The sequence below is a fragment of the Ranitomeya imitator genome, chromosome 2 (genome assembly GCF_032444005.1).
Source record: "Ranitomeya imitator isolate aRanImi1 chromosome 2, aRanImi1.pri, whole genome shotgun sequence".
NCBI lineage: Eukaryota > Metazoa > Chordata > Amphibia > Anura > Dendrobatidae > Ranitomeya > Ranitomeya imitator.
The window spans coordinates 801,726,473-801,870,651 of NC_091283.1; the positions used below are offsets into that span (position 1 = coordinate 801,726,473).

Here is a 144,179-nt window from a genome sequence, read left to right on the forward strand (position 1 = left end):
GTAATCTGCTTGTGGGTCAATTGAACTTTCCCCTTACCAAGTTACTTTATGATCAGTGATTGTGAAAACACCATCCCCACAGTCACACTTGAAGGTGGCAGTATAATGCTGTGGGGAGGCTTTTCTTCAGCAGGGGCAGGAAAGCTGGTCAGAGTTGTTGGGAAGATGGATGGAGCTAAATGCAGGGCAATCCTGAAAGATAACGTCCTAGAGGCTGAAAAACACTTGAGACTGGGGCACAGATTCACCTTCCTCCAGGACAACAACCCTAAACATCCTGTCAGAGCTACAATGGAATGGTTTAGATCAAAACATATTGATGTATGTGAATGGCCCAGTGACAGTCCAGACCTATTCTTTGAGAATTTGTGGCAATACTTGAAATTTGCTGTTCACAGACACCTCTATCCAATGTCACTGAACTAGAGCTAGTGTGCAAAGAAGAATGGGCAGACATTTGTGATTGGAAAGTTGGAGACTTACCACAAAAGACTGTAGCAGTAACTACTGTAAAGGTGGTCCTAAAAATTGCTGACTCAGGGTAGCTGAATACAAATGCACGTCACAATTTTCTGATTTATATTTTTAAAATATTTAAAAAACAATGTATCATTTCCTTTTTTCGTCATAGACTTGACCTCGCAAGTTTCCAATTGATACTAGGATTGTGTTTAAGCAACCAGGGCATACCCAACACAATTTTAGCTGGCAAAGATGGTAGAACCATAAATGAAATAGTTTCTGTGTTTAGCCCCTTCATGACCCAGCCTATTTTGACCTTAAAGACCTTGCCGTTTTTTGCAATTCTGACCAGTGTCCCTTTATGAGGTAATAACTCAGGAACGCTTCAACGGATCCTAGCGGTTCTGAGATTGTTTTTTCGTGACATATTGGGCTTCATGTTAGTGGTAAATTTAGGTCAATAAATTCTGCGTTTATTTGTGATAAAAATGGAAATTTGGCGAAAATTTTGAAAATTTCGCAATTTTCACATTTTGAATTTTTATTCTGTTAAACCAGAGAGATATGTGACACAAAATAGTTAATAAATAACATTTCCCACATGTTTACTTTACATCAACACAATTTTGGAAACAAAATTTTTTTTTGTTAGGAAGTTATAAGGGTTAAAATTTGACCAGCGATTTGTCATTTTTACAACGAAATTTACAAAACCATTTTTTTTAGGGACCACCTCACATTTGAAGTCAGTTTGAGGGGTCTATATGGCTGAAAATACCCAAAAGTGACACCATTCTAAAAACTGCACCCCTCAAGGTACTCAAAACCACATTCAAGAAGTTTATTAACCCTTCAGGTGCTTCACAGCAGCAGAAGCAACATGGAAGGAAAAAATGAACATTTAACTTTTTAGTCACAAAAATTATCTTTTAGCAACAATTTTTTTATTTTCCCAATGGTAAAAGGAGAAACTGAACCACGAAAGTTGTTGTCCAATTTGTCCTGAGTACGCTGATACCTCATATGTGGGGGTAAACCACTGTTTGGGCGCACGGCAGGGCTTGGAAGGGAAGGAGCGCCATTTGACTTTTTGAATCAAAAATTGGCTCCACTCTTTAGCGGACACCATGTCACGTTTGGAGAGCCCCCGTGTGCCTAAAAATTGGAGCTCCCCCACAAGTGACCCCATTTTGGAAACTAGACGCCCCAAGGAACTTATCTAGATGCATAGTGAGCACTTTGAACCCCCAGGTGCTTCACAAATTAATCCGTAAAAATGAAAAAGTACTTTTTTTTCACAAAAAAATTCTTTTAGCCTCAATTTTTTCATTTTCACATGGGCAACAGGATAAATTGGATCCTACAATGTGTTGGGCAATTTCTCCTGAGTACACCAATACCTCACATGTGGGGGTAAACCACTGTTTGGGCACATGGTAAGGCTCGGAAGGGAAGGAGCGCCATTTGACTTTTTGAATGAAAAATTATTTCCATCGTTAGCGGACACCATGTCGCGTTTGGAGAGCTCCTGTGTGCCTAAACATTGGCGCTCCCCCACAAGTGACCCCATTTTGGAAACTAGACCCCCCAAGGAACTTATTTAGATGCCTAGTGAGCACTTTAAACCCTCAGGTGCTTCACAAATTGATCTGTAAAAATGAAAAAGTACTTTTTTTTCACAAAAAAATTCTTTTCGCCTCAATTTTTTCATTTTCACATGGGCAGTAGGGTAAAATGGATCATAAAATTTGTTGGGCAATTTCTCCCGAGTACGTCGATACCTCATATGTGGGGGTAAACCACTGTTTGGGCACTCGGCAGGGCTCGGAAGGGAAGGCGCAACAGGATAAATTGGATCCTACAATGTGTTGGGCAATTTCTCCTGAGTACACCAATACCTCACATGTGGGGGTAAACCACTGTTTGGGCACATGGTAAGGCTTGGAAGGGAAGGAGCGCCATTTGACTTTTTGAATGGAAAATTAGCTCCAATTGTTAGCGGACACCATGTCGCGTTTGGAGAGCCCCTGTGTGCCTAAACATTGGAGCTCCCCCACAAGTGACCCCATTTTGGAAACTAGACCCCCCAAGGAACTTATCTAGATGCATATTGAGCACTTTAAACCCCCAGGTGCTTCACAGAAGTTTATAACGAAGAGCCATGAAAATAAAAAATAATTTTTCTTTCCTCAAAAATGATTTTTTAGCCTGGAATTTTCTATTTTGCCAAGGATAATAGGAGAAATTGGACCCCAAATATTGTTGTCCTGTTTGTCCTGAGTACGCAGATACCCAATATGTGGGGGTAAACCACTGTTTGGGCGCACGGCAGGGCTCGGAAGGGATGGCACGCCATTTGGCTTTTTAAATGGAAAATTAGCTCCAATCATTAGCGGACACCATGTCACGTTTGGAGAGCCCCTGTGTGCCTAAACATTGGAGATCCCCCAGAAATGACACCATTTTGGAAACTAGACCCCCAAAGGAACTGATCTAGATGTGTGGTGAGGACTTTGAACCCCCAAGTGCTTCACAGAAGTTTATAACGCAGAGCCATGAAAAAAAAAAAAAAATTATTTTCTCAAAAATGATCTTTTAGCCTGCAATTTTATATTTTCCCAAGGGTAACAGGAGAAATTTGACCCCAAAAGTTGTTGTCCAGTTTCTCCTGAGTACGCTGATACCCCATATGTGGGGGTAAATCACTGTTTGGGCACATGCCGGGGCTCGGAAGTGAAGTAGTGACGTTTTGAAATGCAGACTTTGATGGAATGCTCTGTGGGCGTCACGTTGCGTTTGCAGAGCCCCTGATGTGGCTTAACAGTAGAAACCCCCCACAAGTGACCCCATTTTGGAAACTAGACCCCCAAAGGAACTTATCTAGATGTGTGGTGAGCACTTTGAACCCCCAAGTGCTTCATAGAAGTTTATAATGCAGAGCCGTGAAAATAATAAATACGTTTTCTTTCCTCAAAAATAATTATTTAGCCCAGAATTTTTTATTTTCCCAAGGGTTACAGAAGAAACTGGACCCCAAAAGTTGTTGTCCAGTTTCTCCTGAGTACGCTGATACCCCATATGTGGGGGTAAACCACTGTTTGGGCACATGCCGAGGCTCGGAAGTGAAGTAGTGACGTTTTGAAATGCAGACTTTGATGGAATGCTCTGTGGGCGTCACGTTGCGTTTGCAGAGCCCCTGATGTGGCTTACCAGTAGAAACCCCCCACAAGTGACCGCATTTTGGAAACTAGACCCCGAAAGGAACTTATCTAGATGTGTGGTGAGCACTTTGAACCCCCAAGCGCTTCATAGAAGTTTATAATGCAGAGCCGTGAAAATAATAAATACGTTTTCTTTCCTCAAAAATAATTATTTAGCCCAGAATTTTTTAATTTTCCCAAGGGTAACAGGAGAAATTTGACCCCAATATTTGTTGTCCAGTTTCTCCTGAGTATGGTGATACCCCATATGTGGGGGTAAACTACTGTTTGGGCACATGCCGGGGCTTGGAATTGAAGTAGTGACGTTTTGAAATGCAGACTTTGATGGAATGCTCTGTGGGCGTCACGTTGCGTTTGCAGAGCCCCTGATGTGCCTAAACAGTAGAAACCCCCCACAAGTGACCCCATTTTGGAAACTAGACCCCGAAAGGAACTTATCTAGATGTGTGGTGAGCACTTTGAACCCCCAAGTGCTTCATAGAAGTTTATAATGCAGAGCCGTGAAAATAATAAATACGTTTTCTTTCCTCAAAAATAATTATTTAGCCCAGAATTTTTTATTTTCCCAAGGGTTACAGGAGAAATTGGACCCCAAAAGTTGTTGTCCAGTTTCTCCTGAGTACGCTGATACCCCATGAGTGGGGGTAAACCACTGTTTGGGCACACGTCGGGGCTCAGAAGGGAAGTAGTGACTTTTGAAATGCAGACTTTGATGGAATGGTCTGCGGGTGTCACGTTGCGTTTGCAGAGCCCCTGGTGTGCCTAAACAGTAGAAACCCCCACAAGTGACCCCATTTTAGAAATTAGACCCCCCAAGGAACTTATCTAGATATGTGGTGAGCACTTTGAACCCCCAAGTGCTTCACAGACGTTTACAACGCAGAGCCGTGAAAATAAAAAATCATTTTTCTTTCCTCAAAAATTATGTTTTAGCAAGCATTTTTTTTTATTCACAAGGGTAACAGGAGAAATTGGACCCCAGTAATTGTTGCGCAGTTTGTCCTGAGTATGCTGGTACCCCATATGTGGGGGTAAACCACTGTTTGGGCACACGTCAGGGCTCGGAAGTGAGGGAGCACCATTTGACTTTTTGAATACGAGATTGGCTGGAATCAATGGTGGCGCCATGTTGCGTTTGGAGACCCCTGATGTGCCTAAACAGTGGTAACCCCTCAATTCTACCTCCAACACTAACCCCAACACACCCCTAACCCTAATCCCAACTGTAGCCATAACCCTAAACACAACCCTAACCGCAACACACCCCTAACCACAACCCTAACCCCAACACACCCCTAACCATAACCACAACCCTAATTCCAACCCTAACCCTAAGGCTATGTGCCCACGTTGCGGATTCGTGTGAGATATTTTCGCACCATTTTTGAAAAATCTGCGGGTAAAAGGCACTGCGTTTTACCTGCGGATTTTCCGCGGATTTCCAGCGTTTTTTGTGCGGATTTCACCTGCGGATTCCTATTGAGGAACAGGTGTAAAACGCTGCGGAATCCGCACAAAGAATTGACATGCTGCGGAAAATACAACGCAGCGTTTCCGCGTGGTATTTTCTGCACCATGGGCACAGCGGATTTGGTTTCCATATGTTTACATGGTACTGTAAACCTGATGGAACACTGCTGCGAATCCGCAGCCAAATCCGCACCGTGTGCACATAGCCTAATTCTAAAGGTATGTGCACACGCTGCGGAAAACGCTGCGGATCCGCAGCAGTTTCCCATGAGTTTACAGTTCAATGTAAACCTACGGGAAACAAAAATCGCTGTGCCCATGCTGCGGAAAAACTGCACGGAAACGCAGCGTTTTACATTCCGCAGCATGTCACTTCTTTGTGCGGATTCCGCAGCGGTTTTACAACTGCTCAAATAGAAAATCGCAGTTGTAAAACCGCAGTGAAATGCGCAGAAAAACCGCGGTAAATCCGCCATAAATCCGCAGCGGTTTAGCACTGCGGATTTATCAAATCCGCAGCGGAAAAATCCGCAGAGGACCAGAATACGTGTGCACATACCGAAACCCTAACCCTAGCCCTAACCCTAACCCTACCCCTACCCCTAGCCCTAACCCTAACCCTACCCCTACCCCTAGCCCTAACCCTAACCCTACCCCTAACCCTAACCCTAGCCCTAACCCTACCCCTAACCCTAACCCTACCCCTAACCCTACCCCTAACCCTACCCCTAACCCTAACCCTAACCCTATTCTAACATTAGATTCGGCGGGCGCACTGCGCATGCGCCCGCCATTTTGGAAGATGGCGGCGCCCAGGGAGAAGACGGACGGGACCCCGGCTGGATCGGTAAGTATGATGGGGTGGGGGGGGACCACGGGGGGGGGATCGGAGCACGGGGGGGGAATCGGAGTGCGGGAGGGGTGGAACGGAGCACGGGGGGCGTGGAACGGAGCACGGGGGGGCTGGAATTGAGCACGGGGGGGTGGAACGGAGCACCGGGGGGGGTGGATCGGAGTGCAGGGGGGGGTGATTGGAGCACGGGGGGGGTGATTGGAGCACGGGGGGAGCGGACAAGAGCACGGGGGGGAGCGGAGCACTGGACGGAGGGGAGCCGGAGCAGTGTACCGGCCAGATCGGAGGGCTGGGGGGGGCGATCGGAGGGGTGGGGTGGGGGCACACTAGTATTTCCAGCCATGGCCGATGATATTTCAGCATCGGCCATGGCTGGATTGTAATATTTCACCCGTTATAATGGGTGAAATATTACAAATCGCTCTGATTGGCAGTTTCACTTTCAACAGCCAATCAGAGCGATCGTAGCCACGAGGGGGTGAAGCCACCCCCCCTGGGCTAAACTACCACTCCCCCTGTCCCTGCAGATCGGGTGAAATGGGAGTTAACTCTTTCACCCGGCCTGCAGGGACGCGATCTTTCCATGACGCCGCATAGGCGTCATGGGTCGGAATGGCACCGACTTTCATGACGCCTACGTGGCGTCAAAGGTCGGGAAGGGGTTAGCACTCCCACATTCATGCATACATTCTCAACCTTAGAAGTAATATGAATCTGAATAAGAGGAGAACTATCAATTATGGCTACTTGAACAGGATAACCAAGAGCTGTAACAATATACCCATTCTCGCTAGAAAAATTCCTTGTCAATGATGTCTAAGGCGGAACATGAGTCAATAAATGCAGGTATCTATGACTCCAGATTTGGTAGCTAAAGACACCTGTAAAAAACAACCTGTAGTCTGCATGTGAGACAGCCTCAAATCTCCAGAAAAAGTGTTATTATATATAACAGACTCTTTTGTTTTCCTTCTCCGTAGCCTTAACCCCTTAACGATCGCAGATACGCCTTTTAACGGCGGCAGTTTAGGGATTCCTCAACGCCAATTTTAACATGCTGAGAAATAAGGTTATAGCATCCTCCAGCATTGGAAAATCTCAAGGGTCTTGTTTACCGGGGGTATCTGAGACTCCGGAGAACATGATTAGGGTTGGTTTTTACTGTCTCTATTGTTGCAATTGCCGTTATTCACCGAATAACGGCAACCACAAAAAAAGTCAGATTTCCCATTTAATTTCTCTCTCCTCTGATATGATCTAGCACATCAAAGGAGAGAGGAATGGGATCCCCCGAGCCCTCCTGTACCTCCGGTGTCCCTGGACCCTCCTGCATACCCCAGTCCTGTCTTCCGGCCCTCGGTGTCTTCTTCCGGGGAAAAAATGGTGGGTGCATGCGCAGTGCACCCGTCGAGATCTGACGGCTGGCACCTGGCAACAGTAGGAAATTTTCCCTATTGGTTAATTTTGATCACTGTGATAGACCCTATCACAGTGATCAAAATAAAAACATCAGTAAATCAAACCCCCTTTATCACCCCTTTAGTTAGGTAAAAATAATAAAATAAAAAAGTATTTAGTTCCATTTTTCCATTAGTGTTAAAGTTGGGGCTTGGATTAGTTTTGGGGTTAGAGCTAGGGTTAGGGTTGGGCTAGGGGTGTGGGTTGTGTTGAGGTTAGGGTTGTGTTGTGGTTAAGATTGTGTTGGGGTTAGGATTGTGGTGTTGGGGTTAGGATGGTGGTGTGGTTAGGGTTATGGTTGTGATTATGGTTGGGATTACGGCTAGGGTTGTGAATAGGATTAGGGATGTGTTAGGGTTAGGGATGTGTTTAGAGTTATGGTTTGGGTTGGGATTAGGATTAGGGGTGTGTTGCAGTTAGGGTTGGAGTTAGAATTGGGTGGTTCCTCTACTTAGGTACATCAGGGGTCTCCAAATGCGACATGGCGCCCATCATTGATTCCAGCCAAATTTGCATTAAAAAGTCAAACAGTGCTCCCTCCCTTCTGAGCCCTGCCATGCATCCAAACAGCGGCTTTCCCCCACATACAGAGCATTGGCGTACTCAGAAGAAATTGCACAACAAATTTTGTGGTCCATTTTCTCCTGAAAATAAAAGAATGTGGTTCCAAAGTAAATTTGTGGAAAAAGTAAAAGGTTCATTTTTTCCTTCCACATTGCTTTAGTTCTCGTGAAGCACCTGAAGGGTTAATAAACTTTTTGAATGTGATTTTGCACACCTTGAAGGGTGCAATTTTTAGAATGGTGTCACGTTTGGGTATTTTCTATTATATTGACCCCCCAATCTCACTTGAAAATGTGAGATGGTCCCTAAAATAATGGTTTTGTAAATTTTGTTTGAAAAATGAGAATTCGCGGGTGAACTTTTTACCCTTATAATGTCCTAACAAAAAAAAATATGTTTCCAAATTTGTGCTGATGTTGACATATGGGAAATGTTATTTATTAACTATTTTAAGTGACACCACTCTAATTTAAGTGTACAAAAATGAAAAGTTTGAAAATTGCAAAATTTTCTGAATTTTTCCCAAATTTCAATTTTTTTTAAATATAAATGAAAGTTATATCAAATAAATTTTACCTTTAACATGAAGAATAATATGTCATGAAAAAAACAATCTCAGAATCAGTGGGATACAGGTAGTGTCCTACCAACAAGGGGGACAGAGAGAATGTGAGGACCTTGTGTGACTACACCACAGTGCTAGAAGGAAGGCTTCCAACCCCACCTGGTAAAAGGGATTCCAGATTTGTTTCCAAGCCAGCCGGACCATACCTGTACCTGTGATCCGGTACCCTGGAAGGTGGATGCCTGAAACCTTCAGTAAAGAGGTAAAGAGACTGCAATCCTGCGTCCTCCATTTCTTTCTACATCACCTACAACCTGTCCCTACTACACCGGGAGCCCTGGGGACCCAGCTTCACCTGTAGGAAGCCATACCATCCCTGCTGCCACAATATAACCCCAGAGGACCCCTTAAAGCAGCGTCGGTCACCCTTGACCGAGTACCACAGTTGACTTCACAAACAAACTTTACCCAAACCCCTTTAAAGACCGTCCATTTTACTTGGGCACCCAGGGCCACGGACAGGGTCGCCGCCCCAATCTTCATCAATTCTTGAGTTTCAGTAGGAAGAAAAAATCATTGAAGTACTTAGTTCTTACTAAATTTGTTACACATTTAGGCTTCCCATTGTCCATGATCAGCATTTTACTCGAGAGTGGAGTTCTACTATAATTTATCTACTATAAATCTGGCATATATTATAATGAATCCAGTGTTGGACGGGAGTGCCAAGGGCCAAGCAGTAAAATTGACTCTGGGAGCCCATGTTCAGCTGCATGCAAATATCATATTACCCTCTTCTGTAAAATAATAAACTTGATAGTTTGGTAAATGAATACTGATTTGCTGTCTTTATTTGTAAATAGTTAAATCCATCATATGTTGCTCATATAGAGGAATTGGGGGCTGACTACTGTACAAGGGCCTACTGGGGAATTCATCTGTTTCTCCATCGGCCAGTCAAGTTTGAATTAATCTGTTTGGCCACAGCTGATCATGCTCTCCCATTAAGCTCCAGATGCAAAAATAGTGATTAAAATTAAAAATTGCCCTTAAGTTTGAAAAAAAAAAATATATACAGGGTGGAGCGCGGTAATTTGCTGATTTGGGAATGAAATAAAAAAATTATGATCATTAGAAAAATTTATTTTATATTTTAATTATACTGAACAGTAATGGAATTTTTAAATTACATGGTTTTAAATAGTGTATCTGGCAAATGTCGACCTTCACTATCCACACACTGCTGCATACGTTTTCTGAAGTTTTCATGAACTCTAACAAGCGTGTCCACTGGTATTCTGCCAATTTCAGCTTCAATATTGTTCCTTAGGTCTTCCAAGGTGTTGGGACGGTTGATATACACCTTAGACTTCAGGTAACCCCAAAGGAAAAAATCGCATGGGGCTAAATCTGGTGAGCGTGCTGGCCAGTTCACATCTCCCCTCAAAGAGATAAGCCGTCCAGGAAACATTTGCCTCAAACAATTCATGGTAACCCTCGCTGTGTGTGCAGTGGCACCATCCTGTTGGAACCATGTATCCTCTAGTTCCATTGCCTCAAGAGCCGGCTGAAAATAATCCTGTATCATAGACAAGTACCGTTCGGAGTTCACAGTTATGGCACGACCATTATCAGAGGTCTCTCGTGAACTTCTCTGGGGTTTGTTTCACTCCAGTAACGCATATTTTGTTTGTTTACACACCCACTGAGGTGAAAATGTGCCTCATCAGAAAAAAACACAATTGCGTCACGGGGTATCGTTGCTAACATGTCTTCACAAGAGGTCCGCCGTGTCAAATAGTCCCATGCTGACAAATGTTGGACCACACACATTTTATACGGGTGAAAATTCAGTTCATCATGAAGAATCCGGTGGAGAGAACGTCTTGAAATGCCAAGAGCAAATGATTGCTTCCGAGCAGAGCGTTTCGGAGATTGCAGTACTGCTGCTCTAACTCTCTCGATGTTTTGTGGTGTTGTAATCCTTCTCTCAGGTCCCCTTCGTACACATGACACATTCCCTGCTGTTCTGAATGCATTCACCCAATTTAAAATTGATTGCCGTCCAGGAACACGTCCGCGTGGAGGAACAGCGAATTGTAAACGAAAAGCACGCTGCACTGCAATGATCGAGTGGGCATTTGAAAAATACGCTTCAACACAAAATGACCTCTCCTCACGTGTCCACTGCATGATGGCAACTGAAAGGCAGAGGAATACAAATCTCCCATCAGCCACTGTAAGCCACATCCACTCTCCCCTCTCTTCGACCGACAGTGCCGCCACAGCATGCAGTGCAAAAAAGCAAATTACCGCGCTCCACCCTGTATATTTTTGTGGCAAACTTTTCCCACCGTAGCATTAGCCTTAAGTATAATGTCATTACTTGATTTGTAAAATAAAGAATCATCACATATTTTCATGGAGCTTTTAGTGTTTGGTTATTCTGAGCTATTTCGACTACGATGTCCTTGTAAAGGGTCTGTAGAAGAAGCTTTACAGTGTGTGTATATAACCTAAGTGTGTATCTACATGGGATCGATCCACAACTATGGTATTTAGATTTTCCACATGCACTAAAATTAGGTCTCGTATGTTTTTACACCTAAAAGCATTAGAGAACCAGATAGATTAGTCTCCAGGGTGTGGATGTTATAAAAAGTACCGGTACTTCCCTTTTATTATATTGTGCTTTTAGAGGGGGCATGCAAGAAATTGGTCAGGAGACGTCTGATAATTGCCTGTGGCATATCTTTTTATGGAAAAAAATCAGGGAATTATATGATTTACAGATTTTTCATTGCTGAAATAAGAATACATAAGAAAGAATTTCATTATATGTCGAGTATACATTTTAATCATGGAGTTATTGTTTTATAGTTATTGAAATCAGTATTTTTTTTACTATATTAATGTATAAATCACATATTCGATAATCTGTGTATAAATTTAACACCCATGTACTGATTTTCTTTGATTTTGAGCTTTAAATTTTAGCCTTGTTGCAGCTCTACTGGTCCAACCACCACGTGAACCTCCTCATGGTGATCGGCGTTAGCTGCTCTCTTACGTCTTCTTAGACATCCTTGATGGCAGCGAGAGTTGGCACTGCCCTCCTTGCACACTACAAGCTTGCACTGAATGTATACAGTGGAATGTCTCTTCGAAAAGCTGAAAGCATTGAATCCAAAGCGGAATACGTTGTTTGACGGGGACTGATAGATTCTATAATCTTGAACTCTGGCACACCTAAAATAACAATACATATTAATAATGTTTATTATTATGATGTGAAATAAAAATTTTTACAGGGTGAAAACATTCTGCTGAGACTCATTGGAAACATGTTTACATTATAAAGTCCGTCTCTTAAGTACAGATCTGGCATAAATTAAGAGACCACTGCAAAATGTTCAGCTTGTCTGATTTTTCTCTTTATAGGTATATTTTTCAGTAAAATGTAAATTGTTCATTTATTCTATAAACTTCTGACAACATGTCTGCAAAGTTCCAAGCAATATTTTTTACATTTTTTTTCTGACAAAGAAAAATGGTCAAAATAATTTAAAACCCCCAGTGCTTTCAGACCTCAAATAATGCAAAGAAAACAAGTTCATGATCATTTAGAAACAACAATACTAATGTTTTAACTCAGGAAGAGTTCAGAAATCAATATTTTGTGGAATAACCATGATTTTTAATCACAGCTTTCATGCGTCTTGGCATGCTTTCCACCTGTCTTTCACACTGCTTGTGAAGCAGTTCTTCTTTGTTTGATGGCTTGTGACTATCCATCATCCTCTTGATTACATTACAGAGATTTTCAATGGGGTTCAGGTCTGGAGATTGGGCTGCCCATGATAGGGGCATCGATGTGGTGGTCTCTTAATTTTTGCCAGAGCTGTATATCTCATAGCGATTTGGTAAGTTAACAATGTCATACTTGTATGTGTATTAAAATTAATAATGTTCATTGGATTGAATTGTGATATTTGTCCATCAATTTCTTCAAGTTTTTTTTAACAAAAATTTTAACTTTCTTGGCACAGTTACAAAAGACGGAAGGAAAAAGAGAAGAAAAAGAATGTAAAGGAGAGGAAAAGACTGTTTTGAAAAACAAAATACTATTATTTTCGATATTGCTGTTGTTGTTACCATTGAAATAGTCAAAACATTCAAAACCCAAAACCGAAATGCCAGCTACGCAATAATTTCAACTACTTTCAGCAATGAGATCATTTCTTGGCCTGGGCTACAAACAGACCATAGGTGCCATGATTATGCAACTTAATTGCAAAAAATCAACATGTTAGTGTGTGCAAAATCTTTTGTGCCACTTTTTTTAAAAGTGAAACCCAAAGCCACACGTACACAAAAACAGCCTGTAGATAAGCCATTTAATGTGCCCTCTCTATCTCAAGGGTAACACAAAAAACAGCAATGTATGTTAGAGTACAACATAGAAAATAATGACTAGTGCTTATGATTTTTTTAGGTTGCGCAGTCTACACTTTTGAGGTTGAGGAAGGATAAGGTGCCCAATGTCCCCTGGAAAAATAAAAAAATAATAAACAACCATATCCCTCACCTGACCGATGTGAAGATAATCCATACTATCCCACGATAATCTGGGTGATTTGGATAGAGGTCACATCCATCATGCGACCACTACCCCCGCCAGCCAGCTCACACTGATGCTACCATCACTCCTGCAGTGTGTAAGCGCTGAGCTCCCGCTAGAAAGGTCACCAGAGTTTAAACTGATGAACACAAGTAACCTCAATTATGGCACCGCTCAATGCGTGGGAAAGTTCTCATGTAGCAATTGGTGCCATAAGCGAGGACATCAACTTTAAACTCCAATGAACGTTCTCACAGCAGCTCAGTGCTTACGCACTGCAGGAGTGATTACGCTGCTGTCAGTGTAAGCTGGCTGGTGAGGATGTAACTTTTTTACCACCAGTCACAGCTGCTGGCTCACACTCTTAGGCTTCTTTCACATTTCCGTTGGTAGTCGGCCGTCACAAAGCGTCGGTGTGACATACCAACGGACGTTTGGGAAATAGCATTAAAACATAGACAACGCATCTAGTGTTATGACTGATGCGCTGCCGAGAGAGAGAGAGAGAGAGATTTTGTTTTTCCCCTGACTAAAAAATCCATCTGGGCATGCTCAGAATGAAAAAACCGGCATCCGTCGCTGGATTCCTGTGTGTGACGGTCAGTGACGGATCCGCGTCCATAGGCTTCCATTGTAGCCGACGACGGACAGCACAGGACCCGTCGCTAGCCGATTTTCCAACGTGAACAAAAAACGTTCCTCTGAACGTTTTTTGCTCCCGACGGACCGCTATTTTACAACGGATCCAGTGCACGACGGATGAAATGGATTGCCATCCGTCACAATCCGTCGCTAATACGAGTCAATGGGAAAAAACAGGATCCTGCAAAAAAATTTGCAGGATCCTGTTTTTTCAAAACACGACGGATTGCGACGGGAGATAAAAGACGGAAGTGTGAAAGAGGCCTTATCTGACAAACATGGGCTCTGATTGGCAGTAAGATTATTACTGCCAGTCAGAGAGATGTGGTTCCCACGCTATCAAATAATAGCATGGGTACGCACCTCTCTGGCTGGCAGTAATTGTCTTACCGCTGATCAAAGCCCGTGTTTGCCTCTCTGTCATGCAGATGACAGCATGGCAAGCAATGAATGTTTGGGCCCCTCATTCATCTGAATAGGGTTCATGTTAATGTAACATTCTGGTACCAGAACTAAACTTTTAGATGTTAAGCAGAGCTTGCAGGACACGAACATCCACAGGTTCGCCAATCACTATCTATTAATAGAGAATTATGTGATTTAAAAAAAGTGATAGCTAGGGCTCTATTTAAAGTGGAATATTTATACCCCTATTTAAGAAAAGCACGACAAGCTCTAGTAAATTAACCAATGCGTAAATTATGGGTGACATGAGGAGGGTGGCAACAAGTGGCATGTAAAATCAAATTTCCGGTTGTGGCATGTAAAATCTAATCGTGGGTTTTCTATATAAAGCAGTGCGAATGGTGCCATTAGAGCCATCACCATTTAAGGTGATTAGTGATGAGCAAGTATAGGTGTTCCCGAGCACGCTCGGTTGGTCTCCAAGTATTTGTGAGTGCTCAGAGATTTAGTTTTCCGTGCCACAGCTCCATGATTTGCAGCTACAAGACAGCTTGATTACATGTGGGGATTACCTAGCAATCAGGCAACCCCCACATGTACTCAGGCTGGCTAGCAGCTGTAAATCATGCAGCTGCGTCAACAAAAACTAAATCTCCAAGCAGTCACAAATATTCAGAGGCCACCCGAGCGTGCTCAGGAAAACCCAAGCACGAGTATATTCGCTCATCACTAGTGTTGAGCATTCCGATACCGCAAGTATCGGGTATCGGCCGATACTTGCGGTATCGGAATTCCGATACCGAGATCCGATACTTTTGTGGTATCGGGTATCGGTATCGGATACATAGAGATGTGTAAAATAAAGAATTAAAATAAAAAATATTGATATATTTACCTCTCCGGCGGCCCCTGGTGAGTCCGCGGGTAACCGGCAGGCTTCGTTGTTCAAAATCAGCGCTTTTAGGACCTGAGAATCACGTCCCGGCTTCTGATTGGTCGCGGGCCGCCCATGTGACCGCCACGCGACCAATCACAAGCCGCGACGTCACCGCAAGCTATTAGCGCGCTCATTTTTGAAAAATGAGCGCGTTAATGACTTTCAAAGACGTAGCGGCTTGTGATTGGTCGCGGCCACGCGACCAATCACAAGCCGCGACGTCACCGCAAGCTATTAACGCGCGCGTTAATGGCTTTCAAAGACGTAGCGGCTTGTGATTGGTCGCGGCCACGCGACCAATCACAAGCCGCTACGTCTTTGAAAGCCATTAACGCGCTCATTTTTAAAAATGAGCGCGTTAATAGCTTGCGGTGACGTCGCGGCTTGTGATTGGTCGCGGCCACGCGACCAATCACAAGCCGCTATGTCTTTGAAAGCCATTAACGCGCTCATTTTTAAAAATGAGCGCGTTAATAGCTTGCGGTGACGTCGCGGCTTGTGATTGGTCGTGTGGCCGCGACCAATCACAAGCCGCTACGTCTTTGAAAGTCATTAACGCGCTCATTTTTCAAAAATGAGCGCGCTAATAGCTTGCGGTGACGTCGCGGCTTGTGATTGGTCGCGTGGCGGTCACATGGGCAGCCCGCGACCAATCAGAAGCCGGGACGTGATTCTCAGGTCCTAAAAGCGCTGATTTTGAACAAAGAAGCCTGCCGGTTACCCGCGCTGAGTTCAGGGGCCGCCGGAGAGGTAAATATATCAATATTTTTTATTTTAATTCTTTATTTTACACATCCCTATGGATCCCAGGGCCTGAAGGAGAGTTTCCTCTCCTTCAGACCCTGGGAACCATGAGAATACCTTCCGATACTTGATGTCCCATTGACTTGTATTGGTATCGGATATCGGTATCGGCGATATCCGATATTTTTCGGGTATCGGCCGATACTATCCGATACCGATACTTTCAAGTATCGGACGGTATCGCTCAACACTACTCATCACTAAATGTGATATCTAGAAAAGGAGCAAGTGTTATCAAATACATCAACAGTAAATATAAGGTTTAATTAATTATTATTTATATAATCTTTAAATAAGGCAATAAGATGAGGTCGGGAGATATCAGTAGTCTGCCATATCATGAGCAGGTTGTTTATACAGTGGGGCAAAAAAGTATTTAGTCAGTCAGCAATAGTGCAAGTTCCACCACTTAAAAAGATGAGAGGCGTCTGTAATTTACATCATAGGTAGACCTCAACTATGGGAGACAAACTGAGAAAAAAAAATCCAGAAAATCACATTGTCTGTTTTTTTAACATTTTATTTGCATATTATGGTGGAAAATAAGTATTTGGTCAGAAACAAAATTTCATCTCAATACTTTGTAATATATCCTTTGTGGGCAATGACAGAGGTCAAACGTTTTCTGTAAGTCTTCACAAGGTTGCCACACACTGTTGTTGGTATGTTGGCCCATTCCTCCATGCAGATCTCCTCTAGAGCAGTGATGTTTTTGGCTTTTCGCTTGGCAACACGGACTTTTAACTCCCTCCAAAGGTTTTCTATAGGGTTGAGATCTGGAGACTGGCTAGGCCACTCCAGGACCTTGAAATGCTTCTTACGAAGCCACTTTTCGTTGCCCTGGCGGTGTGCTTTGGATCATTGTCATGTTGAAAGACCCAGCCACGTTTCATCTTCAATGCCCTTGCTGATGGAAGGAGGTTTGCACTCAAAATCTCACGATACATGGCCCCATTCATTCTTTCATATACCTGGATCAGTCGTCCTGGCCCCTTTGCAGAGAAACAGCCCCAAAGCATGATGTTTCCACCACCATGCTTTACAGTAGGTATGGTGTTTGATGGATGCAACTCAGTATTCTTTTTCCTCCAAACACGACAAGTTGTGTTTCTACCAAACAGTTCCAGTTTGGTTTCATCAGACCATAGGACATTCTCCCAAAACTCCTCTGGATCATCCAAATGCTCTCTAGCAAACTTCAGACGGGCCCGGACATGTACTGGCTTAAGCAGTGGGACACGTCTGGCACTGCAGGATCTGAGTCCATGGTGGCGTAGTGTGTTACTTATGGTAGGCCTTGTTATATTGGTCCCAGCTCTCTGCAGTTCATTCACTAGGTCCCACCGCGTGGTTCTGGGATTTTTGCTCACCGTTCTTGTGATCATTCTGACCCCACGGGGTGGGATTTTGCATGGAGCCCCAGATCGAGGGAGATTATCAGTGGTCTTGTATGTCTTCCATTTTCTAATTATTGCTCCCACTGTTGATTTCTTCACTCCAAGCTGGTTGGCTATTGCAAATTCAGTCTTCCCAGCCTGGTGCAGGGCTACAATTTTGTTTCTGGTGTCCTTTGACAGCTCTTTGGTCTTCACCATAGTGGAGTTTGGAGTCAGACTGTTTGAGGGTGTGCACAGGTGTCTTTTTATACTGATAACAAGTTTAAACAGGTGCCATTACTACAGGTAATGAGTGGAGGAAAGAGGAGACTCTTAAAGAAGAAGTTACAGGTCTGTGAGAGCCAGAAATCTTGATTGTTTGTTTCTGACCAAATACTTATTTTCCACCATAATATGCAAATAAAATGTTAAAAAAACAGACAATGTGATTTTCTGGATTTTTCTTTCACAGTTTGTCTCCCATAGTTGAGGTCTACCTATGATGTAAATTACAGACGCCTCTCATCTTTTTAAGTGGTGGAACTTGCACTATTGCTGACTGACTAAATACTTTTTTGCCCCACTGAATATCTCCCACACCACCTGATGAAAAAAAGGGGTTATGTATAGAAAAAGTGAATTCAACCTCCCACCACGAAATTTAAAGATTGGCCAGGGACGGTGAAAATTTGGCCACAAACCTGAAATAAAAACATGTTATGTAATGAAAAAAAAAAAACCCCAAAAGTTTATAACCATGAGGATTAATTGTTATATGGTAAAATAAAGACTGAATTGAAAAATTATGAGGTATTGGCGAATACAGGGAGGAAACATCTGACGTGATCCAAATGGATTTGTCAGTTCACTTAAGGTTCTGTAAACTGGAAAGGAAATGCCTGGTGACTCACATATAACCTGCATTATGTTGTACGAATGGCAGTAGAAGATCATCAAGCCAAGCTGACAGAGGTTCAGTAAGAGAACCGATGCCAGTCACTATACGAAATAAATGAGGTGGACTTTTTTATGGATTTTGAATAAACAGACATTTTTAATATTTTTTTGGGTGCTAGATTTTTCCATTTTTTATTGTTTAATCGCCAGACTTCCTATTGCCACGGCATATCTTGGTGAGCTAATATTTTCTTTTATTCTCAAGTAAGCCAAGTAGACAAATGGTCATCAGAGTAGTGAAGATAGTAGCATACTATTGTACTATACTGGAACCTGAAAAAACGTATTGTTCAGGCACAGGGTGAGGGGTAAGGTTCCTTACCCTTTCCGCCTTCCCGACAGAGGATTTAATAGTACATCCTATGTTAGGTCCCCATGTATTATTATTATTATTATACATTTTTATAGTGCCATTTATTCCATGTTGCTTTACATGTGAAAAAGGGGCAAATATAGACAAATACATTAAACATTAGCAAAAAACAAGGCACTAACAGGTACAGAAGGAGGGAGGACCCTGCCCACGAGGGCTCACAGTCTGCAGGGGATGGGTAAGAATACACTAGGAGAGGGTAGAGCTGGTTGTGCGGGGGTTCAGTAGGTTGAGGATCACTGTAGGCTGTAGGCTTGTCAGAAGAGGTGAGTCTTCAGGTTCTTTTTGAAGGTTTCTATGGTAGGTGAGAGTCTGATGTGGTGGGGTACAGAGTTCCAGAGTATGGGGGAAGCACAGAAGAAGTCTTGGATGCAGTTGTGGGAAGAAGAGATGAGAGGGGAGTAGAGAAGGAGATCTTGAGAGGATTGAAGGTTGCGTGTAGGTAAGTACTGGGAAACCATGTCACATATGTATGGAGGAAACAGATTGTGGATGGCTTTGTATGTCATAGTAAGGGTTTTGAACTGGAGTCTCTGGATGATAGGAAGCCAATGAAGGGCTTGGCATAGGGTAGAAGCTGGGGAATAGTGGGGAGACAGGTAGATTAGTCGGGCAGCAGAGTATAGGATGGATTGGAGTGGTGCCAGAGTGCTAGAGGGGAGGCCAGAGAGTAGGAGGTTGCAGTAGTCGAGGCAGGAGATGATAAGGGCATGCACTAGTGTTTCTGTGATGTCGTGGTCAAGGAATGCGCTGATCCGGGAAATATTTTTGAGTTTTAGATGACAGGAGGAGGCAAGGGCTTGGATATGTGGCTTGAAAGAGAGGGCAGAGTCGAGGATCACCCTGAGGCACCGGGCATGTGAGACTGAGGAAAGTGAGCAGCCATTGACATTGATGGATAGGTCTGGTGGAGGGATAGAGCGAGATGGGGGAAAGATGATGAATTCTGTTTTGTCCATGTTCAGCTTTAGAAAGCGAGCAGAAAAGAAGGCCGAGATAGCAGACAGACAGTGTTGGATTCTGGTAAGTAAGGAGGTGAGGTCAGGTCTGGATAGGTCGATCTGCATGTCAACGGCATAGGGATGATACTGCACACCGTGGGATACTATGAGCTGTCCCAGGCCGAAGGTGTAGGGGTCCTAGAACAGAGCCTTGAGGAACACCGACAGACAAGGGGAGAAGTGAGGAGGTGGTGTGGGAGAGGGAGACACTGAATGTTTGGTCTGTTAGATACTACTATATCACTAGCAGCCAGCATGGAAAAGCATGATGCAAGGTAATCATATCATTCAAAATCTGAACTGAACTACCTTGCTTGTCTTTTCACTACATTCTTTGTCAGCAAGCAACCTGAATGGTATCTAACTCATTCTATCTCTGACATTGAATCCTGCATGTATCTAGATTTGTTAGCTATCTTAGCAAGCATTTGTTTTTGTATATAGATATTGAACTTACTTCTTTTTCTCCTTATACAGAGAGGTCACATAATTGTTTTCAAAGTGGTTTAGGATCCATGTAGGCCTGGACATTTGTTTATCTGTTCACTACATTTATTGTGTCCTTCTGTCTCAACTGAGTTAGATTGATTACTAACGAGAAAAGAAAATAGGATCTAAGATCTAGCCTCCTATATATTCAGACATTGCCTGGGGAAGCATTTGTGCGGGGTGCATTTGTGCACTATTATTTGTGCACATTTAATCTAAGTACATTTATCAAAGTACATGGCAGTTAGACAGGGCAGGAGACAGGTAAGACAATTAAATAAATCTATTCCCTGTACATTTGAAAATATTCACCATATGCATTTGTATAGTCTATATCCTGGCTGCTGCATTCACTCACATTCACAGCCCTTGCATTAACTCTTTACACTCCATCCATATCGGCCCCTCTGTCCTTTCCTCTCCTATGTATAGCACTCATGCTCTGTTCACATTGCTTAACAGCACAGATCCATTCAGTCCCACCATCCAACACACGAGATGCTCTCACAAATCACTTAACCATCTAATACAGGAAAGTATAGGGGAAGCACTTCTCCCGTGCTTCCCCTATACTCTGGAACTCTCTACCCCAACACATCAGACTCTCGCCTACCATAGAAACCTTCAAAAAGAACCTGAAGACCCACCTCTTCCGACAAGCCTACAACCTGCAGTGATCCTGAGCTTACTGAACTGCCACACAACGACCCTGTGTTTCATCACCCATCCCCTGCAGACTGTGAGCCCTCGCGGGCAGGGTCCTCCCTCCTTATGTACCCGTGTGCCTTGTTATTTGCTCATGTTTAATGTATTTGTCTATACTTGCCCCGTATTCACATGTAAAGCGCCATGGAATAAATGGCGCTATAAAAATGTATAATAATAATAAAATAATAATATATATCTTGGTACCGTGTTAGCCAGTAGATAGAAAAATACTTATAGTTGAGAGTCTTCAGTGGTTGATAATAATAATAATAATAGGACAGATATTGCTGACATAGCAGCTATTTAACCATTTTTGGCATCCCCAATCCATGGTTTAGGGACGCCAATTGGTAATAATGGCACCCAGAGACCTGCTGAAGGCCCCAATGGCAGTCATCCATGTCCTCCTATGAAGCTCAGCCTCCTATAGTAGCATTACAGTACATGGAAACGTTGATCAAAGTTGTCAATTCCCCTGAAGGGAAAAAAAAGTTAAAAAAAACACAATGTACATTTTTTTGGCGAATTTCAATTGTTTTATACTACTTAAAAAAAAAACCATAAACATAAAAATATGTAAACTTTCTTTTCCTTTTTTCAGTAAACTAAAAAGTGAATGGCCTCAGTCAAAATGACAAATCATACCACAAAAAAACAAGCCTTCTTACGGTAATGTCTACTAACATACAAAAAGTAAATAAGCTATGGCTTTTGGAAGAAGGGAAGGAAAAAGACAGATCATCGGCTCAGCACACTACCTCTTTACATTACTGGGTGACTGCAAGGATGCCGAACAGGTTGAAGAGAATATGAGCAAAGCAAGATGGCGAGATAAACTATCCTTTCCTGAATTAGGTCTGTGCAACCTCTTTTACATAATATCGTGTGGCTCATTGGTATCCTGAACAAATAAATATCGGTTTCTATTCTATCACTAATTATTTTTTTGTAAGTGACCTACTACAAATGAACAAGAAAATAACTGTGATATCATTATCATGAAGTTTGAACGTAAAAGAAAAAAAAAAGTAAGGCATAATTTAAAAATAAAAGGAAAACTATTTTACCCATTGCGAATAATATAATAGACATTTCTTGTGAAGTCAAACTCATCAGGCGATGCCACACAAGTATCTACGAATAGGACCAAGGCAGGGTCAGATGTGTGTAAAGTTGCTTGCAGATATAAATGTTGATTGAGTGCCACAAAATAAGGATATTGATACACTGAATACATGAAATCCGAGGAGTAGAAGAATGTCAAGTTGGCAGAGTAAAGGCCATATTGGATTAATGTGTTCTTTATGAAGTCATCTGCAGAGTATGAGCCTTCCACTACAGTATCTTGGTAGAGTCGACATTTAAGAGTTAAATCTAATTTTTTCTTGTACATGACGATCGTGTTGGCTGAATCAGTGATCAAGGTGTTCGTATAACTTATTGTATCATTTTCAACCTAAAAAAAAAAAGAGAAAAATGTGAAAAATAATTTATTACACAGCAATATATTAATTCAGGGTTTTTTTTTAAATATAATGATGCATTGTATAAAATGACAAGTTGATAAATAGCTATATTGATAGGGAAAATACAAAATGGAGACAGAAGTAGCAAAAGAAAAAGCAATTCTCTGTAACGCTTGAGAAAAGCTCACAGAAGCTATGAACATATGAAGGTGTATAAAGGAAAGGTCTGGGGTTTTTTTCAAATGAAATGCTCTATATATCTCCACTTTGTACCTATATGTTGGTTCATGGGTCAAGATCTAAGTGGTAGGCACAAGTAGTTACCAAATTAAAAAGTCAGCGTCATCCACAGGAATACTGTTTAGTGACCAATTAAATCCAGACAAATTGAAAAAAGGCAGCACTCTTATAACTGTCCTTTTTTCAACATAGATAGATAGAGAGTAAGAATTTCTAGACTCAATATAGGAAACTGGTTAGGACCGCTAATCCCCCATGTTATGATCCTCCATACCCTCAACACCCTCTTACTCCATATTTGTGGCACCTGAGGAAGACTGTTGTAGTCAAGCTTAGTTTCTTTAATATTAAAAGCTAAAAAAACTATATTTTGCAGCCTCTGGGGTCCCTATGTCTAGTACATGCAAGCAGGCTCAGACTGGCCCATAGGGTAACAGGGGAATCTCCCGGTGGGCCCCTCTGCAGGTCTGGGCCCCCAAACCCCCTGTATGAGCCGTATTTGGCATAATTTAAATGATTCTGTTCAGACAAAGCAACATATCATTATTCATTAATCAAACTACCCAGTTTATTATTATATAGAGATATAGGTAAAATTTGTGAACGAGGGTGGTGTAATATTTGTATGCAGGTGGGCCTCCAAAGTCAGTGTTACAGGTGGGCCCTTGGCATCCCAGTCCGACACTGCATGCAAGGGCACGTAATACCAAATTAAGGTCTACCAATATTAATTTTAAAATTATGTAAAATACTATGTAACATGTTGGGAATCTGTTTTTACATCACTGCCTGCCTGTCAGACACTGCAGATGGGTGATAGCACACAGATGACCTCGAGGCTGTTATTTCCTTAGAGCTCTGATAGCAGTACCAGCTTTAAAGCCCTTATAATGGCCAAGAAAAGATGCTGTAACTTTCCTACCTGTTTTACTGTCAGGCATCCTTTATAAGGTATACGAAACTCCAACCAATCTGCTACAACTTGGGGACGGCACTGAGGATCATTAACAATAACATGATCTGAAGAATATTCCAGTGATTGAAGATAACTAAGTGAGATTCGTGCTTTCATGTAGTCTGCATGGCATGAGAGTACGACTGTAAAGAAAATGTAAGCAAACAAGTAATTTATTTAGAGCTTGTAGTCCTGACATATATTATTTAATTAATCTAAACTGTTGTGATTACAGAATGGAATGTAAAGAAATTATCTTGCCTTTTAGTTAAACCATACATCTAACCAGGGCCACCATGTTTGCTCTGTTCCCACTCAATGACCTAATATTACGTCATGGAGAGAGGGTAGATGTATGGAGCAGGCTCAGGAGCTGAGCCCTCTTCAAACAAAGCAGGTGTGATGCCTGTTATATTATACAGACACCTACAGCCTCTAAGTAAGGCAATCTCAGCAAGCTACAATGGCTGATGTTTAACCATGCACAGTGCGCCCACAGAATCTACCGGCCGGCAGATTCATTCAGGTACATTTTGATCACTGTGATAGAACCTATCATAGTGATCAAAATAAAAAAATAGTAAATAAACCCCCCCCTTTATCACCCCCATAGGTAGGGAACATAATAAAATAAAGAAAATATATTTACTTTTATTTTTCCACTACGGTTAGGGTTAGAACTATGGTTAGGGTTGCAATTAGGGTTAGAATTAGGGTTAGGGTTGCAATGAGGGTTAGGGTTAGAATTAGGCTATGTGCACGTGGTGTGGATTGGGCTGCGGATCCGCAGAGGATTGGCAGCTGCGGATTCGTAGCAGTTTTCCATCACATTTACAGTACCATGTAAACCTATGGAAAACCAAATCCGCTGTGCCCATGGTACGGAAAATAGCACGCGGAAACGCTGCGTTGTATTTTCCGCAGCATGTCAATTCTTTGTGCGGATTCCGCAACATTTTACACCTGTTCCTCAATAAGAATCCGCAGGTGAAATCTGCACAAAAAACACTGGAAATCCACCGTAAATCCGCAGGTAAAACGCACTGCGTTTTACCTGCGGATTTTTCAAAATGGTGCCCTTGGGAAAATAAAAAAAATGGGGGCTAAAAACTTATTTTTGTGGAAAAAATGATTTTTTATTTTCACGGCTCTGCGTTATAAATTTCTGTGAAGCACTTGGGGGTTCACTACACATCTAGATAAGTTCCTTGGGGGTCTAGTTTCCAAAATGGGGTCACTTGTGGGGGGTTTCTACTGTTTAGGCCCATCAGGGGCTCTGCAAACGTAACATGACGCCCGCAGACCATTTCATCAAAGTCTGCATACCAAAACGTCACTACTTCCCTTCTGAGCTCCGACGTGTGCCCAAACAGTTGTTCCACCCCTCATATGGGGTATCAGCGTACTCAGAACAAACTGGACAACAACTTTTGGGGTCCAATTTCTCCTGTTACACTTGTGAAAATAAATAATTGCGGGCTAAAAAATAATTTTTGAGGAAAGAAAAATTATTTTTTATTTTCATGCTGTCCTGTAGCGGCTCTGATTGGACCACCAGGAATGTCCCGGAAGGCTGCGACTATAAAAGGTTTGCATGGCTGCAAGGCCATGCGCTAGTAGAGACCTGACTGTGTATGTGTGTGCTGAGAGATTGATACCAGTGAATGCTCCTAAATGATCCTCATCCCTTTGGTTGTTGTCTGGGTATTAGGGTGAGTGGAGCAAGCAGTCAGCACCTAATAGTGGCTTCTCAGCTACATTCACACTACTGGTCAGTGTAGGGTGGGAATTCCCGCTTGATCTCAGTATCTGACTCGGGGTGTCCTCAGGTGCAGGATCAAAAGCCACCGAGGGTCAGACCAAGATCAATTACCAGCATAGTGGGGGTGAATTTCAGGGATCCCAAAAGCGTCCATCTGCTGCACCCTGTGACTGCTAACAGGACACAGCGTTTCCTTTGTTTCTATGCGGCTCTGTGAAGCAACAGAGTTCACGTCAGTTCATACAGGGTGATGGAACCCATGTTTATTCTGGTGTAGTACTGCGTTAGGGTTGCGGCTAGGGTTAGGGCTAGGGTTTGTGCTAGGGTTAGGGTTGGGGTTAGGGTTGGGGCTAGGGTTGGGGTTAGGGCTACAGTTAGAGTTTGGGCTAAAGTTAGGGTTAGGGCTGAGGCTAAATTTAGGGTTAGGGTTTGGGTCTAAAGTTAGGGTTAGGGCTAAAGTTAGAGTTAGGGTTTGGATTATATTTATGGTTGGGATTAGGGTTAGGGGTGTGTCAGGGTTTGGGTTATGGTTGAGATTAGTGTTAGGGGTCCCTTCCGAGCTCTGCCATGAGCCCAAACAGTGGTTTAGCCCCACATATGGGGTATCGGTGTACTCAGGACAAATTGCACAACAACTTTTGAGGTCCAATTTCTCCTGTTACCCTTGGTAGAATAAAACAAATTGGAGCTGAAGTAAATTTTTTGTGAAAAAAAGTTAAATGTTCATTTTTGTTTAAACATTCCAAAAATTCCTGTGAAACACCTGAAGAGTTAATAAACTTCTTGAATGTGGTTTTGAGCACCTTGAGAGGGTGCAGTTTTTAAAATGGTGTCACACTTGGGTATTTTCTATCATATAGACCCCTCAAAATGACTTCAAATGTGATGTGGTCGCTAAAAAAAATGGTGTTGTAAAAATGAGAAATTGCTGGTCAACTTTTAATCCTTATAATTCCCTAACAAAAAAAAATTGTTGAAAATGTTAATTATTAAGTATTTTGTGTGACATATCTCCGTGATTTAAGGGCATAAAAATTCAAAGTTGGAAAATTGCAAAATTTTCAAAATTTTCGCCAAATTTCCATTTTTTTCCACAAATAAACGCATGTAATATCAAAGAAATGTTACCACTATCATGAAGTGCAAATGTCTTTTTAAACTGTTTGGCTTCCATTTATGCTTTGTGCAAATGCACAATGAATGATGTGTGTACAGGTAAAAAACCATAGAATTGCCACTAAAAGGTGAACAACTATAGAATGCTAATAAATGAGCATCAGCCCTGAAGCAAAACTTAGCACAAACCTAAAAAAATTATCATTATTTTATGATTTACATGAACTACCTCATTAACTTACCATTTTTGTATGTTAACCCTTCCACTTTTTATGTTAACCCTACCCCTAAGTACATAATTGTATGCAAAAATGTTTATTCGGCATAACACATCATTAACTTTTGTAATATAAAATAATTATAGGCTGATGCAGTGATGACCAAAAATAGAAAAAAAATGAATAAATATACCATTTTGATTATTGGTAAAAGTAGAGTAGTACGTTGCAGTGAAATCCAATCCTGCTTCCCTGTTAGCCCGCGAGAACACAATGCTGATGCTGTTGGAGGAGGAGATGAAATCCCTAGAACTTGTACTGCATAGATCTCCAAGTAAAGTTGATCCAAGGGGAGATCCATCATAAATTGACACAGACGATGAAAGGCAGGACTGAGAATTCTTCAATCTGGTCATGAATTTCAGCAAAACAGTATCAGAGAACAAAAATTCAGGATTGTATTATTCATGTAGCTGATATATTATCTAACGCAACCGCAAACCACAACATTTCTCAATGAAAATCAAGGTCAGAGCCCAAAGCTTACAAGTGTAAAATATGCTAAATAAGAAAAAGTGCTTGTCTCTAAATAGAGAAATATTCCTAAATTAATCCTTGTTTGAGGTTATGGTAGCTCCCATGTCAACCGAAAGTGTCTACAAAATGGTAGTCAGTCACCTTTCCGTTGAGATTTACGTCAGGATCAGTGATGGTCCTAGCTGCCATACTTACATCAATTTAAATTTCATCACATATGACCGACTGTACAGTAAATGTCATCATGTAAATATCTTGTTTCGAGACAAATCTTTTAATAGTAATTGCACCAACATATAAATATGAGATTTTTTTCTCTTCTACTCACATAAATGTTCCAAAATTGAGATGGATTCTATAATTGTTTGCGACACTAATGTACCAAATGCAGGAATCCGATTCTGAAGAAATATTGAAATCCAAAGAAATGTTCCCTTGTAAATTTGTCAAAATGTCTCCACATTTGACTGCAAAGAATAAATATAAAGAGGATGTTTTTAACCAAATATATAAAGTAAATTAAAAAGATACACAGTGTAAGAGACATTTAGGTTAAATAAAATCAAGAATATCTGTAAAACAGATGTAATTTTTATATTTAGAGAAAATAGTACAGTAGAAATTGGTGTATAAAGGGGGCTCTCTATAATAAATAAACTTTCTGAGCATTTTATTCTAATTGAACTGGATATACACCTCAAAAATATACTGTAGATCAGAATAAGACAAAATTTGAATTCTCCTGTTTGCACGTTTTTTAGATTCACAGAGAATATTTTAATGTCCTTTATTATGCTCTGCGGACTCTACAGACCTCAGAACATAACAATTATAATATATAAAGAATAAAAAGAATCTTCTTTACCATTCTTCGCTCTGGCTCCTCCGCTCCTCACCATCACCTGTCCGAAACTCATAGCATTTTCTGATTACCTACCACTTGCGCTAAAAGCCCTGGACCTCTCTCAGTCAGAAGTGTTTTCCAGTTATGATGGCCGACAGAAAAAAGAGCAAAAGTTTTCAAAGCCATGACATCATGACATGCGACTGAACCTGGCGCATGAATGCACAGAACCCATCTGTGAGGAGCAGAGTGGCCTGAGAGGTGAGTATAAGGATTTTTTTTACATACCGTATATACTCAAGTATAAGCCGACCCAGTTATTAGCCGAGGCATCTACTTTTGCCACGGAAAAGTGGGTAAGCTTCTTGACTCAAGTATAAGTCGGGTATGCATTGTCCCCCCATCCCTGTCCTGTTATGTGTGGCTCCCACTATTGCTGTCCTGGTGTGAAAGCCTCCCCATCCCTGTTTGCATGCCTCCCCATCCCTGTCCCTGCCATTGTATGCATGCCTCCCCTTCCCTGTCCTAGTATGAATGCCTCCCCATCCCTGTCTCTGTCTGCATGCCTCCCCTGTCCCTGTCATTGTATGCATGCCTCCCCCTTCCCTGTCCTGGTATGAATGCAGCCCCATTCCGTCCCTGTTTCCATGCCTCCCCAGTTCCGTCCCTGTATCCGTCCCTGTATGCATGCCTCCTTATCCCCTATCCCTGTGTGCATGTTTCCTATTGAAAAAAAACAAACATCATGCTCACCTCCCTGCGCGCCCTCAGTGCTGGCACTGCATCACGTTCCGGCCACCGGCGCATGCCTGCAGCTCTTCCTGTGCTCAGCAGTCATGTGATACCACTCATTAAGGTGATGAATATGCACTCCACCCTTATGGGAATGGAGACGCATCCATATTCATCACCTTAATGAGCGGTACCACGTGACCACTGAGTACAGGAAGAGCTGCAGGCAGGCACCGATGGCCAGAACAAGATGCAGTGCCAGCACCGAGGGCCTGTTGGCCTTTTAATAGTTTAGAAAAATGGCAGTCAAAAGTCATATTATGGAATTTTGTAAAATACGAGTAGCATTCAATTCCATTTGAATTTATGTGCTCATTTCTGCACATGAGCCTTTTTTAACCCCTTCACCTCTTTGGGGTTTTCTGTTTTTGCATTTGTTGTTTGCTCCCTGTATTCCCAGAGCCATAACTTTTTATTTTTAATTCAATATGGCCATGTGAGGGCTTGTTTTCTGCGGGACAAGGTGTACTTTCGAAGTACACCATTGATTTTATTTCTCATTACACCATTTACTGATCATATTACTTATTTTTATATTTTGATAGATCAAGCATTTATAAACTCAGACATACCAAATATATGTATTTTTTATATTTTTATTTTTGCTTTTTTATTGTTTCATGTTGAATGGGATGATTTGAACTTTTATATTTTTAAAATGTTTTAAACATTCCTAAAATAATTTTTTCTTTACTTTTCATTTGCTTCAATATTATCCATGGGAGACTAGAAGCTGCGATCGTATGCGCTGCAACATGCAGCTAAAATGATTATCTGCTATGCCACAGGGCAATACTTATAGTGCACAAAACAGCAAAGCCAGCCACTAAATTCTAAAACTTAACATTTAATATGTATACTTCTAAAACAGTCTCTGAGACTGCTTGACCCTCACATGGAGGATACTACTAGATGAGGTTTTGTCTGCCACTGCAGAATACCTTCATGAACCTGGACATTCTTTCAATCCCCTGATGAACCCCCATAACGGGGAGGGAAACGCGTCGGGAAGAAAAAAGGAAGTATAAGACGATACATTATCCAGGGTGGCTATATTTTCCAATGGGCTTCATTTAAACAGGCTCAAACTTGGGAACTGCCCTTGTTAGGGCGGGAGACTTATACACGGGGCACGACAGGGGTGATAGGCTCCAACCCCCACCCCCTCCCCTTCGTCTCCCCCTTGAGGGGAAAAGGTTTACTTGTCTCTCCTATACGCCGTGCTCTGAAAAAGCACAGAAATCTACAAGAAGGAGAGAAACGGCGTTTGGTGAGATCAAACTATTTTTTGTCTAGTGCACTGGTACGCATGAGCACCTAACTATAATTTTAAACATAAGATATTGTTTTAGAAGTATACATATTAAATGTTAAGTTTTAGAATTTAGTGGCTGGCTTTGCTGTTTTGTGTATTAATATTGGTCAGAGGCGTCTAGAACGTTACGTTTGGACTTTTGTTTTGCTAAAGTAACAATACTTTTAGTGATTCGGCAATGACAACCATGGGGTCTCCTGCAGCCAACTGATCGGTGACCTGCAGTCATGTGACACAGGTGTCAATGGGCGGGGCTTGTGACTTGCTTCTGATGCAAGCGTGTTACATGCCGCTGTCAGAGATTAACAGTGGCATTTGACATGTTAATAACCACGGGTGGATCGTGAGTCCACCCACTGCTATGCTATGAAATCAGCTGACATGTGTTCGAAAACATTCGGGCTCAGTGTGGAAGCCCGCTTGGAGTGGAGGCATACGACTTTTGATGTATAGTTAAGTCAAAGGTCATGAAGAGGTTAAGTGCAGATTGCTTGGAATCTAAAATGTCATGAAATAGGCTGCACATTCATGTATGGCTTTGATTTTTTTAAATCTGTTCTTAAAAATAAAGCAGAACATTGGGGTAGGGTTTCATGGCGAAATGTGTCACATGACACTGAGATCATCATCTTGCTTTGTGAAATAGTAATGAAAAATGCATTGCCATGAAGTTGTTTTTGTAATTATTAAATCTGTGCATGCAGTGTAGTGTGAGCATATTAATATACTCACCTAACGCAGTCCAGTGCTGTTGTATTCCATTTCTCAGTGACATGACCGCTCTTCAGACTTTTTGAGTCACATTGCGCTCTGCGTGACCCAGAAGTCTTTGGAGCATCAGAGCAAGGCTCAGAATGAGGCTCCATAGGCTTATAAAGCAAAGGAGACTTTTGGCATATGAACAGTCAAAGACAGAGAGTCTGAAGAACAGTGACATCACTCAGAAGAAGAGCAGAACATCACTGGATTTCTGAGAAGGCAGCGAATAATCTAATATATAATTGCCTAGAATACTACTTCCTGCAATTTGTGCCAACTTCCGTGGCTTTGTCCGGAGCTAATGTCCGGAGCTAATGTCCGGAGCTAATGTCCGGAGATTAATTGCCTAGAATACTACTTCCTGCAATTTGTGCCAACTTCCGTGGCTTTGTCCGGAGCTAATGTCCGGAGCTAATGTGCGGAGATAATGTCCGGAGCTAATGTCCGGAGCTAATGTCCGGAGCCAATGTCCGGAGCTAATGTCCGCAGATAAGTGACGTCAACAGTGTCCAGTGTCTGATTGGTTGCCGCCTGCTGCGAGCGACCAATCAGAAACGTGCCGTACTGTGACACACTCCGCCCGCCATTTTGGTGTGATTTTTGAATTTTTACCTCACAGCAAGTTTCTACTGCGTGGAGGCGGGCCCAGTGACGTTGCTCTTCAAGCTCCTGCCGAATTTCGTCAAAAAAATGATAATACCATTTACCAAAACTATATATATTTAGTTGTGAAGTGGTTCAGTGACATTTTCACACCAATTTTGAACTTTTGTTTGGTGTTTTCTCCATATACTGCCTATTATTTTTGTTCTTTCTTACTATTATTTATTAATTATATTATTCTTACATTTGAATAAATAAAGTATATATGGATTCTAGACTCCCGATTCTTTAGAATCGGGCTGCCATCTAGTAATTAATATATTAGCACAGGAATACTATGCTACATGTACATCTACACAAATTTAGAAAAAAAAACACTAATGGAATGGCTTTTTTAAAGAAGCACTCCTCACATCAAAGTCTTTATCATATTAATATATTTTGATCACCATATTATATAGCACTGTGTACTTACAATTGCTAATTTTCCCTTTCTACCCAGATAATTCTTCTCTTTTTTTCTGCTCTATGTAGAAACAGAAAGTATCTTGACCCTACATTTATCATCCCCCTCTTCCCCTCCTGACTCAGCTGCTTCCCCCTCCTCCCTGCCATAGACATTTGCAGTGACTTATGACTTAGAGCTTAAAAAGATTCAGCTAGTCTGTTTTCAATCACATGATTTCATAGACCTTATGGAAAAGAGAAGAATTATCTGGGTAGAAAGACAAAAGGAGCAATTGTAAGTGCACAGTTCTATATAATATGATGACTGTGATATATTAACCCCTTCATGATGGAGGTATTTCGTTTTTTTTGCTCCCCTTCTTCCCAAAGCCATATCTTTTTTTACTTTTTGGTCAATATGGCCATGTGAGGGCTTGTTTTTTGCAGGACAAGTTGTACTTTTGAGCAATAATCATTGGTTTTAACATATCATGTACTGGAAAACAGGAAAAAAAATGTGCGATAAAATTGCAAAAAAAGTGCAATCCCACAGTGGTTTTTTGTTTTGCTTTTTTATACTATGCTCACTAAATGCTAAAACTGACCTACCATTATGATTCTACAGGTCATTACAAGTTCATAGACACCAAACATGTCTAGGTTGTTTTTTATCGAAGTGGTGAAAAAAAATTCAAAACTTTGTTAACAAATAAAAATTGCATCATTTTCCAATACCTGTAGCGTCTCCATTTTTCGCGATCTTGGGTTGGGTGAGGGCTTATTTTTTTGTTGCGCGGTGAGCTGATGTTTTTAATGATACCATTTTGGTGCAGATACTATCTTTTGATCACCCGTTCATTTTAATGCAATGTCGTGGCGCCCAATAAAACACAATTCTGGCATTTTGACTTTTTTTCTGCTATGTCATTTAGCGATCAGGTTAATCCTTTCTTTATTGATAGATCGGGCGATTCTGAATGCAGAGATACCAAATACCGTATATACTCGAGTATAAGCCGAGATTTTCAGCCCAAAATTTTGGGCTGAAAGTGCCCCTCTCGGCTTATACTCGATTCAAGGTGGGTGGCAGGGTCGGCGGGTGAGGGGGTGAGGGCGCTGAGGTATACTTACCTAGTCCCAGCGATCCTGGCGCTCCCCCTGCCGTCCCACGGTCTTCTGTGCTGCAGCTTCTTCCCCTCTTCAGCAGTCACGTGGGACCGCTCATTACAGAAATGAATAAGCGGCTCCACCTCCCATAGGGGTGGAGCCGCCTATTCATTCCTCTAATCAGCGGTGCCGGTGACCGCTGATAGAGAAAGAAGCTGCGGCACCGAAGACCAGGCAGAGGGACAGCGCGAGGATCGCCAGGACTAGGTAAGTATAGCATATTCACCTGTCCGCGTTCCAGCCGCCGAGCGTCGCTCCATCTTCCTGGCCGGCGCCTCCATCTTCCCGGCGTCTGCGCTCTGACTGTTCAGGTCAGAGGGCGCGATGACGCATATAGTGTGCGCGGCGCCCTCTGCCTGATCAGTCAGAGCAGAGACGCCGGGAAGATGGAGGTGCCGGAACGAGACGCCGGGAGCTGCAATCAAGGGAGGTGAGTATGTGTTTTTTTTTTTTTATTGCAGCAGCAGCAGCAGCGGCGGCGGCAGAGATTTATGTGGAGCATCTATGGGGCACAGTGAACGGTGCAGAGCACCGTATATGGCACATCTATGGGGCACAGTGAACGGTGCAGAGCACCGTATATGGCACATCTATGGGGCACAGTGAACGGTGCGGAGCACCGTATATGGCACATCTATGGGGCACAGTGAACGGTGCAGAGCACCGTATATGGCACATCTATGGGGCACAGTAAACGGTGCAGGGCACCGTATATGGCACATCTATGGGGCACAGTGAACGGTGCAGAGCACCGTATATGGCACATCTATGGGGCACAATGAACGGTGCAGAGCACCGTATATGGCACAGCTATGGGGAAATATGAACGGTGCAGAGCACTGTATGGCACAGCTATGGGGAAATAATGATCTATTTTTATTTTTGAAATTCACCGGTAAATGCTGCATTTCCACCCTAGGCTTATACTCGAGTCAATAAGTTTTCCCAGTTTTTTGTGGCAAAATTAGGGGGGTCGGCTTATACTCGGGTCGGCTTATACTCGAGTATATACGGTATGTTTGATTTTTTTATGGTTTTATTTTGAATGGGGCAAAGGGGGGTAATTTGAACTTTTATTTTTTTTTATATTTTACTTTTTTTTTTTACTTTTGGCGTGCTATAATAGTGTCCATGGGAGACTAGAAGCTGCGATAAGTATAACCCAATTGGCTCTACTACATACAGGCGATGATCAGATCGCCTGTATGTAGTAGAATTACTTACTTGTTATAAGAGCTGCTGACCACCGGGCGGCGCTCATAGCAATCAGGAAGTGACAGCCACAGAGGTCTGCTGGAGGTGAGTTTGCACTTCGAAGGTAAGTTGTGTAGTGGGTGTGTCAGGGAGCTGCAGCCACTCATCGGCTGTGCAGCTCCGTGCTTTGATTGGCTGCCAGGCTGCAGTTGGCCTGACGCTGATTGGTGCATCATGGCAGCATGTGGCAGGCTTAGAAGTTGGAAGGAGCGCGCTCAGTCAGTACAGACTCACGTGCCTGTGATAGCAGCTGTATGCTGTTGGCGCGCATTCCTGACCTGAGTTACTTGAGCTCTATACTGTAACCAGAGCTTGCCCCAGGATATCATTGTGTCCCTGGGAAAGAGACAGCCTAAGGCAGGAATCACACATGCGAGAAACACGTCTGTGCAAGCCCTGGCGTCGGCAATTGGGAGCGGAGCGTGCGGCTTCATGTGTTGCTATGCGGCCGCACGCTCCGAAGTGCCGGCGCCAGAGCTTGCTTTTTACATGCGAGACACGGACGTGTTTTTTGCATGTGTGATTCCGGCCTAATAGGGAGAGCGGCCAAGACCTCTCACCAGAAATTTTACAATGTAAGGGCACAGTGGTGGCACTACTATGTGAAGCAGTAAGAGGAACAATGCTTTTGTACCACACAGCAGGGGCAGTAATAAGGACACATATGGCTCAGTATTGGGTTATCAGCAGGATAAGGAGTTTGTGCAGGTTGAGGATAGATGGGGATGGTGCAGGAAATGTGAGAAGTCAGATGTGTCTTTGGTGTAATCTCTGCAGACGAGTTGTGGCTGGAAGAAGTCATGTTGGTCTGGGCCACAAGGAAAAGACCGGAAAAGTGAACGATTCCACCAGAAAGAACATCAGCGGTAAGTCCCCATCTATAACTGTGCTCTTAAATGTTCTGTAGGACTGGTGTCTACCACTGATCATATGACGGTAATATCAGTATTGGACTTTGTGGAGATGTTTTTTTAGTTACAGGAGGATCATCGGCTGAGGTTCTTATACCCACCATTACAGTGCGACACCATAGCTGTAATCGGGGGTCAGGGGCCCACTCAGATGTCTCGCCCCCCCCCCCCCCCCGAGCTGAACCCCTAGCTACGCCTCTGGTTAAGACAATAACAAATTTTGATGATAGGAGGAGGGGTGGTTCTTTAATGATGTCCTAGGGTTTCACTTTGCAACCCAAGACCTCCTGCAACCGTTGCACAGAATCACGCATGTTTCCAAATGTGATTTAGTCTCTCTGGTTGCAAGCTGTACACAACTCAATTTCCATAGCGTACACATGTGACTGCCAAATAAATGTATCTTGTCTGCAATTTCACTGTCTTTTCTACTGCAGAATTGTAGAAATAAAATAACCAGCAACAGCAAGTCACAGACAAGCTGTACAAATAATTTTGGGGTTGCATGACTTGTCAAAGAATTGCTGTTGCATGACACATCACCTTGTAGCCTCAGTCTAAGGGCTCGTGCAAATGACCATCATTCAGACAAAACATCGGATCGCACTTGGACAAATGTTATTCTATGCACATGCCTGAACATAGCAGCATGCCCGAGTTGGATCTGATATTCTGATCACACACAGATAAGAGGAAAAGATCAGACTGCACTCGATTGGCATCTGAGTGTAGTTAGATTTTCTTGGCCTGAGAGAATGGAGAAGATGGAGACTTTTTTTTCCACTATCTTGTCCTCATCCCAGAAAATCGGATCACACTATGATGACACTCTGATCAGAGTGTGATTACCATAATTAGCCCAATTCTCTTGGATGAGAGAAAATACTGTTGTGTGACCATAGCCTAATGGGTATATTCAATTACATGAATATGTGTTATTCAGTGATATGTAAGTGTCCTCTTTACCAACACTATTCCACTGGACCAAGGGGAGCTAGCCTTCTGTTCCTGTAAATAAATAAAATGGTTTCTGAAAATAAATTTACTTACTGTTAGTGTTCGGTTCACCTGTCATGACAGAAATGGAAAAATGTGATACTTTGTTTAATTAGTTCTGACAAATTTTATCAACATTCATTTAGTAAAAGCTAATCATTACGTATTCTGATGAGAATTTAAAAAAAAGTTCATGGAAAACATAGTAAAATGTTTTCTCTGTGTTATTTTTCCTATAATGATACATTACAATTAGGAATGCAATAGGAACATTTGTTTCTCTATACTTCATCTTTTATTCCATTGAAAATCTGCAAAAAAAAATCTTTGTTCCTTAAATATTGAATTCTTTAGATATGGGAATTACTTCTGTGATTGAATGCAAATTAGTGATGATCGAGTATACTCGTTGCTCGGGAGGTCTCCGAATATTTGTAAGTGCTCAGAGATTTAGTTTTTGTTGATGCAGCTGAATGATTTACGGCTGCTAGCCAGGCTGAGTACATGTGGGGGTTGCCTGGTTGTTAGGGAATCCCCACATGTAATCAAGCTGGCTAACAGACGCAAATCACGCAGCTGAGGTGACGAAAAATAAATCTCCGAGCACTAGCAAATACTCTGAGACCACCCGAGCAACGAGTATACTCGCTCATCAGTCATCACTAATGCTAATATGTACATATGCTAAAAAGAAAAATGCTTCAGATATTTAAGTCTATAAATACTATACATAGTGATGAAAGCTATGAAAGTTAAAAAAAAGGTTAAAGTAACTTATCAATTTTTATAATTTGGGACAGGTGGGATGCAGGTTCTCTGATAAGTTGGGATATCCTAAAAATGAGGTATTTCTTTACTTTTGTGGTAATGCATGTGCATAAATGCTTTACCTGACATACATTTCTCAGGTAAATGAGTACACCCCAATTGAAAAATAAGATTGAAATCAATATCTCACTGAACACTGAGTGATGGTCGCATCAAAGCTTTGACAAAGAACACAGCTCGTGTTCGAAATGCGTAGCTGCACATATGGGTGCCATGCCACTATTTTATACGAATTTGGAATAAAGACAAGCTTTTTTATCAGCTGGACTCATCCTGCTTTTTTTTTCATTCAACACGCAAGTGGTCCGCTTGGACTCCGTGCTGTTAGACACCGAGGTGGTAAGCTGGCTATTTCTTTCTCTTCTATGAAATAAATTAACTTTTTGATGATATTCTAATTTTGTGATAAGCACCTGCATATCCATAATATCATAAGAGTTCCTCCACTGTACCTGAGCAGATGACTCCAGCATCTTCATGGTGTCCACAGTTGTGTGCAGAAATTGGGCTGTGTGGACAGTCCAATAAGTCCAATTCGTTGCCGGTACATTGCACATCATCCAATACAATTGCTCCTTCTCCTTGGCCAAATGCAGCACTGCCATTAAATGCAAGAGCTTGGCCACAATTTAACTGATGACATACAACTTGGGCATCTTTGATATCCCATAAGTCATCGCAAACAGTTCCCCATGCTCCATTATAGAAGATTTCTACACGACCGTTACACTGACTATTACCATTTACCAGCCTCAATGCCATGTTTAAACCTAGAAAGAAAAAATAAGGAAAAAAATAGGAAAAGTAATGAAGCCCAATGGCGCGATACAACCGCATATAAGTAAACCTTTCTTGATCGGCAGTTGTTTAAATGCCTGTTTACACAGGAAAATATTTAGAATTGAGAGTCCTCAGTGGTTGATACCTTTTAATGGCTAACTGAAAAGATGGTAACAAATTTTACACAGGCAAACCAAAGTAAATTATGAACACTGAGCGATCTGCAATAGATCACTTAGTCTGCACAGACTACCATGGTTCTTTGCAGTACGAGTCATGTTTACACAGGCAATGCACCGCCGACACCGATGATCTTTTGTTCTGCACAATAGATCATTTCACTCCATGAACAAGCATTTTGCTCTTTCATCTGGTGATCAGCAGCCTGGTTACATTGCAAGATAATTGTGAGACGATAGTTTCTAAGAACACTCGTTCATGATTATCTTAAGGTACCGTCACATTAAGCGACGCTGCAGCGATATAGACAACGATGCCAATCGCTGCAGCGTCGCTGTTTAGGTCGCTAGGAGACGTCAAACACGGCAACAACAGAACGATGCAGGAGCGATCCAGTGATGTACTTATCGTTCTTGCTGGTTGTTCGCTCCATGAGAAAACATTGCAGGCATCGTTGCTTTTGCTGTCAAACATGACGATACACGCCGACCTGACGACCAAATAAAGTTCTGGCCTTCTAGCTCCGACCAGCGATGTCACAGCAGGATCCTGATCGCTGCTGCATGTCAAACACAACGAGATCGCTATCCAGGACGCTGCAACGTCACGGATCGCTGTTGTTCTCGTTGGAAAGTTGCTCAGTGTGAAGGTACCTTTATAGTGTAAATACCACTTAAGACTAGCACTTGCACTTTTAATTTTGCTCTGTTGTTTATTCCTTTTTGCTATCATTTTATAAGCAAAATAATGTTTTTGTGAACAGTTAAGCAAGTTGAAGATGAAATGATCTCTAAAAAAGGAAAATGATCCAATGCAAAAGTTTGGGCACCTTGGAGATTTGTGTGTTCATATAACTTTAACCAAGGTTTCAAACCTTAATTAGCCTGTTAGGGTTATGGCTTGTTCACTATAATCATTGGAAATGGCCAGGTACTGAAAATGTACCAGCTTTATAAAAAACAGCCTCCTTTAACCTTGTGCCAAAAACAGCAGCCATGGATTCTTTTAAGCAGCTGCCTAGCACTCTGAAAATGGAAATGGTGGAGACCCACAAAGCAGGAGAAGCCCTTAAGAAGGTAGAAAAGCGTTTTCATGTTTCCTTTTCCTTAGTTTGAAATGTAATTGAGAAATGACAGTTATCAGCAACAGTGGAGGTCAAGATAAGTTCTGGAAGACCAAGCAAAATTTCAGTGAGTGGGATTGCTAATTGGCAAATCAGAAAACCCTGCTGGACTGCAAAAGACCTTCAGAAAGATTTAGCAGACTTTGGAGATGTAGTGCATTGTACTGTTCAGAGACAAATATGGCCTTCATGGAAAAATCATCAGAAGGAAACCTCTCCTGCCTACTCAATACTGTGGACCGATGAGGTTAAAATAGAATTATCTTGCCACAATGATCAAAGGTATGTGTAAAAAAGGCACAGAATTTCAGGAAAATAACATCTCACCAACCATTGAGCATGGGGGTGGATCAATCATGCTTTGAGGGTGTGTTGCAGCCATTGCCACAGACAACATTTCATGGGTAGAGAGAAGAATGGATTAAATGAAATTTCAACAAATTCCTGATAGAAACATAGCACCATCTGTAAAAAAAAAAGCTGAAATTGCAAAGTGGATGGCTTCTACAAGTGGATAATGATTCTAAATACGTCATAATCCACAATAGACTACCTTAAAAGTCGGAAGCTGAAGGTTGTGCAATGGCCTCATAGTTCCCTGATCTGAACATCATCCAAGATCTGTGGCTAGGCCTCAAACTGGAAGACGACCCAGGAATCTCACAGAACTGGAAGAATTTTCCAAGGAAGAATGGATGAAAATCCCTCAAACAAGAGTTTAAAGACTCTTGTTTGTCTACAAAAAATGTTTACAAGTTGTGATACTTGCAAAAGGTGATGCTACCAGGTACTAACCATGCAGGGTGCCAAAACTTTTGCAAATCCTTTTTGTAATTTGGAAAATGTAAAACATGAAAATATATATTTTTGCCTAAAATACAAAGGAAATGTGTCATCTTTAACTTCAGGCCTTTTTACGATCATTTCATCTTCAACTTGCTTAACTGTTCACAATAGCAGTAATTTTGGCCAGGGTTGCCCAAACTTTTACATGCCACTGTATAAAGGAATCTTCTGTGTGTCTCAGGAACTCATCCATATCCTCCTGCCCTCAACTTCTTTGTCTTGTGTCTTGATGTAAGACAACTGACTACAGCAGAAGCCTGCATGGGAAAATGTTGGAGAGGCTTCATATGGTCTTCAGCTGAAGATGCTAAAACTGACCTGCATTTTGATTCTCCAGGTCATTACGAGTTCATAGACGTCGAACATGTTGAGGTTCTTTTTTTATCTAAGTGGTGAAAAATTCCAAACTTTGCTCAAAAAAAAATTGTGCCATTTTCCGATACCTGTAGTGTCTTCATTTTTCGTGATCTGGGGTCGGGTGAGGGCTTATTTTTTGCATGCCAAGCTGACGTTATGATACCATTTTGGTGCAGATTCGTTCTTTTGATCGCCTGTTATTTCATTTTAATGCAATGTCGCGGCCACCAAAAAAAGTAATTCGAGCGTTTCAAATTTTTTTCTCGCTACGTCGTTTAGCAATCAGGTTAATCCTTTTTTTATTGATAGATCGGGCGATTCTGAACTCGGGATACCAAATATGTGTATATTTGATTTTTTTATTGTTTTATTTTGAATGGGGCAATAGGGGGGTGATTTATACTTTTGTATTTTTTTTTCATATTTTTTTAAACATTTTTTTTAAACTTTTGCCATGGTTCTATGGGAGGCTAGAAGCTGGAACAACTGGATCAGCTCAGCTACATAGGAGTGATCATCAGATCGCTCCTAGTTAGCTGAATTACAGGCTTGCTATGAGCGCCGACCACAGGGTGGCACTCACAGCAAGCCAACATCAACAACCAAAGAGGTCTCAAGGAGACCTCAGGTTGTCATGCTGGTGCATCGCTGACCCCGATCAAGTGACGGAGTCGGCAAAGCGCTCATTTCCGGCCTGATGGCCGGAAGCGGTAGTTAAATGCCACTGTCAGCGTTTGACAGCGGCATTTAACTAGTCAATAGCGGTGGGTGGATCGTGATTCCACCCATCGCTATTGCAGGCACATGTCAGCGGCTCACCGCCAGAGCCCACATCAAAGCAGGGGATCTGACCTCATTCGTACTATCCCATCCGAGGTCAGAAAAGGGTTAAATATGAAGAAAATGTTATAAAAATGGCAGAACTGTTATACAGTTAGGGCCAGAAATATTTGGACAGTGACACAAGTTTTGTTATTTTAGCTGTTTACAAAAACATGTTCAGAAATACAATTATATATATAATATGGGCTGAAAGTGCACACTCCCAGCTGCAATATGATAGTTTCCACATCCAAATCGGAGAAAGGGTTTAGGAATCATAGCTCTGTAATGCATAGCATCCTCTTTTTCAAGGGACCAAAAGTAATTGGACAATGGACTCTAAGGGCTGCAATTAACTCTGAAGGCGTCTCCCTCGTTAACCTGTAATCAATGAAGTAGTTAAAAGGTCAGGGGTGGATTCCAGGTGTGTGGTTTTGCATTTGGAAGCTGTTGCTGTGAGCAGACAACATGCGGTCAAAGGAACTCTCAATTGAGGTGAAGCAGAACATCCTGAGGCTGAAAAAAAAGAAAAAATCCATCAGAGAGATAGCAGACATGCTTGGAGTAGCAAAATCAACAGTTGGGTACATTCTGAGAAAAAAGGAATTGACTGGTGAGCTTGGGAACTCAAAAAGGCCTGGGCGTCCACGGATGACAACAGTGGTGGATGATCGCCGCATACTTAATTTGGTGAAGAAGAACCCGTTCACAACATCAACTGAAGTCCAGAACACTCTCAGTGAAGTAGGTGTATCTGTCTCTAAGTCAACAGTAAAGAGAAGACTCCATGACAGTAAATACAAAGGGTTCACATCTAGATGCAAACCATTCATCAATACCAAAAATAGACAGGCCAGAGTTAAATTTGCAGAAAAACACCTCAAGAAGCCAGCTCAGTTCTGGAAAAGTATTCTATGGACAGATGAGACAAAGATCAACCTGTACCAGAATGATGGGAAGAAAAAAGTTTGGAGAAGAAAGGGAACGGCACATGATCCAAGGCACACCACATCCTCTGTAAAACATGGTGGAGGCAACGTGATGGCATGGGCATGCATGGCTTTCAATGGCACTGGGTCACTTGTGTTTATTGATGACATAAGAGCAGACAAGAGTAGCCGGATGAATTCTGAAGTGTACCAGGATATACTTTCAGCCCAGATTCAGCCAAATGCTGCAAAGTTGATTGGACGGCGCTTCATAGTACAGATGGACAATGACCCCAAGCATACATCCAAAGCTACCCAGGAGTTCATGAGTGCCAAAAAGTGGAACATTCTGCAATGGCCAAGTCAATCTCCAGATCTAAACCCAATTGAGCATGCATTTCACTTGCTCAAATCCAGACTTAAGACGGAAAGACCCACAAACAAGCAAGACCTGAAGGCTGCGGCTGTAAAGGCCTGGCAAAGCATTAAGAAGGAGGAAACCCAGCGTTTGGTGATGTCCATGGGTTCCAGACTTAAGGCAGTGATTGCCTCCAAAGGATTTGCAACAAAATATTGAAAATAAAAATATTTTGTTTGGGTTATGTTTATTTGTCCAATTACTTTTGACCTCCTAAAATGTGGAGTGTTTGTAAAGAAATGTGTACAATTCCTACATTTTCTATCAGATATTTTTGTTCAACCCTTCAAATTAAACGTTACAATCTGCACTTGAATTCTGTTGTAGAGGTTTCATTTCAAATCCAATGTGGTGGCATGCAGAGCCCAACTCGCGAAAATTGTGTCACTGTCCAAATATTTCTGGCCCTAACTGTATTTCCTGTTTAATTTAAACATTCAATTCTAGGATTAGTGCTGCTTTAACCCCTTAACCCCCGGAGCTTTTTTCGGTTTTGTATTTTCGTTTTATGCTCCCTTTCTTCCCAGAGCCATAACTTTTTTATTTTTCCATCAATATGGCCATGTAAGGACTTGTTTTTGCAGGACAAGTTTTACATTTGAACTACACCATTGGTTTTACCATGTCTTGTACTAGAAAACGGGAAAAAAATTCCAAGTGCGGTGAAATTGCAAACAAAGTGCAATCCCACACTTTTGTTTGGCATTTTTACTAGGATCACTAAATGCTAAAACTGACCTGCCATTATGATTCTCCAGGTCATTACGAGTTCATAAACACCAAACATGCCTAGGTTCCTTTTAATGTAAGTGGTGAAAAAAAATTCCAAACTTTGTTAAAAAAAATTGTGCCATTTTCCGATACCTGTAGCGTCTCCATTTTTTGTGATTTCGGGATGGGTTTGCGTGCCAAGCTGACGTTTATAATGATACCATTTTGGTACAGATACAATCTTTTTATCGCCCATTATTGCATTTTAATGTCCGGTGATCAAAGCTTTTTTCTATCTACTCCGCATTTAGCGATCAAGTTAATCCTTTTTTTTTACTTGATAGAGCAGGTGATTCTGAACACGGCAATACCAAATATGTGTAGGTTTGATTTTATTTTTATTGTTTTATTTTGAATGAGGTAAAAGGGGGATGATTTGAACTTTCAAATTTTTTTATTTTTTTATATTTTTAAAAACATTTATTTTATATTTGCCAAGCTACATAGAGGTGATGGTCAGATCGCCTCTATGTAGTAGAATTGCTGACTTGCTATGAGCACCAACCACTGGGTGGCGCTCACAGCAATCCGGCACTGACAACCATAGAGGTCTGCAGGAGACCTCGAGTTGTCATGCCAACACACCTGTGACCCGCGATTACGTGACACAGGTGACCCCGGTGTGTGTATTCCCGGTGCAATTGCCGGAAGCGCTATTTTAATACTGCTGTCGGAGTTTGACAGCGGCATTTAACTAGTTAATAGCCGCGGGTGCATCGCGATTCCACCTGCGGCTATTGCGGGCACATGTCAGTTGTTCAAAACAGCTGACATGTCCTGGGAAAGATGTGGGCTCACTGCCGGAGCCCACATCAAAGGGAGGGATACCGACATTGGCATACCATTACACCTCATGTCGGTAAGGGGTTAAGGATGGACAACTTGTTCACTTATTCAGTGTGCAATACATACAGTAGGTGAAATAAGTATTGAACATGTCACCAATTTTCTAAGTAAATATTTTTCTAAAGGTGCTATTGACATGAAATTCTCACCAAATGTCAGTAACAACTCATCCAATCCACACAGTCAAAGAAATCAAACCATAGATGTCCATAAGATAAGTTGATGAGAATTGACACAGGACAAAAGAATTGAACATGCTTTCTAAAATTGTATTAATGCTTCATACATGATGACAGCTTCAAGATGCCTCCTGTATGGATAAACTAGTTGCATGCATTGTTCATGTGTGATTTTGGCCTATTCTTCCACATCAACATTCTTCCATAAATTTTCTTTCTTTGAAACCAATTGAGAGTTTTCTAGGTTGTGTGTTTGGGATTATTCTCTTGCTGAAATGTCCACCCTCGTTTCATCTTCATCATTCTGGTAGAGAGCAGCAGATTTTTTAAAGAATATCTTGGTACATTTATCCATTCATCGTTCTTTCAATTATATGAAGTTTGCCAGTGGTGTATGCTGAAAACAGCCTATAACTATGATGATTTTCACATTTCCAAATTTCACTGCTGGTATGGTGATTCTGAGTTAATATGTTGTGCTTTAGGCTTGCAACATGGTATGTATTGTGACATTCAAATAGTTCAATTTTGGTCTTATCTGAGCAGATTATAATCTCCTAGTATTTCACAGGCTTGTCTAAATTTTGTGGAGCAAACTTTAAAGGTGCTTGAACATGTTTTTTGTTCAGGAATTGAAGTCATGCATGGTGAGTGTGCATACAGGCCACTGACGTTGAGTGCATTACTTTGTTTTGTTTGAAACAATTGTAAAAGCTGATTGTAGGTCTTTCTATTGCTCCAGATTATGGCCCCAACAGTGTTCACTGGAACTTTCAGTAGTTTAGAAATTCTTTTGTAAATAATGCCACCTGTATGTTTTGCAACAATAAGGTTGCAAAAGTCTTGAGACAGCTCACTGGATTAACCCATCATGAGATGTATCTTGTGTGCACATTGGTAGTGAGACACCTTTTTATATGACATCAGTTGAACCAGCTTATATTATTTTTCAATAAGTTGCAGAATTGTTTTCTAACTACTGATAGATTTCAGCTGTTCTCATGACTTTCCATGGCTTACTGCACCTCTCTTTCTGCATATATTCAATACATTTTCCCTGTGTCATATCTCATTATTACATATAAGTTATTTTATGGACATATATCGTTTGATTAGTTTGACTATGTGGATTGGATAGGTTGCTACCGACGTCTGGTTTGACATCAATTTCATGTTAATAGCACCTTTAGAAATATATTTACTTAGAAAATTGTGACATGTTCCATACTTATTTCACTCTCTGTATGTCACTTAATGGGGCACCTCTGGTTTTGATACTGCATTTGTATTCCTGTGTGTTTGGACTGTACTTTTACATGTGTGTGGTGCTCAGTATGTATCCTAAAAGATGAACTAGTATAAGATTGAGCTGCTAAATCATTTGTACCTCCTTTTTACCTGTGTTATGATTGTCCAGAAAGATGAAAGAAAAAAATGAATTTTGAAAGCATAACAATATATATTGCATAAGACCCTCATTGTAACGGCAGTATAAAGAATTTTTTTAAGTAGACATTTTATGTGTTATACTTTCCAATGGTACTAGGCGCAACAGTAGATACATGAAAATAGAAAGGAGAGAAAATGCTTATTACTTTCAACACTGAAAACCTATTATACTGTATATGTTGCACAAACGCCTCTCTGTAACTACAGTAGGGAGATATTTCATCTGGATATTTCTTTATTATGACCAGCTCTATCCTCGCCTACTGTATTCTCACCCATCCCTTGTAGATTGTGAGCCCTCGCGGGCAGGATCCTCTCTCCTCCTGTACCAGTTATGACTTGTATTGTTTAAGATTATTGTACTTGTTTTTATTATGTATACCGCTCCTCACATGTAAAGCGCCATGGAATAAATGGCGCTATAACAATAAATAATAATAATAATAATAATAATGATAATAATTATTATTATACTTACCAGCAGTTGTGGATGCTGTACATACATGAAAATGGAGCAAAAAGAGAAAGCTTTATTACTTTAAAACTTGGACATTTATGAAGTGATCAAAATTTACATTTTTAATGTCTACTCTTCATACTTAGTGTTAAATTAAATTAAATGCTAAACATCACTAAATGATATAGGTCTTATCTATGAAGTTAGTACAGACATGAACTGAAAATAATGCAAATAATAAGAAATTCAGTGGCTTAACTGTATTTTAGAAAAACCTACTGCAGTGTGCAAGAAAAATGTAAACTGAGAGTGATTTTTGTCAAAAATTGGGGCAAAACTACAACACGACCTCGGTGACACTTGGTTATCAATCGAGTATCACAGTGATCGGATGTCCTCATTACTCGGCAAGCATTGGGCGGTGCTCGAGTTAAAAATCAAATCTGTAAACATTTCTGTGACTTGCTGGAAAAGCTTTTAAAAATTTTGTAGGCCTCCATTTCTCAGGCATACAGTGTTCCGTGGTCTGAACATTTCTATCTGTCAAACCATTAACAAGCCAAGCTTTTAAAAATTTTGTAGGCTTCCATTCCTCAGACAAAGTGTTAAAAGGTCTGTGAACATTTATGTGACCTTTGGAAATGAGAAAAGGCCGAAGGACGCAGAAACATTTTCTGGATTGAATTTGGTGGTCATCCATATACTTTTTCATCCTGTTACATTACGGTGAGGTAAACTCACAAAAAACTTTTTGATTGCTACTGGTGACCAATATTTTTTTTTTTATTAAAAACAAACTTGGTTTCAAGAGACCTAGCAATTACAAAATGCATAAGGCGTGCATTAAGGGACAAGGAAGTGAAAGTGCTGATGATGGTGCACGCAGGTGCTGAGGACATGGGGCAGGTATGACTTTATCAGTTGCTGGAGCACAAGCAAGACACCCATCCATGACAGATAGGTTGCTGTTACACTTTGCAGGGAGGCACAAAACACCACTTCTGAAGCCAGAACAGTGCACACATGGTCATTTGGATAATAGATAATACTTCCAGCAGGCCTGGCAGCACCACACAGTCTTCCACACCAGCCTAAAGCCTGGATCACTTAATCCCCACCCTGATTCTCCTTCCTCCCACCCTACTGAGTCCCAGGAATCTCATGATTCGACACTAGGACACTCCGAGGAGCAGATTTCTTAATTATTGCCTTTCAACCTGCAAGTTCAAGGACAGAACCACATGCTGTTTAGTGATGCCGAAAACCTAGAGCAGCCTTAGCCACAAGAACATGACAATGGGGAATGGCAAATTTGGGATAAGGAGGATGATGATGAGACACATTTGCTGCTAAGTCTTCTTGTTAAGTTACAAAGTCAGGAGGACCAGGCACATTGGTTTAAGATGAGGGGGTGGATGACAAAGTCACCTCCCCAAACTGGGAAGATGGCATGCAGAGTGAGGACACCATTATCAGGCACTTCAAAATCCTTTTCCCAGCACAGCATTCCATTGTCCTCCTTTCCCTAGGCATTGGAACGAAAGAGAAAGTTCCCAGCCAACCACCTACAGGCCCAAATGCTAAGCGGGCACATTTCCAGGCTGCTTGCCATGGAAAAATTGCCATTTGGGCTTGTGGACACAGAGTATTTCCGCCAACTCATAGCGGAAGCCATCCCTTGGTACTTAGTCCCCAGCCACCACTATTTCTCTTGGTGTGGCATCCCCACCTTGTACCAGCATGTGTACTGGAACATCATCAGTGCCTTTACCAACACACTTACGGGGATTGTACACTTAAATACCGACACATAGACAAGTGCTGGTGGCCGGGAACACTGAAGAAACACTGGATGAATATTGTTGAGACATGCAGAGCAAGGACAGCAGCACTGATGGGGAGAGATTGGCAGCACCAAAACAGACAGGAAAAGACAGTGGGCTGACCAGATGGACAAGGTGGGAAACTGTTCTGCTGACCACAGATACTTGTGCATTTCTGCGTCAAAGAGTTAGGTGTTCCTCAGTTTGGGACTTTTCTAAAGAAAATTCTGAGAGTAACAAAATGGCCATTTTTAACTTGTGCCATACCAAGATCAGCAGGGATGTGACCACTAAGAACCTAACCACCACCAGCGTGATCAGACACATGTCATCTAAGCACTCAACTCAGTGGACCGAACGCCTGAGATCATGATTGGTGTCATCAGATGACACCACTGACTCTTACCCTGTGCTAGTTGCTTCCCAATAACCTGTCCAAGCACTGGTGCAGATGCTTCTTGCAGCTGTCCTCACACATTTTGACTTACCATCATCAGGCACTTTGAAATCCTTGTCTAAGCTCATTGTTTATCTGCCCCCACCCCAGGCCTTGGATAGAAACAGAAGGGCCACCCACCCACATGAACTGTCCCTCTATGCCTAGGAAGTGTTGTGCTGCACAAGCGGTCATAACATACATGCACTTTCGCCTGTCAACGGAGAATGCCGACACGCTCAGTCTCATAAAAATGAACCAAGTCTATATCAGCCCACACTTTTCCACACCACCAGATGACAGCAACACATAAACTGTTTGTAATATTCAATATTTGTGGTGGTATATAAAACTGACAAAACCTTTCCAAAATTTTCTATGGATTTAAAGATTCATCCATACACTGTAACGCGATTCTTATTACATTATGGTGGTATACATGGGCAGCATGGTGGCTCAGTCATTAGGACTGCAGCCTTGCAGTGCTGGGGTCCTGGCCTCAAATCCCACCAAGGAAAACAACTGCAAGGAGTTCTCCCCGTGTTTGTGTGGGCTTTCTCTGGTTTCCTGCCTTATTCCAAAGAAAGTTCCAGAATTGGCACATCTAATAGATGCACCTGTTTTGCGGGCTGCTATTTTTAGGCTGTGGGGGTCAATATCAATGGCTCCTTATCAGCCTGACAATACCAGACTCCAGCTGCCTGTTTTAGCTTATCTGATGTCAAAAATGGGGGGAACACTATACTGTCTATATTGTAAGTATGATAAGAAGATATTTCAGGTGGAAGTTTCTGTATTGTACTTACCAACAGGTGTAGTTGCTGCTGCAGAAACATGAAAATAAAGAGGAAAGAAAAAGGAAAACTATATTACTTTGAAGCTTTCAAAATACAATTATGATCATATAACATATGGTAAATTATGCAAAAAAATTATATTTTTGTTAAATTGGTTGTCCACTACTAGGCCAACACCTTCCACTCTGAATATGTGCCCCCGTTAAAATAAAAGACGTACTCTCAGCTCTTGTGCCCCAACCGTTGCAGCGGTTTCGTGACTCACGTTCCCGGTTCTTATGTGAGGTTATGTCACATGAGCGCTCTGCCCAATCAGTGCTGGCATCACTGTCCCCACCTTCGGACATGTAAGTAATCAAGAGGAAGTGAGTGGCCAGCTGCAACCTTGACATCTTCTTCATTATTTATATTTTCGAAGGAGGAGACAGGGATTTTAATGAGACAAAATATCCATTCCACCAAGTATCTTTACACCTTCTAAATAATATAACATAATGATATACCCACACTGATTGATTATAGCTGTAGGTATTTATGACTATACTCAAGCGAATGGGTTTTTGCTAGATTTTTATTTCTCATGGTAGTCACAGTCTTCATTTGCTACTTGCCCACTATAAATTGATTTGGTACATGTTCTTGCATAGCTTTTATAGATAGACATAAAGAAATGTATTTATAGTCAACTAGCTGAAGAGCCCGGCGTTGCCTGGGCATAGTAAATATCTGTGGTTAGTTATAGCACCTCACTTCTCTTATTTTCCCATCACGCCTCTCATTTTCCCAATCACATCTTTCATTTTCCCCCTCACATCTCTCATTTTCTCCCTCACACCTCTCATTTTCTCCCTCACTCCTCGCATATCCCCCCCAAACACTTGTCATTTCGACCTCACATCTGTCATTTTCCGATCACTCCACTATTTTCCCTCACTCCTCTCATTTTGCACTCACACCTTTTCATTTTCACCTCACACCTCTCATTTTCCCCTCAGTATATACATGTTTGTCATCTCCCTTATATATAGTATACACTTGTATGTCATCTCCTGTATATAGTGTATACCTGTATGTCATCTCCCCTGTATATAGTATATACATGCTGTGTGTCATCTCCCCTGTATATAGTATATACCTGTATGTCATCTCCTTCTATATATAGTATATACCTGTATGTCATCTCCTCCTGTATATGGTATATACCTGTGTGTCATCTCCCCTGTATATAGTATATATCTGTGTGTCATCTCCTCCTGTATATAGCATATACCTGTATGTCATCTCCTCCTGTATATAGTATATACCTGTAGGTCATCTGCTCCTGTATATAGTATATACCTGTGTGTCATCTCCTCCTGTATATAGTATGTACCTGTATGTCATCTCCTCCTCTATATGGTATATACCTGTGTGTCATCTCTCCTGTATATAGTATATAACTGTGTGTCATCTCCCCTGTATATAGTATATACTGTACCTGTGTGTCATCTCTTCCTGTATATAGTATATACCTATACACAGGTATATTTTGGTCAGTATTTTTACCTCAGTATTTGTAAGATAAATTGGCAGCCTGATCCCCAGCCAACAGGAAGCCCTCCCCCTGGCAGTATATATTAGCTTACACATACACATAATAGACAGGTCATGTGATTGACAGCTGCCGTATTTCCTATATGGTACATTTGTTGCTCTTGTAGTTTGTCTGCTTATTAATCAGATTTTTATTTTAGAAGGATAATACCAGACTTGTGTGTGTTTTAGGGTGAGTTTCGTTTGTCAAGTTGTGTGTGTTGAGTTGCGTGTGGCGACATGCATGTAGCGACTTTTGTGAGATGAGTTTTGTGTGGCAACATGCGTGTAGCAACTTTTTGTGTGTTGAGTTGCATGTGACAGGTTAGTGTAGCAAGTTGTGTGCAGCAAGTTTCGCGCATAGCGAGTTTTCCACGTGGCGAGTTTTATGTGTTGTGCGTTTTGAGTATGTGCAAGTTTTGTGTGAGGCAACTTTTGCATGTGTTGCAACTTTTGTGCATGTGGCAATTTTTCCATGTGTGCAAGTTTTGCGTGTGGCTAGTATTCCATGAGGTGAGTTTTGCACTTGTGGCGAGTTTTGCGTGAGCCTAGTTTTTGCATGTGGCGAGTTTTGCGCGTGGCGAGTTTTGAGCGGCGACTTTTGTGTTTCGACTTTAATGTGGCGAGGTTGGTGTATGTGTGGTGAAATGTGTGCTGAGGGTGGTATATGTGTTCAAGCACGTGGTAGTTTGTGGTGCATTTTGTGTGTGTGTTCATATGCCCGTGTGTGGTGAGTATCCCATGTCGGGGCCTTACCTTAACAACTGTACGGTATATACTCTTTGGCGCCATCGCTCTCATTCTTTAAGTCCCCCTTGTTCACATCTGGCAGCTGTCAATTTGCCTCCAACACTTTTCCTTTCACTTTTCCCCATTATATAGATAGGGGCAAAATTGTTTGGTGAATTGGAAAGCGCGGGGTTCAAATTTCACCTCACAACATAGCCTATGACGCTCTCGGGGTCCAGACGTGTGACTGTGCAAAATTTTGTGGCTGTAGCTGCGACACCTCCAACACTTTTCCTTTCACTTTTTCCCCATTATGTAGATAGGGGCAAAATTGTTTGGTGAATTGGAAAGCGCAAGGTTAAAATTTCACCTCACAACATAGCCTATGACGCTCTCAGGGTCCAGACGTGTGACTGTGCAAAATTTTGTGGCTGTAGCTGCGACGGTGCAGATGCCAATCCAGGACATACACACATACACACACACACATTCAGCTTTATATATTAGATTTAACATCTCCTTAGTCTTGTCATGATGGTTACATATTGAATGAGCCAATATTACATCACATTACAATTTTGATGGTGATTTTTTATTTAATGCATATTATTGAATATATATCTTTATTTTGCAACTGGCATAAATGTTTTTTTATTATGGCTATTACATCTTTATTTAACTGTATGTGCGCCTGCCTGTTTCCAGCCACTGCATACCTGCTTGTTGATTATAATAAAGATTTTTTTATATTTTATAATACTTGATACATTTACTCTTATATCTGTGCTTACCTATGTATTTGCAATATAACTAAGGTATTTGACGTAAGTTTCATCAGTCACCCAAGTGCATTTTTTATGTCTGATATACTCATGGACTTTCATTCTCTTTTTATTTTACATTTAACTTCAGTAACATTTTGTTTTCTATTTTACATTTATTCCTGTTTGGCATCTCTCTTTTGGGGGATTTTGTACTGTATATGTTGTATAATTATATCTCTGTAAATACGGATTAGGAGTTATTTCAGGTGGAAATTTCTGTATTATACTTACCAACAGTCGTAGATGCTGCTGTAGATATATGAAAATCAAGAGAAAAGAAAAGGGAAAACTGTATTATTTCGAAATATGTAAAACACGGTATTGACCATGATAACATACAGTAAATTATTCATAAAACTTCTGTTGTACATTCTGAGCATAATGCAATGGGTTTTTTATGTTTGTTATTGCATTTTATTAAATGTGTACATACTAGAGTTGAACAAGTTAAAATTTGCCAGCTTTGCCGAATTTTAGCCAGGAAAATTAAGTTGCAAATCCAAAGCACTCCAAATGCCTTGCCCTTATAAAATGTGTATGACATTCTCGGCACGCCCCTGAAGAAGCAGGGCGAAACGAGCATGTCCGGGCCAGAGGTAGAAGCTCCAGTATTTTGCCACATAGTGGCTGATCTAGAGGTATATTAACCATCCACCATCATATCATTTCTTTAAGTTTTTTTGCCTGAGACTTAGCTGCTGGCATACATAGGCATAATAAGTTATTTATATTTATTAAGGTGCCAAAATATTGTTGATTTTGATAAGGAAGAATTTATGCCATAAACTCAAATATTAGGATCAGTTGTATTCCACATTTGTATCCATTATATGGTTCATAAAAGCACAAGAACTTTGGATTTTTGACATAAATTGCCATCTTGTGGCTAACTTTAATAATGACATCCGTGGATATAGAATGACTATTTTATAATTCTCATTTGTTGATAATAAAACCAAGATATTCCTTGCCGCTATCTATATATTTATGTGAGTCTTCTTGCCTTCTAATTCCAGTACCAAAATATGGTGGAAAATAAGTATTTGGTCATCCGTGGATATAGAATGACTATTTTATAATTCTCATTTGTTGATAATAAAACCAAGATATTCCTTGCCGCTATCTATATATTTATGTGAGTCTTCTTGCCTTCTAATTCCAGTACCAAAATATGGTGGAAAATAAGTATTTGGTCATTAACAAAAGTTCATCTCAATATTTTGTTATATATCCTTTGTTGGCAATGACAATGGTCAAACGTTTTTTGTAAGTCTTCACAAAGTTGGCACAAACTGACTGTTGTTGGTATGTTGGCCCATTCCTTCATGCAAATCTCTAGAGCAGTGATGTTTTGGGCCTGTCGCTGGGCAACACGGACTTTGTGATTTAAAATTGCCTTTTAATGTAACAATTTTCATATTGTTTATGTTGTGTCCTGGACCACATAAATGTTTGGCCACCAGTAAATGTTTTTTTATCTTCCCGCCGCAGCACTTTTTCGTTTTTGTGCCATTGTTTTTTTCGCTCCCCTCCTTCCCAGAGCCATAGCTTTTTTATTTTTCCGTCAATATGGTCATGTGAGGGGGGCTTATTTTTTGCTGGACGAGTTGTACTTTTGAACTACACCATTGGTTTTACCATGACTTGTACTAGAAAACGGGAAAAAATTTCCAAGTGCCGTGCAATCCCACACTTGTTTTTTGATTGTTTTCTTTTTGCTAGCTTCACTAAATGCTAAAACTGAGCAGCCATAATGATTATCCTGGTTATTATGAGTTCATAGACATCTAACATGTCTAGGTTATTTTTTATCTAAGTGGTGAAAAAAAATTCAAACTTTGCTGGAGCCCACATCAAAGCAGGGGACCCGACATGCGCCATACTAGTACGGGGCATGTCGGGAAGGGGTTAATTGTGTGGCATGGAGACATCATCCTTACTCACAGTTTCTATCCTGTTTCTCCCATATAGGTGGAGTGGTGGAGATGGGTGGAGCCAGTGATGCACATCCGGTTTCTGTGAGTTAAATGCTCTGCCAGAGATTGACAGCAGCATTTAGCATGTTAACAGATATAGGTAGATCACGATTACCCCCGCGGCAGTTAGGGGCACATGACCACTGGTCAGATCAGCTGTCATGTGCCAGAAAACATGCAGGCTCAGCATCGGAGCCCACATCAAATGCTGGGACACACCCTATCATGTATATATATACGTCGTAGGTCGTAAAGGGGTTAAGCATGGTTTGATAGATAATAACAGTGAAGGCATACTGAGTTATCCAGGTGTCACAGCTTAAGCCTGTGATGTAGTATAGCAATCAGGTGACACAAATAGAACGTCATCTAAAAAAAACATCCTGTTCCAGTAACAACGCTGCTTCAGCAACTTGACCGCTGCAGATAATCAAATCGCTCAGTGGATTTGTGATCTTCAAATAATGCAGTCATCTGAGCTGCCATGACCAGGGTGGCCGGTGCTGGATCCACATGGATTATAAAAAGGGGAATATACCTTAATTTTCTCTTTTTTAAGAGACTAAGAAAAAAAATCCATAATAGTGGACAACATAAGATTTTGCATATTACCTGTAGTATTATTATTATTATTATTACTATTTACATTACCTGTAGAAAATAGACTAGATGATTGATAATAAGCTGAAAACTGTCCATTGAAGTCTAAGTTAACAAATTCCAAGGTCATGACATTGGATGATGAGTAAAACCTCTGATTTGTCGGATGGCAAATTCTCCCAAGTTCATGTCCATTCCATGGATATCCATCATATATCGTCACATATTCAGAATTACAAAGTGGGCCGTTGGTTCGCATACTGTTCAGAAGAAGAGGAATGGCTAAATATTAACACTATGTGGAATCTTAACGCATTATGCTGGGTAGAGGGGTAATAGTAAGGCAAGGGTGGGGTTTGTAAAGCTGAAAGTTAGGGCACACACAAAAATGACTTACTATAAGTAATTGAAGTATAGTTCCACATGACCATATGGGATCTCAATTGTCCAGGTGCAAAAACGTGAATAGTACAAATAGCTGGATATATATCCTGTTTGCTGCGTCAGTATAAACCGGCAATCAAATGCTAAAAATAAAGAGAAAAGGCTTTTGTTGTAGATTAGTAAAATGAAAATTATTACAGGATGAATGATATATCTGTGCTGTAGGGGGCCACGCAGGCCCGATATAGCATTTGTGCTCCTGATTGTGTGGACCATTACATATTAGGGTGCTCAGTATGTAACTTATTAAAGGGGCTGGTGTAAAATTGAGCAGTGGAATAATTTTTACCCTTCTTAGTCATACCTGAGCTTGGGTTTTCAAAGGGGGTCGTGGTGGGTATTCCTGGATATATTAGAGAAGAAAGAAAAAGAAAAATGCTGCATTTATTTATGTTTTAAAATTACCAATATTCAGAATATATTTTGTATAAATGCCTTATTGTAACTTCTGCGAGAAAGTATCTCATACTGGTATTTTATGTATGGTACTTACCAACGGTGTTAGATGCTAGATATATGGGAAAACAGACAGGAAAGAAAAAGGAAAACTTGATAATTTTGAATTTTTTTGACACATAAAAAGCTTGAATTATACTGTATACAGGCTTACATTACGTATCTAACTACAGTAAGAAGATATTTCAGGCAGACATTTTATGTATTATTCTTACAAGCCTTACAAAGTGCTGCTATAGATGAGTAAAAGATGAGTTTTTCCTATTTTCCTCCCCAAAATTTGGAGTGCGTCTTATAAACCGGTGCGCAGTGCTCCCGCCATGATCTGCCGGCCGGTACCTAGAGGAGTTGGGCTAAAGCTAGGGTTAGGGCTAGGGTTAGGGCTAGGGTTAGGGCTAGGGTTAGAGTTAGGGTTGGGGCTAAAGTTAGGGCTATGGTTAAGGTTAGGGCTAGAGCTAGGGTTAGGGTTGGGGCTAAAGTTAGGGCTAGAGTTGGGGCTAAAGTTAGAGTTAGAGTTGGGTTTGGATTAGGGTTGGCATTAGGGTTAGGGTTGGCATTAAGGTTACGTTTAGGATTAGGGCTAAGTTTGGGATTAGGGTTAAGGTTAAGGTTGGGGGTGTATTGGGATTAGGGTTAGGTTTGAGGTTAGAGTTGAGATTAGGATTAGGTGTGTGTTGGATTTAGGGTTTTGATTAGGGATATGGTTAGGGTTGGGATTAGGGTTGTTTTGGGATTAGGGTTGTGATTATAGTTGGGGTCGTGATTAGGATTATGGATCGGGTTGGGATTAGGGTTAGGGGTGTATTGGGGTTAGGGTTGGAGTTAGAATTGGGGGGTTTCCACTGTTTAGGTACATCAGGGGGTCTCCAAACGCAACAGCCGATTTTGCGCTCAAAAAGTCAAATGGTGCTCCCTCCCTTCTGAGCTCTGCCGTGTGCCCAAACAGTGGGGCATCAGCGTACTCGGCATAAATTGTACAACAACTTTTGGGTTTCAATTTCTCCTGTTACCCTTGTGAAAATAAAAATTTGGCGGCTAAAATATCTTTTTTGTGGAAAAAAAATATTTTTTATTTTCACGACTATGCATTATAAACTTCTGTGAAGCACTTGGGCATTCAAAGTTCTCACCACACATCTAGATAAGCTCTTTGGGGGGTCTCATTTCCAAAATAGCATCACTAGTGGGGGGTTTCTGCTGTTTAGGTACATCAGGGGCTCTGCAAACGCAACATAACGCCCGCAGACCATTCTATCCAAGTCTGCATTCCAAAACAGCGCTCCTTCCCTTCCGAGATCTGCCATGCGCCCAAACAGTGGTCCCCCCACATATGGGGTATCAGCCTGCTCAGCATAAATTGCACAATAAATTTTGGGGTCCAATTTCTCCTGTTTCCCTTGTGAAAGTAAAAAATTGGGGGTGAAAAGATCATTTTTGTGGAAAAAATATGAATTTTTTTTTATTTTCATGGCTCTACATTATAATCTTTTGTGAAGCAGTTGGGGGCTCATAGTGCCCACCACTCATCTAGATAAGCTCCTTGGGGGGTCTAGTTTCCAAAATGGGGTCACTTGTTTGCAGTTTCTACTGTTTAGGTACATCAGGAGCTCTGCAAATGCAACATGACGCCCGCAGACCATCCCATCAAAGTCTGCATTCCAAGTGGTGCTCCTTCCCTTCCGAGCCCAAACAGTGCCCCCCCCCCCCCACATATGGGGTATCAGCATACTCTGGACAAACTGGTCAACAAATTTTGTGTTTTTTTGAGGAAAAAACAAAGGATTTTTTATTTTCATGCCTCTACTTTATAAATTTCTGTGAAGCACTTGGGGGTTCAAAGTGCTCCCCACACATCTAGATAAGTTCCTTAATGGGTCTAGTTTCCAAAATGGTGTCACTTGTGGGGGGTTTCCACTGTTTAGGCACATCAGGGACTCTCCAAACGCGACATGGCATCCGATCTCAATTCCAGACAATTCTACATTGAAAAAGTAAAACGGCACTCCTTCTCTTCCAAGCTCTGCGGTGCACACAAATAGTGGTTTACCCCCACATATGGGGTATTGACATACTCAGAAGAAATTGCTCAACAACTTTTGTGGTCTAATTTCTCCTGTTACACTTGTGAAAATAAAAATTTGGGGCAAAAATATAATTTTTGTAGAAAAAATGCGATTTTTTATTTTCACGGCTCTACGTTATAACCTTGAGGTTTAAAGTGCTCACCACACATCTAGATAAGTTCCTTAAGGGGTCTAGTTTCCAAAATGGTGTCACTTGTGGAGCGTTTCCACTGTTTAGGCACATCAAGGGCTCTCTAAACGTGACATGGCATCCGATCTCAATTCCAGCCAATTCTGCAAAATTAGATAAGATAAGTTCCTTAATGTAGGGCCGGCGTCAGCACCCGCCGCACCTGGGCAAATGCCGGGGCCCTAGAGAGAGAGGGGGGCCCACTCACGCTGTCATAGATACAGCTGGGAGAGCAGAGCAGGAGAACATGCTCTCTCTGCCCACAAAGTCACTGCTGGCTGCCTTCTCTTAACCCGTATGTGCCAGCTCTGACACAAGCATCTTCTCACTCAGTCAGTGCAGCCAGGCAGGCACACATAGGGGTTAAGAGAAGGCAGCCAGTGTGACATTGTTTGTGGGCGGAGAGAGCACTTTCTCCTGCTCTGATCTCCGCCCCTGGCTGGCTGCAGTGCTGCTGAACTTATCAGGCAGATTCCGGAGGAGCTCCTATCAGTGCCTGAGTGAGTGGCACTGCTATATACTACATGGGCAGCTGGGCTGCTATATACTACGTGGGCTGGGCTGTTATATACTACGTGGGCTGGGCTGCTATATACTACATGAGCTGATATATACTACATGGGCTGTGCTGCTATATACTATGTGGGCTGGGCTGCTATATACTACGTGGGCTGCTATATACTACATGGGCTGCTATATACTACGTGGGCTTCTATATACTACGTGGGCTGGGCTGCTATATACTACGTGGGCTGCTATATACTACATGGGCTGCTATATACTACATGGGCTGCGCTGCTATATACTACGTGGGCTGGGCTGCTATATACTACGTGGGCTGCTATATACTACGTGGGCTGGGCTGCTATATACTACGTGGGCTGCTATATACTACGTGGGCTGGGCTGCTATATACTATGTGGGCTGTGCTATATACTACATGGGATGCTATATGCTACGTGGGCTGCTATATACTACATTGGCTGCTATATACTACATGGGCTGCTATATACTACGTGGGCTGGGCTGCTATATACTACATGGGCTGCTATATACTACATGGGCTGCTATATACTACGTGGGCTGCTATATACTACATGGGCTGCTATATACTACGTGGGCCAGGCTGCTATATACTACGTGGGCTGGGCTGCTATATACTACGTGGGCTGCTATATACTACGTCGGCTGTGTTATATACTACATGGGCAGTGTTATATACTACGTTGGCAGTGTTATATACTACGTGGGCTGCTATATACTACGTGGGCAGTGCTGTATACTACTATGTGGGCAGTGCTGTATACTACTGTGTGGCTGTGCTATATACTACTATGTGGGCAGTGCTGTATACTACTATGTGGGCAGTGCTGTATACTACTGTGTGGGCTGTGCTATATACTACTGTGTGGGCTGTGCTATATACTATTGTGTGGGCTGTGCTATATACTACTGTGTGGGCTGTGCTATATACTACTGTGTGGGCTGTGCTATATACTACTGTGTGGGCTGTGCTGTATACTACTGTGTGGGCAGTGCTGTATACCACTATGTGGGCTGTGCTGTATACTACATGGCTGTTCTATAAACTACGTGGGCCATGTTATATACTATGTGGCTGTGCTATATACTATATGGGCTGCTATATGATATGTGGGCTGTGCTATATACTACGTGGCTGTGTTATATGCTACGTGGGCTGTTATATACTACCTGGCTGTGTTATATACTACGTGGGCTGTGTTATATACTACATGGTTGTGTATATATGCGATCATGAATCGTGGTATGTTTTAAAGGGGGGGCCCACTGAGACTCTTTCGCCCGGGGCCCTCAAAAACCTGGAGCCGGCCCTGCCTTAATGGGTCTAGTTTCCAAAATGGTGTCACTTGTGGGGGGTTTCCACTGTTTAGGCACATCAGGGACTCTCCAAACGCGACATGGCGTCCAATCTCAATTCCAGCCAATTCTACATTGAAAAAGTCAAACGGCGCTCCTTCTCTTCCAAGCTCTGTGGTGTGCCCAAACAGTGGTTTACCCCCACATATGGGGTATCGGCGTATTCAGACGAAATTGCACAACAAAATTTATGGTTAAATTTCTGTTTTTACACTTGTGAAAATAAAAAAAAATGGTTCTGAAGTAAAATGTTTGCAAAAAAAGAACAATGTTCATTTTTTCCTTCCACATTGTTTCAGTTCCTGTGAAGCATGTAAAGGGTTAATAAACTTCTTGAATGTGGTTTTGAGCACCTTGAGGGGTACAGTTTTTAGAATGGTGTCACACTTGACTATTTTCTATCATATAGACCGCTCAAAATTACTTCAAATGTGATGTTGTCCACCCAAAAAAATGGTGTTATAAAAATGTGAAATTGCTGGTCAAATTTAACCCTTATAACTCCCTAACAAAAAAAATTTGTTTCCAAGATTGTGCTGATGTAAAGTAGACATGTGGGAAATTTTATTTATTAACTATTTTTGTGACATATCTTTCTGATTTAAGGGCAAAGTTGAAAAGTTTGAAAATTGCAAAATTTTAAAAATTTTCACCATATTTCTGTTTTTTTCATAAATAATTGCAAGTAATATTGAAGAAATGTTAACACTATCATGAAGTACAATATGTCGTGAAAAAACACTCTCTGAATCAGCGGGATCTGTTAAAGCGTTCCAGAGTTATAACCTCATAAAGTGACAGTGGTCAGAAATGTAAAAGTTGGCTTGGTCATTAAGTACCAAATTGGCTCTGTCACTAAGGGGTTAATAAAAGTTTTTCCCTCTGAGCTATTGTGTTTTGCTTTGACGAACTCACCATAAGGAGGCTAATGTATGTATGGGATGGCAACTGTCAGCAGATAGAGTTGAATTTTAACTGACAAGCTTTCTGAAAACAAAGCATTCTACTTTTTTGGATATAGGATTTGCAGTCAAAGCAATGTACAGGAATTCAGTATGAACCTCAAGAACAGTACATGTGAATCTAAGACATCATTGAAAATGAAATATTCCTCCCACCAAGGAACAAACGGAATAGGTAAAGAGGGGGAGAATGCATCCCATGGTGGATGCCCTGATCTGGAAAAATAATATATAAAATAAAAAACAATAATTCCACATGGCTCTCCACTAAAGGTTTCTACAAATCTAATGTGTGGCAGTATACCAAAAAACCTATACAATTAATTAACTACATCCTATTATTTTTTTATTAATTCTGATACTATCTATTTAATTTACTGTTTGCGATATGAAATACATTGGATGCACTAGTCAAAAAATGTATAAAAATAGCATAATTGCTAGTTACAAAGGTTGGAAAACAACCTAGGTCCATTAAGTTCAACCTTCCTCCACCAATTATGCATTCTTTAGTACTAAATTATCTATAACCCACAATGTTTTTTGTACTGAGGATATGTGAATATACCCCCGGTAAGGTCACGGCTAGCTCCACGAGAACTCAAGTACTATTCGCTGCCACCACCAGTCTTGTTTTATAGATCCTGGTTCTGGTAGCATATGGCTTCAGGGTGCAGGTTAAAAACAAAAGGAACAGAACTATTATATTTTATATTTAATCCAAAATGGGGCAGTGTTTATAAAAAATATACAAAATATTTTACAAAGGGAACAAAACAATACAGCATATACAATTACATAAAATGAAAGGAAAAAACAAAAGAAATTTACTTCGCTGAACACAGAGATGACTCAGCTAGTGAAGGAGGGCACTTCGATTGGATACGCTCAATGAGCTGGATTTATGTATACAGCAAAGTATCTCTCCAGAGGAAACCAGATCATAATTTGCCTTGATCTTTCATCAGCTACTAAGTTACTTCCACACCCCACTTGATGACCTCATGTGGGCCTGGTTGAAGGATGTTCTCAGCCCTTCAGGATTTTATGAATCCCAACTTATGTGATATCTTCACTCCTGACAATCACAGAAGTTCGAGATCGCTGCCATAATTTTTATTAGGATTTTACCTTTTCCCAGATACCAAACATGACATGGCTGTTGTTAGAATTCTGCCAATTATTGATTTATGGCTTATAGGCAGGGATTACAGTTATGAAGAAATATGCATTTTCTTCCCCAATTTGACCTGAAGCTGAAAATATATGTCCCTTCATTAACGGATCTATACAAACTCCAAAATTTCTAACGTTCTTTTTGGATAAATAGGTCTGGAGTCAATGTACAGCATTTCCCTTGCAGGAAACAACAGTGTCACTTGAATTCAAGATGCATTTCCTGTGGACAAAGCCTCTTTCACTTTGCTATCAATGTGTAAACACATGTACATTTGTATTCCAACCCTCTGAAAAGACCTTTCATGCCTTAAGTACTCATCCAAACTATAGCTCTTTATCTATGCACAAAATACATCCTCATTGGTACTGCAGGAGTTTTTTGTCCTAAAAGGAGGGGCCTGCATTTTAATTAAGATTGTCACTTCTTCTCCAATCTATACATCTCAGTCTTATTCATTTCCCATGTGCTAAACTGTGTAATTCAACTACTAAAATAAATTTGTAGATCCTTTTTGCTACTACAAAATGTGAGTTTAATATTTTCTATCACAGCAATATTGAATATATACTTTATTAGCACTTACCAGTGGTAACAGGTTCTGGATAAAACACACGTGAAAATAAAGAGGGGGAAAAGATAACATTTTATTGTTTTTTAATTACAATTCTGTAAAGAGAAATACATGTGGCAAAAAAATGTATATAATAAATAAAACTTTCACTACATATTGTGACAATAAGACATATTATGTGTAGAACTCATCGTGTCCATACTTGATACAGTAAGTAAAATCAGAGAGGAGAAAGAAATGAAACATTGATGTTTACTGTTTAAAGAACACAGCAATAAATGTGGGCCATTTATATGGATACACCTTGGTGGGCCATTTATTAAGTTGCATCCAAAATGGCAGACTTCAAAATGGCTGTCATGGTAACCACCCATCTTGAAAAGTTTTTCCCCTTCCATATGCTGATGTGCCACAAAAAGGACATTGATATCACCAACCATTCCCATTTTATTTAGGTGTATCCATATACATGGCCCACCCAGGTGTATCCATATAAATGATCCATCCTGCATAAATATAATAGAATATTAGACAAATTGCCACAAGGTAATTTCATTTTGTCTTTACAACAGTGTATTTAAGCTAATGCTGTCACACCTGCAGCAAATCCTAGCTTATATTTCAGAACGCTTTCACATTCACATATACCTGTAAATATTTGTTTATTGGATTATCTGAGATTTGAGTTCAAATGGATCTTCACTTGTTCATTACATACTTGACAAATGAAGTGATAAAATCCCTGGATTAAAATCAATATAAATGACTAGTGAGCAGAGCTGAGCGGATCTTTTGAACTTCGAATCTGCCGAATTCTCAGAATTTTCCCCCCAAAATTGATTTATGGCTATTACATTTGCGTGAATCTCAATATTGGAAAGATTTTAATTGCTCAGAAAATACACATGGGAAGAGGAGAGATGATCCTGCTGATCATAAGAGCATACAATCTACTGGAGAGATAGAGGACCTCACTGACGAAAAGAGCTTACACTTAACCACTTTCTGACATCGGACATAATAGTACGCCAATGTCAGACTCCCTCCCTTTCATGTGGGCTTCGGCGGTGAGCCCACATCTTTCCCGGGACATGTCAGCTGTTTTGAACAGCTGACATGTGCCTGGAATAGCCACGGGTGGAATCGCAATCCACTCGCAATTGTTCTCTCTTTGGTATCCGGAGTGAGCAGACGTGCCTATCTGCTCTCTGCAAGACAGAGGAGATAGCACGGGGCCATTTGATGGATGGTTTATACTCTGTGGATCACACTGTTCCGGTTTGACGGACCATTGTGGGAAGGCGGAAACCACTCACCCATACAGCCAACTGCCTCTGGACACGCAGCGCTGGATCAGCACCCAGATCTGCCACTACTACATACATTCCCCCTACAGGTACATGCAACTCCAATACCTTACAGCCACCCTTACTACGAAATAAGTTGACTGATATGGTGGTAGATGAAGGGATTGTAAACTGGATAAGCGACTACCTGACAGACAGGCTGCAGTTTGTAAGGTTCGGTGAGGTGGTATCTGGCAGTGTATGGAGCAGTGTTAGAGCCCTTCAGGGTACAGTGCTGTCGCCCTTCCTCTTCACATTATATACAGCTGAGTTTCAGTATAAGGTTGGGTGCATACGTTCAGGATTTTTTGCGTTTTTTTTCGCTATAAAAATGCTTAAAAACGCATACGTATGCATCCCATCATTTATAATGCATTGCTCAATTTCTGTGCATATGTTGCGATTTTTTCCGCGAAAAAAACACATCACTGTAAAAAACGCAGCATGTTCATTAATTTTTTGTATTTTTTGTGGATTTCCCACTATATTATTGCATTGGGAACCACCGGAAAAAAACGTAAAATATCCCCCCAAAAAAGCGAAAAAAACGCATGCGGATTTCTTGCAGAAAATGTCCGGTTTTGTTCAGGAAATTTCTGCAAGAAATCCTGACGTGTGTACATAGCCTAAATCAGATTTTTGTCACTTCCAAAAATTCTCAGATGACTCAGTGATTGTAGGGGACATTGTGGTGGGCTGGGGGAAGGAGGAATATAGAAGGGTGGTTTCTGACTGTGGATTGATGCCAGACTAACTGTCTAGAATGAAATGTAAAGAAAACCAAGGAGTTGGTCGTGAGTTATAGAAGGAAAAAGGAGGATTACTTACTGACCAATATTGCTTGCCAGGAGGTTGAGATTGTTGAAAGCTACAAATATTTGGGGGTTCAACTCGACAGAAAACTCGATTGGAGGTGTCATACAGAAAAAGTTTACAAGAAGGGAATGAGCAGACTGTACTTTCTTCCGAAGCTCAGGTCGTTCAATGTGTGCAGTAAAATGCTGGAAATGTTCTACCAGTCCGTTGTGGCAAGCGCCTTTTTTTTTGCTATCATATCCTGGGGCAGTAGTGTGAGAGTATTTGACGCTAATAAGCTCAACAAACTTAGCCAGAAGGCAAGCGCGGTTGTTGGCCTCCATCTGGACTCTTTTGAGGAGGTATTGGAGGATAGGATTCAGAAGAAGTGTAGGGCTATAATGATCAATAATACACACCCACTATACGAGCTGTTCTTGAAGCAGAAGAGCACATTCAGCAGCCGTCTAATCCTACTAAGGTGCAAGATGGAGAAATTCAGGAAATAGTTTGTACCTACTGGTATGGGGATGTATACTAATTTCCTAAGGGTGGTAGACAACAATGACTGATTGCTGGTGTACAAATGTCAATTAACAGTGACTTATATACTATTATTATTATTACTTATTTATATAGCGCCATTAATTCCACGGTGCTGTACATGAGTAAAAGGGGTTACGTACAGGGTTATAGATAACGTTTACAGTAAACAAATTTACAATGACAGACTGGAACAGAGGGGAGAGGACCCTGTCCTTGCGGACTTACATTCTATATACCTGAACTACCCACATTTATTTGTTATGTAATGTTGGTATACTTGTGCAAGATTTCTGTCCTAATATTTTATGTACTGCTGTTTGTATTGCTGCTGTAATACCGTAATTTTCCCTGGGATCAATAAAGTGTATCGTTTTATATCATATTAACTAGCTAAATGCCGCTTTCAAACACTGACAGTGGCATTTAACTCGCACTTCCGGCCATCAAGCCAGAAACCCGCCAACCGATGACCCCCGTCACGTGATTACGGGTCACCGATTAATTGGCATGACCTGGAGAGCTCTATGGTTGTCAGTGATGGCTTGCTTTGAGCGCTCACATAGCAAGTGAGTAATTCTGCTATATAGAGGTGATCTGAGCATCGTCTCTATGTAGCAGAGCTGATTGGGTTGTGGCAGCTTCTAGTCTCCCATGGAGGCTATTGAAGCATGCCAAAAGTAAAAAAAAATGTTTTTAAAAATATTAAAAAAATTAGAAAATATAAAAGTTCAAATCACCCCCCCTTCGCCCCATTCAAAATAAAACAATAAAAAAATCACATATTTGGTATCACCTTGTTCAGAATCGCTCAATCTATCAGTAAAAAAACGAATAACCTGATCACTAAACGGCGTAGTGAGAAAAAAAGTCAAAACGCCAGAATTTAGTTTTTTTGCTCAACACGACATTGCATTAAAATGCAATAACGGTCGATCAAAAGATCGTACATGCACCAAAATGATATCATTAAAAATGTCAGCTCAGCATGCAAAAAAAATCCTCACCCAACCCGAGATCATGAAAAATGGAGACACTACGGGAATCAAAATATGGCACTATTTTTTTTTTTACAAAGTTTGGAATTTTTTTTCACCACTTAGATAAAAAAGAACCTAGACATGTTTGGTGTCTATGAACCATAATGACCTGGAAAATCATAATGGCAGGACAGGTTTAGTGAACCTAGTAAAGAAGCCAAACAAAATACAAGTGTCGAATTGCACTTTTTTTTGCTATTTCACCGCATTTGGAATTTTGTTTCCTGTTTTCTAGTACATGACATGGTAAAACTAATGGTGTCATTCAAAACTGAAAAAAGCTCTGGTCATGAAGGGGTTACAGGATAGAAAGAGGACCCCACTGACCATTAGAGCTGACTCTCTATACTAAAGAGAGACTTACCCCATGACTCTGGAGATGGAAAATGACTCTGCCATACAAACTGTGCTCCACTGCGAGCCAATGATCTGGGCTACAGGGCATTATGGAGAAGCCCGAGCGGCTCTGCAAAATGATAATAGCCCTCTCTCTGACACTTCAGCAGTGTTGGAAAGGGTGCTGTGTAAGTTTTTTATTTTCTTTTGCGAACCGTGAATCAAATCTCTAAGTGTTCAAATTAGTGTGAAACTGCAAGTTAATTCAGGCATTTTTTATCAATTAGTGTTATGTCATCGTTGTAGTTGATCATTTAAAAAAAAAGAAACATTAGGCATAGGTTGCTCTAATGTAAGAAAATGGTTGTATTCTTATCTGCTGTCACCCCTTGGGATCTAAAGGTACCTTCACACTGAACGATATCGCTAGCGATCCGTGACGTTGCAGCGTCCTGGCTAGCGATATCGTTCAGTTTGACAGGCAGCAGCAATCTGGATCCTGCTGTAACATCGTTGGTCGGAGCAGAAAGTCCAGCACTTTATTTCGTCGCTGGATCTCCCACAGACATCACTGAATCGGCGTGTGTGACGCCAATTCAGCGATGTCTTCACTGGTAACCAGGGTAAACATCGGGTTACTAAGCGCAGGGCCGCGCTTAGTAACCTGATGTTTACCCTGGTTACCAGCGTAAAGGTAAAAAAAAAAAACACTACATACTTACATTCCGGTGTCTGTCCCCCTGCACTGTGCTTTCCTGCACTGGCTGTGAGCGCCAGCCAGCCGTAAAGCACAGCGGTGATGTCACCGCTCTGCTTTACGGCTGGCCGGCGCTGACAGTGCAGAGAAGCACAGCGCCGGAGGACAGACACCGAATGTAAGTATGTAGTTGTTTTGTTTTTTTACGTTTACGCTGGTAACCAGGGTAAACATCGGGTTACTAAGGGCGGCCCTGCGCTTAGTAACCCAATGTTTACCCTGGTTACCAGGGGACTGGCATCGTTGGTCGCTGGAGAGCTGTCTGTGTGACAGCTCTCCAGCGACCACACAGCGACGCTGCAGCGATCGGGATCGTTGTCTAGATCGCTGCAGCGTCGCTTAATGTGACGGTACCTTAACACAGGCCAGTCCAGTGGTTGTTGCTGGCTAAGCAAGCAATGACTGTGTCATCCAGATAAAGGTAAGTAGATAGCGTCCAATCAAGGATGATTAGTTCCAAGAGACAAACTTTATTATGCCATCACATAACTTTTTGACCTTCAGGTGTATAGCACAAAAAAAAGTTAATTTATATTATTGTAGTCTACGATGCTGCATAGACTTATATTGCAAAGGAGACATAATCTCCAGTGGTAGTTGGAATAGAAGTTATATGACCCAAAAGAGGACCTCAGTGGCGCTGTAAATCGCATAAGATGATGATTGGTGAGTACATTATCACACTACACTATACTACATATATATTCACACAGGTCTAGGAAATGAAAAGCTTTGTGAGATTGCTTCTATATGCAACAGGCTAGTCCTATTAAACTAAAATACACTATAAATTGGGCAGTTATCCTTACTTTTCCACAATCTGATTTCAGGCCCTTTTATTGGGTTTCTCAAAAAAACACTTTGGAAAGTCTAAGCTTCAACTAAACACTGACCAAGATCTAGGAAAAAATATCTTTCCTTGACAATTTTTCTATCACTGTCTCACAATTTATCTAAACTTACAAAAAATATAGCAGAACATCACCAACATCTACTGTACATTTTAATTTTTAAAGGCCCTATTATTAACTGTGTGCTAATCATCAACCTCTGCAACTATATGTACAGTATTACTAAATTTAAAAAAATTACATGGGGTCTTTTCTACTTTTCATAACCAGCGCAGGCAAAACTGAAAGCTGCGGGATCCAACTCTCAGCTGTCAGCTTTATCAAGGCTAGTTATCAAGACTAGAAGGGTCACACACTATTTTTTTTATTTATTCTCAGACTGGTATAGGGCCATGGATATTGCCCCCCCCCCAGCCTAAAAATAGCAGCGCGCAGCCCCCCAGAAAGGGCACATCTATTAGATGCACCAATTCTGGATCTTTGCCCAGCTCTTCCCACTTGCCTTAGTGTCATGGAAAGGGGGGATAATGGTTGTGGGGTTGATATCATTACTAACCCCATAGTTAGATTGTAAAAAAGACACACAGCTATAATAAAATCCTTTAATTGAAATAATGACACAGACTCCTGACACCTGAGTTCAAAGCTAATGAACCCCGGTGACCTCGCTAAGGGCACAGCTCTGCTTAGAGAGTTATCACACATCGAGAGGTGCCATAAATCAGGTCACTGAAGTTCATTAGCTTTTCACTCTGGTGAACCTTCTCACAGCAACTCAGTGCTAGACACTGAAGGATCAATTACTCCCCTATGTCAGTGTGTTCTGGCTGATTGGAGAGTGGTCAATGATGTGACTGCTCTCCAAATTATCAGGATCATTGTGGGACAGTATGGATTATCTTCACATCGGACAGGTGAGGGATATGATTGTTTATGTTCTTCTTTTCCAAGTGACATGGGCATCAGTGGATTAGGTGTCAAGGTGAGTATTATGGTTTATTATTTTTTGTTTTTTACAAGTGATATGGGCTTCAATGGATTAGGTGTGAAGGTGAGTATAAATGAGCTTTTTATTTTTATTTCAAATAAAGATGTCAGTGTCTAGACCTTTTGACAGCATTGGAACTGCAGCTCTCTGACCAGCAATAACGATTTTACCTACGGATCAGAGCTCATGTTCACCACACTGTCATGCAGATGACAATGTGGCAAACAACGGATGTTTGTGTTCATCTGGTACCCGAACCTAACCTATTTTAGATGTTGTGCTGAACCTGCAGAACCCAAACATCCACAGGTACGACGAACACTACTGATGAGTACACAACTGAAAGTGTATGGTGCTTCGGTTCACAAAACCAAGGCAGGTCTTATGATTGCCACTAAAAAGTGCAGGAGTAGACAAATGTGGAGATGTTTCCCAAGCAGAGTGTTGCAGGTGTTGAGGAGCTGGTTTTGAGATTGCAGGAGTTTGAGGCAGTGTATCTATACAGGCTGAGAAGTTTTGCAAAGCTTGATCAAGTTTACATTGGCTTACATCAAGTTGCACAACCTGTCCAGGCAAATAGTCTGTATCCAATGGCAAGAGTGTTGTGTCTGCTGCACCTTTGTGATCCATGATCTTAGGATTCTGTGAGGCTTACCTTGTGAAGTGGACCCACTAAGCCCCAGGTCTAGGTGGGTACACAGACCCTGAGCGTTGGTGTAGCTGGCAGGATGGCATGTGGGGTGCAGGTACATGGTATCATCAACAATTTTGGAACAGCAGGATGGATGAAATGGATGTCGGCAAGAATAGATACAGGTTAACCACGTGCACAGAAGGTGGAGCATACCAAACTATTACTTGAATCTCAATCCTAAGAAACAGGTGTGGGTCCTAATGGGCCTAAATATAATCATGGTGATGGCATCACTAAGCCGTGCAGGGTAATCTGCAAAACTTGATGTGTAGCATAACAAAGGGCAGCAAACAGAGGTGAAGGAAGCACAGCCTGGGATAGCTGGGACAAATGTCTAACAATGATATATATAAATGTTTTGTCACTTTAACCCTCCATCACATACAATACTCGGACTAACGAGTTCACATACTATGTGCCTGTCAGGCGCCTGCTGGAAAAATACCTATAATATCTAAGGTTTGCAATTTCAGTGCTCTAAAAGTGATCAGTGACCTTGATAGGGATGTAATAAAAGAGACTACACATAATCAGTTGCAAAAAAAAACATTTACTTAACATAAAACTAATAACTATGAAATACAAACTTTTCAAAACTCCCGCCAAATAGTCCCCAGTTCGACTCTCTCAAAAAAATGTACAAAGAAAATTTTTGAACACAAACTTAATTTTAAGGTACCTTAAGTACTATTAAAAACATATTCAATCAGAAGTAGATGCTGAGGTTTCCCCAGAAAAGTCACACTTGCAGAGCAAATAGCAAGAATTACACACCATTTTTGCATGTGTCAGGCAAATTGCTTTATGACATTTGAGACATTCATAATTTGAAAGCCTTCTGGTTCCGCTTTCCGTTTGGCAGGTGGTGCATCTCCTTCTTTTGTGAGGTGGTGCAGATGGTGACTTTTCACCATCATCTTCTGGGCGGAACCTTTTGAGCTGAACTTGAAGGCGAGAGGGGATACCGATTGTTTTCACGCTTCTCCTGCGTAGCTCTCCAAGTACTAGTTCATGGGCCAATTTTTTCAGATACAATCGTCTACGGAGTGGTTCAAGCTTGTTTTCAAGATAAATTACTTGTGAATTTATACCACCCAAATTCAACATAGCAAAAAATATGACCATTGGCCAGCGTTTGATGTTTCTGCTGACGTTGAAAGTGGAGCACATCTGATCTGCTGTATCCACACCCCCTTTGGTGGCATTGTAAAATGTGATTATCTCCGGTTTTTTTTCTGCCCCAGTCCCAGGATCGATGGCAGCATCATCATGAAGTGTTGATAGAAGAAGTACGATTTTTTTGGCATGTGGTACATGGGAAACTAAAGCCTTTCCATTATGGAATGCAAACATACTGCTGTACTGTTGTCTCTCTTTCACACTTACAAACTGTGGCGGCAATTCCCTTTTGTTTTTTCTTACAGTTCCCACATATGACAGCTTCTGAATTTTCAGATAATCAATCACATCACAACTTGTAAACCAATTGTCAGCTGTAATATTGCGACCCGATCCAAATAAGGGTTCAGCCAGTCTTTTTACAACATCAATGGGTTTGTTGCTCACACAGTAAGGACCTTCTGGTTGTTTTCCTGCATAAACTTCCAGGTTGTAAGTGTAGGTCTTACTGGCATCAACAAGGGCATACATTTTTATTCCATATTTGTTTGGCTTTGATGGAATATATTGACGAAAGGCACATCTACCACGAAAACCAGGGAGCATTTCGTCAATAGTGAGATTCTCTCCAGGGTAATAACTTTGTTTACAGTTTACAACAAATCTTTCCATACATGCTAGCCACCTTAGGGAGAGACCCAAGTTGGGCTAAATGTAGCGGGACGAAAGAGACCGAAAAGCCCTCTACTTAAAGGAAATACATAGTGGATGCTTTCCTGAAACGGAAAGTACTTGCAAGCAGCATAATTCTTGTATTATGCTGCTTGCAAGTACTTTCCGTTTCAGGAAAGCATCCACTATGTATTTACTTTAAGTAGAGGGCTTTTCGGTCTCTTTCGTCCCGCTACATTTAGCCCAACTTGGGTCTCTCCCTAAGGTGGCTAGCATGTATGTATCGCTTGCTCACCGAGCCCCACTCCATACAGCCAACCAATTCCAGCCCTGTACTGATGAGGGCCTAAAGCCCGAAACACGTGTCCACAGGTAGGAATTGGTTGGCTGTGTAAATTTAGAAACTAATCCGCAGCATTGCATGCTTGGCGATTCCAAGCGCTGTGGATTAGACTGGGGTGGAAAGAGATGATTTGCATAGCTCCGCCTACTGCAAAGGATTCTGGGTAAACCTGCTATTCTTTGTATTATGCTGCTTGCAAGTACTTTCCGTTTCAGGAAAGCATCCACTATGTATTTCCTTTAAGTAGAGGGCTTTTCGGTCTCTTTCGTCCCGCTACATTTAGCCCAACTTGGGTCTCTCCCTAAGGTGGCTAGCATGTATGTATCGCTTGCTCACCGAGCCCCACTCCATACAGCCAACCAATTCCAGCCCTGTGCTGATGAGGGCCTAAAGCCTGAAACACGTGTCCACAGGTAGGAATTGGTTGGCTGTGTAAATTTAGAAACTAATCCGCAGCATTGCACGCTTGGCGATTCCAAGCGCTGTGGATTAGACTGGGGTGGAAAGAGATGATTTGCATAGCTCCGCCTACTGCAAAGGATTCTGGGTAAACCTGCTATTCTTTGTATTATGCTGCTTGCAAGTACTTTGCGTTTCAGGAAAGCATCCACTATGTATTTCCTTTAAGTAGAGGGCTTTTCGGTCTCTTTCGTCCCGCTACATTTCGCCCAACTTGGGTCTCTCCCTAAGGTGGCTAGCATGTATGTATCACTTGCTCACCGAGCCCCACTCCATACAGCCAACCAATTCCAGCCCTGTGCTGATGAGGGCCTAAAGCCCGAAACACGTGTCCACAGGTAGGAATTGGTTGGCTGTGTAAATTTAGAAACTAATCCGCAGCATTGCACGCTTGGCGATTCCAAGCGCTGTGGATTAGACTGGGGTGGAAAGAGATGATTTGCATAGCTCCGCCTACTGCAAAGGATTCTGGGTAAACCTGCTATTCTTTGTATTATGCTGCTTGCAAGTACTTTCTGTTTCAGGAAAGCATCCACTATGTACAACAAATCTTTGAAATATATCACGAATTGGAGCAAGTCGGTCATGTGTTTTGCGTTCGGTTCGGTTGGTTGTTCTGTCGTCAAACCGAAGGCAACGAATTAGAATCTTGAATCTGTTTATGGACATAACAAGGCTAAATTTTTCAACTCCATCCCCATCTTTACCCCAAAGTTCTTCCAAACTTTGTCTATTTGCCCTATAAGCTCCTGCAAGGTACAGTAATCCAAAAAAAGCACGCAGTTCTATTTCATCTGTGGGCTTGATGGTTCTGTTGCAGATGTACTTGTCCTTTATAATGTCTATATATTGGTTGGTATATGTGACAATAGAGTCCAGAATGTCATCTGTAAATATACTGTTCCAGCATTCAACTGCAGTTTTTGCATTACGTGCAGTTCCTATTACTGCAGGAAGGTGAGTAATAATGTTTAAAGGTTCCCTATGTTTTTTCTGGAATGGCTTCTTGTTCCATTTAGTATTTTTATCTTTTCCAATATAATATGATCCAACTTCTTCATCCTCACCACTGTCACCATCTTGCTCTGTTTCAGAATCCAGGACACATTCTTCCACCTCATCATGAGAATCAATCTCACTTTCCTCTCCTAAATCCTCATTCAGTGTGAGGTCTCTATCATCTAACAGCATGTTTGTTACTTCCTCAACATCAAGTTGTTTGGATAAATTGTACATTTTCCTCTCCATTTCAGCAGATAATCTGAAGCAAGAGAAGGAATATGTTAGGGAACTACTGTATATGCCTGAGCAGCACACTTTCTTTTATAAAATCTCCCTTATTTCTATGAAATATCCTCACATTTTGTGCTATACATTCATAAAACAAGCTAAATAAACTATTGTGATGAATAAAAACATAAAATACCAACCTTACTGAATGTGACGTATTCACATACAATGAGCCTGAGAGATCTGTGCAGCTATATCCTCTCCCCTGAAGCTCTGAAATCCAACTGTGATATCAGGTTTCACAGACCTTCAAGAGACAGGAGACTACCTGGAGGGAGGGGGTTTCCTCACAATCTGGTGAGGAAGGAGAAATGAAAGTAAAAGAGAAGCGCCTGTCAGATCAGTTGTATGTGACGGAGGGTTAAAATGGAAAACCCCTTTAAGGCTACCTTATAGACTTAGTAATAGGGAGAAGTAAATAAAACATTTATTAGCTTATTAGTTTAAAAGTACAATAACTAAACAGTACACAGTAAAACCTTCACTATACACTATGATGAAAATGCTCTGACACCTACAGGAAATGTAAATCAGATATCATAGAGTGACAATAAAAACAAAGTGGTTTGCAAAATTAGGAAGAGAGAAAACATGTGAATATTTTTTAAAAATTAATTTAGCGAAATACAGTAACATTTCAGACAAGGAAAATTTTATGTAAAATTTTGCTGTAAATCTTTACAGGGATGCTCTGCTTTCTTATCTTAATATCTACCATATTTAACTTACCAGTGGAAGGAAGTTCTAGATAAAACACACATGAAAATAAAACATAAAAAAGGGAAAACTTTATTAATTTTTAAATATCATTTTGGAAATCAACATAATAAACATGACAAAAAAGTAAATAATAAGTAAAACATTCACAATAAACTATGATGATAATAATTATGAACGTAACTCAATGATCCATAATGGATTTGTAAAGTTAGAGCGGAAAAAGAAATCAAGCATTGATATTTACTCGTCGCAAAAACTACCAATATTTATACAATACTATAATGAATAAATTGTGACTTATGTATTGAATTGTGACATGTATTTTTTTAATGCTGGGTTTATCTGAATACTACTGTAGATTCAGATTGATCATTGCAAGGTTACTCTATGGAAGCTTGACACATATTTATCATGTACTTATTGTACGTGTTTATTATTATTTTTGTCAAGTAGTATGCTATGTCATCAATGTGTTATATATTTACATACATATTACCTGTAGATGACAAAGAATAATACCAAGCTTCAAAATATCCTCTGAAGTTCTCATTAACAAATTCCAATGTCATGACATTGGATGATGAGTAAAACCTCTGACTTGTCGGATGGCAAATCTTCCCAAGGACAACTGAGTTCCAAGGATGTCCATCATATATTTTCACATAGGCAGAATCACAAGTACCATTAGGATTTTGCATGCTGTTCAGTAAGAAAATAAAATTCCCATTTAATGATAAAATATATAATTAAATATACAGTATGAGGAATCCTAAAAAGTTGTAAGGGCTAGAATGGTATGAGGGAGACAAAGGATGGTGTCGAGAAAGGAAAAGTTAAAGCACACATAGACAATACTTACTATACATAACTGAAGTAAAGCTCAATTTGGCCATATGGGACTTCAATTGTCCAAGTACACAAATTTGAAGACGAACGATACCAATCACTGTATATATATCCTGAAGGTTGAGTCAGTCTATCCCCACATGGATGTACTAGAGTAATGGGAGATAAATATAATTTAATTTTATTTAAAAAACTGTTTCTACTGTAGAGTAGAGTAATTTGTAATATATATATATATATATATATATATATATATATATATATATATATATCTTATTATATAGATAATGCTGGATGCCTCCTTCTGTACGAAGCCTGGATGGACGGTGCCTGCACAGTGTGGTGCCGAAGTCAGTGCATGTACATACCGCACTACAACACCATTTTATTGAACACACTGTGTATGTGAATTTGCAGACAGTGTTTTCAACAAAATATCTATTTAAATGCATTTTTATTGTTGATTCAGAGTATGTGCACACATTAAATATTTGTTGCAGTTATATCTGCATCAAAAAATGTGTCTTTTGGTTAGAAAAATGCACATTTTCTGTGAATGTTTATTTAATCAACAGCCTTGTTCTAGTAAGAAAAATGCACTAGAAATTAAGCAATCAACCCCATCAATATTTTTTTCAGACCCTTTTATCAAATTTTTGAAAAAGCCACTTTGGAAAGTATGAGATTCAACTGCAGACCAATCATATATCAAGATTCTAGGAAAATATCTCTCTATCATTATCTCACAATATATAGTGGCATATAAAAGTCCTGAAGTTAAAGATGACATATTGCATTTGTATTTTAGGCAGAAAAAAATAATATACTGTACATAAATAATATATATATATATATATATATATATATATAGATAGATAGATAGATAGATAGATAGATAGATAGATAGATAATCTTTTACATTTTAAAAATTACAAAAAGGATAATGGGCAGATGCAAAAGTTTGGGTACCCTGCCTGGTTAGTACCTAGTAGCACCCCTTTTTCAAAGTATCAAAGCTTGTAAACACTTTTCGTAGCCAGCCAAAAGACTTTCAATTCTTGTTTGTAGGATTTTCAACCATTCTTCCTTGGAAAATTCTAAGCAGTTCTGTGAGATTCCTGGGTTGTCTTGCATGCACTGCTATTTTGAGATCAAACAGATTTCCGGTAAAGGGGACAGCGAAGGCCACTGTAAAACCTCCAGTTTGTGCCTTTGGAGCTAGTCTATTATGCATTTTGATGGTTGTTTAGGATTATCATTATCCATTTGTAGAAGCCATCCACTTTTCAACTTCAGCTTTTTTACGGAAATGCTATGTTTGCATCAAGAATTTGTTGAAATTTCACTGAATCCATTCTCCCTTCTAACCGTGAAAAGTTGCCCCTGCTATGGACTGCACCACAACCCCACAACATGATGGACTAACCCCCCATGATTAATATTTGGTGACATGTTCTTTTTATGAAATTCTGTGCCCTTTTTTCCCCACATATACCTTTGATCATCTCTTTTTCCCACAACCGCATCCAAGACTTCTCCCGTGCTTCCCCCATACTCTGGAACTCCCTACCCCAAAACATCAGACTCTCGCCTACCATAGAAACCTTCAAAAAGAACCTAAAGACTCCCCTCTTCCGACAAGCCTACAGCCTGCAGTGATCCTGAAGTTACTGAACCGCCGCACAACCTGCCCTACCCTCTCCTAGTGTTTCATCACCCATCCCCTGCAGACTGTGAGCCCTCGCTGGCAGGATCCTAGCTACTTATGTACCCGTGTACCTTGTTATCTGCTCATGTTTAATGTATTTGTCTTTATTTTCCCCGTATTCACATGTAAAGCGCCATGGAATAAATGGCGCTATAAAAATGTATAATAATAATAATAATAATTGTGGCCACAGTTCTATTTTAACCTTGGTTAAAACATGACTTGCTTCCAAAATGCATCAGGCTTGTTTAGGTGTTCTTTTGCATACTTTTGATGTTGAATTTTACGGTGACGACACAGGAGAGGTTTTCTTCTGATGACCCTTCCATGAAGGCCATATTTGTGCAGGTGTCTCTGAGCAGTAGAACAATGTATCACGACTCCAGAGTCTGCTAAATCTTTCTGGAAGTCTTTAACAGTCAGTCTAAATTACATTTTGAACAGAGGAAAACTTGAAAATGCTTTGCTCTCTTCTTATAGCCTTCTACTGCTTTGTGGGCCTCCACCATTTTCATTTTCAGAGTGCTAGGCAGTTTGGTTCCATTCACCAAACATTTAGATGTTCACCGAACATGTTCGCAGGACAGTTCAATGAACGTACACGAACCCCTTTAAATTCAATGGAAGGCCAAACCAAACGTATACACAACACTTTAAGGGATGACAAAAAGCTTCCCAAACAGTTAAAATTAGGGGAAATTTCAATGAGGACCTGGAGGTTAAGAGAGTGGTTTACGCCTTCTTTACTGGAAGCCCTGATGCCTCATGCAGCAGCTCCATTTTTGATATAGTACTATTGGTAGAAGAATGTAAGGAAAGTAACACAGGTAGTTGACTGATCAATTGACCCACAATAGAACCTTTGATAATGGCACAGAATCAGTCAGCCATGGGCCATGCATGAGGTATCAGTGTCTGGAACAGCATTTACAGCTTTGAATTTAAGTTTCTATGAGAACCTGGAGAGTAAGGAAGTAAAGTATGCCTTATTAGCTGAGAGCCCTGATACCTCATGCAACATCTCCATTTTATTTCCAGCTACACTCAGATGGCACAAACATCAGTTTCATACAGTACTATTGGTAGAAAAAAGTAAGGAAAGTAACACAGGTAGTTGACTGATCAATTTATCCACAGTAGATCCTTTTATATTGACTCAGAAGCAGTCAGCCATTTATCATGCATGAGGTATAAGCTTTAAATTACCGTTTCAATAAGGACCTGCTGGTTAAGGGAGCTGTGTAAGCCTTCTTGCCTGGGTGCCCTGATACCTCATGCAACACCTCCAAATTTATTTTTTCCAGCCAAACTCAGATGGCACAAACATCAGTTTCTATTGGTAGAAAAATGGAAGGAAAATAACACAGGTAGTTGACTGAAAGTAAATGCGGGTCTGCCTGTCAGGGAGCCCTACTTACACAGGCAACCCACCAGATGGAGAGCCAACTTGGAGACTCCACAGTTAAAAAAAATGATTGTCACACACCACTAAAGTGTCATCAATTTCCACAGAGTAGAAACAGTAAAATAAGCCTCTGACTGTTAGGTATCGAGTTCCCGCCGCTGCACAGGGGGAATATCGAACCACCTCTGCTGCGGTCTCCCGGAGACGGAGGCGATGACCCCATACATTCAGGATAATCTGGCAAGAGGATTCATTAAGAAGTCAGTGTCACCTGCAGGGGTGGGGTTCTTCTTCATGCAGAAGAAGAATGGAGAACTACGTCCATGCATAGATTACAGGGGTCTTAACACCATCACCGTTAAGAACAAATACCCTCTGCCTCTGATATCAGAGCTATTCGATAGGTTGCGGGGAGCGAGGGTATATACTAAGCTTGATCTGCGGGGTGCTTACAATCTGACTCACATTCGTGAGAGGGACGAATGGAAGACGGCCTTTAACAACTGGGAAAGTCACTATGAATACCTGGTGATGCCCTTCGGGCTCTGTAATGCTCCTGCCGTTTTCCAAGACTTTGTGAATTATATCTTCCGGGATATGCTCACCACCTCGGTCGTACTCTATCTGGATGATATTCTCATCTACTCTCTAGATATAGACTCCCACCGGAGAGATGTTTGCAAAGTCTTCGACCTCTTACGGGCAAACTCCCTCTACGCCAAGTTGGAGAAGTGTGTGTTTGAGCAGGAGTCCTTGCCTTTCCTTGGTTATATCATCTCTGCCCAGGGTTTGGCTATGGATCCTGCCAAGCTACAGGCTGTAATGGACTGGCAGGAATCCCATTCTCTTAAAGCGGTGCAGCGCTTTATGGGGTTCATTAATTATTATCGCCAGTTCATTCCTCACTTCTCAACTTTGGTAGCTCCCTTGGTTGCCCTCACCAAGAAGGGAGCAAATCCCAAATTGTTGTCGGAGGAGGTGTCCAAGGCCTTTCTCTCTATTAAGTCACAATTTGCTAGCACTCCCATTTTACATCGCCCCGATGTTGATAAACCATTTATCATGGAGGTGGATGCCTCTTCCGTCGGTGCTGGAGCAGTCCTCTTCCAGAAGGATGCTCAAGGTCGGAAGCATCCTTGCTTCTTCGTCTCCAAGACCTTCACACCAGCAGAGAGGAACTATTCCATTGGGGACAGGGAGTTGCTAGTCATGAAGTTGGCTTTCTCAGAGTAAAGACACCTCCTGGAGGGGGCTCGCTTTCCCTTCCAAGTTTACACCGACCACAAAAATTTGGTGTATACACAGACTGCCCAGCGGCTAAATTCTCGACAGGCTAGATGGTCCTTGTTCTTCTCCCGATTCCATTTCACCCTCCATTTTCTTTCTGGGGAGAAGAACATTTGTGCCGACGCTCTCTCCTGCTCCGTAGTGTCATCAGAGGAGGAGCCTCGGCTTATTGTCCCTTCAGAGAGCCTGAGGACCGTGGCCCCAGTTTTGCTAGAGTCTGTGCCACCAGGAAAGACTTTTGTGCCATCTAATATGCGACCAGAGGTTCTATCTTGGGCTCACTCATCCAGGGTGGGTGGACACTTTGGGACCAAAAGGACATCTGAGCTTCTGGCAAGGATGTACTGGTGGCCACATATTGCCCATGATGTCGGAGACTATGTTCGGGCGTGTGTCTCCTGCGCCAAAAAATAACTCTCCCCGACAATGGCCTGCTGGGCTACTTTACCCCTGCCAGTGGTGGACAGGCCCTGGGAAATGGTTAGGATGGACTTCGTAGTGGGCTTACCCAAGTCCCGTAGCTGCACCATTGTTTGGGTAGTCACCAACCATTTTTCCAAAATGGTGCACTTGGTGCCCCTTCCACAGCAACCTTCTGCATGGGCCTTGGCAGCGTTGTTTATTAAGCACGTTTTCTGCCTACATGGTATGCCAGACAAAATTGTCAGTGAACAGGGTCCCCAGTTTGCGTCTTGGTTCTGGAGAGAGCTTTGTCGTCTTCTCAGCATCAAGCTGAATCTCTCTTCAGCATACCATCCTGAGACAAATGGATTGGTAGAGAGAGCCAACCAGACCCTGGTCACATACCTGCACCATTTTGTCTCAGCCAGGCAGGATAACTGGGCATCCTTGCTACCGTAGGCAGAGTTTGCACTGAACAACGCCATAGCCAACACCACTGGGCAGACCCCATTCCTCCTTAATTATGGCCAGCATCCGCGGGTTCCTGTGCCCATGCCCGTGTCTTCCACCGACTTCAGGGTGGCAGACTGAGCTTTGGAGGCATGTGACATTTGGTACCACATACAGGATGCCATCGAGGCCTCCAAGGAGAGAATGAGGGTCTCCGCCGATGCACATCGGCACCACACTCTGACCTTTGCTCCTGGCAATTTAGTGTGGCTCTCCGCCCGTGACATCAGGCTGTGAGTTGAGTCCACTAAGTTTGCACCTCGCTGCTTGGTTCCCTTCAAGGTCCTGGAACAGGTTAGCCCTGTGGTCTACCATCTGGCCCTCCTAAAGCCCGTTCACATGTTCTGGTTTTCCGAGTCATCTGCCGGGGCACCGGGTTCGTCTACAGACGATTACGAGGTGAACGCCATCATGGGATGTAAGGTAATATGTGGCAAAAAATTCTATTTGATGGATTGGAAGGGTCATGGCCCAGAGGACAGGTCCCGGAAGCCTGCGGAGCTCATTCGGGCTCCGCAGCTCATTGCGGCCTTTGAGCTCAGCGAGGTCCAAGGTCCAAGGAGGGGGGTAATGTTACGTGTCGAGTTCCCGCTGCTGCACAGGGGGAATCTCGAACCACCTCCGCTCCTCTCCCATTCTTCTCCAGCGTCTGGCTCAGGCAGATACTGTGTGCTTGATTACTGATGCCCTTGTAGGCTCAGCCATTGTAACCAGCACTGATCAGCAGGACTAATCTCCTGGGACTAAGCCTTGCTTTTCCTCTACTGAGCATGCCCAAGGGATGACCTATCATTGGAGGTCGGGGGTCACATGCCCAGGTCCTGTAGCATCTCCTATTGGACCACTAGGAAGGTCCCGGAGAGCTTCCTCTATAAAAGTTTTGTGTGGCCACACGACCATGTGCTAGTGTAAACCTTATATTGTGTGTGTGTGGATGCATGCTTGATCTGGTAAAGGCTCCTCAATCATTCCCATTCCTAGTGTTGTTGATTGCTCGCGAATGTTGAAGCTGACAGTGCTATCCTAGACACAAAAGCATGAACCTACTGAGTCAAACCAGCAGTGACCACCAGTGCGGCGCCGTGCGCAATCAGTGCGCTTTCCTAGCTCTAGTTAGGGTGGTTAGTGGTGTCTGCCAGAGCGGCACTGTACGCACTCTGTGCTGTAATCTTTAATCAGTCCTGACAACCGGTCAGTGTAGGGTGGGAACTCCTGCTTGATCTCAGCATCTGACTCAGGGCGTCCTCAGGTGTGTGCTCAAAAGCCACCAGGGTCAGAGCGAGATCAATCACCAGCATAGTGGGGGTGAGTTTCAGGGAGCGTCCATCTGCTGCACCCTGTGACTGCTAACAGAGCACAGCATTTCCTTTGTTTCCCTGCAACTCTATGAAGCAACAGAGCTCGCATCTGTTCATACCGGGTGACGGAACCCGTGTTTATTCTGGTGTAGTACCGCCGTATAGTGCCGCCATTACCCAGCAGCAGGTTCCATCTCTGCATGGTGGACCCCGGGCTGCAAATGCACCTTTTACTATCTTTATATTTATTCGGTGCGTTCCGCCAGCCCTAACACTGACACACCTTCTACTACAGGCAAACCAACTTGGAGTCTCCAAATATCATAAAAATATTGTCACACTTCGCTAAAGTGGCATCAATTTCCACACAGAAGAAAAAGTATAAAAAGCCTCTGACACCCCATCCTCTCACAGCAACCCACCATTTGTAGACCCAAATTGAAGTCTCTACATTTCAAAAAATTATTGTCACACACCACTGAAGTGGCATCAATTTCTACAGTGTAGAAACAGTATAATAGGCATCTGACACACCTTCCACTACAGTCAACTGACCAGATGGAGACCCACCTTGGAGTCTCCACATTTCAAAAAATTATTGTCACATACCACTATAGTGGTATACATTTCCACAGAATAGAAACAGAATAAAAAGTCTCTGGCACACCTTCCACTACAGGCAACCCACTAGATGGAGACCCAAGTTCGAGTCTCTACATTTCAGGAAATTGTTTGTAACATCAGCAGAAGTAGAAACAGCAGACACAGAAGCCACGGCAAAGGTGGCACAGACTGCAATAATGCAAGATCAATGCATGACACTAAAAACTACACAATTGCCTAGTCTGCCCAGTCTGCGACTAGGGTGCAAAAGTCATTGGCGATCCATGGCTTCTTCTTTTTAATGAAAGTTAGGCAGTCGGCACTTTCAGGAGATAGCCGGATGTGCTTATCCATCAGGACACCACCAGCAGCACTGCAGACATGTTCTGAGAGAATGCTGGCTGCTGGAGATGACAAAACCTCCAAGGTGTGACAAGCAAGCTCAGGCCACTCTTCCATTTTAAAGAACAAAATACAAAAGGGTCCAACCCACCCCCCTGATGGCATTGATATTGAGCTCCAAATATTCCTGCACCACCCTCTCTAGTCATTCAAGACTTGTCAGACTTGTACACTGCTGGTGCATTGGGCTGGTCTAAAAAATATGTGAAACAACTCACAGAAATTGCTTATGCCACTTACACTGCTGAGGTAATATTTTTACAAAGACGCCTTGACGTTCCCAGAGTTGGACATGTAGAACTGCGATGCACACTGCGTGTTTCACTGCTGTCTTGAGGAAAATCACTCTTATGATTGTCTACAAGTGTTTTTCAATACTCCAGCATGAGCGCATCCCTTTCTAGGGGGAAGCATCTGGCTAAATTTACTCTTGTACCATGAATCTAACAGAGTAGCAAACCAGTGATCAGCACTATTTCCAACCGTAGGAATGTGAGCATCATGTTGAAGAAAGAAGGCGCTCATGTGTCAGGCGCTTCCATGAGGTCCAATTCCATGGTGTATTGGATAAAACTCAAGGTTGCTGCCTCCATCCCCTCTAGCCAACCACGGACAACAGAGAAGGGATAATCATCCTCTTTATCTCATGACTGTTGCACGTCCATCACCTCTTCCTCCTCCATTTGTTCCTTGGCTCCTGCATCTTTACTAACAGTTTGTCTGGTACCATGTGCCCTTCTAAATTACTGTATGCCACCCACCCATGGCACCCCCCTGAGCGAAGACAGTCCGGGAATTTGAAATATTGTTATACCTTCAGCATCCTCCTTTGCTTCCACCTCTTCCTCTGGGCAGCACGGTGGCTCAGTGGTTAGCAGTGCAGCCTTGCAGCACTGGAGTCCTTGGTTCAAATCCCACTTTGGACACCATCTGCATTGAGTTTGTATGTTCTCCCCGCGTTTGCGTGGGTTTCCTCCAGGTACTCCGGTTTCCTCCCACATTCCATAGACATACTGATAGGGAATTTAGATTGTGAGCCCCAACGGGGACAGTGATAATAATGTGCATAAGGGCCTGTCTGGTCATGTACTGCCTTGTCTACTACGTTGTTAACAGAATCTGTGTTCTCAAGACACCCATACTGTTAACCCTTACCCCAGCAGGCCACAGGTATCATTATAAATATTGGTCTTGTAGTAAATCTTGCTCCATCCAGGGTAATGTTAGTAATATTTCCCCATCTGGTGCTTGGAAACAGGGGGCAACATGGGCCTTTCTGATTGCAAATGCCAGGGCTAAATTTCAGTCCCAGTCCATACCTGATAATGTGTAAGAATAGGGGTAACCAAGGGCAGATAGTGTCTATAACCTAGCATCTGGGAAAATTGTAACAATAGTACATTACAAGAGTGATATCTGTATAAGAATATTCCCAGTAGACCTAACTCTGTCCTAATAATGGATCCAGACAGTTATCTTAAGCATATATAGAAAGGGGGGAAAAGGAAATAAATCCAAAACGATAACTTTATGTCATGAATAAAATTGCTTTATTATAAAGTGTAAGGCAAGGGGACAGTGATGACAACAGAGTCATCCAACAGTATTAAAAACAAATAGTGCATACGAGACACCAGGACACTGCCTACTGATCCATAGTAACAAATTAGTGCACCACACTAGTGCAACAAATCAGGATAACCTGGTCAATATGGGGCAAAATAAGATGTCATATCAGATTAAGGTGCTCACCAGTCGCAATGTAATCGACCATAGTCTTAAACACACCATATAGTATCACAGTACCACCATAAGCTATATAAAGCGATAGTAAATATAAATACATCACCCCAAAGTGAGACCGATCCAGAATCAGCGCAGCGCCTCGGTGTCCGCCCCATATTGACCAGGTTATCCTGATTTGTTGCACTAGTGTGGTGCACTAATTTGTTACTATGGATCAGTAGGCAGTGTCCTGGTGTCTCGTATGCACTATTTGTTTTTAATACTGTTGGATGACTCTGTTGTCATCACTGTCCCCTTGCCTTACACTTTATAATAAAGCAATTTTATTCATGACATAAAGTTATCGTTTTGGATTTATTTCCTTTTCCCCCCTTTCTATACCTGATAATGTGTGCAAACTGTAAAGCGTTGTGGAATATTTTGGCGCTATATAAAATAAAGATTATTATTATTATAACACCACCTCCTCACGCAGACTATTCAAATTGTGCTGCAGCATGTTGATGACCAGAATAGAGATGCTGATGATGGAATCATCAGCATTAACCATCTTAGTTGCCATTTCAAAACTGTGCAGAAGGGGGAAGAGGTCCTTCCTCTGTGCCCACTCCACAAATGTGATTTGCACCTAACATTGTTGGCCCAGTCTATGTAAAAAGACATACTGCACCAGGGCTCATTTATGCTGCCACAGTTGCTGCAACATGTGAAGAATGTAGTTCCACCCTGTCAGAACATCGCAAATGAAATGGTTAACTGGTAGGCCAAAAGACCTCTGTAGCAATGTAAGTCGATGACTTATGAGGTGCGATCGTCAGAAGTGAGCACACGGCGACCTTCCTTTCTACAGTAGCGCATCCAGGCACAGATAGTGGTGTTGAAATTGATACGAGAAAGTCATTGTGGAAAATAAGTAAAAAAAATTCCCATCAGACAATGCTAGCGGCATGGGGAAAGCATCCTTGTACAACCAAGGAAGAGATGCTAAGAAAACACACAGCAGCGGCATGGGCACATTGCCAAAAGCTTGGGCCAATTTCATGACATGCTCCCAGCATCGATTGTCTAATGACTGGGTATTTTTGACAATGGAGGGAAAACTTTTTAAAGATTATCAAGCAATACCTGGCAGAACAAACCAGCATACACTTTTATTCCTCTATGACCTTCAAATGTTGGGTCTCAAAGATGGAATCTTGTCATAAGCTATTCCTCTCTGCCTTGAAGGTGCTGTGCTGCCTTGCCACTAGTGTCTTGTCTGAGCGAGCTTTCAGTGCTGCCAGGGGCTCATAACAGAAAGGTACTTTCACCTGTCAGCAGAGAATGTAGACAGATGCACTCCACCTGGTGCCTTCAAGAATGTATGGATGTCCCTCCTTATAATTTTTTCCTGGCTTTGCACATTGTGCAAAATATGAGTGCAGAAGTACATCAATAACACTTTGTTAACTTTTCTATGAGGCACTCCAGTTGTTGCATTTAAAGGTGAATGGATGACCCTCCTTATAATTTTTTTGGTTTTGCACTGTGTGCAGAGCCTTTATGAGTGTAAGAGTACCGCAACTACACTTTGCTCACAATCTTTGAATGAGGCACTACAGTTGGTGCCTTCAAGAGTGTATGGATAAACCAGCTTGTAATTTTTGGCAGGCTTTGCACTTAGTGCATAGCCTTTATGGCCTTTATGAGTCTGGGAGTACCACTACATGACAATTTGATCAAACAGTGTATTATGCCCTCCTTTATGTCTAATACAGGGTGTATCTGAGTCCCTCTTCCATCTAATTTTTGGCTGTGCTGAGGGAAACAATGGCCAAATGGATAGAGGAACTTTTAAACTAGGATCTGGTGGGAGGGAGGGTAGTTATGTATATAAGGGATAGAGTGGACAGAGAGGATGAGACAGTAGAGGTCAATGAGGAGTTAGGGGGCAGGGTGTCACGGGGCTACCCACGACAGGGAGGTTCCAGAGAACCACAGCGCTCTGGGCCTCATTCACACACAGTGAACAGAAGCTCTTCTCCTGTATTCTGACCTGGCTGCTTTGTGCCAGCATTGCAGGAGTTAACCTTATTGCTGAGTTCCTGAGAGCTGGGTCTCTCAGATGAAGTGGATTTTGTAATCTCATCCTCTATATAGACCCAGCCCTGACTACAGCTATTGTCAGTGATCAGTTCAGCTGCCTGGCTTGGAGTGTGAAGGAGCGTAGTATTGGAGCTTGGAGGTTTATTTACAGAGATTGGTGTCTGCTGTTTTGGTTGCATGTTAAACCTGTTTTCCATTCCTAGTATTTTCCTTCTCTTACCTTCTCTGTGTTTCCTCTGTGGTTGTGTGAGCATTTGGTGAGTTTGAGACTTTTAGTTACCTTGTCTGTATACCCTGTTAGTTGTTGTATTTATACACTGGTGCAGTGTGTCCCTTGGGGGGAGAGGGGGCCACTGATAGGGCCTGCACAGGAGACAGGGATACGCTGGCGGCTCAGGCCTCCTAACCATCATAGGTACCCCTGAGATAAGGGAAAGCCAGGGCCCCATTATAGTGGCAGGGACAGGTGCGGGTCCCAGTACGCCGTCCTGCCCCTTTATCGCCATTAACGGCGTGACACAGGGCTTGGGCATGCAAAGAAAGTAGGTAGGCAGGTGAGTAGAAGTAATAAATATGGTAAACGCATTAAAGGTATGCTGGAAAATAAAAGAAGTCTTGCAAACAACATGAATAATGTCATATGGCGTCTTTTTGTGGGACATGATTTTTTTATCACTTTCTATTCCAATTTTTGGGAGGCAGAATGAACAAAAATCATCAATAACAAATATGTGTACTTTTATTGTTTAGATTTTTTTCATAAACATATTTATTCATGAATACAATATATTTGTTTTTTTATTATCAGAATTTGTTATATTTTTATATGTCTTTTAAAACTTTTTTAAACTTTTTTTTTTACATTTTTTACTTTGTCCCAATATGGGACTTTCATCTTTTGCAGTCTGATCGCTTGTATAGTATACTAGCTGTACTACCTGGCTTCGCCCTGGTTAATAACTGCTGTTAGCAAAAGAGAATGTGTTAACAAAAATATATTCATGTCTGCATGCCTCGCTTCCCTCTCTTCAGAAAGTTAATTGGCCCTTGAGGAAGCAGCTCTTGTTCTCTTTTCTGCAAGCTTCGCTTCCCTCTGCTCAGAAAGTTCATTGGCTCTTGAGGAAGAAGCTGCTATTCTCATGTGTGTCAGCCTTGTTTCTCGGTCTTCACATTTTTTATTGGCCCATAATGAAGCTTTTCTTTTCTCATCACCTGACATTCGTGCCATGGAATTCCTTTTTTTATGAGGCATTATTGTGGTAAAAATGGTCTGTAACTAGCAGTTTCTATATCCTCTCACATAGAGGTAATGTGACTGACATCAGCCTTTCCACCAACACACCCTAACTGACACTGTATTACCTCACACAAGCTTTGTTTTACTGAGAATGTCCTTTGTTGCCTATATTAACCAATCAGAGCTCAGATTAATTAACTGTAGAAAAATAGAAACTGAGCTGTGATTGGTTGCTATTGGCAGCCTGATAAATCCCCAGCCAACAGGAAGCCCTCCTCCCTGGCAGTATATATTAGCTCACACATACACATAATAGACAGATCATGTGACTGACAGCTGCCGTATTTCCTATATGGTACAGTTGTTGCTCTTGTAATTTGTCTGCTTATTAAGCAGATTTTTATTTTTGAAGGATAATACCAGACTTGTGTGTGTTTTAGGGCGAGTTTCATGTGTCAAGTTGTGTGTGTTGAGTTGCGTGTGGCGACATGCATATAGCAACTTTTGTGAGATGAGTTTTTTGTGGTGACATGCGTGTAGCAAATTTTTGTGTGTTGAGTTGCATGTGACAGGTTAGTGTAGGAAGTTGTGTGCAGTAAGTTTTGCGCATGGCGAGTTTTGCGCGTGGCGAGTTTTATGTGTGGTGCGTTTTGAGTATGTGCAAGTTTCGTGTGAGGCAACTTTTGCATGTGTTGCAACTTTTGTTCATGTAGCAAATTTTCTGTGTGGCGAGTTTTCCATGAGGTGACTTTTGCACGTGTGGCGAGTTTGGCGTGAGCCTAGTTTTGCATGTGGCGAGTTTTGTATGTGGTGAATTTTGCGCGTGGCGAGTTTTGAGTGATGACTTTTGTGTTTCAATTTTTATGTGGCGAGATTGGTGTATGTGTGGTGAAATGTTTGCTGAGGGTGGTATATGTGTTCAAGCATGTGGTAGTGTGTGGCGCATTTTGTGTGTTCATATCCCCGTGTGTGGTGAGTATCCCATATGTCAGGGCCCCACCTTAGCAACTGTACGGTATATACTGTTTGGCGCCATCGCTCTCATTCTTTAAGTCCCCGTTGTTCACATCTGGCAGCTGTCAATTTGTCTCCAACACTTTTCCTTTCACTTTTTCCCATTATGTAGATAGGGGCAAAATTGTTTGGTGAATTGGAATGTGCGGGGTTAAAATTTCGCCTCACAACATAGCCTATGAAGCTCTCGGGGTCCAGATGCGTGACTGTGCAAAATTTTGTGGCTGTAGCTGCGACAGTGCAGATGCCAATCCCGGACATAGACACATACACACATACATACATACATATACGTACACACACACACATTCAGCTTTATATATTAGAAGGATGCAGCAGCATCCATATGTTATGCAAGCTGTCAGCGCTACACTGACAAAGTTTCTGATTATGCTTTGAGCATGATCAAGCAACTTTGCTAGCTCTGGTGAGCCAGATGTGGTCATGACAACATCGGATCACCATGGCAACTATCGGGACCCCGCGATGATGTTGGGGGGTCTCTGATCTAAAGTCAGAGGGGCTTTCTTCCCTCTGCCTGCTCCCAAAATGCTGTGATCGACTTCGATCACAGCATTTAGGGGGTTAAAGTGCTGGGAGCAGTGCGGGACCACTCCTGGCACTGAGTGACGGGTGTCAGCTGTCAAAATCAGCTGACACACGGCGGTGATCGTGCACACACAGCCTCTGTGCACACAAAATCACTTGGATGTATCTATATGTCCCAGGCCAATAAGTACCAGGTTACAGGGATGTATGGATACATCTCGGTTGGTAAAGTGGTTAACAGAGGGCACACTTTTTACGTGATCGCCGTTATTCAATGATGATTAGGCACTGGAAAATTGGCCCTGATCGTGTTCAACAGGGTCTCTGCTACCCCCAGTAGCTGACACCCCAGAGAATAGGTATATGCTATAGGCTTTTTCCCAATCGCTGTTTTAAAATGGCAATAAGGGATTAAGGTCCCTTATTGGCTGCCATTTTAATGCGTATCGGGGATTGTTAAGAGGTTAATACTTTTTTCAGCAGTCTAGCAACCTGTATATATATATATATATATATATATAACATCCCCTATATAACCAAAACTAATGAGATTTCACTATATTGTACATGGAGTCAAAAAGTATGCATTAAAACATAAATCTGTACTGTTATGAATAAGCATTCTGTACTTACTTGTTGTCTGTGCATCTGTAAGGACAAAAATCAAAGTTAGTTTACTTGTCACATGAGATAATCAAGTTGTATGTCTCATAACAGTTGGAATTTTATAATCATAAAAGTAATTCAAGTAGTAACGTTTCTCCTTGCGGAGAGTGACATGATAAGCATGCCGAGATGAGGAGACTTAAAGCCGCCATGCTCCTCTGGGAAATATGCAAATAGTCTCTTCAGAGAGCAAGAGGACTAGAACTCTGGTGCCACCTATTGGAAGTAGCAATCCTAAAAGTCAATGTCGACCCTTTATCGAGCCTTGTCACATGACTTAGGATAAAAGCCAAACCAGAATCTCAGTTTGCGAACACTGTGTTTCAGGGTACTGCCCCTCGTCAGTGCAAAGTGTGAGATCTGGTTTGGTTGTGTGAGAGGTGTCTGACCGTGATCCAAGTAGTAACATTTCTCCTTGCAGAGAGTGACATGATAAGCATGCCGAGATCAGGAGACTTAAAGCCGCAATGCTCCTCTGGGAAATATGCAAATTGTCTCTTCAGAGAGGAAGAGGACTAGAACTCTAGTGCCACCAATCGGAAGTAACAATCCTAACAGTCAATGTCAACCCTTTAATGAGCCTTGTCACATGCATATATTTAAACATTTTGAAATATTAAAGGGCCACTGTCACCCCCTCCAGCCGTTATAAACTAAAAGAGCCACATTGTGCAGCAGTAATGCTGCATTCTAACAAAGTGGCTCTTTTAGTTTTTGGTGCATTTATTCCCAAAATAAAGTGTTTTATAACTTCTCCAAAATACCTGTCTTTAGACAGGGAGGCAGGTCTTAACCCCCCTGCTTGAAATGCCACACTGCCGTCACTCAAATCTTTAGGGGCGCCGCCCCCCTGCGCTGTTTTCCCATTAAATCCGGTGCCTGCGCTGATTAGTACTGGCTGGTGCAGGTGCAGTGAGCTCGGCCGTCTGACGTCACATCCAGTCTTGCAGACTGCGCCTGCCCCAGCCAGTACTACACAGCACAGGCGCCGGATTTCATGGGAAAACAGTGCGGAGGGGGCGGCGCCCGGCATTCCTGAAGATTTGAGTGACGGCAGTGTGGCATTTCAAGCAGGGGGGTTAAGACCTGACTCCCTGTCTAAAGACAGGTATTTTGGAGACGTTATAAAACACTTTATTTTGGGAATAACTGCACCAAGAACTAAAAGAGCCACCTTGTTAGAATGCAGCATTACTGCTGCACAAGGTGGCTCTTTTAGTTTATAACGGCTGGAGGGGGTGACAGAGGCCCTTTAAATACTTATATTTGACCACAGTAGTAGGGGTCCCTCCTTAAAAAAAACATGAAAACCTTGTATAATAACTGGAGTTTTCAGGTCAAATAGTGAAAGGTTCATCTTTGTTAATGAATAATAAATCACTTTAAGGAGAATAAAAATATTATATTTATTAAATCATACTAAAAACATGTCATCATATCATAAGAAGTTCCAGAAACGTCCACACAGTAAGCAAGCCACAGGAGGACTGAGAATACAGGACTGATAGGATGCACATATTATTATTATTACTATTATTATTATTATTATTTATTTATATAGCACCATTAATTCCATGGTGCTGTACATGAGAAAGGGGTTACATACAGAGTTAGAGATAACGTTTACAGTAAACAAGTTTACAGTGACAGACTGGTACAGAGGGGAGAGGACCCTGTCCTTGCGGACTTACATTCTATGGGAATGTAGTACATAGAAAGGGAATCTAGATAACATGAGTAGCCATCCCATATATACAAACAAAAACCTTAAATATCATAAATATGAATTGCAAGGTCATTAGTATATTTGGACCTGATCATGAATAAAATATCCTTCAGGTGCAAGTGCATAAATATGTTATCATATGATATCATATTAGTATAGGAAAAAAGCATCATTCATGACCCCTCAAATGAACATATTTCAAAATTATAAAGACAAATGAATATAAGAAATGATGCGTAACTCATACAAGTCTCCAGGTACCCACTCTCTGATGCATGTTTTGCAAATAGCTTCTTCAAGCTTCTTCAGGATGCAACTCTTCCAATTAGTCATTTGACAGTTTCCTAACACCCTATTCGGGCTAATGTGCAATTTGGCACTCTTTTCATTATTTTTAATTACTTATATTGTTTTCTTCGTCTACTTGGCTGAACTTTGGATGAATAGGTGCAGGGCATTTCTTTACATACTTTATTTACCTTTTTATTCTGATTGGATATTTTGTTTCCTTTGGTTATACTATGGTAAATTTTTACTCACACTAGTGCTATATTTTACCACAACTACAACCCATGTGTATTCTATGGTATTAATGTTTTCTCTTACCTGGTGGAATAAGCTTCTGCATTGACACACTCCTTTTAACTGTTTTTATTGTGTTTGTTAATCAATTAAGATTTACCTATGTGGTCTGAAAACTCCTGTTACTATTTTGAAATATTAGTAGACTATAAGAATAGTTTCAGGATATGAAAGTAGTCTTTTCTCACCTGTAACAGAAGGAAGGTTCAAGGTCAGATGCGCAACAATAAGTATGATCATCAAGGTCTTCATGTTGACTAATGAATAAATGAGTACATTACACTGCTTATATGTATCGGAAATGGTTGTGACATTTTATCATAATCCATTAATCAATGAGGAAACTGGCAAAGTGTAGTGACGTTATTAAGAGCTATAAGTTTTCTTATCTGGCATTGAAGTTAATGAGCTGTCAACATCTTTATCTTTTGGCATTGAAGGTTCTATTGAATTATTGTTAGGTTGTTTTCAGTTTTATGCAAGCACCAGGTGTCATGGAGTTACCATGACAAAGACGTGCCAGAAGACCGCAGCGTCTGATGGCTCCTGCTTCGCCGCTGAGAAGAAGCACTTCTCTGATGTATTAAATGTGTTTGTTTTCTTTCAGCAGGATAGGGTTTAATTGGCCATGTGGAAATCCCTACATTCATACATTCAGCTGAGCTCCATTAGCCACTCCTGTCTCCTATAAAAGCAAGGTCTTCTGGTCAGACCGTTGTCTGAGTTAGCACTTGCTAGATAGACCTGGAGAGTGAGGAGCTGGTGTCAGGAGAGCTGGAGGAGTTTATTTTGTGACTGTTGTTTGGTTCATACGCTTGAAAATTCCTCATCCTTACCTGCCTTATTTTCTTCCCCTGTCCTTCACACCCTGGTGAATACCTCTGTTATTTGTGAGAGTATATTTGTGTGAGTGGAATTTTCTTTTACCATTGTCTTTGTTCCCCTATCTGTCGGGTTGGTGTACTGCGTTACACGGTAGCGTCTTTCTTCCCCAGGTGGGGAAAGAGGACAGATGCAGGGCTGCAGCTAGGAGACAAGGCAAGGTTTGAGGTCAGCATCCTCACCATCTGAGGTATCCTGGGGAACAGGGTAATCTAGGATGCCCCCTAGTGCTAGAGCCAGGAAAGGTGCCCTGGTCCCAGTTTATTTGCCAGTCCTATTGTGACATTAACTTAGACCGAAAGCCTTTTTCGGATCCATGATGGATCGTATCACAGAGCTGACAGGGCAGTTGCAGCAGCTCAGTTTGGAGGTGGCAGATTTCCTCACAGTGGTTTCACAGCACCTTGTTATATCTGGTGTGGTGATCTCGCCCTCCAGGCAAACTGTTGTGGCGTCCAAGGTCTCACTGCCAGGCAGGTTCTCTGGTGGGTGGGACAAGTTTGTTGTTGAGGCCTGTTAACTTTATTTTTGGCTGCATCCGGTATCCTCAGGTACAGATGAGCAACAGGGGGGGATTGTTATCTCACTCCTGCAGGGGGACCCGCAAGCATGGGCATTTTACTCCCATATGACTCACAGTTACTCCAGACAGTAGAGGGCTTCTTTCAGGCTTTCAGCTTGGTGTATAATAATAATAATAATTTTATTTATATAGCGCCAACATATTCCGCAGCGCTTTACAAATTATAGAGGGGACTTGTACAGACAATAGACATTACAGCATAACAGAAATCACAGTTCAAAATAGATACCAAGAGGAATGAGAGCCCTGCTCGCAAGCTTACAAAACTATGAGGAAAAGGGGAGACACGAGAGGTGGAAATCGTGTATGATCGTGTCTCTGTGCCAACTTCAGCTAGGAGACCGTCTGGCAGAGAAATACTGCTCCGAGTTCTGGCGGTGGGCCACTGACAGTAGGTAGAATGACCCGGCCCTCTGTAGTGAGTTCTACAAGGGTCTCTCTGTGAGAGTAAAGGATGTGTTAGCCTTCCTTTAGGCAGCCATGTCTTTGGCAGTCCGGGTTGATCACCGTCTTCACCAGAGACATAGGGAGACACCTCTGGGGGCAGGAGAACCAAGTTTGAGCATGATCAGTATTCCACTGTGGAACCCATGCAGGTGGGTGCGGCATCCCAACATAGCAAACATGCATTAATCCGGCGTAAGGGGGCAGTGTATTTCTGCTGTGGCAAGAAGGGTCATTTCGTGAGCACAAGTCCTATCCGTCACTTGTTTAAAAAACCACCAGAAAACTAGCGGGTGTGGGTTGCGGAGAGGTTGGCAACACGGGTGTACTAATAACCTCGGTGGGAAAGACTCATTTTTCCCTTCCAGCTATTTTATACGTGGGTGAAAATAAGGTGGACGTTTCCGCCTTCTTGTATTTCCTTTAAGTAGAGGGCTTTTCGGTCTCTTTCGTCCCGCTACATTTAGCCCAACTTGGGTCTCTCCCTAAGGTGGCTAGCATATATGTATCGCTTGCTCACCGAGCCCCACTCCATACAGCCAACCAATTCCAGCCCTGTGCTGATGAGGGCCTAAAGCCCGAAACACGTGTCCACAGGTAGGAATTGGTTGGCTGTGTAAATTTAGAAACTAATCCACAGCATTGCACGCTTGGCGGTTCCAAGCGCTGTGGATTAGACCGGGGTGGAAAGAGATGATTTGCATAGCTCCGCCTACTGCAAAGGATTCTGGGTAAACCTGCTATTCTTTGTATTATGCTGCTTGCAAGTACTTTCCGTTTCAGGAAAGCATCCACTATGTATTTCCTTTAAGTAGAGGGCTTTTCGGTCTCTTTCGTCCCGCTACATTTAGCCCAACTTGGGTCTCTCCCTAAGGTGGCTAGCATATATGTTCCGCCTTCTTGGACAGTGGGGCGGGGTTTACTTTGGTTGATGCTAGGTTTGTTCGGGACCAAGGCCTTGTCTCACATACCTTGTCCAGACTGATACCCATTATAGCTATCGATTTCGGCATTTCACGCAGGTGGTCCGTGACTGACAGCTACAGGTCGGGGCCATATACTCTGAGATTTTAAACTGCTATGTGCTTGAGGACCTACCCTCACCTGTGGTACTGAGAGTTCCTTGGCTCGCTCTGCACAATCCGGTAATTGATTGGATGATACAGGAAGTGGTAAAGTGGAGTAAATAGTGTCAAGGACACTGTTTGGGTACCCAGTTGGCAAGGGTGGATACCCAGTCTGTTCCTCATTACCTATCAGACTTCAAGGATGTTCTGAGCAAGGGAGCCAATAGCTTCCCCCTCATCATCCTTATGATTGTGCCATTAATCTGGTTCCTTGTTCCAAGCTGACCAAGAGCAGACTCTATAACATCTCATGTCCAGAAACGCAGGCCATGAAGGACTATATTATGGAAAGTCTGGCTAAGGGTCATATCTGACCGTCCCCTTCTCCCCATGCTGCGGGTTCTTTTTCGTCAAGAAGAAGGATGGGGGGTCACGTCCTTGCCTGGATTTCCGGGAACTTAATGCGATCACTGTCCGTGATCCATATCCGCTACCTTTGATCCCTGACTTTTTAATCAAATTGCTGGGGCAAAATCGTTCTCTAAGATGGACCTCAGGGGGGAGTACAACCTCATTCACATTAAGGAGGGGGATGAGTGGAAGACTGCATTCAATACACCAGAAGGACACTAGGAGAATCTGGTGATGCCTTTTGGGTTGATGAACGCGCCCGCAGTCTTCCAGCACTTTATTAATGACATCTTTAGTCACCTAGTAGGCAGGTTTGTTGCTATCTACCTGGATGATATTCCTGTGTATTCATCTGACCTTGAGTCACACCAGCGACATGTCAGACAAGTCCTACACATATTACGTGACAATAAATTGTATGTCAAACCCGAGTAGTGTATGTTCCTGGTTGAAGAGATCCCTTTCCTTGGATATGTATTATCTGCCACCGGTTTTCGCATGGATCTGGCGAGAGTCCGGGCGGTATTGGAGTGGGATCGTCCTGAGGATTTGAAGGCCTTACCAAGGTTTTTGGGTTTCACCAGTTACTACCATAAATTCATAAAAAACTTTTTGGTAGCAGCCAAACCGCTCATTGATATGACTAAAAAGGGGACGGACTTCTCCAGGTGGTCCAGTCTTGCCAGGGAGGCATTTGACACATTGCGCCGATACTTATTCAGCCTGATGTCACTCAGCCTTTCATTGTGGAGATGGATGCATCCGAGGTAGGAGTGGTAGCTGTCCTGTCGCAGGGTGCATCTCCGGTAAATGGCCACCATGCACATACTTTTCTAAAAAACTTTCACCAGCTAAGAGAAACTATGATATTGGTAATATGGAACTCTTAGCTATCAAATGGGCATAAGAATCTGGTTTACTTGGAGTCGGCAAAATGTCTTTCACCTGGTCAGGCAAGAAGGGCATTATTCGTTACCAGGTTGAACTTTTTTGTTCCTTTTAGGCTGAGGAGCAAAAATGTTAAGGCAGATGCTTTGTCTCGTTGCCTTCCTGGGGGAGGCAATAAGAGCAAACCAGTACCTATTTTACAAAAAGGGGTAGTGATGGTGTCTATATGCTCCAATCTTGAAAGACAGGTTGTTGACGCTCAGGGGATGCCTCTACTACCTGTCCACTTAGTAAACTGTTTGTACCGATCAATCTCTATCTTATAATCCTCAGTGAACATCATGATACGGTGCTGGCTGGACATCTGGGGAATAAGGTCACCACGGATCTACTTCGCATTTTTGGTGGCCAGGTGCTTATAAGGATGTTCAGGAGTATGTGGCCACCTGCAATATCTGTGCGCATTCTAAGAATTCACATACTCGTCCATCAAGGGCTCTCCTACCATTGGAGATTCCCAGCAGACCTTGGACTCATTTGCTGGTCTATTTTATTACGGACCTACCTGTGTCTGAAGGGAACACTGTAATCCAGGTGGTGGTGGACAGGTTCAAGAAAAATTTCTCATTTTATTGCTTTGCCAGTTTTGTCTAATGCCAGAACTCTGGTGCAAATCTTCGTCAGGGAAATAATCAGACTGCATAGGATACCTACGGATATTGTTTCGGATCGGGGGTGCAGTTTATCTCCAAATTCTGGAGGTTATATTGCACCCGTCTGAGGATCCATTTGTCTTTTCCTTCGGCTTTTCATCCGCAGTCTAACGGGCAGACTGAACGGGTTAATCAGAATTTAGAAACATATCTTAGGTGTTTTGTGTCTGGGAATCAGGAGGACTGGGTGACCTACTTACCGTTGGCTGAATTTGCAGTTAATAATCGCTGTCAGTAATCAACTTGCAAGTCCCCGTTTTTTTGGGCATATGGGTTCCATCCACAGTTTAGTTCGCTCAATGGTGCTCGCCCTTCTGGCTTACTGGAAAAGGAACGGTTTTCTTCTTCTATGTCTACTATATGGCAGGGGGTGATTAATAAATTGTGAAAGATGGGTACCAAATATAAGAGTGTGGCTGATCGGAGACATTTGGTGGGTCTAGACCTGTGTGTTGGTGACTTGGTATAGCTATCCTCAAGGAACATTAAGCTGAAGGTTTCGTCTTGGAAATTGGGTCCCAGGTTTAATGGTCCTTATAAGATCTTAGCCATTTTCAATCCGGTAGCTTTCTACCTTGCTCTGCCACCTACTTTTAAAATCCATAATGTTTTTCACCATTCACTTCTCAAGAAGTATGTGGCATCTGCAGGACCTTCACCTCTGCCACCTTCTGCTGTCATTGTCGATGGTAATCTGGAGTTCCAGATAGCAAAGGTCTTAGACTCTCATCTTGTTCATTTGTCAATTCAATACATGGTACGTTGGAAGGGGTACAGTCCTGAGAAGAGGATGTGGGTTCCAGCTTCTGACGTCCATGCGGCCAGACTGGTTCGGGCATTTCATGTGGCACAACCAGATACACCAGGCCCTAAGGTTCTGGAGGTCCCTTGTAGAAGGGGAGTATTGTCACGGAGTTACCACAACAGAGCAGTGCCAGAAAACCACAGCGTCTGATGGCTCCTGCTTTGCTGCTGAGAAGAAGCACTTCTCTGGTGTATTAAATGTGTTGTTTTCTTTCAGCAGGACTGGGGCTAATCGGCCATGTGGAAATCCCTGCATTCAGCTGTGCTCGGTTAGCCTCTCCTATAAGAGTTAGGCCTTCTGGCCAGATCCTTGTCTGAGTTAGCACTTGCTAGATAGACCTGGAGAGTGAGGAGCCGGTGTCTGGAGAACTGGAGAAGTTTATTGTACGACTGTGGTTTGGTTTGCACACTTGGACATTCCTCATCCTTACCTGCCTTATTTTCTTCCCCTGTCCTTCACACCCTGGTGAATACCTCTGTTATTTTTGAGAGTATATTTGTGTGAGTGGATTTTTCTTTTACCCTTGTCTTTGTTCCCCTGACTGTCGGGTTGGTGTAGTGTGGTACATGGTAATGACTCTCTTCCCCAGGTGGGGGAAGGGGACAGGGCTGAAATTAGGAGACCTTGGCAAGGGTGGAGGCCCTGGCATCTCACCATCTGAGGTATCCCTGGGAACAGGTCAAGCTAGAGTGCCCCCTAGTGCTAGGGAATGGCAAGGTGCCCCTGGTTCCAGTTTACTTGCCAGTCCTATCGTGGCACCAGGATTGGGATGCAAAAAAACAGAGAAAGCAGAGGAGGAATTATTACAATTGCATTTGGGAGCAATAATTTAGTAACAATTATATTCAATACAATGATTGTTACTGGACAAAATTGTTGGTACTCTTCTGTTAAAGTATAAAACCCCCACATTGGTCACTGAAATAACTTGAAGCTGACATAAGTAATTTTCAAATTTATTGAAAACCAAATAATAAATATTAGTTATTGCTTTGGAATTGTGGTTCAACAGATAAAAGCAAACTAATGAAAATGGCTTGGACCAAAAATGATGATACATTTAGAAAAAAATCTAAAATAACTTGACATCACATTACAACTTATAATCTTTCAGTCTGCCTATTTGGAGGGTAAAAAGCAGATACAGTTGTGTCGCTGAGCCACTTCTCATGGACAAACCATGAGTCGAGATAGTCAAGGAGTCTGAGGTCAATAGTCAGGAGGGTACGTCATAAAACAGGGAAAACACAAAGGCATACTCAAGTAATTGTCGAAGGTCAAAATACCAAGAGGATAGCGGACCAGTGCAAAAGGATTAGACAAACGGATGGTTCGAACACCCATAACAGATTGACAGCCTGATTTACCAAGCCAACAGCCATGGGTGGAGCACTGCTCCATTTATGGCTGTAAAATATACACCATGGCTGATTAAATCAGCCATCATGTGTTGGGAAAGATGCGGGCTCAGTGCGTGAGACCACATACAAATCAGGGACACTATATATGATGTAAATATACATCTTATGTCATCAAGGGGTTAATGAGCAACTTTAAAAATAAACAGACAAACACATAAAAGTGACTTTAAAAAAGACATATATGCATAAATGAATATAGAGAAAACCCCAAAAAGCCTCCCAAAAATGAAAAATGTAAGTAAAAACAAGCACAAATTAAACTATGAATCGGGATCTGAATATAGAGTATTTAAATACCATAAATACTATGCAAAAGCCTAATTATACTTTCATCAAACCAACAAGGAAGTGTTCTTTATGAGGCTGATACAAAAGTGCACATATGAATGTTTTGTTTGGAGTGTAAAAGTTTTCTTAATATTTGCACTTACGCAAACAGGCTTCACTGGAATTCTTATGTATGAATGCATTTAATGTTTAATATGTCATTGCAAGATAAAGTGTCAAGAAGCAAAAGGATGATGTTGCCAATACAAATATATGAACCAAGATACTCACACGTACGGTACTCAAAAATTATATAAAATGATATTATGTAGAAAACATCTTGAGATTTTTTGCTTATAATTCATAGTAATCAAAATGGGATATACACATTTTTTTCATATTTTTTAATACATTTTCTTTTACCTAAAGAGTTTTAGTTGTATCTATACTGTATATATCAGTTTTGGTCCACATTGAATATGAGGATACATTTATTACTTTGATTACTAAGTGTCATTTTGGTTTTTGACTTCTAGTATTTTCATGACCAACCTATTACTAACCCTGAGGCTATGCATGTTTTTTTTTACTTCTGTACTTATTATCGTGTTAATAAAAGTTAAGTTTTATTTTGGGGTCTTTATAAGACATCCTTATTTGCCTAAGGCAATTTGGTGTTAAGTACTAAGCTGACCCTGTACAGCTTTTGTTCTGTAGTTAATAAGTAAATGAGACTAGTGGTTAGTCTTGTATCTGTCAAAAGAGAATGGCAGGTTTTCTTTCTAATAAATATAATCTAGAAAGCCTCAGGTTGGAGACAACACAAGTGTTTTCAAAAGACGGTGGTTCGCTCTCACAGGGGAATCTAAATGTTCCATTTAATAGGATTTGTAAAACCTTTAAACTACAAACAAGGGCTTGGTGATAAATAGCCAGTTTCAAAACATATCTTCAGAAAAGAATAGTATACAGAGGTCTGAGAATCCAAATAATTCTTAATGCACAAAGGACAGGAGAGGACAACAAATTTATGAAGGATAGGGAAGACCTACTCACAGAAAATCCCTTACTAATGATTACTTATTGGATGATTAATTACTTATTGGAATATGAAAAATAAAATCTGTTGATAATAAATCAGAGACTAGAAAAAGAGATCGGAAAAATACAGCAATTTGCCCACCTGATTTTGCAAACCTTGAATTTAGGTTACAAAAAAAAAAAAAAGGAAAAAGGATTAAAGATAGGAAATTTGTACGTGATCTTAAAGATTTTGAAATAAGTGAAGTATATAAAACCAACTAAAATCACCAAAAACAAATAAGATCTAAATTTATGGATATATCAGGGACTGATCCTTCAGAATCTGACTGTTCTCTCAGCGAGAAAACCTGCATAGAAAAGAAATACCAAATATACTAATAAGTACAAAGAATAGGATAGTGAAGACAATCCAAAACCACGAAAAAAGTATCCACAAGAAACCCAAACAACAATATAATCAATTTTATTACATAAACAAAAGAAAACAACATGATTGTGCACAAAGATAATTAAAAAAGCATGCTTGGCATGCTAAGACATGATAAAACCAATAATGAGATAAGGGGGAATAGGATGCCACATAGCCAATACAATATATCAATAGAATAGGGTCAATAAGTCATTAAATAACCACATCTGTCATTGGCAAAGCTGTCTACAGAACTCGTACAATTTACAGTTAGGTCCATATATATTTGGACAGAGACAAAATTTTTCTAATTTTGGTTATAGACATTACCACAATGAATTTTAAACAAAACAATTTAGATGCAGTTGAAGTTCAGACTTTCAGCTTTCATTTGAGGGTATCCACATTAAAATTGGATGAAGGGTTTAGGAGTTTCAGCTCCTTAACATGTGCCACCCTGTTTTTAAAGGGACCAAAAGTAATTGGACAGATTAAATAATTTTAAATAAAAGGTTCATTTTTAGTACTTCTTTGAAAACCGTTTGCTGGCAATGACTTCCTGAAGTCTTGAACTCATGGACATCACCAGACGCTGTGTTTCCTCCTTTTTGATGCTCTGTCAGGCCTTCACTGCGGTGGTTTTCAGTTGCTGTTTGTTTCTGGGCCTTTCTGTCTGAAGTTTAGTCTTTAACAAGTGAAATGCATGCTCAATTGGGTTGAGATCAGGTGACTGACTTGGCCATTCAAGAATATTCCACTTCTTTGCTTTAATAAACTTCTGGGTTGCATTGGCTTTATGTTTTAGGTCATTGTCCATCTGTAGTATGAAACGACGACCAATCACTTTGGCTGCATTTGGCTGGATCTGAGCACACAGTACGGCTCTGAATACCTCAGAATTCATTCGGCTGCTTCTGTCCTGTGTCACATCATCAATAAACACTAGTGACCCAGTGCCACTGGCAGCTATGCATGCCCAAGCCATCACACTGCCTCCGCCGTGTTTTACAGATGATGTGGTATGCTTTGGATCATGAGCTGTACCACGCCTTCGCCATACTTTTCTCTTTCCATCATTCTGGTAGAGGTTGATCTTGGTTTCTTCTGTCCAAAGAATGTTCTTCCAGAACTGTGCTGGCTTTTTTAGATTTTTTTTTAGCAAAGTCCAGTCTAGCCTTTTTATTCTTGATGCTTATGAGTGGCTTGCACCGTGCAGTGAACCCTCTGTATTTATTTTCATGCAGTCTTCTCTTTATGGTAGATTTGGATATTGATACACCGACCTCCTGGAGAGCGTTGTTCACTTGGTTGGCTGTTGTGAAGGGGTTTCTCTTCACCATGGGGATTATTCTGCGATCATCCACCACTGTTGCCTTCCGTGTGTGCCCAGGTCTTTTTGCATTGATGAGTTCACCAGTGCTTTGTTTCTTTCTCAGGATGTACCAAACTGTAGATTTTGCCACTCCTAATATTGTAGCAATTTCTTGGATGGGTTTTTTCTGTTTCCGCAGCTTAAGGATGGCTTGTTTAACCTGCATGGAGAGCTCCTATGACCGCATGTTTACTTCACAGCAAAACCTTCCAAATGCAGCACCACACCTCAAATCAACTCCAGGCCTTTTATCTGCTTAATTGAGAATGACATAACGAAGGGATTGCCCACACCTGTCCATGAAATAGCCTTGGAGTCAATTGTCCAATTACTTTTGGTCCCTTTTAAAAACAGGGTGGCACATGTTATGGAGCTGAAACTCCTAAACCCTTCATCCAATCTTTATGTGGATACCCTCAAATGAAAACTGAAAGTCTGAACTTCAACTGCATCTGAATTGTTTTGTTTGAAATTCATTGTGATAATATCTATAACCAAAATTAGAAAAATGTTGTCTCTGTCCAAATATATATGGACCTAACTGTATATCGATATGTATATATACAATAAAAAGTGCATAGTACTGAATATACAATATTACCAATCCAATAAATAAACATAGGCAGCTTTAGCCAAGAGACAACTGAACTCAAAAAAATAATGATGACATGTGAGAATACTGACCAAATGGCACACACCGCCCCCTCACTGCACTCCAATGCGCGTTTCAGGGTGTTCTCTCAGCGAACCTGTTGATAATAGAACACGGACAAAGAGGAAGAGCGGTTATAAAAGTAACCAAAAACAAAGGAAATCATCTTTCCCCAAGTCTTGAGGGGACAATCAGTGGGACAACCAAATTTGGGAAGAAGTCAAAATTATTTTTAATTTCCTCCTCATTTATTTTTTCATCCACTCTGGTGAATATAAGGTCGGAACCGACCATGTGCTCCCTAAAAGGTGCAATCGACAATACCAACCTTGTTTGGCAATGTGCCAATGTATTTGACCCCTATGCCCATGGTTATGTCTACCTCAATGCCCCCACAATGTTGGTTCAACCTTTTAGTTTTTTAGGGAGCAAATAAGATGCCCTAAAAAGGGAGAAAGATTTCCCAAGGAAGAAGATTTACAAATGTTTCATTTGTGAAAATACAACTTAAGTAATGCACAAATAGCACTCTTGAAAAAAGGCATATTGCTTACACCAATCCCAAGATTTAACTCCTTCACGTGAACTAAAGATGTCAACCTCTTTGACCGCAAACTATCCCTCCACAAATATGACACGATGAGAGTGCGTTATCCTCTTTTACTTAGAATTTGGGATGAGGAGGCTATACAGACTCTGGAAGAGTTGGAAATGGGCATGTGTGACAACTCTGGTCTATTTTGTCCCACACTTTCAGATTTGAAACCTGAAAGCAAAAATGTCCCACCATTCTCGTAATACCATCATATCGAAACATTTGTCAATATGGTTACTAATGGCCTAAAAAAATTGAGGATGAATAACAAGAGTAACCTAAATGTTGACGAAATTAAAGCTCTAAAAGAGCTAGAAGATAATGATGAGATCATCCTGAAACGATCCGATAAGGGTGGGAATATAGTCATAATGAATAGACTTACCATATCCGGAATTACCAAATTCGTTAGTTTAGACATTGAGGTGCTAGACACGAGTTGGGTATTAAGGCTGTACCTCACTATTTGAGAACAAAGGGGAGACAATTTTGAATACACAATGTATTTCTTCTAAATTTGTTACTATTCATCCTCCACCACAATTACTTTACCTTTGACAGTGCCAGATATGGGGCACTGCCATGGGTACATCTTGTGCCCCAAAGTTTGCTAACCTCTTTCTTGGGTGGTGAGAAGACAACTCGGTTTTTGGTGAGCATCTTTCTTTCTTTACTAGTCCATTTTATTTTGGGATGTATCTTGATGATGTGCTAATTTTGTGGGAGAGGGATATCAGCATTTTTCTTGATTTCGATTTTAAATAACAAATCGATAGGGATGTTCATCACAAACAAGATTGGAGACAAGATGATTCATTTCCTTAATCTCATGATCTCAATAAATGAGGAGTGAGAAATCCACACGAAAATCTTTCGTAAACCTATGCCTGGCTACAAATAATTTCTACACTGGAGCAGCTAGCACCCTCCTGCTCTTAAAACTGTCATCCCTGTCAGTCAGTACTTGCAACGAATTGCTCGGATGATAGTACTTTCGGACAGGAGAGTAACAAGCTGTTTGGATGGATCATGACTAGAGGCTATCCAAGAAAAGTGCTTCGGAAGGCCTTCAATAGGGCCAAGAAAACCGATTGTTAGTCCCTATTGAATGATAGACAGGATCAACTTGAGGATAAAGTCATCTGGTTTATCAGCATGTACGATGAGCAGCCCATTAATGCATTTAAAATCATAAAGAGATATTGGTCAATTTTAAAAGCTGATATTGACATTGGAGGTGTGATTGGTGACTACCCTAGTGTCACTTGTTGAAGGGGAGAGAATCTAAGAGACCACCTCGTTCACAGTCACTTCAGTGGTAAGAGACATGAGAGAGGTGGCAACTGGCTGGACAAATTGCAGGGGGGATACTACCCATGTGGAGGATGCAGCTAATGTGGGTGCTTAACAAAATTAAAATAATTTATTAACCCTTATGATGGTAGAAAGTATTCCATTAGAGATCACAAAAACTGTAAGACCAAGGGGGTGGTATACATGATTATGTGCCCTTGGAAAAAATTCTACATGGGTAAAAGCATACGAGAGCTAAGAAGGAGGTTTTCAAAACACATAAGCTCTATCAATACAAAATTGGATACCACCCTATCGATTCATATGCGAACCTCCCATATTGAGAATCCCCTTGACTTCAGAATCTGGGGAATAAGGCATATGACCCAGTGGCGTAGGAAGGGGGGTGCGGGGGGGGCGGTCCGCCCCGGGCGGCACAATGCTGGGGGCGGCCGGCGCTGCAGGAGAAGAAGATAAAAAAAAAAAAAAAAAAAAAGACGCCCCTTTATATCTTCGGGCGGCGCCGTCCGCCGCCACGACCAGGGCCAGCTCCCCCCACCCCCGGGTCCCGCCCCCGCCCCCGCCCCCCGCTCTAATACTCACCTCTCCTGGTTCCTGCGGCTTCAGCGTCCTCTGACTCTGCGACGTCTCAGAGCAGAGGGCGCGATGACGTCACTACTGTGCGCGCCGCTCTGCCTCTCTGTCCTGAGCGTCGCAGAGCCGGAGAGACGCTGACTGCACCGGACCTGCGCTGGGAACGGGAGAGGTGAGGATTTTACTTTTTTTTTTTTTTCTTTATTTCTGACTGTCTGGGGCTGGGGCAATGCTGGAGACCATGGGGCAGAATGCTGGACACACTGGGGCAATACAGGAGACCATGGGGCAGATTGCTGGACACACTGGGGCAATACAGGAGACTATGGGGCAGATTGCTGGACACACTGGGGGTAATATACTGGACACACTGGGGCAATGCTGGACACTGAGGGTAATATGCTGGACACACTGGGGCAGACTGCTGGACACACTGGGGAAAGGCTGGACACTGGGGCAGATTGCTGGACACACTGGGGGTAATATGCTGGACATACTGGGGCAGATTGCTGGACACACTGGGGGTAATATGCTGGACACACTGGGGCAGATTGCTGGACAACATGGGGGTAATATGCTGGACACACTGGGGCAGATTGCTGGACAACATGGGGGTAATATGCTGGACACACTGGGGGCAGGACTTGAGGCATGGGCAGAATGTAGATACGGGGCATGATTGGAGACACGGGGCAGGATTGGATCATGGGGCAGGACGGATACGATGGAGGCTGGTGGGGCAGGATGGGGAGATCATATGGGGTAGAATGGATACTCATGAGGGCAGGATACGACAACATATGGCTGGAGCCAGGAATGAGATAAACGGGGCCAGGGTGGGGAATATTATTACCATAGGGGATAATTAAGGGATATTGTTACTGCAGTGATGTATTTATTTTATTTTTTGAGTATACTGTTTTAAATGGGGGGGCGGTCCTGTTACTGTGCAGAGTGACACTATATCACCTTTTTTTCTTCATGTGGTGTAATGTAGAAGTTGTGAAAAATTAAGTAATGTGTTCTGCAAGCGGAGCTCGAGATAACTGTGTTATTTCCTGCAGAAACGAGTCCTGGCTGGAAGGAATGATGGCGGTCTGTGCTGGATGAAAGATGAAGGACTTCACCTAGAGACGTCACTGGTGAGTCAGTGTTACCTATACACTGACACTATACACTGTATACTATATAGAGGTCCTGTGTATAATGTCACCAGTGATCTCTGTATTACCTCTACACAGACACTGCATACTAAGTACAGATCTCCTGTGAATACTGGCACTTATGGTGATAGTATTGTGGTTTTTTTTTTATTACTGATCAGTACTGTAGTATTCAGTCACTATGTGGTGGTAATATGTGGTCTGGAAATGGTGCGGTGGTATTTGACCCTTGTATGTAGTATTATTCGGTCACTATGTGGCCTGGTCATGGTGTGGTGGTATTAAGTCACAGGTGTGGCATGTGGGGGTGACACCATTAGGCCCAGTTTAAGTTCTACAAAACAGGAAAACCATTTTTGGTAACCTTTGTGTGTATTGAGCTGGGGGGGGGGGATGGGGGGGGGGCGCCAAACTCGGGAACAGCCCCGGGCGGCAAAAGCTCTAGCTACGCCTCTGATATGACCTTAGAACCAGGGAAGGGAGATCTGGATAAACTTTTGCTATGAGAAGAAGCAAAGTGGATTTTCCGGTTAAACTCATGTAGTCCTATAGGGCTTAATGAAGGCTTCACATTTACAGCATTTTTGTAGTAATACATGAGATCTTCATGTATATGTAAATGGGACTCTGTGTGTGGTATATATACCCTATAGAGGGCCACTCTGCGAGGACTATCAGCCTTATGAAAGTTATAACATCTGTTTCCCCTTGGAGAGCACCATGGCCTGTTTGTACTGTATGTTGACATTTAAATGGTATTAACTAATAGATGAAACCCTGAGAGTGACATATACCCTATAGAGAGGTATCATGTGAGGGTTATTAACCCTATAAATGTATATAGCAATCTTTTCTCCATGTGGGGGGTTACTACTGTCTGTTGACACCTTAAAAGAATTCTAAGAGTCTATTTACATATGAATTAGCATTTCATGGAATATGATGTCATAGAAATATGAACCTGCCTAATATAAATTTCATCAATATAATAAAGATATGTAAATGGATGTTTCTGACAACCTATTACTTTTTTTAATCAAATTGAATTGTAGAATCCATAGTGGCTGATCTCATTAGCTAGGGTATTAAATAGTTATCTAATTGATTGTCCACCAGAATTGGTGGCTGGTTAATATGTTATACCATAATGGAGGATTAATATTGGTAATAGTTTAGCTAGTTAGCTTTCCTCCTTTGATTGAGATCAGAATGCAGGTACTGAACATGCCTTGCTACCTTTTTTATAGGAAATAATGATGGTAGTGTGATTGGGTTATCTCTTGAGATGGTCTCAATTGTAACAATGCAACTCCCTCTCCCTCCTCTGGCTGTTATATTGCACTTATAGGTGATTGGCTGCCTAATGCGCAGGCGTGGGTCCGGGAAGTGGAGCTTGCACATTGTGGTCCTGTATGCAGAGATATTGCCTCTCTGTACAGGCACTAACCAAGGTTAAAGAAGAAAGCCACGCATGCACGTATGTAATTAGATATCTGCACAAATGAATATGCATGATGATGACGCACGATAGCCACCTGACAGCGATGTCATGGCGCATGCGTGATATATAGAGAGGTATGGGTAACTCTAACATAGATTCAATTGGGGATTCAACTGGGTTACCTCCCACATGGGGGTTGTTGTTACATCTCTGAAGGACACCTATGGACTCACCTATTTCATGACCTCAAGGTAAGAAATGAATCAGTATTGGCCAGTATGAAATATTCTTGGATTGGCAAGTGCAGTATTTCAATTACTGATAGTCTGGGGAGGCTAATGGCTGCTTAATTAGTTCTTTTTTTTTACAGCCTGCACCTGATTCTGAACTAAGCCTATGACATGTAGGCAGTAGTATAGGGTGTACTAGGTACTCCTTAGTTTAAGGACTAAGGGAACTGGTAGTAGATAAGCATCATGGTTGCTATGCTGACTTATTGTTTAATGTCGTTTTGGAAGAGGCATTGACGATGAGCCTTCCGATCCTGTGGTACAGATAGCTACTAAGAAACAAACAGCATGCCTGGTATGCTGGTCTAATTATTTGGAAGGTATCAGCAGAGTCATTGATTATGAGCCTTCCAAATCTTTAGAGCCGGTATAACTCACTATGTATGATTGTAGCCACATTAGAAATCCATACCCTCTTGCCTAATCAGCGATTTAGTAGTGAAGGCAATAGGAAGTCTTATGTTGATTTGACCAGTGAGTCTTTGTGATACTGAATTCTGCTGCCAAGAAATAGAAATTATATTAGCACAAGCACTTTAAAAATCTACGACCGTTCAAATCAAGTGTTAAGTGTTTTTAAAGGGTTTTTTGTTTCCGTACTTATTACTGTATTAATAAAAGTTAAGAAAGTTAAGGGATCTTTATTTGCCTTAGGCAATTTGGTATTGAGGTTATGCATTGAGGCATTGGTTTGAAGCACATTAGCTGTTTCAGTTTGCATGGTATCTATTAGGGTTGAGCGAAACGGGTCGTTCATTTTCAAAAGTCGCCGACTTTTGGCAAAGTCGGGTTTCATGAAACCCGACCCGACCCCTGTGTGGGGTCGGCCATGCGGTACGCGACTTTCGCGCCAAAGTCGCGTTTCAATGACGCGAAAAGCACCATTTCTCAGCCAATGAAGGTGAACGCAGAGTGTGGGCAGCGTGATGACATAGGTCCTGGTCCCCACCATCTTAGAGAAGGGCATTGCAGTGATTGGCTTGCTGTCTGTGGCATCACAGGGGCTATAAAGAGGCGTTCCCGCCGACCGCCATCTTACTGCTGCTGATCTGAGCATAGGGAGAGGCTGCTGCCGCTTCGTCAGAAGCAGGGATAGCGTTAGGCAGGGTCCATTAACCACCAAACCGCTTGTGCTGTAGCGATTTCCACTGTCCAACACCACCTTCGGTTTGCAGGGACAGTGGAGGCAAAATATATATTTTTTTTCCTCAGCGCTGTAGCTCATTGGGCTGCCCTAGAAGGCTCCCTGATAGCTGCATTGCTGTGTGTACGCCGCTGTGCAAACCAACTGCTTTTTTTAAAGCACAAATCCTCTTGTTCCTTCCTTTCTGCACAGCTATCTTTTTTGTTTGTCCACACTTTTGATTTAATTTGTGCATCAGTCCACTCCTTATTACTGCCTGCCATACCTGGCTGAGATTACTGCAGGCAGGGAGATAGTAATTGTAGGACAGCCCCTGTTTTTTTTTTTTTTTTTTTTGGTGGGAGATTAAGATTGGCAATTTGGCATTTCTGCTAGAGTGCCATCCCTGTGTGTGCCATCTCTCTTACATAGTGGGCCATAGAAAGCCTTTTCATTTTTCTGTATTGTTTTTGTGGGGTTTATAAATTCTCCCTGATAAAAAAAGAATACAGTGGGAGATTAATATTGGCCTTTGGGCTTGTGTGCCAGTCCTGAGTGTGCCATCTCTCTCTCAAATAGTGGGCCATAGAAAGCCTCTTAATTTTTTTTTATTGGGTTTCTAAATACTCCCAGAAAAAAAAAATACAGTGGGAGATTAATATTGGCCTTAGGGCTTGTGTGCCAGTCCTGATTGTGCCATCTCTCTCTCAAATAGTGGGCCATAGAAAGCCTCTTAATTTTTTTTTTATTGGGTTTCTAAATACTCCCAGAAAAAATTAAAAAAAATACAGTGGGAGATTAATATTGGCCTTTTGGGCTTGTGTGCCAGTCCTGATTGTGCCATCTCTCTCTCAAATAGTGGGCCATAGAAAGCCTCTTAATTTTTTTTTTATTGGGTTTCTAAATACTCCCAGAAAAAATGAAAAAAAAATCAGTGGGAGATTAATATTGCCCTTTCTGCTTGTGTGCCACTCCTGACTCCTGGGTGTGCCATCTCTCTCTCTCTCAACTAGTGGGCAGTCACTGGGCCATAGAAAGCCTATTTTTTTTTATTTGGTTTCTAAATTCTACCTGAAATAATAAATAAATCAATCAATCAGTGGGAGATAAATATAGGCCTCTGGGCTTGTGTGCCACTCCTGACTTCTGTGTGTTGCATCTCTCACTCAGTGGGCCATAGAAAGCCTATTTTTTTTTTCGTTTGATTTGGTTTGGTTTCTAAATTCTACCTGTAAAAATCATTTTATTTTATTTTGTTTCTAAATTCTTCCTTAATAAATCATTTTATTGCATTTTGTTTCTAAAGTCTCCCTGAGAAAAAAAAGGCAGTGGGAGATTAATATTGACCTTCCTGCTTGTGTGCCACTCCTGACTCCTGGGTGTGCCATCTCTCTCTCTCTCTCAAATAGTGGGCACTGGGCCAAAGAAAGGCTATTTCCTTTATTTCTTTGGTTTCTAAATTCTCCCTGGAAAAATCATTTTATGTTATTTGGTTTCTAAATTCTTCCTGAAAAAAATCAATCAATCAATCAATCAATCAATCAATCAATCAATCAATCAGTGGGAGATAAATATTGGCCTCTGGGCTTGTGTGCCACTCCTGACTCCTGTGTGTTGCATCTCTCACTCAGTGGGCCATAGAAAGCCTATTTTTTTTTTAATTTGGTTTCTAAATTCTACCTGAAATAATAAATCAATCAATCAGTGGGAGATAAATATAGGCCTCTGGGCTTGTGTGCCACTCCTGACTTCTGTGTGTTGCATCTCTCACTCAGTGGTCCATAGAAAGCTTTTTTTTTTTTTAATTTGGTTTCTAAATTCTACCTGAAATAATCAATCAATCAATCAATCAATCAATCAGTGGGAGATAAATATAGGCCTCTGGGCTTGTGTGCCACTCCTGACTTCTGTGTGTTGCATCTCTCACTCAGTGGGCCATAGAAAGCCTATTTTTTTTTTCGTTTGATTTGGTTTGGTTTCTAAATTCTACCTGTAAAAATCATTTTATTTTATTTTGTTTCTAAATTCTTCCTTAATAAATCATTTTATTGCATTTTGTTTCTAAAGTCTCCCTGAGAAAAAAAAAGGCAGTGGGAGATTAATATTGACCTTTCTGCTTGTGTGCCACTCCTGACTCCTGGGTGTGCCATCTCTCTCTCTCAAATAGTGGGCACTGGGCCATAGAAAGGCTATTTCCTTTATTTTTTTGGTTTCTAAATTCTCCCTGGAAAAATCATTTTATGTTATTTGGTTTCTAAATTCTTCCTGAAAAAATCAATCAATCAATCAATCAGTGGGAGATAAATATTGGCCTCTGGGCTTGTGTGCCACTCCTGACTCCTGTGTGTGCCATCTCTCACTCAGTGGGCCATAGAAAGCCTATATTTTTTTTATTTGGTTTCTAAATTCTACCTGAAATAATCAATCAATCAATCAGTGGGAGATAAATATAGGCCTCTGGGCTTGTGTGCCACTCCTGACTTCTGTGTGTTGCATCTCTCACTCAGTGGGCCATAGAAAGCCTATTTTTTTTTATTTGGTTTCTAAATTCTACCTGAAATAATAAATCAATCAATCAATCAGTGGGAGATAAATATAGGCCTCTGGGCTTGTGTGCCACTCCTGACTCCTGTGTGTGCCATCTCTCACTCAGTGGGCCATAGAAAGCTTTTTTTTTTTTGTTTGATTTGGTTTGGTTTCTAAATTCTATCTGTAAAAATCATTTTATTTTATTTTGTTTCTAAATTCTTCCTGAATAAATCATTTTATTGCATTTTGTTTCTAAAGTCTCCCTGAAAAAAAAAAGGCAGTGGGAGATTAATATTGACCTTTCTGCTTGTGTGCCACTCCTGACTCCTGGGTGTGCCATCTCTCTCTCTCTCAAATAGTGGGCACTGGGCCATAGAAAGGCTATTTCCTTTATTTTTTTGGTTTCTAAATTCTCCCTGGAAAAATCATTTTATGTTATTTGGTTTCTAAATTCTTCCTGAATAAATCATTTTATTTAATTTAGTTTCTAAAGTCTCCCTGAAAAAAAAAAACAGTGGGAGATTAATATTGACATTTGTGCTTGAGTGACAGTCCTGCGTGTGTGGCATCTCTCTGATTTTGTGCCACAGAAAACAGAGTGTGTAACATTGTGCCTGATTTTCCTTGCGGTTTCACCAACCCGTAAAGGGATATCGAAATCATACTGAAGTTATAGCTCACCGTGTAAGTTGTCTGACAGCAACAAATAAACTTACTTTGGTTAAGTTTTGAAAACAATGAGGAAGTCTGGTGGAAGAGGTCGTGGCCGTGGGCGTTCATTGTCAGCTGGTAATGATGGTAGTGGTAGTGGAGCATCAGGTGGTCGTGGGAAAAAAATTATTCCACCTAAGTCTGGAGCTGTGGAGCCAGGTTCGTCGTCTGGCTACACAAGGCCTCGAACACTCCCTTTTCTGGGAGTTGGAAAACCGCTTTTAAAGCCGGAGCAGCAACAGCAAGTTTTGGCTTACCTTGCTGACTCAGCCTCTAGCTCTTTTGCCTCCTCTTCTGAAACTGGCAAATCTAAAAGCAGCGCGTCGTTAGTGGATGTTCACGGTCAGGGACAAGTCGCTTCCTTGTCCTCTTCAGCAAAAACAACAACAAGAGAGAAGGATGCAGCAGGCGACACAACGGGTTACTCCATGGAGCTGTTTACACATACCGTCCCTGGCTTAGAAAGTGAAACAGTTAACAGGCCATGCCCATTACAAGTAGATTCTGACATGGAGTGTGTTATGAGGGCAATCCAGTGACACAGTGTGCCAGAAATCAGAGCACAACAGTGATCTGACAAAACCCAAAAACAATAGAACGAGCTCTGAGACGTGGAATCTCTGTAGACCGCAATACCTGAACCTATCCTAAACACAACTAAAGGCAGCTGTGGATTGCGCCTGACACTACCTATGCAACTCGGCACAGCCTGAGGAGCTGACTAGCCTGAAGATAGAAAAACAAGCCTGACTTGCCTCAGAGAAATACCCCAAAGGAAAAGGCAGCCCCCCACATATAATGACTAGTGTTGAGCGATACCGTCCGATACTTGAAAGTATCGGTATCGGATAGTATCGGCCGATACCCGAAAAATATCGGATATCGCCGATACCGATATCCGATACCAATACAAGTCAATGGGACATCAAGTATCGGAATGTATCCTCATGGATCCCAGGGTCTGAAGGAGAGGAAACTCTCCTTCAGGCCCTGGGATCCATATTAAAGTGTAAAATAAAGAATTAAAATAAAAAATATTGTTATATTCACCTCTCCGGCGGCCCCTGGACATCAGCGGGAGGATCCGGCGTCCGGCACGGCTTCTTTCTTCAAAATGCGCGCCTTCAGGACCTGTGGAATGACGTCCCGGCTTCTGATTGGTCGCGTGCCGCCCATGTGACCGCCACGCGACCAATCAGAAGCCGCGACGTCATTCCTCAGGTCCTAAAAGGCGCTCATTCTAGGACTTTAGCTGAGGAATGACGTCGCGGCTTCTGATTGGTCGCGTGGCGGTCACATGGGCGGCACGCGACCAATCAGAAGCCGGGACGTCATACCACAGGTCCTGAAGGCGCGCATTTTGAAGAAAGAAGCCGTGCTGGACGCCGGATCCTCCCGCTGATGTCCAGGGGCCGCCGGAGAGGTGAATATAACAATATTTTTTATTTTAATTCTTTATTTTACACTTCCGATACCGATACCCGATATCACAAAAATATCGGATCTCGGTATCGGAATTCCGATACCGCAAGTATCGGCCGATACCCGATACTTGCGGTATCGGAATGCTCAACACTAATAATGACTGTTAGCAAGGTGAAAAGACAAACGTAGGGATGAAATAGATTCAGCAAAGTGAGGCCCAATATTCTAGATAGAGCGAGGATAGCAAAGAGAACTTTGCAGTCTACAAAAAACCCTAAAGCAAAAAACCACGCAAAGGGGGCAAAAAGACCCACCGTGCCGAACTAACGGCACGGCGGTACACCCTTTGCGTCTCAGAGCTTCCAGCAAAACAAATTGACAAGCTGGACAGAAAAAGTAACAACAAAAGCAAAGAAGCACTTATCTAAGCAGAGCAGCAGGCCACAGGAAAGATCCAGAAGCTCAGATCCAACACTGGAACATTGACCAGGAGCAAGGAAGACAGAATCAGGCGGAGTTAAATAACAAAGCAGCCAACGAGCTCACCAGAACACCTGAGGGAGGAAGCTCAGAAGCTGCAGTACCACTTGTGACCACAGGAGTGAATTCAGCCACAGAATTCACAACAGGAGTGCACTGATGCACAGCCACAGCCAGACTACTATGCTGGTCCTTTGACTCAGACCACAACATTGCCCTCTCAGGGTACTGATCCAGAATCAGACCCTGATGAGACTATGTTGCCCCGTCACGAACGCTATACCACCGACCTACACGGTGACACAGACGAAGTTGCACACGAGCTAGAAGAGGAGGTTATAGATGACCCAGTTGTCGACCCCGATTGGCAGCCATTGGGGGAACAGGGTGCAGGCGGCAGTAGTTCTGAAGCGGAGGAGGGGCCGCAGCAGGCATCAACATCGCAACAGTTTCCATCTGCCGGGCCCGTATCTGGCCCAAAACGCGTGGCAAAGCAAAAAAATGTTGGAGGACAGCGTGTCCATCCGGTTAAAGCTCAGTCAGCAATTCCTGAAAAGGGATCCGATGCTAGGAAGAGTGCAGTCTGGCATTTTTTTAAACAACATCCAATTGATCAGCGCAAAGTCATCTGTCAAAAATGTTCAACTAGCTTAAGCAGAGGTCAGAATCTGAAAAGTCTCAATACAAGTTGCATGCATAGACATTTAACCACCATGCATTTGCAAGCCTGGACTAACTACCAAACGTCCCTTAAGGTTGTAGCACACTCGGACAATGAAGCTACTCAGCAACGCAACATCCCTTCCGTCACTGTAAGGCCACCATTTTCTTCACCACCGGCAGTATCTGTGCAGGTTTCTTTGCCAGCCCAAAGCAGTCAGGGTCAGGGAATCACCAGTTTAGTTGGAGGTAATACTGCATCTAGGGCACCGGCGGAAACAATACCGTCTCCAACCGTCTCTCAGTCTGCCATGTCCACCGGCACACCCGCTAGTTCCACGATCTCCAGCTCTCCAGTCCAGCTCACCCTACATGAGACTCTAGTTAGAAAAAGGAAGTACTTATCCTCGCATCCGCGTACACATGGTTTGAACGCCCACATAGCTAGACTAATCTCGTTTGAGATGATGCCCTACCGGTTAGTTGAAAGCGAAGCTTTCAAAGCCCTGATGGAGTACGCTGAACCACGCTACGAGCTACCCAGTCGACACTTTTTTTCCAGAAAAGCCATCCCAGCCCTGCACCAGCATGTTAAACAGCGCATCGTCCATGCACTCAGGCAATCTGTGAGTACAAAGGTGCACCTGACTACAGATGCATGGACCAGTAGGCATGGCCAGGGACATTACGTGTCCATCACGGCACACTGGGTGAATGTGGTGGATGCAGGGTCCACAGGGGACAGCAATTTCGGGACAGTTCTGCCTAGCCCACGGTCTAGGAAACAGTTGGCTGTAGGCGTTCGCACCCCCTCCTCCTCCTCCTCATCCTCCTGCAGAAGCGAGAGCTCGTCCACAGATCGCAGTCGCCCAATCACTCCATCCGCAGCTGCCACTGTTGCACACCAGTGGTCCCATTATGGGGGAGCTACTGGCAAGCATCAGCAGGCTATATTGGCTATGAAGTGTTTGGGTGACAACAGACACACCGCGGAAGTTCTGTCCGAGTTCTTGCAGCAAGAAACGCAGTCGTGGCTGGGCACAGTAGATCTTGAGGCAGGCAAGGTAGTGAGTGATAATGGAAGGAATTTCATGGCTGCCATCTCCCTTTCCCAACCGAAACACATTCCTTGCCTGGCTCACACCTTAAACCTGGTGGTGCAGTGCTTATTGAAAACTTATCCTGGTTTCTCCGACCTGCTCCTCAAAGTGCGTGGACTTTGCGCACATATCCGCCGTTCGCCTGTACACTCCAGCCGTATGCAGACCTATCAGCGGTCTTTGAACCTTCCCCAGCATCGCCTAATCATAGACGTTGCAACAAGGTGGAACTCAACACTGCACATGCTTCAGAGACTGTGCGAACAGAGGCGGGCTGTTATGTTTTTGTGGGAGGATACACATACACGGGCAGGCAGTAGGATGGCAGACATGGAGTTGTCGGGTGTGCAGTGGTCGAAGATACAAGACATGTGTCAAGTCCTTCAGTGTTTTGAGGAATGCACACGGCTGGTTAGTGCAGACAACGCCATAATAAGCATGAGCATCCCCCTAATGCATCTGCTGATACAAAGTTTGACGCACATAAAGGATCAGGCGTCTGCACCAGTGGAAGAGGAAAGCCTTGATGACAGTCAGCCATTGTCTGTTCAGGGCAGAGTACAGGACGAGGTAGCGGGCGAAGAGGAGGTGGAGGACGAGGAGGATGATGGGGATGAGTATATTTTTAATGAGGAAGCTTTCCCCGGGGCACTGGAAATTGGTGGCGTGGCAAGGCCGGGTTCTGGTTTTTTGAGGGACACAAGTGACGTAGATTTGCCTGCAACTGCCCCTCAACCAAGCACAACCGCAGATTTGACAACTGGAACTTTGGCCCACATGGCGGATTATGCCTTGCGTATCCTCAAAAGGGACACACGCATTACAAAAATGATGAACGATGACGATTACTGGTTGGCCTGCCTCCTTGATCCTCGCTATAAAGGCAAATTGCAAAATATTATGCCACATGAGAACTTGGAACTAATATTAGCAACCAAACAATCAACTCTTGTTGACCGTTTGCTTCAGGCATTCCCAGCACACAGCGCCCGTGATCGTTCTCACATGAGCTCCAGGGGCCAGCAGGCCAGGAGTGCTAGGGGTGCACACATCAGAAGTGGCGTTGGACAGAGGGGTTTTCTGACCAGGTTGTGGAGTGATTTTGCTATGACCGCAGACAGGACAGGTACTGCTGCATCAATTCAAAGTGACAGGAGACAACATTTGTCCAGTATGGTTACAAACTATTTTTCATCCCTTATCGATGTTCTCCCTCAACCGTCATTCCCATTTTATTACTGGGCATCCAAATTAGACACCTGATCAGAATTGGCTGAATATGCATTGCAGGAGCTTGCTTGCCTGGCAGCTAGTGTCCTATCTGAAAGAGTATTCAGTGCTGCTGGTTCAATATTAACCGAAAAAAGGACTCGTCTGGCTACACAAAATGTTGATGATCTAACATTCATTAAAATGAACCACAACTGGATTTCTAATTCTTTTGCCCCACCTTGCCCGGGCAACACCTAGCTTTCCTATGAAAAGCTCTTGCCTGTGGACTACTGTGAATTACTTATCAAATGTCTTAATTTGCAGCAGCTGATTGTCCAGCATACGACATGTTTACACCTCCCTAAATGGCCAAACTCCCCACACGGGGCCGTGGTATCGCGACTTGGCGCAAGCACCCGTGAGAGTGCTGTTTGTCTGAAGAGGTGGGTGTGCCCGCTTTTGGTCGACAGCACTGACACAGGGTCCCTCATAGTACAATAAACTGTCTCTGGCGGTGGTGGTGCGCACCCAACGTCAGACACACTGTTGTAACATGAGGGGCCCTGGGCCTGTACCGCCGGCCCCAAGAGAGTTCACCCACCCCCATGTCAAACATTGCTCTACCACTTCCACAATTATCTCTCACACTTCCACCAATGTTTATACTATGCGCTGACATCCTTCCATTCCTGCCACTGACAATACCATTGTGTTGACATGTATGATGGTACTTACCATAGTCAGGGGCAGTGTCCTCTATTTACCCAAGTAAATACTTGGCGCCAAATTAGTAGGTCGGAAACTACGCAGAGGATCCCACCCCTGTACCTAAATATTGCACCCTTTTTTTCGTTGGGTTTTAATGTGAGACATTCACATTTATGTATTGTTTTGGACTACTAACTGGCAGACACTCATTACAATCAGCCTCCGCTGACCTGGCCACTGCTGCCCGTGTTCCCCTGGAACCAATTTAAAATTGCCTACAGCCAGCCCAATTTTATTATGTTAGGCCTTCTAAGCCTGTCTGCGGTCACTCCTTCCACTAGACTTCCACTGACCAGACCACTGCTGCCCGTGTACCCCTGGACCCAATTTAAAATTGCCTACAGCCAGCCCAATTTTATTATGTTAGGCCTTCGAAGCCTGTCTGCGGTCACTCCTTCCACTAGACTTCCACTGACCAGACCACTGCTGCCCGTTTACCCCTGGAACCAATTTAAAATTGCCTACAGCCAGCCCAATTTTATTATGTTAGGCCTTCGAAGCCTGTCTGCGGTCACTCCTTCCACTAGACTTCCACTGACCAGACCACTGCTGCCCGTGTACCCCTGGAACCAATTTAAAATTGCCTACATCAAGCCCAATTTGGTTATGTTAGGCCTTCGATGCCTGTCTGCGGTCACTCCTTCCACTAGACTTCCACTGACCAGACCACTGCTGCCCGTGTACCCCTGGAACCAATTTAAAATTGCCTACATCAAGCCCAATTTTGTTATGTTAGGCCTTCGAAGCCTGTCTGCGGCCCGTTCTTTCAACTACTACTACACTGACCAGGCCACTGCTGCCCGTGTACCCCTGGAACCAATTTAAAATTGCCTACTGCCAGCCCAATTTTATTATGTTAGGCCTTCGAAGCCTGTCTGCGGTCACTCCTTCCACTAGACTTCCACTGACCAGACCACTGCTGCCCGTGTACCCCTGGAACCAATTTAAAATTGCCTACAGCCAGCCCAATTTTATTATGTTAGGCCTTCGAAGCCTGTCTGCGGTCACTCCTTCCACTAGACTTCCACTGACCAGACCACTGCTGCCCGTGTACCCCTGGAACCAATTTAAAATTGCCTACATCAAGCCCAATTTGGTTATGTTAGGCCTTTGATGCCTGTCTGCGGTCACTCCTTCCACTAGACTTCCACTGACCAGACCACTGCTGCCCGTGTACCCCTGGAACCAATTTAAAATTGCCTACATCAAGCCCAATTTTGTTATGTTAGGCATTCGATGCCTGTCTGCGGTCACTCCTTCCACTAGACTTCCACTGACCAGACCACTGCTGCCCGTGTACCCCTGGAACCAATTTAAAATTGCCTACATCAAGCCCAATTTTGTTATGTTAGGCCTTCGATGCCTGTCTGCAGTCACTCCTTCCACTAGACTTCCACTGACCAGACCACTGCTGCCCGTGTACCCCTGGAACCAATTTAAAATTGCCTACATCAAGCCCAATTTTGTTATGTTAGGCCTTCGAAGCCTGTCTGCGGCCCGTTCTTTCAACTACTACTACACTGACCAGGCCACTGCTGCCCGTGTACCCCTGGAACCAATTTAAAATTGCCTACAGCCAGCCCAATTTTATTATGTTAGGCCTTCGAAGCCTGTCTGCGGTCACTCCTTCCACTAGACTTCCACTGACCAGACCACTGCTGCCCGTGTACCCCTGGAACCAATTTAAAATTGCCTACATTAAGCCCAATTTTGTTATGTTAGGCCTTCGATGCCTGTCTGCGGTCACTCCTTCCACTAGACTTCCACTGACCAGACCACTGCTGCCCGTGTACCCCTGGAACCAATTTAAAATTGCCTACAGCCAGCCCAATTTTATTATGTTAGGCCTTCGAAGCCTGTCTGCGGTCACTCCTTCCACTAGACTTCCACTGACCAGACCACTGCTGCCCGTGTACCCCTGGAACCAATTTAAAATTGCCTACATCAAGCCCAATTTGGTTATGTTAGGCCTTCGATGCCTGTCTGCGGTCACTCCTTCCACTAGACTTCCACTGACCAGACCACTGCTGCCCGTGTACCCCTGGAACCAATTTAAAATTGCCTACATCAATCCCAATTTTGTTATGTTAGGCCTTCGATGCCTGTCTGCGGTCACTCCTTCCACTAGGCCTCCACTGACCAGACCAATGCTGCCTGTGTAACCCTGTAAACTTTTTTAAACTGCATTGAGCCACATTTTTGGTTTAAGGCCTACTACCTGTGTCTGTCTGTGCCACTCAATACAGCTATCCTCCTTTGAAAAAAGCAGAGCGTCAATAGTCTGGTTTTCAGCCTTTATGAATTTGAAAACTGCATTGGGGCTTCCACTTCCGTAGGGCCTAATAATGGTGTCTGCCGCTCCTTGCTGTTCTCCTACAGTGAACAAAGCTGTGCCGCCGGTTTACTACTGTTGCCAATTTTGAAATGCATTTAGAATACTTACTGATTTGGGCCTACTCTCTGTGTCAGCCTCTCATTCCAGTTGTCCTCCACTGAACAAAGCAATCCCCCATGGTTAGTCCTGTTACTAATTTTGAACTGCATTTAGGCCACTTTATTCTTTGGGCCCATATCTGTTTCCCCCTCATCCTGCCCATTGCCCAGCCAGTGATAGACGAGTCTGCTGGTACATTGACCCATAACGCAACATTCCCCGTGCACGCTACACTGCAAGATTGTGACTCTGCTGAAAGTCAGGACCCCCTTCCCGCATACCATACCAACTTACACGGGGAGAAAGAGGAAGGTGCAGATGAAGGTGCAGGTTCCTTCATCAGGTTGGGGGAGGAATACTCGTTGGCGACGTTACTGGCACAGGGCCTCTCATAGTACGCAAAAGTGTTGCTGCCGGTGGGAGGCGCCCCCGCCGTGCAAACACACCGCTGTACTTTGAGGGGCCCTGTGCCAGTGCCAACGAGTGGGCCCCCCCTGCTTGCTCTGGATCACAGCACTTGAAAAAGTTGAAATACTTACCTCTCCCTGCTCCACTGCCGTGACGTGGTCCAGATGTCCTGGACTCACTAATTACTTGAACCAGCCCTACCCCCCACAACTTTAGCCAAATGACCCCCAATTTCAAATGCCTTACAATTTTTATAAGCTAAATTACGATTGACAAGCTTCAGTAGCAAGAATGGATGTTTTTGCCAATACAATGGGCTCTGTACATGTTTTCCTGGCCTCTACACACTGCCGACTCTGCTCCCCCATTGACTTGCATTGGGTTTCGTGTTTCGGTCGATCCCGACTTTTCGCGATAATTGGCCAATTCCACTCGACTCGACTTTTGAGATAGTCGGGTTTCGCGAAACCCGGCTCGACTCTAAAAAGGTCAAGGTCGCTCAACTCTAGTCTCTATTGTATGGACTCCTAATAATTTTTAACTTAAAATTGGGTCTTAAATCAAAACATATCCTCCGATTCAAGGTTACATGTTTCTGCATTGTTGGACCTTGCTTCCGGCATATGTGAACAGAGGAGTCTTTAATTTGGCATCCGGTAAGCTGACAGTTTGGTTTGACTGTCAAATATGGATGGTGAACATTGGCATAAATCATGCTATATCTTAATATCAGTATTCCCTTAATCTTCCACAAGAAAATATTACTTTAACTTTAGCCCTAACTGCAAACTGAAACATACGTTATTATTTCTTAGTTGCTATTTCATTGATGAAGACAACTTCTGTTCCTATCTAGGTAATTTTCTTTTTCCTGACCTCTTTTCAAGAGCTATAACATCTTCATTTTCCATCAGAATAGTGTATCAGAGCTTGCTTTTTTCAGGAAGAGTTGTTTTTTTTCGTATAATGAACAGGAAAATTATTCCTATTGCGGTGCAATTTGGTGTGTGTCGCAATTTTCTGAGACCTATAGCTATTTCTGTTTATTTTCCACCCATGGAGCTTTTGCCCGATGAGCTGCAGTTTTCATTGGTTTCATTGGAGGCAGCCCCAATTGGTACTATTAGAGGCAGGTGCTAACAGTATACTACCCCTGGGACCCACTGTGTATGGCCCCGTTCACAGGTTCAGTATTTGGTCAGTGTTTTACCTCAACATTTGCAAGCCATAACCAGTAGTGGAACAATCAGAGGAAAAGTATAATAGAAACATGTCACCACTTCTGTATTTTTCATCCACTCCTGGTTTTGGCTTATAAATACTGATGAAAAATACTGATCAAAGACTGAACAATACTGAACGTGTGAATGTGGCCTTTGGAGCAGTCTCAGTCCATTCCAATGAACACTGATCTCTCCTCACTCAGACAATTATATAGTAGATGATCGCTTTAATCAGTCTAAGGTTCACTTCCGTCTTTCTGTCTTTCTGTCTGTCTGTCTGTCACAGATATTCATTGGTCACAGCCTCTGTCTGTCATGTAAATCCAAGTCGCTGATTGGTCGTGGCAAAATAGTAACATAGTAACATAGTAACATAGTTAGTAAGGCCGAAAAAAGACATTTGTCCATCCAGTTCAGCCTATATTCCATCATAATAAATACCCAGATCTACGTCCTTCTACAGAACCTAATAATTGTATGATACAATATTGTTCTGCTCCAGGAAGACATCCAGGCCTCTCTTGAACCCCTCGACTGAGTTCGCCATCACCACCTCCTCAGGCAAGCAATTCCAGATTCTCACTGCCCTAACAGTAAAGAATCCTCTTCTATGTTGGTGGAAAAACCTTCTCTCCTCCAGACGCAAAGAATGCCCCCTTGTGCCCGTCACCTTCCTTGGTATAAACAGATCCTCAGCGAGATATTTGTATTGTCCCCTTATATACTTATACATGGTTATTAGATCGCCCCTCAGTCGTCTTTTTTCTAGACTAAATAATCCTAATTTCGCTAATCTATCTGGGTATTGTAGTTCTCCCATCCCCTTTATTAATTTTGTTGCCCTCCTTTGTACTCTCTCCAGTTCCATTATATCCTTCCTGAGCACCGGTGCCCAAAACTGGACACAGTACTCCATGTGCGGTCTAACTAGGGATTTGTACAGAGGCAGTATAATGCTCTCATCATGTGTATCCAGACCTCTTTTAATGCACCCCATGATCCTGTTTGCCTTGGCAGCTGCTGCCTGGCACTGGCTGCTCCAGGTAAGTTTATCATTAACTAGGATCCCCAAGTCCTTCTCCCTGTCAGATTTACCCAGTGGTTTCCCGTTCAGTGTGTAATGGTGATATTGATTCCCTCTTCCCATGTGTATAACCTTACATTTATCATTGTTAAACCTCATCTGCCACCTTTCAGCCCAAGTTTCCAACTTATCCAGATCCATCTGTAGCAGAATACTATCTTCTCTTGTATTAACTGCTTTACATAGTTTTGTATCATCTGCAAATATCGATATTTTACTGTGTAAACCTTCTACCAGATCATTAATGAATATGTTGAAGAGAACAGGTCCCAATACTGACCCCTGCGGTACCCCACTGGTCACAGCGACCCAGTTAGAGACCATACCATTTATAACCACCCTCTGCTTTCTATCACTAAGCCAGTTACTAACCCATTTACACACATTTTCCCCCAGACCAAGCATTCTCATTTTGTGTACCAACCTCTTGTGCGGCACGGTATCAAACGCTTTGGAAAAATCGAGATATACCACGTCCAATGACTCACCGTGGTCCAGTCTATAGCTTACCTCTTCATAAAAACTGATTAGATTGGTTTGACAGGAGCGATTTCTCATAAACCCATGCTGATATGGAGTTAAACAGTTATTCTCATTGAGATAATCCAGAATAACATCCCTCAGAAACCCTTCAAATATTTTACCAAATAGCCATGACCATTCAGCAACAGGCTGTCCGGTGGCAAAATGGCCACTCCTTACTCCCCGCAGTCAGTGCCCGCTCCGTACTCCCCTTCAGGCAGCGCTCACACAGGTTAATGGCAGCGCTGTTGTGAATTCTGTGGCTGAGTTCACTCCTGTGGTCACAAGTGGTACTGCAGCTTCTGAGCTTCCTCCCTCAGGTGTTCTGGTGAGCTCGTTGGCTGCTTTGTTATTTAACTCCGCCTGATTCTGTCTTCCTTGCTCCTAGTCAATGTTCCAGTGTTGGATCTGAGCTTCTGGATCTTTCCTGTAGCCTGCTGCTCTGCTTAGATAAGTGCTGCTTTGTTTTTGTTGCTACTTTTTCTGTCCAGCTTGTCCATTCGTTTTGCTGGTAGCTCTGAGACGCAAAGGGTGTACCGCCGTGCCGTTAGTTCGGCACGGTGGGTCTTTTTGCCCCCTTTGCGTGGTTTTTTGCTTTAGGGTTTTTTGTAGACTGCAAAGTTCTCTTTGCTATCCTCGCTCTATCTAGAATATCGGGCCTCACTTTGCTGAATCTATTTCATCCCTACGTTTGTCTTTTCATCTTGCTAACAGTCATTATATGTGGGGGGCTGCCTTTTCCTTTGGGGTATTTCTCTGAGGCAAGCCAGGCTTAATTTTCTATCTTCAGGCTAGTCAGTTTCTCAGGTTGTGCCGAGTTGCCTAGGTAGTGTCAGGCGCAATCCACAGCCACTTTTAGTTGTGTTTAGGATAGGTTCAGGTTTGCAGTCTACAGAGATTCCACGTCTCAGAGCTCGTTCTATTGTTTTTGGGTTATTGTCAGATCACTGTATGTGCTCTGATTGCTGGCACACTGTGTCACTGGACTGCCTGCATAACAGTACTAGGAGCCAACCTAATGATTCTCAATAGAGGGAAAAAAGAAGTTCTGACATCATTTTTTTTTTTCTCTCAGCTCTGTGTTCAGTTTTTTTTTTCCCCCTAGACATTTGGGTGTTTCAGGACACAGGTGTGGACATGGATATTCAGGGTCTGTGCTCTTCAATGGATAATCTCGTTACAGATGTACAAAGGATTCAAGATACTATTGATCAGAAATCTATGTTAGAACCAAGAATTCCTATTCCTGATTTGTTTTTTGGTGATAGAACTAAGTTTCTTAATTTCAAAAATAATTGTAAGCTATTTCTGGCCTTGAAACCTCATTCTTCTGGTAATCCTATTCAACAGGTTTTGATTATTATTTCTTTTTTGCGCGGCGACCCTCAGGACTGGGCATTTTCTCTTGCGCCAGGAGACCCTGCATTGAGTAATGTCAATGCGTTTTTCCTGGCGCTCGGATTACTGTACGATGAGCCTAATTCAGTGGATCAGGCTGAGAAAAATTTGCTGGCTTTGTGCCAGGGTCAGGATGATATAGAAGTATATTGTCAGAAATTTAGGAAGTGGTCAGTACTCACTCTGTGGAATGAATCTGCGCTGGCAGCTTTGTTCAGAAAGGGTCTCTCTGAGGCTCTTAAGGATGTCATGGTGGGTTTTCCTATGCCTGCTGGTTTGAATGAGTCTATGTCTTTGGCCATTCAGATCGGTCGACGCTTGCGCGAGCGTAAATCTGTGCACCGTTTGGCGGTATTGTCTAAGATTAAACCTGAGCCTATGCAGTGCGATAGGACAATGACCAGAGTTGAACGGCAAGAACACAGACGTCTGAATGGTCTCTGTTTCTACTGTGGTGATTCCACTCATGCTATTTCTGATTGTCCTAAGCGCACTAAGCGGCTCGATAGGTCTGCCGTCATTGGTACTGTACAATCCAAATTCCTTCTGTCCATTACCTTAATATGCTCTTTGTCATCGTATTCTGTCATGGCGTTTGTGGATTCAGGCGCTGCCCTGAATCTGATGGATTTGGATTATGCTAAACGTTGTGGGTTTTTCTTGGAGCCTTTGCGGTGTCCTATTCCGTTGAGAGGAATTGATGCTACACCTTTAGCCAAGAATAAACCTCAGTACTGGACCCAGCTGACCATGTGCATGGCTCCTGCACATCAGGAAGTTATTCGCTTTCTGGTGCTACATAATTTGCATGATGTGGTCGTGTTGGGGTTGCCATGGCTGCAAACCCATAATCCTGTATTGGATTGGAACTCTATGTCAGTATCCAGCTGGGGTTGTCAGGGGGTACATGGTGATGTTCCATTTTTGTCTATTTCGTCATCCACTCCTTCTGAGGTCCCAGAGTTCTTGTCTGATTATCAGGATGTATTTGAAGAGCCCAAGTCCGATGCCCTACCTCCGCATAGAGATTGTGATTGTGCTATCAATTTGATTCCTGGTAGTAAATTCCCTAAAGGTCGATTATTTAATTTATCCGTGCCTGAACACGCCGCTATGCGCAGTTATGTGAAGGAATCCCTGGAGAAGGGACATATTCGCCCATCGTCATCACCACTGGGAGCAGGGTTCTTTTTTGTAGCCAAGAAGGATGGTTCGCTGAGACCGTGTATTGATTACCGCCTTCTTAATAAGATCACTGTTAAATTTCAGTATCCCTTGCCATTGTTATCTGACTTGTTTGCTCGGATTAAGGGGGCTAGTTGGTTCACTAAGATAGATCTTCGTGGTGCGTATAATCTGGTGAGAATCAGGCAAGGAGATGAATGGAAAACTGCATTTAATACGCCCGAGGGTCATTTTGAGTATCTAGTGATGCCGTTCGGACTTGCCAATGCTCCATCTGTGTTTCAGTCTTTTATGCATGACATCTTCCGTGAGTATCTGGATAAATTCCTGATTGTTTACTTGGATGACATTTTGATCTTCTCAGATGATTGGGACTCTGATGTGAAGCAGGTCAGAATGGTTTTCCAGGTCCTGCGTGCTAATTCTTTGTTTGTGAAGGGATCAAAGTGTCTCTTCGGTGTGCAGAAAGTTTCATTTTTGGGGTTCATCTTTTCCCCTTCTACTATCGAGATGGATCCGGTTAAGGTCCAAGCTATCCAGGATTGGACTCAGCCGACATCTCTGAAAAGTCTGCAAAAATTCCTGGGCTTTGCTAATTTTTATCGTCGCTTCATTTGTAATTTTTCTAGCATTGCCAAACCATTGACCGATTTGACCAAGAAGGGTTCTGATTTGGTTAATTGGTCTTCTGCTGCTGTGGAAGCTTTTCAGGAGTTGAAGCATCGTTTTTGTTCTGCCCCTGTGTTGTGTCAACCAGATGTTTCTCTTCCGTTCCAGGTCGAGGTTGATGCTTCTGAGATTGGAGCAGGGGCGGTTTTGTCACAGAGAGGTTCTGGTTGCTCAGTGTTGAAACCATGTGCTTTCTTTTCCAGGAAGTTTTCGGCTGCTGAACGTAATTATGATGTGGGCAACCGAGAGTTGCTGGCCATGAAGTGGGCATTCGAGGAATGGCGTCATTGGCTTGAAGGAGCTAAGCATCGCGTGGTGGTATTGACTGATCATAAGAACCTTACTTATCTCGAGTCTGCCAAGCGCTTGAATCCTAGACAGGCCCGTTGGTCGTTATTTTTTGCCCGCTTCGATTTTTTTATTTCGTACCTTCCGGGCTCTAAAAATGTGAAGGCGGATGCTCTGTCTAGGAGTTTTGTGCCCGACTCTCCGGGTTCATCTGAGCCGGTGAGTATCCTCAAGGAAGGAGTCATTGTGTCTGCCATCTCCCCTGATTTGCGGCGAGTGTTGCAAAAATTTCAGGCGAATAAACCTGATCGTTGTCCGGCGGAGAAATTGTTCGTCCCTGATAGGTGGACTAGTAAAGTTATCTCGGAACTTCATTGTTCGGTGTTGGCTGGTCATCCTGGAATCTTTGGTACCAGAGAGTTAGTGGCTAGATCCTTCTGGTGGCCATCTCTGTCACGGGATGTACGTGCTTTTGTGCAGTCCTGTGGGATTTGTGCTAGGGCTAAGCCCTGCTGTTCACGTGCCAGTGGGTTGCTTTTGCCCTTGCCGGTCCCAAAGAGGCCTTGGACACATATTTCGATGGATTTCATTTCTGACCTTCCCGTTTCTCAAAAGATGTCAGTCATTTGGGTGGTCTGTGATCGCTTTTCTAAAATGGTCCATCTGGTGCCCTTGGTTAAATTGCCTTCCTCCTCTGATTTGGTGCCTTTGTTCTTCCAGCATGTGGTTCGTTTGCATGGCATTCCTGAGAATATTGCTTCTGACAGAGGTTCCCAGTTTGTTTCAAGGTTTTGGCGAGCCTTTTGTGGTAGGATGGGCATTGACCTATCTTTTTCCTCGGCTTTCCATCCTCAGACTAATGGCCAGACCGAACGAACCAATCAGACCTTGGAAACATATCTGAGATGTTTTGTTTCTGCTGACCAGGATGATTGGGTGTCCTTTTTGCCGTTGGCTGAGTTCGCCCTTAATAATCGGGCCAGCTCGGCTACCTTGGTCTCTCCATTTTTCTGCAATTCTGGGTTCCATCCTCGTTTCTCTTCAGGACAGGTTGAGTCTTCGGACTGTCCTGGTGTGGATTCTGTGGTGGACAGGTTGCAGCAGATCTGGACTCAGGTAGTGGACAATTTGACCTTGTCCCAGGAGAAGGCTCAACTTTTCGCTAATCGCAGACGCCGTGTGGGTCCCCGACTTCGTGTTGGGGATCTGGTTTGGTTATCTTCTCGTCATATTCCTATGAAGGTTTCCTCTCCTAAATTTAAACCTCGTTTTATTGGTCCGTATAGGATTTCTGAGATTCTCAATCCTGTGTCTTTTCGTCTGACCCTCCCAGACTCCTTTTCCATACATAATGTGTTCCATAGGTCGTTGTTGCGGAGATACGTGGCACCTATGGTTCCTTCTGTTGAGCCTCCTGCCCCGGTTTTGGTGGAGGGGGAATTGGAGTATATTGTGGAGAAAATTTTGGATTCTCGTGTTTCTAGACGGAAACTCCAGTATCTGGTTAAATGGAAGGGTTATGCTCAGGAGGATAATTCCTGGGTTTTTGCCTCTGATGTCCATGCTCCAGATCTTGTTCGTGCCTTTCATGTGGCTCATCCTGGTCGGCCTGGGGGCTCTGGTGAGGGTTCGGTGACCCCTCCTCAAGGGGGGGGTACTGTTGTGAATTCTGTGGCTGAGTTCACTCCTGTGGTCACAAGTGGTACTGCAGCTTCTGAGCTTCCTCCCTCAGGTGTTCTGGTGAGCTCGTTGGCTGCTTTGTTATTTAACTCCGCCTGATTCTGTCTTCCTTGCTCCTAGTCAATGTTCCAGTGTTGGATCTGAGCTTCTGGATCTTTCCTGTGGCCTGCTGCTCTGCTTAGATAAGTGCTGCTTTGTTTTTATTGCTACTTTTTCTGTCCAGCTTGTCCATTCATTTTGCTGGTAGCTCTGAGACGCAAAGGGTGTACCGCTGTGCCGTTAGTTCGGCACGGTGGGTCTTTTTGCCCCCTTTGCGTGGTTTTTTGCTTTAGGGTTTTTTGTAGACTGCAAAGTTCTCTTTGCTATCCTCGCTCTATCTAGAATATCGGGCCTCACTTTGCTGAATCTATTTCATCCCTACGTTTGTCTTTTCATCTTGCTAACAGTCATTATATGTGGGGGGCTGCCTTTTCCTTTGGGGTATTTCTCTGAGGCAAGCCAGGCTTAATTTTCTATCTTCAGGCTAGTCAGTTTCTCAGGTTGTGCCGAGTTGCCTAGGCAGTGTCAGGCGCAATCCACAGCCACTTTTAGTTGTGTTTAGGATAGGTTCAGGTTTGCAGTCTACAGAGATTCCACGTCTCAGAGCTCGTTCTATTGTTTTTGGGTTATTGTCAGATCACTGTATGTGCTCTGATTGCTGGCTCACTGTGTCACTGGACTGCCTGCATAACACAGCGCTAATGGACCGTGCTATGCCGCGGTGTAACGCACTCCATTAACGCTGCTATTAACCCTGTGTGACCAACTTTTTACTATTCATGCTGCCTATGCAGCATCAATAGTAAAAAGATCAAATGTTAAAAATAAAAAAAATAAAAAATCGTTATATACTCATCGTCCGTCAGCCCCTCGGATCCAGAACACGCCTTTCCGGCTCCCGGCGACTCTCCGGTGACCCCTCCATTCATTCCGATCTCGTGAGATGATGACGTAGTGGTCTCGCGAGACCGCTACATCATCATCTCGCGAGACCGCAATGCACTCTTCAGACCAGAGCGCGCGAGGAGCGTCAGTAACTGCTTCGATCCGGGGGCCAGCAGAAGGTGAGTATATAACTATTTTTTATTTTAATTCTTTTTTTTAACAGGGATATGATGCCCACATTGCTATATACTACGTGGGCTGTGCAATATACTATGTGGGCTGGTCAATCTACTACGTGGGCTGTGCAATATACTATGTGGGCTGTGCAATACATTTCATGGGCTGGGCAATATACTATGTGGGCTGTGCAATATACTATGTGGGCTGTGCAATATATTACGTGGGCTGTGCAATATACTACGTGGCTGCGCAATATACTACGTGGGCTGGGCAATATACTACGTGGGCTGTGCAATATACTACGTGGCTGTGCTATACACTAGGTGGGCTGTGTTATACACTATGTGGGCTGTGTTATACACTATGTGGGCTGTGTTATACACTACGTGGCCTGTGTTATACACAATGTGGCCTGTGTTATATACTGCGTGCGTGGGCTGTTATATACTACATGGCTGTGTTATATGCTATGTGGGCTGTTATACACTCCGTGGGCTGTGCTATATACTACGTGGCTGTGCTATATACTCCGTGGGCTGTGCTATATACTACGTGGCTGTGCTATATACTCTGTGGGCTGTTATATACTACGTAGCTGTGCTATATACTCCATGGGCTGTGCAATATACTCCATGGGCTGTGCTATGTACTACGTGGCTGTACTATATACTACGTGGCTGTGCAATATACTACGTGGCTGTGCAATATACTATGTGACTGTGCAATATACTACGTGGCTGTGCAATATACTACGTGGCTGTGCTATATACTACATGGCTGTGCAATATACTATATGGCTGTGTAATATACTATGTGGGCTGTTATATACTACGTGGCTATGCTATATACTATGTGACTGTGATATATACTAAGTGGCCGGCCGCGAATAATCAGCGACAGGCGCAGTCCGGCCGAATCCTGTGTATTCAATGTATTCTAAAATCTTCATAAATAAACTACACACATATTCTAGAATACCCGATGTGTTAGAATCGGGCTACCATCTAGTTGCTTAATAATTGCTTCACTTATGGCTCTCTTGGGACATCACCATAGGAAATTATTTTTTCTTTCTCTAAAATGTTCTGTTTATGTGATGCCCCTCCTCTTCTGTTATAAAATGGCACCCTCAGCAGGGGCCTTCCCTTTTATACCCCTTATCTCAGCTTTTACCTTGAATAAATATAAAATAAGATACCCAAGAGTACATATTGGAAACAATGTGGAATAGAAGCCTCTCTTATATTGTGCTAATAGACAGCTAAGCTTTTTTAAGTTACATTAAGTTATCTGTAAACTATATATTGGCAGCACAACAGCTTGTAAAGCAGCTCTGCAAGTCATGTCACTTAAAAATACCTTGCAGTCCATTCAGAGCTTGATTATGGAGCCATGAATTAAGCATAATGGGCTTTGGTTTGTAAGTAGATTATCTTTTGCACACAATAGAATATCATCTATTTATGCAGACATGTTTTTGCATGCTCACTTATGATGTATGATTACATAATGCTAAAGATGAGCAAATTGATAGGAATTTATTTTCACAAAAAAAATTCAGATATATCCGAACTTGAATTGTTTTCAATTCAATTTTCCCAAATAAAGCAAAATGGCGGCCTATTGGCCTCTATCTTACTTGATGTGTTTTAGGACCAGGAAGGTGTTAGATAATAGTAACCCCCCATCATGCTACTTCATTGAAATTTTAAATAACTACACATTTAGACATAGTGGCATTTTATGTTCAGATTTTGTTAGAATATTAATACCATGCTATACATGCCAATGCTTTGATACTACTACAGTGGGTACGGAAAGTATTCAGAACCCTTAAAATTTTTCACTTCATTGCAGCAATTTGGTAAATTCAAAAAAGTTCATTTTTTCTCATTAATGTACACTCTGTACCCCATCTTGACTGCAAAAAACAGAAATGTAGAAAGTTTAGAAAATTTATTAAAAAAAATGAAATATCACATGTTCTTAATTATTCAGATCATTTGCTCAGTATTGAGTAGAAGCACCCTTTTGAGCTAGAAAAGCCATGAGTCTACTTGAGAATGATGGAACAAGTTTTTCACACCTGGATTTGGGGATCCTCTGCCATTCTTCCTTGCAGATCCTCTCCAGTTCCGTCAGGTTAGACGGTGAACGTTGGTGGACAGCCATTTTCAGGTCTCTCCAGAGATGCTCAATTGGGTTTAGGTCAGGGCTCTGGCTGGGCCAGTCAAGAATGGTCACAGAGTTGTTCTGAAGCCACTCCTTTGTTATTTTAGCTGTGTGCTTAGGGTCATTGTCTTGTTGGAAGGTGAACCTTCGGCCAAGTCTGAGGTCCAGAGGACTCTGGAAGAGATTTTCATCCAGGATATCACTGTACTAAGCCACATTCATATTTCCATCCAGTCGTCCTGTCCCTGCAGCTGAAAAACATCTCAATAGCATGTTGCTGCCACCACCATGTTTCACTGTTAGGATTGTATTGGGCAGGTGATGAGCAGGTGATGAGCAGTATCTGGCTTTCTCCACACATACCGCTTAGAATTATCACCAAAAAGGTCTATCTTCGTCTCATCAGACCAGAGAATCTCATAGTCTGGGAGTCCTTCATGTGTTTTTTAGCAAACTCTATGCAGGCTTTCATATGTCTCGCACTGAGGAGAAGCTTCCGTCGGGCCACTCTGCCATAAAGGCCTGACTGGTGGAGGGCTGCAGTAATAGTTGACTTTGTGGAACTTTCTCCCATCTCCATACTGCATCTCTGGAGCTCAACCACAGTAATCTTGGGGTTCTTCTTTACCTTTCTCACCAACGCTCTTCTCCCATGATTGATCAGTTTGACTGGATGGTCAGGTCTAGGATAACTTCTGGTGTTCCCAAACTTCTTCCATTAAAGGATTATGGAGGCCATTGTGCTCTTAGGAACCTTGAATACTGCAGAAATTCTGTTGTAACCTTAGCCAGATCTGTGCCTTGTTACAATTCTGTCTCTGAGCTCCTGAGCTGTCCTTTGACCTCATGATTCTCATTTGGTCTGACATGCACTGTGAGCTGTGAGGTCTTATATAGACCGGTGTGTGCCTTTCCAAATTAAGTCCTATCAGTTTAATTAAACACAGCTGAACTCTAATGAAGGAGTAGAACCATCTCAAGGAAGATCTCAAGGAAATGGACAGCATGTGACTTAAATATGAGTGTCTGAGCAAAGGGTCTGAATACTTATGACCATGTGATATTCCAGTTTTTCTTTTTTATTAAAACATTTTTCAATCAAGGTGGGGTGCAGAGTGTACATTAATGTGAAAAAAATGAACTTTTTTGAATTTACCAAATGGCTGCAATGAAACAAAGAGTGAAAAAATTAAAGGGGTCTGAATACTTTCCTTACCCACTGTATGTGTTTTAGTACTATGAGTTTTATTCACTTAACAGATAATTGTCGTATATTGTGCAGTCTGACTTTTGCTAACTTTTTTTATAGAGAAGGGCTGCTATAAGTATTGTCATCTACTATACGTCACAATTTTGAAAGATCGGGACTTACTAAGCCATTTCACTAATCTCATTTAGTTATTTATATCTTAAATATTCCTTGTGACATGCATTAGTGTCTCCACAGAGTATAATGTTCTTTTCATGGTTTTCAGAGTGCTCACCACACACAATGTGATGCCTCACATTGTCCCCAATAAACAGTATGATGCATGCATATTACCCCACACCCAGTAGTGTAGCTACTGGGGGGGGGGCAAAAGGGGCGGTCGCCCAGGGCCCCGCTCACTGAGGGGGCCCACCCGGAGATATGTAACGCTACTGTAACTGTATCGGTGTGTGCAGCATGCACTCTGCGGTAGAGCTGATACAGCTGATTGCATCGATGGGAAAAGGAGAGCTACGCTCCTTCTCCCATCATCCCCCTGTCAGCATCTGATATCCCCGACGCAGACACTGACAGGGGGCGCGATGATGTCACTAGCTGGCGCCCACTGTCGGGAGATGAGCGGGTGCTCAGAGCTGCGGCGGAAGAGAGGTGAATATTTATTTATTTATTTTTACTGGTGCTGCCTTATACTACAGGGTCTGCCTATAGGGATGCTGCCTTATACTACAGGATCTGCCTATAGGGGTGCTGCCTTATACTACAGGATCTGCCTATGGGGGTGCTGCCTGCCTTATATTGCAGGTTCTGCCTATAGGGGGGCTGCCTTATATTACAGGGTCTGCCTATAGGGGTACTACCTTATACTACAGGATCTGCCTATAGGGGTGCTGCCTTATATTACAGGGTCTGCCTATAGGGGTGCTGCCTTATATTACAGGATCTGCCTATAGGGGTGCTGCCTCATATTACAGGGTCTGCCTATGTGGGTGCTGCCTTATATTACAGGATCTGCCTATAGGGGTGCTGCCTTATACTACAGGATCTGCCTATGGGGGTGCTGCCTGCCTTATATTACAGGTTCTGCCTATAGGGGTGCTGCCTTAGATTACAGGGCTTGCTTATGGGGTGCTGTCTTATACTACAAGGTCTGCCTATAGGTGTGCTGCCTTATATTGCAGGATCTGCCTATAAGGGTGCTGCCTTATACTACAGGATCTGCCTATAGGGGTGCTGCCTTATATTACAGGGTCTGCCTATAGGGGTGCTGCCTTATATTACAGGGTCTGCCTATAGGGGTGCTGCCTCATATTACAGGGTCTGCCTATGTGGGTGCTGCCTTATATTACAGGGTCTGCCTATAGGGGTGCTGCCTTAAATTACAGGGTCTGCCAATAGGGGTGCTGCCTTATATTACAGGGTCTGCCTATAGGGGTGCTGCCTTATATTACAGGGTCTGCCTATAAGGGTGCTGCTTATACTACAGGGTCTGACTATGGGGTGCTGCCTTAGATTACAGGATCTGCCTATGGGGGAGCTGTCTTATACTACAGGGTCTGCTTATAGGGGTGCTGCCTTATACTACAGGGTCTGCCTATGGGGGTGCTACTTTTTACTACAGGGTCTGCCTAAGGGGCGCTGCCTGATACTACAGATTCTGCCTATGGGTGCTGCCTTGTGCTGTAGAGTCTACCTATGGGGGCTGCCTTGTCCTATAGAGTCTGCCTATGGGGGGTGCATTATACAATATATAGTAGGCCTATGGGGAGTGCATTATTCTATATGGATGCCTATGGGGAGTGCATTATACTACATTTAGGACTATCTGGTGCATTATACTGTATGGAAGCTATCTAGGGGGTCATCATACAGTGTGGAGATTACAGTAAGGGAGCCAACCGAACAGTATGGCGATTACAGTGAAGGGGCCATCATACAGTGTTGGAGCCATCAAACAGTTTGGAGGCTACTAAGGGGTCAGTATACTGTGTGGGTGGTACTATACAGTGAGGGGCATTATACTGTGTATAAGAGAGCATCATACTGTGTATATGGGAACTGTACAGGGGGAGATTCAGGACATTATTAAAAGTAAAGTGGGCACTTATTGTTAAAGGGGAACTCAGGTTACGGCTACTATCAAAGGGGCACACACAGGACATTATTACTTTCTAGGGGGCAAAATATGGGTACTGATTTCTAGGGCACTTTCACCCGGCATTACTAAATTATAGAAGGTTGCTTTAGAATTTAGAGGGCACAGAGATCCACACAGCAGGTGCAGTAATAGAGACACATAGGGCAGCAGCGGCTCAGTATTGGGGTATCAGCAGGATGAGGAGTTTGTGCAGTTTGGAAATAGATGGTGATGGGGCTGGAATGTGAGAAGTGAAATGTGTCTTTGTTGTACTCTCTGCAGACGAGTCCTGGCTGGAAGAAGTTGTCATGTCGGTTTGGGCCAGATGGAAAAGACAGGAAAAATGAACGATTCCATCAGAAAGAACGTCAGCGGTAAGTCATTATCTGTAACTGTGCTGTCATCTCTTATATGTTCTCTAGGGCTGGTATTTACCATTGACCATATGGCGGTAATATCAATATTGATCTTTTTATAGAGATTATCTTCAGTAACATCGCTGTCATCTGCTCAGGTTTTCCTCCACTATTAAGATGCGTCACCCACTTGTAATCAAGGTTACCTTGTTAGGGGCCCACTCAGAAGCTTCGCCCCCTCCCAGAACAAAAACCCTAGCTACGCCTCTGCCCACACCAGTTCTCTGATGTTACTGCATGTTGGTGGTGAATTCATCGAGGTGCAACATTATTTGTCTTCAGAGGCTTGGTCGTTCACTTTTTTCTATGACTTCTGGCAGCGATCAGGCCTCTGAGGTCACTACAAATCATGAGGTCAAGGACATGCAATATGCAATGACCTTTGAGGCCTGAAAATCCAGGCCAGAGTTATGTTGGCAGAAGAAGTGGCAGAAACAAGAGGCCAGAAGGACCAGATGGTGGGCAGCAAATAGTGTTATTCGCTGTCTGGTCCTCTTCGTTCCAGTGCCGCATGTCTTGGCTTTTTCACTGTAGGCCGGGACAACTGTCCGTGACCAAGACTTAGAGATCACTGTGCCTCACATGTCTTTGATGCCACTATGTGCGATGTGGGATAGGAAACAAAGGGTGGTTATTAATGGAGCACACTCGGACTGGGTCGCAGTGAGCAGTGGGGTACCACAGGAGTTAGTATTGGGCCCTCTTCTTTTTAACATAGTTATTAATGACCTTGTAGGGGGCATTCAGAGTAGAATTTCAATATTTGCAGATGACACTAAACTCTGCAGGGTAATCAATACAGAGGAGGACAATTTTATATTACAGGATGATTTATGTAAACTAGAAGCTTGGGCTGATAAATGGCAAATGAGCTTTAATGGGGATAAATGTAAGGTCATGCACTTGGGTAGAAGTAATAAGATGTATAATTATGTGCTTAATTCTAAAACTCTGGGCAAAACCGTCAATGAAAAAGACCTGGGTGTATGGGTGGATGACAAACTCATATTCAGTGGCCAGTGTCAGGCAGCTGCTACAAAGGCAAATAAAATAATGGGATGCATTAAAAGAGGCATAGATGCTCATGAGGAGAACACAATTTTACCTCTATACAAGTCACTATTTCAACCACACTTAGAATACTGTGCAGAGTTCTGGTCTCTGATGTATAAGAAAGACATAGCTGAACTAGAGCGGGTGCAGAGAAGAGCGACCAAGGTTATTAGAGGACTGGGGGGGTCTGCAATACCAAGATAGGTTATTACACTTGGGGCTATTTAGTTTGGAAAAAGAAGGCTAAGGGGTGATCTTACTTTAATGTATAAATATATGAGGGGACAGTACAAAGACCTTTCTGATGATCTTTTTAATCATAGACCTGAGACAGGGAAAAGGGGGCATCCTCTACGTCTGGAGGAAAGAAGGTTTAAGAATAATAACAGACGAGGATTCTTTACTGTAAGAGCAGTGAGACTATGGAACTCTCTGCCGTATGATGTTGTAATGAGTGATTCATTAATTAACTTTAAGAGGGGACTGGATTAGAGTTGAGCGACCTTGACCTTTTTAGAGTCGAGCCGGGTTTTGCGAAACCCGACTATGTCCAAAGTCGGGTCGAGTGAAATCGGCCGATTATGACGTAAAGTCGGGATCGACCGAAACACGAAACCCAATGCAAGTCAATGGGGCAGCATAGTCGGCAGTGAGTGGGGGCCAGGAAAACACCTAGAGTGCCCATTTTAATGTCAAAACCATCCATTCTTCTTAATGAAGCTTGTCAAGCGTAATTTACCTTAAAATAATTGGAAGGCATTTGAAATTGGGGGTCATTTGGCTAAAGTTGTGGGGGGTAGGGCTGGTTCAAGTAATTAGTGGGCCCAGTAAATCTGGACCACGTCACGGCAGTGGAGCAGGGAGAGGTAAGTATTTCAACTTTGCAAGTGCTGTGATCCTGAGCAAGCAGGGGGGGGCCCACTCGTTGGCATTGGCACTGGCACAGGGCCCCTCAAAGTACAGCGGTGTGTTTGCACGGCGGGGGCGCCTCCCACCGGCAGCAACACTTTTGCGTACTATGAGAGGCCCTGTGCCAGTGACGTCGCCAACTAGTATTCCTCCCCCCACCTGATGAAGGAACCTGCACTTTCATCTGCACCTTCCTCTTTGTCCCCGTGTAAGGTGGTATGGTATGCGGGAAGAGCAACCTGACTTTCAGCAGGGTCACAATGTTGTTGTGTAGTGTGCACGGGGAATGTTGCGTTATGGGTCAATGTACCAGCAGACTCATCTATCACTGGCTGGGCAATGGGCACGATGAAGTGGAAACACAGATATAGGCCCAAAGAAGAAAGTGGGCTAAATGCAGTTCAAAATTGGTAACACAGGAATAACCAGGGGGCATTGCAGTGGAGGACAACTGGAATGAGAGGCTGACACAGAGAGTAGGGCCAAATCAGTAAGTAGTCGAAATGCAGTTCAAAATTGGCAACCGTAGTAAACAGGCGGCACAGCTTTGTTCAGTGGAGGAGAACAGCAAGGAGTGGCAGACACCGATAGTAGGCCCCAACCCAACTAGTAGGCCAAATGCAGTCTAACATTAACAACTACTTAACGAGAGGCTGAAAATGGAATTTCAGGACAGGAAACCAGGAGAACAGCAAGGAGTGGCAGACACCGATAGTAGGCCCCAAACCAACTAGTACGCCAAATGCAGTTGTTCCATTTAACCACAATTTAATGAGAGCCTGAAGATAGAAGCTCAGGAAAGGCAACCTGGGGAACACCTTGGAGTGTAACACACCATCTCTCTCCACCCCATACCCATTTTGTAGGCCTAATGCTGTGTACTTTTCTACAACTACTAAACGAGAGTCGGAAGACCGAAGCAATGGCAAGGAAACCTGGGGAACACCTTGGAGTGTAACACACCATCTCTCTCCACCCCATACCCAATTTGTAGGCCTAATGCAGCCTACTTTCCGACACCTACTAAACGAGAGCATGAAGATCGAAGCTCAGGAAAGGCAACCTGGGGAACACCTTGGAGTGTAACACACCATCTCTCTCCACCCCATACCCATTTTTTAGGCCTAATGCAGTGTACTTTTCTACAACTACTAAACGAGAGTCGGAAGACCGAAGCAATGGCAAGGAAACCTGGGGAACACCTTGGAGTGTAACACACCATCTCTCTCCACCCCATTCCCCATTTTTTAGGCCTAATGCAGCCTACTTTCCGACACCTACTAAACGAGAGCATGAAGATCGAAGCTCAGGAAAGGCAACCTGGTGAAAACCTTGGAGTGTAACACAACCTGTCTCTACACCCCATACACAATTAGTAGGCCTAATGCAGCGTAGTTTCCAACAGCTACTAAACGAGAGCCGGAAGATCGAAGCTCAGGAAAGGCAACCTGGGGAACACCTTGGAGTGTAACACAACCTCTCTCTACACCACGGAAGGGCTGATTCTTAGGAAGGAAGGCTGTTGTAAATAAGCATTGCGCGTCCGAGGGTGATTATATTCTTATTCGGTATCTACTCACCCTCGGACGCGCCATGCTTCTTGATTTGTAATTAATGTTTATTTGCAATGTGCTTTTGACTTACTCAATTATTTTTTTAATTATTGATTTTATTAAATTAATAGTTTAACATCTTATTGGAAATAATTTAAAGGAGACGCGACAGGACAACACTCGGTGGATGCCATATCTGTGTTAACAACTCCAAAAAACTTTCAGTTAACTTCTTGCAGGAGAAAGAAATTGTAGCTGTTGGACCTTTGTAGTACAGTTCCAGATATTTGTTGTGTGTTTGTTTTGATTGTTAAAATGTCTGCATTTGAGATCTCAACACGATCTTATTTTTTATAATCAAATTAATTTTTTAAATATTTTATTAGGTTGGTTCAAGGGGTACACGGGCCGCAGTAGACAGGTCAGTGGAGGCCTAGTGGAAGGAGGGACCACAGACAGGCATCGAAGGCCTAAAATAATAACACATGGCTGTAGGCAATTTTAAATTGGTTCCAGGGGTACACGGGCAGCAGTGCCCTGGTCAGTGTAGTAGTAGTTGAAAGAATGGACCGCAGACAGGCATCGAAGGCCTAAAATAAAAAAATTGGGCTGGCTGTAGGCAATTTTAAATTGGTTCCAGGGGTACACGGGCAGCAGTGGTGTGGTCAGTGGAGGCCTAGTGGAAGGAGTGACCGCAGACAGGCATCGAAGGCCTAAAATAATAAAACATGGCTGTAGGCAATTTTAAATTGGTTCCAGGGGTACACGGGCAGCAGTGGTCTGGTCAGTGGAAGTCTAGTGGAAGGAGTGACCGCAGACAGGCTTCGAAGGCCTAACATAACAAACTTGGGCTGGCTGTAGGCACTTTTAAATTGGTTCCAGGGGTACATGGGCAGCAGTGTATGGTCAGTGGAAGTCTAGTGGAAGGAGTGACCGCAGACAGGCATCGAAGGCCTAAAATAATCACACATGGCTGTAGGCAATTTTAAATTGGTTCCAGGGGTACACGGGCAGCAGTGGTGTGGTCAGTGGAGGCCTAGTGGAAGGAGTGACCACAGACAGGCATCGAAGGCCTAAAATATTAACACATGGCTGTAGTCAATTTTAAATTGGTTCCAGGGGTACTTGGGCAGCAGTGCCCTGGTCAGTGTAGTAGTAGTTGAAAGAATGGACCGCAGACAGGCATCGAAGGCCTAAAATAAAAAAATTGGGCTGGCTGTAGGCAATTTTAAATTGGTTCCAGGGGTACACGGGCAGCAGTGGTGTGGTCAGTGGAGGCCTAGTGGAAGGAGTGACCGCAGACAGGCATCGAAGGCCTAAAATAATCACACATGGCTGTAGGCAATTTTAAATTGGTTCCAGGGGTACACGGGCAGCAGTGGTCTGGTCAGTGGAAGTCTAGTGGAAGGAGTGACCGCAGACAGGCTTCGAAGGCCTAACATAACAAACTTGGGCTGGCTGTAGGCACTTTTAAATTGGTTCCAGGGGTACATGGGCAGCAGTGTATGGTCAGTGGAAGTCTAGTGGAAGGAGTGACCGCAGACAGGCATCGAAGGCCTAAAATAATCACACATGGCTGTAGGCAATTTTAAATTGGTTCCAGGGGTACACGGGCAGCAGTGGTGTGGTCAGTGGAGGCCTAGTGGAAGGAGTGACCACAGACAGGCATCGAAGGCCTAAAATATTAACACATGGCTGTAGTCAATTTTAAATTGGTTCCAGGGGTACTTGGGCAGCAGTGCCCTGGTCAGTGTAGTAGTAGTTGAAAGAATGGACCGCAGACAGGCATCGAAGGCCTAAAATAAAAAAATTGGGCTGGCTGTAGGCAATTTTAAATTGGTTCCAGGGGTACACGGGCAGCAGTGGTGTGGTCAGTGGAGGCCTAGTGGAAGGAGTGACCGCAGACAGGCATCGAAGGCCTAAAATAATCACACATGGCTGTAGGCAATTTTAAATTGGTTCCAGGGGTACACGGGCAGCAGTGGTGTGGTCAGTGGAGGCCTAGTGGAAGGAGTGACCACAGACAGGCATCGAAGGCCTAAAATATTAACACATGGCTGTAGTCAATTTTAAATTGGTTCCAGGGGTACTTGGGCAGCAGTGCCCTGGTCAGTGTAGTAGTAGTTGAAAGAATGGACCGCAGACAGGCATCGAAGGCCTAAAATAAAAAAATTGGGCTGGCTGTAGGCAATTTTAAATTGGTTCCAGGGGTACACGGGCAGCAGTGGTGTGGTCAGTGGAGGCCTAGTGGAAGGAGTGACCGCAGACAGGCATCGAAGGCCTAAAATAATAACACATGGCTGTAGGCTATTTTAAATTGGTTCCAGGGGTACACGGGCAGCAGTGGTCTGGTCAGTGGAAGTCTAGTGGAAGGAGTGACCGCAGACAGGCTTCGAAGGCCTAACATAACAAACTTGGGCTGGCTGTAGGCACTTTTAAATTGGTTCCAGGGGTACATGGGCAGCAGTGTATGGTCAGTGGAAGTCTAGTGGAAGGAGTGACCGCAGACAGGCTTCGAAGGCCTAACATAACAAACTTGGGCTGGCTGTAGGCACTTTTAAATTGGTTCCAGGGGTACATGGGCAGCAGTGTATGGTCAGTGGAAGTCTAGTGGAAGGAGTGACCGCAGACAGGCTTCCAAGGCCTAACATAACAAACTTGGGCTGGCTGTAGGCACTTTTAAATTGGTTCCAGGGGTACACGGGCAGCAGTGGTCTGGTCAGTGGAAGTCTAGTGGAAGGAGTGACCGCAGACAGGCTTCGAAGGCCTAACATAACAAACTTGGGCTGGCTGTAGGCACTTTTAAATTGGTTCCAGGGGTACATGGGCAGCAGTGTATGGTCAGTGGAAGTCTAGTGGAAGGAGTGACCGCAGACAGGCTTCCAAGGCCTAACATAACAAACTTGGGCTGGCTGTAGGCACTTTTAAATTGGTTCCAGGGGTACACGGGCAGCAGTGGTCTGGTCAGTGGAAGTCTAGTGGAAGGAGTGACCGCAGACAGGCTTCCAAGGCCTAACATAACAAACTTGGGCTGGCTGTAGGCACTTTTAAATTGGTTCCAGGGGTACACGGGCAGCAGTGGTCTGGTCAGTGGAAGTCTAGTGGAAGGAGTGACCGCAGACAGGCTTCGAAGGCCTAACATAACAAACTTGGGCTGGCTGTAGGCACTTTTAAATTGGTTCCAGGGGTACATGGGCAGCAGTGGTCTGGTCAGTGGAAGTCTAGTGGAAGGAGTGACCGCAGACAGGCTTCCAAGGCCTAACATAACAAAATTGGGCTGGCTGTAGGCACTTTAAATTGGTTCCAGGGGTACATGGGCAGCAGTGTATGGTCAGTGGAAGTCTAGTGGAAGGAGTGACGGCAGACAGTCTTCGAAGGCCTAACATAACAAAATTGGGCTGACTATAGGCACTTTTAAATTGGTTCCAGGGTAACACGGCCAGCAGTGGCCTGGTCAGTGTAGTAGTTGTAGAAAGAAGGGACCGCAGACAGGCTTCGAAGGCCTAACATAACAAAAATGTCAAAACAATGGTATTGTCAGTGCCAGGCATTGAAGGATGTCAGCGCCTAGACTACACATT

At 42.6% G+C, this 144,179-nt stretch overlaps 1 protein-coding gene across 1 annotated transcript; it reads right to left on the bottom strand.

Annotated features, from left to right (window-relative positions):
• Positions 1-11,326: 11,326 nt before the first annotated feature.
• On the bottom strand, positions 11,327-93,072 carry LOC138665856 (scavenger receptor cysteine-rich domain-containing protein DMBT1-like). The gene is made up of 20 exons (XM_069753760.1): positions 93,003-93,072; positions 90,474-90,488; positions 75,608-75,743; positions 75,245-75,447; positions 74,758-74,772; positions 62,808-62,822; positions 55,968-55,982; positions 55,779-55,817; positions 55,428-55,557; positions 55,082-55,290; positions 52,686-52,703; positions 49,339-49,356; positions 46,295-46,309; positions 37,569-37,886; positions 36,343-36,360; positions 27,529-27,667; positions 26,857-27,071; positions 23,535-23,710; positions 21,974-22,362; positions 11,327-11,842 (listed from the first exon to the last, which is right to left on the bottom strand). The coding sequence occupies exons 1-20, from the start codon at positions 93,064-93,066 to the stop codon at positions 11,587-11,589; spliced, it is 2,403 nt and encodes an 800-aa protein (XP_069609861.1). The 5' UTR covers positions 93,067-93,072; the 3' UTR covers positions 11,327-11,586.
• Between the last annotated feature and the right edge of the window lie 51,107 nt (positions 93,073-144,179).

What these genes read in the sequence shown, in the direction of transcription:
- LOC138665856 (XM_069753760.1), bottom strand. Translation starts at nt 93,066, where the DNA reads ATGAAGACCTTGATGATCATACTTATTGTTGCGCATCTGACCTTGAAC. An exon ending in CTTTGAAAACCCAAGCTCAG is followed by an intron (nt 55,558 to 55,778) that starts GTATGACTAAGA and finishes CTTTATTTTTAG; the next exon opens with CATTTGATTGCCGGTTTATA. An exon ending in TTTTACCAATAATCAAAATG is followed by an intron (nt 23,711 to 26,856) that starts GTATATTTATTC and finishes TTTTCTTTACAG; the next exon opens with TCGTACTCTCATGCCATGCA.